This window comes from Polypterus senegalus, chromosome 6 (genome assembly GCF_016835505.1).
Source record: "Polypterus senegalus isolate Bchr_013 chromosome 6, ASM1683550v1, whole genome shotgun sequence".
Lineage (NCBI taxonomy): Eukaryota > Metazoa > Chordata > Cladistia > Polypteriformes > Polypteridae > Polypterus > Polypterus senegalus.
In genome coordinates this window covers 177,854,788-177,998,966 of record NC_053159.1, presented here as the reverse complement: position 1 = coordinate 177,998,966, position 144,179 = coordinate 177,854,788, and the positions used below count along the sequence as shown (strand labels likewise).

General features: G+C 38.0%; 2 protein-coding genes across 3 annotated transcripts in view; both read right to left on the bottom strand.

The window, feature by feature from the left end:
* Positions 1-34,053, bottom strand: part of pdk1 (pyruvate dehydrogenase kinase, isozyme 1) — a 50,539-nt gene extending 16,486 nt beyond the window's left edge. Inside the window, exons 1-2 of the mRNA XM_039755096.1 lie at positions 33,458-34,053; positions 10,245-10,386 (exon numbers count right to left, since the gene is read on the bottom strand). Coding sequence (XP_039611030.1) covers positions 10,245-10,386; positions 33,458-33,566 — 251 coding nt within the window. The 5' untranslated portion in view covers positions 33,567-34,053. The remainder of the gene's footprint in view (positions 1-10,244; positions 10,387-33,457) is intronic.
* A 16,909-nt stretch (positions 34,054-50,962) lies between these two features.
* Positions 50,963-135,059, bottom strand: itga6a (integrin, alpha 6a). 2 transcript variants are annotated; one of them, XM_039757632.1, is made up of 26 exons: positions 134,666-135,059; positions 89,616-89,743; positions 87,941-88,020; positions 87,043-87,298; positions 86,282-86,413; positions 82,593-82,806; positions 77,726-77,919; positions 76,818-76,909; positions 75,341-75,468; positions 75,160-75,255; positions 71,149-71,210; positions 70,869-71,038; positions 70,581-70,724; positions 67,105-67,220; positions 65,909-66,101; positions 65,739-65,822; positions 65,394-65,473; positions 63,791-63,868; positions 63,598-63,700; positions 60,282-60,455; positions 59,331-59,435; positions 58,588-58,695; positions 58,196-58,294; positions 56,181-56,306; positions 55,580-55,711; positions 53,861-53,948 (listed from the first exon to the last, which is right to left on the bottom strand). In XM_039757632.1, exons 1-25 carry the CDS (start codon positions 134,836-134,838, stop codon positions 55,604-55,606), a joined length of 3,243 nt encoding a protein of 1,080 aa, XP_039613566.1. In that variant the 5' UTR covers positions 134,839-135,059; the 3' UTR covers positions 53,861-53,948; positions 55,580-55,603. The 2 variants fall into 2 exon arrangements, with proteins under 2 accessions (XP_039613565.1, XP_039613566.1); XM_039757631.1 differs by lacking the exon at positions 55,580-55,711 and having other exon boundaries at positions 50,963-53,948.
* Between the last annotated feature and the right edge of the window lie 9,120 nt (positions 135,060-144,179).

The following is a 144,179-nucleotide window of genomic DNA, read 5'->3' as shown; positions in this document are numbered from 1 at the left end:
AAGTGGTAGAAGTGATCAGTGAAATAGAGAAAAATAGAGATAAAAAGGTAAAAAGATAAAGTCATATACGGAGCTGCTGGAAATGTCACAATATATGACAGGTCTGAATTTCTCAAAATGCACAGCTGACCCTCAATACTAACCCAGAGTAGGCAGTATACAGAGAATATGATGGCTGGCCATAAATTCCAAAACAGATCATCATCTCTTCACAAACAAGCATAACCTTAAATAAATAAAACTGCTGAATAGACAACTGCAAAGAAAACAGTCGCATGTGACTTTTACAACATAAAAAGCACTTGTGAGATAAAGCGGAAGGAATCAGCAATAGTGTAACTAAAAAAAGCAAGCCTGCCTGCCTGCCAGACTGACTTAGGATAATAAATGAACTCCACAAGACTTGATGTTTGTCATCGTTTTCCTCCAGTGCTCTCGTTGGAATGCTGATAATTCTAAAAAGCAAGAAGTTAAAGATCATCAGCTTTTTCTGCAGTTTTAGAAGGTTTACTGCTTGCAGGGTAACTCGCAGTCAACTTTTTCCTGACATTAGTGGTTTCTATTCATTTCAAAAACTGCAGAGGTAAAGTGTTTATATGTATATATAAAAAAACACAACTATTAAGATTTTGAAAGATAATATATCAATAAACCAATTTAATAGGAAGTATTTGTTGGTTTAAGCAACAGTGATATTTGCCATGAAGTGACGACTGGGCTTAGGCAAAGCTGTGTGATGTCTGCTTTGAGCTTCAGCCAAGTCATTGACCGAGTAATGTGATGCACAAATGAGGACATTTCGAGAGGTATTTAAGGTGGGTGATCTTTCACACGCTTGAAGACCTTGATTTTGATGCTGACCTTGCCTTGCTGTAGCATATGCAATACAATATACAAGAAAAAACAAACCATCTCAGTATATTTGCACAGAAGGTGGAAATGCAGATCAGCCAGAACAAGAATGAGGTCATGACACTTAATGTGGACAGCCCAACACCTCTTAAGGTTGATGGAGAAAACTAACCTATGGCTGACGCTTTCAATTATCTGGGCAACATAGGAAGATATGAAGTAGGAGCAGGAAATGACACCCAGAGCAGGCTGTGCATAGCAAAGAGTGTCACCAATGTGTGGAAATCTCCACAGTACAGTACCAACACTAAGCTAAGAATGCAGCCGAGCTGGGTCTTCTCACCTCTTCTATATGGATCTCAGTATGTCATCAAGAAAGTATGGCCACCATTGCGATGAGAAGAAGATGAAGGTGGATTGGCCACATCACAAGAAGCATAGACAGTTTTTTTAATTATAATTATACTAGCAAAAATATTTACAATCCTGTTTCCAATTTTTCATTCTGGGGTGTGGACTGTTAAGGGGAAAAAATAAATTTAAAAGATTTTAGCACAAGACAGAAACAACGTGAAGAAAAGTGAGAGAGTCTGAATACTTTCTGAATGTACCGTCTATCAACTCAGTAAAAACAACAAACATGCAGATAGGTAGTAAGTTAGGAAAGAATTCTAACTTGACCACTTAGAATATATTTGGTCAACATTTATGCAAGTGTTAAGAGTCCCCACAGTCACTTTTATATTTATAAATCTCCTCAGTAAATAAATAGTAATTGGGCGTTAAAATATGCAGAAATGCGCAGGTTGCTTTTTCTTTTCATTAAGATCATGTCACATTATGTGACTTTTCTACAATTTTCAGTCATACCCTTCATTTATGAGGCAGTCACAGTGCGACGTACCCTGTGACTCGGTAAAACTACTGCATGACTTGCATCCCAAAAAATGTAACTTGATTTCTTCTTTAGTCAAACAGGCGCCTCTGTGTTTATGAGAGCTGACAACCAATGAGTGCTCATCCACAAGTACAGTGCATCTCACGTGGACCTCAAACATTAGAGAAGCTCGTCTGTCTGATGTCTCATGTTTTATATACCGTTTTATAATCCTTCATACAGCACTAGCTCCATAAGGCAGCACGTTATTGGCTATTACAAAAAAGGGCAAGCACAGCTGTGTTGAAAGGTAGGTACTCAGACACTAAATGTGACTTTCAGTCGTGTAAGTTAACATTGTTAAGCGACAACATTAGCAACTGCAGTCATCAAATCTGACATATCCAATGACCAGAAGGCATGTAATGTGACATTGGCTTTAGAGATTAAATAAAATCTGCAATTTGAGAAGGGGTGCCCAAATGTTTTCATACAACTGCATTTACACAGCACATATATATATATATATATATATATATATATATATATATATATATATATAGATATATATATATATATTTTTTTTTTTTTGTAAAATGTAAATGCAGATGAAGGTAATTGTTTCTAGGTTTCCACAAAGATTTGGTCAAAAAATATGTAGAGAATAGGATAGAATCTGTCCTTTGTGATTTTTTTTTTTTATTTAATAAATAGCCCCACTTATAACATACAGGGTCCATGGGAGCGGACACACTATTGGGCATGGTTTCCATATTTCCACAATGTAAAACCTTAACCAAGTTGATGATTTGCACAAGGTGGCAGCAAGGCAGAGGTGTGGATTCAGAAGGTAACTGTGGTTTGCAGTCTGACCTTAACCATTAGGCCATACTGCTTGTGTTTTTCTCCATGTTCAAATGAACACAGTCACCTTACTGTTGTGGTTAACAGTTTCTTTCTTCCATCACTACGTACACTATTTGAAGAATGATATGCATCCATGACACAGCTGAAGCTTAAAAACCAATGAATACACTGTGATGTCTTTTCACAGCCAGTGAAGTAACAAAGTGCTCTATAATTACTACAGCAGCAACATTTCAGACAGTAATTACCACTCAGTAAATAACAGAGTACAGTTCTCCACTACACTTAGTTTGAAATGCCATCTGTAACCAGCTATTTTTACAACATAGAAAAAAAAAAAACCTGTCAGTTAAGGGTCATGTATTTAATCCTGATATTTATGCCACACATAGGCATTGATGGTCACTCTTCATGTAATCTCACATCTAGTCCAACCACAAACTAACACGTACATCATGTAAAGCCTCACATTAAGCATGATTCAGCAAGATGGCAGTTGTGCCTGGGAGTAAAGTCAAGTGGCTTTGCTGTCAATACACCTTATTGCAGCGTACAGTGGTCTAAAATATTAACGCTTACCAGGCCCACAGTGCAACATATACACGGTATACACATATAGAAGAAGTGTAATACGGGTAAAGAAAATAAATAATCAGTAAGTGAATAGATTATTTGAAATAGATAGCAATAAATAAAGAAATCAACAGCAACAACAATATAATAAAAAAACAAACAACAATAGTAACAAATGTACTGCATATTAATAAGCTGCTAGAAGCAGATCTAAGGGCAGGATGGCAGCAGAGTTCAGAGTCCAGCCAGCCAAGGGAGCAGAACTGGTTTGGATGCTACAGATTCTTCTGCAAGATAGAAATCAAAGAGAGACACCACGGGAAGAGTGGAAGTGGTGCTTCATAACGTTATAGTCTTCGCAGATGCAACGTTTTGTAAAGAGGTCTTTAATGGAGGGAAGAGAGGTCCCACTGATCTTTTTCTGCAGTGCTAACTATGCATTGTAGGACCTCACGACCAGAGACAGACTCTTGATGGTGCCCGTGTAGAATGTGGTAAGAATGGGTGGAGGTAGGCTTGTCTTCTTCAGCTGCCAAAGAAAGCGAAGACACTGCCACGTTTTCGTCTATGGAGGTGGTGTTAATTGTCCAAGTAAGTTCAGCTGTCAAGTGCTCTTCACCAACTTTCACTGCGGAGGCCTCGATGTACAGCGGGGTGTGAATAAATTGGGCCTTCCTGAAGTCAACAATCATCTCTTTCGTCTTGTTCACAATTTAGGGACAGATCGTTGCACTTGCACGTGTCCACCAATTGTCATACATCCATTCTGTAAGCTGAATCATCTCCATTGCTGATGAGACCCAGTATTGATGTGTCATCAACAAAGTTAATTAGTGTGCAATTGTGAATCAGCAGAGTCCACAGAAGAGGGCTGAGTACACAGCCTGGGGGGCACCAGTGCTCAGCATGATGTTACTGGAGATGGCGTTTCCAACATGGACTCTCTTAGGTCTTTCTGTCAGGAAATCCAGGATCCAGTTGCATAGGAACACGTTATAGACTAGTGTCCCAACTTTCTCATGAGCTTCTCGGGGATGACAGTGTACTGAAGTCAATGAAAAGTATACTAGTATAAGTCACTCTTTTGTCTAGATGGGACAGGGCCATCACATACAGTGCAGTCATACATCCACATATTCCACATGTAATAAACAGGGAAACACTACGAAAGGTTGAAATTAAATAAACTGTGAACGAACCAAGACGTTTGAAGCAAACTAACCATTCTAAACCCTCCTAGCATTCATCTTAACTTTAAATGAAGTTCCTCTCTCCATATATTAAAATCCTAAATATCCACTCAGACACTGTCAAAGGCTGTGTGTGCCTTACACCTTCACCTACCTATTAAAATTCCGTACACTACTGCTCCAATGTTTTGATTAAGTGAACATCCACATCATGGAAAAGGCAGCTTAACATTACATGAGTAAGTAGTAACAGCAACTGTGGTGTTTAAAAGCAGGTGTCAATTTGAAAAATAAAAATTATCCAGCCTTTCTTAAAACAAACACAGAGACAAATATTGATTGCCACTATAAAAGCATCGTTTAGAAACAAGAGACTGGCGATGCTTTACCATGCTATAAACTGAGCTGGACTACAAAAAGCATTTCCATGAGGTCACGTCTCTGACTAATTTAGAAGCAGCCCTTGCCAATTGGCAGAACCAACAAAAGGACTTGCTCAAGATGGATACACATTCGAAAGGATGTTTTTCTTGACACTTTCAAGATTCCTAACAGCAGGAGTTATTGGTGCCTCCACTGTGCTTCTGTAAATAAATTCTGCCAGCACTGCACTCACTGTATGCGCTCTAGAACTTTATTTTTTTCAGTTTAAAAGAGAAAATTGTACAAGCAGCAAAATATTGAGCAGGGATGTAGTGTGCAAAATAGGTTTCAGATTTAAATTGATAATTAAATCACAATGTGACTCTGAACAAGTCACTTGATGTATAAGGAGAGAAGAAAAAAAATATATACATTACCAGTTAAAGGTTTTAGAACACCTCAGTTTTTTCAGGTTTTATGGAAATGCACTCTGCTAAATGTCTTAATTTTTCATGAAATCAAGGCACAGCACAATGAATCATCAAGTGTACAAAGTCTTATTCAAATTTTTGATTCATCAAAGTAGCCACATTTTGCTGAAGTAACAGCCACACAGTGGCATTCTTTCTATAAGGGAAATCAAATACTGGTCAGAAAGATCTACCCAACACTGTTGCAGAAGTTCCCACAAATATGTTGTGCTTGTAAGTTGCTTTCCTTTCAACCATCTGCAGTAGTCCTCAGCCAGTATTTCAAGGCCCTGTATTGTCCTTTAAGGAATGGCTTTCTTACTGCCACTTGCCCTGTCAAACCTGCAGCACCAAGTCTCCTCTTCACAGTAGAAACTGACACTTGCTTTTGTCGACCTGCACTGTTAAGCGGTGAGAGCACTGTTGAAGCTCTTGTGCTATGAGGCGCCTGTGATCACATAAGCTGGTGATCCTCAGAAACTTGTCTTCCGATTGGCTGGTGACGTTTGGTCTGCCAGATCTCTTACTATCCAAGTTTCTTCTAGTTTCCAATTGCCTTTGGATTGTGTAGGACACCATTATACTCACTGACACTTTGATTTACTCTCAAAAGTATCCTGTGCTACTGCCTCTGCATGGGATTTTCCAGCTGCACAACAGCGCAAAGGAAAACACTTCAGCAGATCGTACAGGCTGCCCAGCAGATCATTGGCTGTTCTTTACCCACTCTGGATGAACTGCACAGCTCTCGCTGCCTCCGGAAAGCAGAAAACATCTTGAAAGACTCCTCATACCCTACTCATGACAAGTTCCAACAATGAATGAAGCCTTGGTAAAGCGGGTTAATGGCGGCGCACGTAGTTGCAGCAGCTCGGTGTCCCACTAGTCGGTGTTGTGTTTGGATGTTTTTGTACGTCTTGTGCTTTGTTTTGTGTACAGTCAGTCAAGCGAATAACATCTTCAGCCGAAATGATCTCCTTAAGATCGGAGTGAGTTACCGTGTGAGTGTGACTATCGAATTTATCCGCTTGCACAAAATACCGGAGGAAATAGCGAGGAGACCGGGCGCTCTGTGGATTACTATCCCGGCGGGGAGGAGGCGCAGGCGGCGTCGAGAGAGAAGGAGGAAGCGAGGCTGCCGGGCTGGCGTGCTAACCAGGCTAAGGAGGCAGCCACTTAGACCACCGCTCCCTAGTCTATTCCTCTCGAATGCCAGAGCCCTGGCGAACAAGATGGACGAGCTAAGGTTACAAATAACAGCGAATAACCACATCAAAGACTCATGCATCCTTCTGATCACCGAGTCCTGGCTGCATCAATCCATTCCGGACTCGGCTACTGAGCTAGCAGGCTACACCGCACAGCGCCAGGACCGAACTGAGGACTCCGGTAAGAGAAAAGGAGGGGGAATCTGCTTGTATGTGAATAACAGTTGGTCTACTAACGCAGTGATCACAAACTGTCACTGTTCACCGGACATAGAATATCTGACTGTTAAATGCAGGCCCATCTACCTTCCAAGGGAGTTCACCGTCATCATAATAACAGCGGTTTACATACCACCAGATGCTAATGCTAACGTGGCGATAACACTTCTGCATACAAACATTAGCAACAAACTGAGCAAATACCCGGACGCTGTACACATCATAGCTGGGGATTTTAATCATGCAGATTTAAAAACAGTAATCCCTAATTTCCACCAGCAAGTAAAGTGTGCCACCAGGGGTGATAACACTCTGGACAAAGTTTACTCAAACATCAAGAAGGGCTACAGGGCCAGACCTCTACCACACCTGGGCCAGTCTGACCATTTGTCCCTGCTCCTAATTCCTGTATATGCCACCATCAGGAAAACCGCGTCGGCCATCACAAAGACTGTTACTACATGGCCAGAGGGTGCCTCTCAACAGCTGCAGGATTGCTTTGATAAAACCAACTGGAACATCTTCGAACATCAAGACCTGGAAATATTCACGGACAGTGTCCTCTGTTACATCAAACACTGCATAGACACTGTCACAGTGGACAAACATATCCGGGCTTACCCCAACCAAAAGCCCTGGATGACCCGGGAAGTCCGGCAGCTGTTAAAGGAGAGGAATAACGCCTTCAGGTCCGGTAACAGGGACCACTACAGTATGACGAGAGCCAACCTGAAAAGAGGCATCAGGGAGGCCAAGGCGGATTACAGGAGGAGAATTGAGAACCACCTGGAAAGCAAGAACAGCCGGCTTGTGTGGCAGGGTGTCCAGAAGCTGATGAACTACAAGACCAACCTAGGCGCTGCTGAAGGTGACCTAGTACTGGCAGAGGAGCTGAACATCTTCTTCACCCGTTTTGAGGTCACTGCACCGGATGCTTTAGAGGCACGGCAACACCACACAGCCCACTGTAGTACCATCATCAATCTGGAGGAACATGAAGTGAGGCGCACCCTGCGGGCCGTAAACCCGAGGAAGGCGGCTGGTCCCTTGCTTTAAATTTAAACCTCTGCTTACCATTTCACTGCATTGCAAACATTATTGTGCCCTGAAATGGGGGTTTGGGTATGTCAAAAAAGCATTGTCGTTTCTACATAGTGTGATGCAAACGTATGCTAACCCCCTCAAATGAAAGCCTGCAATGTGGACTTTAATCACATCTGAATTGTTTGATTTGTAATTTTAAACTGTGAAACGGAGGGGTAAATCAAGGAAAAATGGGTCTTTGTCCCACACATGGTGGAAGGCACTTTACAAATTGTGACGCCTGCCACTGCCCTGGTGTACTGTGGCTCCTTCCATGCCTCACTGCCTGTACCACCTCACATCTCATTTGATGTTCTCACTTTCCGTAACGCCGAACCAAGCCAGGTCCTCAAGGACACTTTCCAGTGGCCATGCACCTAGTACGGCAAATTTTAGCAGGGGAGAGGCGCCTCCAGAATGTTTGCGAGTAAGTGTTCTCCACTGGCTCCTTTCACGTGCAGGCGCACACTGCAGCATAGCACTTTTCCCCTCAAACTTCTACCATCTTTATAATCTGCATTTTAGTTCTGAAAGATTTTGCTTTATGACATTTTGGGCAAATAGTATTAATTACTTTATAAAAACATTAACTTAACTACAGTACATGTAAAATACCTAAGCATGTGTAGGGAGGTTGCACAATGACTTCCACAGCAGTCTAGGGCTGGGGTTCCCAAACTTGTGGACGTCAAGTACCACCTGAGGTTAAGTGAGTTGCATTGCGTACCACCCGCACCTTGTTGAAAGGGAGAGTTAGAGCTGTAAGGGGGAGTTCGGCTCTAGACCGCCCTGAAATCTGAATAAAAGTTAAAGAATTGGAAGAAATCATGCAGAAAATGAATGAAAAAAATTTGTGCATGTACATAAATTGATAAATTCCGCCCCGAAACTAAATCCGGCCTGTATGTGACGCAGTTACCGAAGACGAAATGGTATCGGCTTTGTGCTTAGATCTAGTGACTACGATGTGATACAGCGGCAGTGCACGTATAACAACAAACACGAGCGGTTTCTGTGAGGCAGAGTTACCGAAGACTAAAAAGTGTCTGCGTTGTGCTTTCATTAAGTGACCAAAAGCTCAAACAGTGAAGAAGTAGAAGTTGACTTCCGCGAAACGGAATTATGGTAGCATTAAATGAACTAAATACTGATTCGAATAATAGGTTTTATTTATTCAGATGACGAAATTTCACACCACACTAAATTTGTGAATCCACGTATTATTGTATTTAAACAGTTTCATTGGTTTTTGCTCACAACAGGCTTGTCATAAAGGGTTTTGCAGAGATAAATTAAATTTTAGGGACCGCGATGCGTACCGCCTGAAAAGGCTCCGCGTACCACAGTTTGGGAACCACTGGTCTAGGGGACTGGCATTTGAACTTGTATATACACCTTAGTATGTTTCATGCTGACTTTGTTTGGTTGTCAAATCCTTAGGAAACTACTATATTTTGAAACCCAGAATTTTCAAAGCTAGCACCAAAGGCATACCCTATATTATAATTAAACAGATTATTCTTGCAAGTTAACGGCAACACTAGCAAATATGAACTGAATTCATTTCACAGGCTGAGCCTTAGTAGAAATACAAGTCAGTTCAATTGATATTAATATTGCAGATAAAATTTTGACTGTATCTTAATACTTATCTAAAATGGATCCACTACTAGCTTCTTCCAAAGGTAGAACTCGAGAAACTTGCCGGAATTTGCTTGTTCACACAATGTTAAAAAGCATAGGCTTCCATCTTGCAGAACAAACGATTTAGAGACACACTTTAACACAACCTTATTTTTGCTTAGAGTTTCCACTAAATACGCGTCATATGCCTTCAGTTTCACTTCTGTTGCTCCCTCACCTGGAAAACAGCAGCTTTGAAGTAGACACCTCCTGGCTAGGTCCAGTGGCAACTTGGCTCAATAATTTCCCCCTTAAATTCATCATAGTTAAACCATGTTTCCCTAGATTTGCTCATTTGCATCAATGTCTTTGGGTTTAATGAACTGCCATCGTGACATTTTGCACAGTTAAAGTGGAATATTTGGAGCACTCTTCACACATATGCAGATCTGGTAAAATCTAAGTATTATACAAGAGGCTGACCTGAAAAACAACAAGGTCAATTTACCCTGAATATACGACTCTGGACTTTGTGCACACATGCCCTCAATTCAGTAATTTATTGGCTTATTACTGGGATGGAAGTGTGAAAAGCTCTAGTTTCCATATCTACTGCTTACAATACCTAATGATTAACTCACCTTTTAACAAAGCACACCCAACATTGTTAAGACAACATCATCTGAGTGCTCTGCAAAGTCTGAAACTCAGTCCAAAGCTCTACCATAAATTTGCATTCATAAGTCATGTTCCATAGCTACCGAGAAAACCCTTAGGTTATTTTTATTTTGCATAATGTTTTCATAGCAGCAAATTTTCAGACATTATCTCCACGCAATGTTGCAATGCACAGAACAGATCGTGAGAACACAAAGTGCTTTCTGTCAACACACCTACAGTGCAAAAACATGGGGCTTACCAGCTCTGAACCAGTCTGACCGATGGAGTCTTTAGCAGGTTATCCGGAAGCAAATTGATTTCCTTCATGATGTTTGCCAGTCTGACAGGAAGCTCTTGTCTGAGAAACATGAAAGATGTCCTTTCACAAGCATTCTCGGATCCTAAAACACAAAGAGGGACAAAATTTATGATAAAATGTACATGGTGGATGCTCTTAAATATCTGCCTCACATTAAAATCTGTAACTCTTGCCCAGTGCCTACAGAGGACTCAGATACCTTGACTTTCTGCACACTTTATATTGTACATTTAATTTTAAACAGGTGGCTGAGTTTGGTTTAATACTCCTTAATAGGTGGGGAACGACTGAAAAGTATTAGGATAGGCAGAATTTCCCAGTTGGGGCTGGGTGGTCTTTTGGCCTTAAAACCCTGTAGATTTTGTTTTTTTGGTTTTTTTTTTTGGTTTGGTTGTTTTTTTTCTGTACTCTTAGCCATCTCACCTTATCATAGGACTCATCTTTGGAGACACACTATACAATATTACAGAAGGACTCTACTTGTCTAATGATATATTTTTGTTATGTTAGCTTGCATTGATTTCTTTATTTTTTTACTTGTGATACTAAAGTATTTTGTTTTTTCTTTTTCTTGTATTTGTTTGACATCTTATAAAGCACTCTGAGCTACACTCTGACATGTCACCCTGTGTATAAAAATGAGCTACAGAAGTAAATGGTGTTGTTCGTGAAGCATGATTCATCACTCAAGAGAACACATTCCACTGCTTCTAAAGTCCAATAGCATTGTACTCTAAACCACTCTATCCAACACCTGGCACTGCCCATCTTGATCTTAGCTGCTTGGTCATGGACACCCATTTCATGGAGCTCCCAACACACAGTTCTTGTGCTGATGTTGCTTCCAGGGACAGTTTGGAACTCTGTTGTGAGTGATGATACAAAGGAGAGGTGATTTTTACATGCCATGTGCTTCTAACGCGGTGGCTCTGCTCTGTAAGTGTGCATGGTCTACAACAACAACAACATTTATATAGCACATTTTCATACAAACAGTATCTCAAAGTGCTTTACATATTAAAGAAAAGAAAAATGAAAGACACAATTATAAAACAAAATAAATCAACATTAATTAACATCGAATAAGAGTAAGGTTCAATGGCCAGGGAGGACAGAAAAAACAAAAAAACTCCAGATGGCTGGAGAAAAAATAAAATCTGTAGGGATTCCAGACCATTAGACCGCCCAGTCCCCTCTGGGCATTCTACCTAACATAAATGAAACAGTCCTCTTTGGATTTAGGGTTTTCACGGAACGGCTTGATGATGATGATGGTCACGTAGACTTCTGCCTTTTAATCCGTCCATCATTGTTGGAGCATCTACTACTAGATGCTAGTAGATCTACTATTTCACAGCTGAGCTGTTGTCATAGCTTACACCCCACAATAACAGCACTTACACTGGACCAGGGCAGACCTAGCAGAGCAGAAATTTCAAAAATTGACTACTGGCAAAGGTGACATCCAATGACATTTAAAATCACTGAGCTCTTTAGTACAACCCAGTGTTTGTCAATGGAGATTTTATGGCTGTGTGCTTGATTTATATGCAGCTGTTAACAATGAAACACGTATACTTAATTTGGAGGGGTGTCCACTTATTACTGGCCACAAAGCACATTAGATATTAAATTCCATGGATCTAACATGAAGACTGACACACAAACACGGCACATTTGTTAAATCAAGACTTGCCTGCATAAGTCTCACTTCAATAAGCCTAGTTACTATCGAGGCTCAGTTAGTTCCACAAATGCAAATTATACATGATGATATACATAAAAGAATCTGTAGCTGCTAAAAAAAAAAAACAAAAAAAAAACTGTTGCCATATTGATGCAGTTTACTCTGATGTCACCCTACATGACTTTTCCTTCAAGTTACCTTAAGAAAAAAAATCACCATGAGTTATAACAACAACAACATTTATTTATATAGCACATTTTCATATAAACAATGTAGCTCAAAGTGCTATACAAAATATAACAGAGAAAGTCATAAGAAAAGAAAATCAATTAAGATTAGGCAATAAATAACAACGAAACAAGTCAAATGGTCGGGAGGACAGAAAAAACTAAATCCAGTTAGGATTGAGAGGGAAAAAAAAAAATCAGCAGGGGTTCCAAAGCCAAAAGACCACCCAGCCCCCACTGGGCATTCTACCCAACATGAATGTTCTTAAACCAAACCTCTTAGTTTCCATGCTTCACATTTGATTTGATGATGTTGGTCTCGTAGACAGCTGAGACACCCACATTCGTTCCATCATCTCTGGGGGCAGGATGCTGTCTTGATCAGGTGGTGGTGACGCAGATCGCCACCACAGAAGAATCAGATGAGACAGCGGAGAATAGTGGGGATTAGTACAGATTGCGAATCCCTGAACAAAATGACAATTCTATACCCATATAGTATATTAGGAATATAACTAAAGTGTATCTACAAAAAAGCTGTATTAAAATTATCAGCTTTTAGCCTTTTTTTTTAATGATCCACATTATTAGCTTAGTGAATTGTTATTAGTAAAATATTCCAGATTTTAAGTTCATAACAGCAAACAGCTCCCACACCATTTCTTTTAAGGTTGGCTCATGGAATTATAAACAGACCTCCAATCGAAGAATTAAGGTTACGACTTGGAATGTTGGGGAAAGGCATTCCAAAACATATAGGGTGGTCCAGATCTAACTATGCAATTTTCATTACACTATAACTTATTAAGTTTATCACATAGAAAATCATCCGAAAAATCCCGGACCATCGAGAAGTGTGCAAACTGATGACACGAAGAATAGTCTTTGCGCCGAACTGGAATCGTTCCTGCATAAATCAAAGACATCCAGACGATCTGGATCTGCATAATTAGACCACCCTGTGGAAAACAGCAGATTTTTAACACTTTATAAACGATTACTAGAATTTTAAAGTCAATTCTGAATGACACAGTTAACCAATGTAACAACGCTAAGACTGGTGAGATGTTGTCAGATTTTTTTTTTCCTAGTTAAGATTCTGGTTGCTCCGTTCTGCGCTTACTGCAAATGATTGATGTCTTTCCTTAGTCCTGTTAGGAGTGCATTATAGTAATCTTGTCGACTAGAAAACAAAAGCGTGAATCAATTTTTCAGCGCCTTGTAAAGTTAGAAAAGGTCTAACTTCTGCTAAGTTTTTTTTGCTTTTGCTCAAGTGAAAAAATGCTGTCCTCATAATCTGGTTAACGTGATTTAAAATTAAGGCTGGAGTCAGTGATTATAGGCAATTGGAGAACAGGCCTCTTAATATCAGTTGTGTGCTGCAAAACTCCAGTGACTCAGCAGCAGGGCACTCAACTGCCATCCTGCGTATCACTCTTGTAGATTGGGGAGTTTAATCGTCATTCACACATAGCACTTGTTTCCTACCAACTCCATATGTGGCTTTGTTTAGTTGATCACAAGTGAATTTTATGTGAACTTATTATTTTTATATGGTGTTGTCAGTTAAGGAAAGGACAAGACTCAAAAGAAACACTGAATTGCCAACCAGGCCACCCCATTTACTTGAAAGGCAAAAAAGGATTTAAAATTAACAGGCGCATGAGTTAATAAAAGCCAAGTTTAGCCATTGGCTTAAAAACAACAGGCTCTGGAAGGCGGCCCAGTCACAAGGTTGGAGCTCTGTAAGGTGGTGAACTCATCCCTTGAATGAAATGCCACCTTTCGGGAGCACCTTGGTTTTATAGCTCCTGGGCTTGAAGGGGCACGGTCAGTTGCCCCCAGTGTGCATCTTCTTAGAGCTGTGGGTGATAAAACAAATACGAGAGTTAGCGATCACACCCCCCTGTGTCATGGAGTGGTAGAGCTTACATCAGATGAGCTCAGAAGGTGACCCTTGAACGCACATCTGCTACAATGGAGACTGTCAAATTTCCAACTGAAAATGTATCCCATAATGCATAGTATTTCCTATAATTGGATTGGTCTTCACACCTCTCACAAACCACTCCAGACTTCACATGGTACTGCACCAAGACTAAAGTATCTTGGGTCTGGTTGTTTTTTTCTGCACTACAGTGTGATTGGCATGTTCACATCTGCCTAAACTAACTAGACTATGTGGGAAATTACTCCAGACATTGAAAGAAACACTCCAAACAAACTACAGCACATCACTTTGTCCACATTTTGTTGTGTTACAGCCTTATTCCAAAATGGATTAAATTCATTTTTTTCCTCAGAATTCTACACATAACACCCCATAATGACAACGTGAAAAAAGTATCCTTGAGATTTTTGCAAATTTATTAAAAATAAAAAAACTGAGAAAGCACATGTACATAAGTATTCACAGCCTTTGCCATGAAGCTCAGAATTGAGCTCAGGTGCATCCTGTTTTCCCTGATCATCCTTGAGATGTTTCTGCAGCTTCATTGGAGTCCACCTGTGGTAAATTCAGTTGATTGGACCTGATTTGGAAAGGCACACACCTGTTTATAGAAGGTCCCACAGTTGACAGTTCATGTCAGAGCACAAACCAAGCATGAAGTCAAAGGAACTGTCTGAAGACCTCCGAGACAGGATTGTCTCGAGGCACAAATCTGGGGAAGGTTACAGAAAAATTTCTGCTGCTTTGAAGGTCCCAATGAGCACAGTGGCCTCCATCATCTGTAAGTGGAAGAAGTTCGAAACCACCAGGACTCTTCCTAGAGCTGGCCGGCCATCTAAACTGAGCGATCGGGGGAGAAGGGCCTTTGTCAGGGAGGTGACCAAGAACCCAACGGTCACTCTGTCAGAGCTCCAGAGGACCTCTGTGGAGAGAGGAGAACCTTCCAGAAGAACAACCATCTCTGCAGCAATCCACCAATCAGGCCCGTATGGTAGAGTGGCCAGACGGAAGCCACTCCTTAGTAAAAGGCACATGGCAGCCCGCCTGGAGTTTGCCAAAAGGCACCTGAAGGACTCTGAGACCATGAGAAACAAACTTCTCTGGTCTGATGAGACAAAGATTGAACTCTATGGTGTGAATGCCAGGCGTCACATTTGGAGGAAACCAGGCACCGCTCATCACCAGGCTAATACCATCCCTACAGTGAAGCATGGTGGTGGCAGCATCATGCTGTGGGGATGTTTTTCAGCGGCAGGAACTGGGAGACTAGTCAGGATAAAGGGAAAGATGACTGCAGCAATGTACAGACACATCCTGGATGAAAACCTGCTCCAGAGCTCTTGACCTCAGACTGGGGCGACAGTTCATCTTTCAGCAGGACAATGACCCTAAGCACACAGCCGAGATATCAAAGGAGTGGCTTCAGGACAACTCTGTGAATGTCCTTGAGTGGCTCAGCCAGAGCCCAGACTTGAATCCACTTGAACATCTCTGGAGAGATCTTAGAATGGCTGTGCACCAACGCTTCCCATCCAACCTGATGGAGCTTGATAGGTGCTGCAAAGAGGAATGGGCGAAACTGGCCAAGGATAGGTGTGCCAAGCTTGTGGCATCATATTCAAAAAGACTTGAGGCTGGAATTGCTGCCAAAGGTGCATCGACAAAGTATTGAGCAAAGGCTGTGAATACTTATGTACATGGGATTTCTCAGTTTTTTTTATTTTTAATAAATTTGCAAAAACGTCAAGTAAACTTTATTCATGTTGTCATTATGGGGTGTTATGTGTAGAATTCGGAGGAAAAAAATGAATTTAATCCATTTTGGAATAAGGCTGTAACATAACAAAAGGTGGAAAAAGTGATGCGCTGTGAATACTTTCTGGATGGACTGTAGGTGTGAAAATGCCTTTAAAGCATACAGTTTGATGCCATCCTGATTGAAGCACAGTGTGCTCATGGGCAAATTTCAAACACAGACTTCACACATTTGTTCTCATACCAAAGTTTCTTCTTTAGTAAGAGAGCAGACGGGTGGAAAATTTATTTGAGCTTGAAACAACAGTCCACGGTTGATATAAATGTTACTTCAGTTGTAGAATCTTAACTGCTGTAGTTGAACTGTGACACAATACTGAAGATACACCACAAGATACCAAATATCGACCATATTCTGGATCACCATGTCCAGCAAAGAAAAGTTTGTTGCTTTTGCCCTCTGCCCTTCCTTGTTAATGAAGATAAAGACAAAGCACATGCATTAATTAAATGCTGGATCTTTTATTCTACTACCCAGTTGGAAAAGAATCACAAAGGTGAAGCAGGCCCATCCATCTCAGTAAGCAAATGATTTGTGAATAAGTAATCTTTATTACTGAGGCTTAGATTAAGGTTTTTAATTGTGCATATATATATTAGGTTATTTATTTACTAGGGATTAGGGAGATCTAAATTAAGTTTAAATATATGGATATTCTATAAAAGTCAGATGCCTAATGATTAATTGCACAGGGACTGCAATCTGGGACACACCAATGGTTCTTATTGAGACCCTGGGAATGACAGACTGCCGGTCAGTGCTGATATTCTAGAATTATGAAAACAATTAGACAACAAAGCATGTAGATCATCTTACTATGGCTTCCAACAAAGATGGCAAAAATATGTGCAAGAAGGAGCGGTTTGGGGTAACAGTGAGCCATGCCCACCCTCACCTATGGTTATGAGCTCTGTGTAATTACCAAAAGTATAAATAAGATTAAGAGTGGGGCAGCACGGTGGTGCAGTGAGTAGCGCTGCTGCCGCCTCACAGTTAGGAGACCCGGGTTTGCTTCCTGGGTTCTCCCGTGTCTGTGCGAGTTTCCTCCCACAGTCCAAAGACATGCAGGTTAGGTGCATTGGCAATTCTAAATTGTCCCTATAGTGTGCGTGTGTGTGCATGCCCTGCCTGGGGTTTGTTTCCTGCCTTGCACCCTCAGTTGGCTGGGATTGGCTCCAGCAGACCCTCGTGACCCTGTAGTTCGGATATAGCGGGTTGGATAATGGATGGATGGATAAGATTAAGAGTGCATGTGACGAAACTGAAGTCTCTGTACAGGGTTTCTGGACCCATTCTCCATTGTAGGGTGAGGAATTGGCAATTGAGATAAAACTACAAGTACACCTGGCTATTTACTTGGATAGAGGAGTTGCCGAGTTGATTTGGACATGTACTTAGGATGCCCTCTGGGCACCTCCCATATGGGGTGCACAACCCCTTGTGAAAAAACACAAGGGAAGAATCAGGACTTACTGAATTGATTACATCTCAACTGGGATCATCTGGAAATTTCCCAGGAGGAGTTGAAAGAAGTTGCTCATGCTGGTCTGTGTCACTTTGGATGCTGCCATGCCATCATGACCCTCACCATTAGGAGAAGTGAAATAAGGACCCCTTTTCACAATGCACCATTCATTTTAAAACTAGAGCACCGTTTGTAATTCTGCATTCCTGTGGACTGTCTAATGTGGCGATTCATCGAAGGGGGTTCTGCTGATGTTGTTCAATATGATTGCCTACTGACTGCATACATTTTCCTATCTATTGGTCTACTTTCCCTATGCTGATTTGAAATCGAGTATGATAAATGCTGACATAAATGTTAAGACAGATGAGCGGTTACCATCTTTAACATCATTGTATTTCCCTGGAGTGGGTTGTGGTGGAGCATGACAATCATTACCCCAAGCAGCATTTTGCACTTCCTCCTTTGCAATTACAAGGCACCATCAGGTCAATCAAATGAGCCCCAAAATCATCTCCCAAGGGTCATCCTAACTCCATGAACAAATAATCTCAACTAGCACCTTTTGCATCAATTCTACTCTGAGGTTCACCTCAATGAGTCCTGTACTGTTTCACCGAGAGTGAGCCAAGTGACACTGCGCAACGGATATTCTTGTGCTCATCTCAAGCACAACTCTCATGGACAATGTAGCAGTGTGAAAAGAGGACATACTGTACCTCACACTCTGCAACTAAAGTCTGGTATGTAAAAACTGCTGACATGGCACAGATTCTTTGGTCACTCTGATGATGACCTCTACCCTCACTCATGAGCATGACTTTTTGTCTATGATTTAACTGCCACACTGACTAAAACACTCAGCACAAATGTGTGCCGACAAAAGCATGTGGTGATAAATGCATGCAGGAAATGTGTGAAGTGGCAGTGAGTGCAGCTAGAGGGTCAATCTTTCAGTCTGAGACAGTTGCTGACTTGTTGTGGAGGAAACTGCAAGAATTTAAATTACGGAACATCTTAAGAAGAAGAAAAAAAAAAAACACACAAAAAAGTGTTATTAGGTTTAAGTTTTATGATGATGTGCTTACATGTACTTCCCTTCTAGAGGAGTGAAAATCTAGATAAGTTTGGCAGTACTATTGGTTAATATCAACATATGGACAGGTGCCACTTTTAGACTTTTTGTGAAGAACTGCAGCTAATGTGGCACTATAAATAGAAGACTACAGGTACTTTTTTTATATACATGGCTTTGTGGTTTCTCTTATAGCACATATAAGCATAGGAGACGGTTTACAAGCTCAAATAGTGCCATTTGTCAGTTGGACCAGGGGTTGGCGCGGTCACCTGACCCTCAAAGCAGAGGCTTATCTTCATTCCTACATCATTTAGTTAGATCAGTTCCATGTCAGATCACATTCATACCTCATGGAAACTACTCCAGGGTTTACTTGGTACCGCACCGATACCACCCCTTCCAAAGGGTCTCCGTCTGGTTGTTTTGGTTTGCACCCAAGTGCACTTGCTGTGTTAACATCTACCTAAACAAGCAGGATGATATCAGGGAAATTATACCAGAGCTTGAAAAAGCTTCACCAAAACAAACTAGTTGTGAAAATGCCTTTACATTACATAATATATCTATAAGCCAGGGGTCGTCAAGTCCAGCTCTGGAGGACCACTGTGGTTGCAGGTTTTCATTCTAACCTTTTTTTTTTTTTTTTTAAAAATGAGTGCCCTGTTTGTGCTGGTAATTAACTTGTTGTGAATTCATTTTAATTGAATTGCTTTTTTAAGATTAGTTTCCCTGAATTTCTTCCTCGTTCCTCTGAATTACTTTGTTTCTTTCCTTAAATGGCATCCAAACAGAAATGAAATGTGAAGCGAGTGAACCAACAGAAGACCAACTAAGTCAGGGCCTCAAACTCAAACCAATTTCACTCCAACCAGTTGCTTAATTAGGCACAGAGTCTTGTCGTCAATTAAATCCGATCTTTAGTTCGATGGCTTGTTGCTGCTCTTGTGGTGCATTAGCAGACATTTCCAAAATTGTTGATTTCCTCTTTCTAAAAGCAGCACTGTCAAAATGTTTTGTGGACCTGAGCAGATCAACGTTCCTTCATCTTTCTTTATTTTCAGATATTGCAAGATGGACACCAGTTGTTTTGGCTCATTTTGTATCTCATTATTGTTTGGCTGCTAATGAAGGAAAAAGAAACAATTACGGGGTCTGAGTCTTCAAGAGCAAGTCAAATAAAATTAGTTCAAGAGAAGTTGATTAGCAGCAAAAACAAGTAACTCATTAAGAAAAGGGTTGGAATGAAAACCTGCAGCCACAGTGGTCCTCCAGGACCGGCGTTGGTGAGCCCTGATCTAAGCTGTAAGGAAACAGTAAAAAGCTCCACAAAACAATTACTAATCTTTTCTTATTGTGCATGGCAAGTCGTTCTTCTTTAGAATACAGTAGAGAGAACAAGAATTGAGGAGAGCAGTATTACAAGGGAGTATAATTTACTGTTTTCTGTTAGCAGATACAGTATCTATGCACATGTAGATCAAATGAGGCAATTCTCATTTACAGCTTTGATATCTACATGCAGTTGTGTTTTATAGAAATTTTAAATCTCATTAAGATACCTAGAGAGAGATAGATAGGAAGGAAGGAAGGATACTTTATTAATCCCAAGAGGAAATTCACATACTCCAGCAGCAGCATACTGATAAAAAACAATATTAAAGAGTGATAAAAATGCAGGTATAACAGACAGACAGACTTTGTATAATGTTAACGTTTACCCCCCCAGGTGGAACTGAAGAGTCACATAGTGTGGGGACTCCTCAGTCTGTCAGTGGAGCAGGACGGTGACAGCAGTCTGTCGCTGAAGCTGCTCTTCTGTCTGGAGATGATCCTGTTCAGTGAGAGTTTGCTCAGTGCCCGTCACTCTATCACAGATGTCAAACTGTCCAGCTCCATGCCTACAATAGAGCCTGCCTTCCTCACCAGTTTGTCCAGGTGTGAGGCATCTCTCTTCCAGCACACCACCACGTAGAAGAGGGCGCTCGCCACAACCGTCTGATAGAACATCTGCAGCATCTTATTGAAGATGTTGATGGACGCCAGCCTTCTAAGGAAGTATAGTCGGCTCTGTCCCCTCTCTTGCACAGAGCAGCAGTATTGGCGGTCCAGTCCAATTTATCATCCAGCTGCACTCCCTAATACACACTAACATCCCTAATAACACTACCAAATACAGCTTCTGGGGATGGCTCCCATAGTAGGGAGTCCTGCAGCACTCTTTAAGCATTCCATGTATGGTATGTAATGGAGAATTGATTAGCAAGGCGGTTTTGGCACCAAAACTAAGCCTAATATTTTAACAAGCAGGCAAACAAATTTGGCATCTTTTAAATTGTCCTTTAACTTAAACTCTTGCACTTTTCTTTATAGAGATGGCAAAAGCAACACCACTAGCTGAAAGTCTTTGTTGCTATGCACATTCCTCCTTCATACATTGTGCCACACTCTTTAGTCACCCTGCTAACCGTATCTGTTGTCAAAGGCAGAAGTCCCAATTTGTGCTTCAGTAGCTGACAATGCCAAGTTTAAAAAAAACTGTCTTGACAAAATCGACTTCTAGATTTAGTTTGCTTTCTTGGCAAGTACAACAATATGCATCCCTTCTAGCAACATTAACAATAGCTTTTTCCCCCCCATAGAGAGGCCTGGACTCTCCTTATAATCCAGAGTCCATTTGGGGTCCTCTTTTTCTTGTAAAGGAACAATCGATGGCCTTTGGCCTGCTTATCTTGCTTTGAGTAAAGCGGTGCCTGAGGTTTAAAGTCCTCACTCAGTTTAGATCACCTAACATACGGTACACTTGCGTCTTCTGCTGTAAATATTACATGACTTGATAAAGAGTTAAAGGATGAGGACATATTACAGCAAGAATATGCAGCACTACAGTTATGGATTTCTTTTTGTACAAGGTCATTAGCACACTGAATTAACTTTATGTGAAAGATACAATGAGCTAGCTGTGCAAACATGCATACCTAAATTCTTCCACCCTTTTCAAAATCCACTGCACCCCACCTACCCCTGTAACTGCCCGTTGTGTATTCCGACATACTCAGTGACTCACTTCAACTAGTCTACGACTCACTCTTGACAAAAACAAATAGGTTTGATTTGGCCTTTAGTCACTGGGGTGGGCTCTGTGAGCATAAGAGCTTACAACCAAGTGCAACACATATAATGCAGCAACAAGGAATAAGGAATGTGGGCGTTTTGGACCTTGGGCTGGGCATGTTTGATTCAGTATTTAATTCAAAATCAATATGCAAAGCTAATATCGCATGTCTACATCCCCATGTAGCCTGGCGGTGTTGAGTGTGAAAAAAAACAGAGCAAGGAGCAGAAGAGGAAGCCGTTTAGAATAGGTAGGGCTAGGGCTGCTGTTTGCAAATGGGTTTGATTTTCCCAGTAGGTCAGTACACGCAGTACAGCAATTAAAGATAAAACAGGTTAACAAATGAAAAGGCCATCCTGGAACATGCAGTTATGTGTCTATAATGTGCTCTTGTGCTTCCCTGGCAAAATGGGTCCCTGCTGAGCAAAGTCCCATGTAATGTTGCTGTTCTGATGGATAGCTTAGCAGAGGACAAGCAGCCTTTGTGGATTTAAGAACTGCACTGACTACTGCATTGCAAAGCACACTTTTTCCTGCTTAACTTGCGGCAAGAAAATACTCATACATTGTCAGTGTCAAATAACTAAGCTAGCCAGTAATTCACATTACAGCAGACGTGAGATGTCCGCACCATGTATAAGTCCTCAACCCTTCATTTCACATACTCAAAGCAGGAATAAAAATGCAGCCTTCATAGAGTTTGTTTTTTTTTTTTAAATTTGGTGTATTAGTCATGGGGTAAACTGCATTACTGACAATTTTATTTTCATACTGAGCTTATATTTTTATTTAGAAAATTGAGCTTCCTAATGACTGTGAGAAAGTCTGTTCTGAACATTTAAGTTATAGTGTTGAGTTACCCTATCTTGTTAGTGTTCTGTTTTGTCCTCGTGTATTCACCATATTTTGTGACTTTGTGTCTTACAGCATTAAAATTTTATTTAAAACTTTTCCCAAGTTCTGTGCTTTCCAAGTTGTGTGTCAATGATTAAATGCAAGTATATATAAAAAAAAAAAAAAGCTGTTCTAAAAGATTAACTATCGGACGTTTATCTTTTTTATCTTTAGTTATACTAGGGTGCTTCGCCAACCACAACTCCCCCCCCCCCCCACCTGCGGTACACACCAGCCACTTCACTCTCTGCCACTGCGTATGTGGATTTCACTTTAACCGAACAACAAATCTTTTCATTCTCACGGATACGCCTCTTCATTGGGAAGAAACACTACTTTTCCCTGATGGCAACACAAATTAGAGGATCTACAAGTCTCCAACTTAAAGTTTAAATTTGAACAATATATTCAATCTCTTTTTGCTGTTCCGTTATTTCATTGAGTAATAATTTCGATTTGTTTGCACTAATGCGATCTGTACTATCAATTTTTTTGAGCCTTTCGAATTTTAGTACTTTCATTATCTCTAACCTGCTCTGCATGTGTATCACGTTAACGTTTTTGAATTCTTTACAACATTCTATTTTGTCATCTACTCTTTGTCTTTTATTTCCAGCCCCAGGTATAGTTACATCTCGTGAAAGTATCTCTCTGAAAAAGTCATGTCTCGTCCCAGGCTAAAAAGTCACATCTCGTCCCAGGATTTTTTTATTATAATAAAGAGATATTACCTATTTAGCAAATGGTCATTCACATCTTTAACCACCGTATGTGTTGTCAGTGTTTGGAATACGGTGATTGATCAGGTGCTTATGTAGATAAATGCAAATTGTCACTACAGGTTATGCTAATTGTTACATTTGTTTTGCAGCTCTGCTTCAAGAACGGGCTGATAACTTTTTCTAAACTGTTTTAACTTGAACTGTCAAAAGCACTGTAAAGATGTTGTAGTTTAGTCATCATTTGATGTAATTTAACTGTTCTGTGGCATTATTTATTTTAGACCACACAAACAAATAAATGTCATCAGACTGCAGATGTGGACTTCTTTATGTTTAGAAAATAAGCAATAAAAGGATTAGATAAACTGCCGTCTTCTGTGCTCTATTCTGTCATTCTGACCAGAGTCAGAAAGGGACACATGTATGCAAATACATAACTTGGAACAATTACAAATGGTGTAAATCATAAAATAAAAATGTATATGTACAATATACACACGCACATTTATTACAAACTGTGATTTGCAAGGCAATTAATAAAGAACTTTGTCTTTCCTCCTTTAAAACAATCAAACCAAGAAAGAGACAGCCATGTTTACTGATTGAGAGACATCAATGTCAACAAGGCAGGCAAGGTTCTGAACATACTACATACAACGGAAATTCATAATTAAATCTTTTAAGGTTGATGTAGACATTTGTCAACACATAGCCTTGAGGGTAAATGTCGAAAAAAGTTGACATCTGGGAAAAAAGGGTGACAATCAACTGTAAATGTCGACAAAACTTGCTGTTACGTTATAGTTGGACTCTCTTTGCTAGGAAGAATGTTTGACTTGTTGATTTGATGTGTAATCCCTGCATATATCATGAGTATCGTAGACAACGTCTAGAATGGCACTGACATGTGGCAAGAGGGCAAAGAGAATGCGCAAAGCAAAACACTCTGCGAGTATTAATTATTTTTGTGTATTTATTTTTGAACACAATGCAGGGTGTCCTAGAATATATCTGTAATCTTAGTGCAAGTAACTTTCACACTGTTTATCCTTCAGTCCCAAGCTATTTTTAGGTAAGGAACGACGAGTCCAGATAATACTTCACATAGGAAATCCAAGTCAGAAGGTCTCTGCAGAATTTAAGAAAGCATCTGCAGGCAGCCATAAAGTTCAATAAATATTCAAAATGTCACTGCTGTCCGAGTATTCGACAAGCTTTGCATTCATACAACCTGCTTATAAAATATTAGTCTTTCATGTAACATTTTTTACTTATTATTATTCAACATTACTTGCTTTTTAGTATACATTTTTGCTTTTTTATCATTATTATTTAGTAATAAAATATTTCCTACATTTTCAATATCCTAGTTAAGCACTGCCGTTTTTTTGTACCAAAACAATATTATCTTTCAGTTACAAACAAAATTGTAGTGAAGCACAGTGGCAGTGTGGGGTTGAGGGCCCATAAGGATTTAAGTTCCTGTTGACGGTTCATTTCATGGCTTGCTATCCAACAGCCTAAAAGTGTCTGCCTACAGCTCCCAGGGCACCTTGTCCTTTGATGGATGCAGTTGCGCTATGATCCTCTCATGATGCATCACCACGACAGCCGCCGTCTTCAAAATGTCCCACCCATCTATCGGATGTCACAGCGTCTTCAAACTCCCTCCAACCAGCTTCCATGGCTTTCCCCTGCCTTCTCTTATCACACCCACTCCACAGTTCAGTGGACCAGACTGCAGCCCTTTCAGAAAGCACTTTAAAAAAAACAACACTTTGCCCCTTACATCTCCCAATCTCTCTCACACCAGCGGTCGTGTCTATGCTCCGCTCTGTCCACTCAAACCTACTCAGACCATTTTGTACTCTTTGTGGTTGCAGGTGCAGGAGTTCTAATGGATGGCTGAGCATATCAGTCTTTTCTACACATGAATGTCTAATCAGACCATAAAGTCTCCACAGCTGCTCCTACCTAAAACCACAATGTCTGAACCATTCTGTTTTAAAAACTACCTGAACCTGTGCTAAAGCTACAGAGCCCATACACACTTCATGACATATTCAGATAACTCTTCTCCTACCAACTGAGTAAAAAGATTATTCCAGCAGCACTGGGTGTAAGGCAAGAAGCACACGTACCAGTATGGCAGTTCTTTACATGGCTCAGTCTTGCAGAAAAGAGTTTGCTGCAAGTAATCCAGTAACAGAAACCTATAAATAAAGCATCCTGTTTGATGAAGCATTTATAAAACACAAGAAAAAGATCATAGGCATCATGCTCATTTTAGATTCACTTTGGCCAATAACATTTAACTCTTTTGTTTTTTTGTGTAGTTTAATGACGTCGGAGCATCCTGCCAAAGGAAAACTCCAGAAGATGACCTGCGGAAACACGTATTATTAAGAAAACAGGTTTCTAATTTAACAGGGCTATTCACCTTAACCCAGTTACATACGTGCATGTAAACTCACTGAATGCGTTAGGTGAAGTGGCGTTTCAAATTGGCCCTGAATGAGTGCGTTTGTGGACATTTGCAAGATTGGTCCAAGTGATCCATCCAGGGTTGGTGTCTGTCTACCCAGTAGAGCCTCATTACTCTCAGGCACTCGGCACCTTGACTTGAACTCATTAAGCATGAAAAGGTTGTTTATTATTTTGTACTGAATTAGGCTTTAATCCCATTCTCAATGTGAAACATGCTATAGAAATCATTTCAAAGTGAGTGAAACAAACATTCATGGCAAGTATAATATAATATAATGCATTGTCCCATACCTAACTAGAGCTTTAAATTAGTACTATAAAACAAGCTAATAGATAAATTAAAAAAAAACATGGAAATGTTGAAAGACTGAAATCAAAATATCATTATAGTCCGTTACAGACAGCCTTCCTCCTTTAAGCCAGGGATTCTCAAGCATGGTTTGTGGGCCACAGTGGCTGCTGGTTTTCCAATTACTTAATTTGAGGCCAGTTATTACCCAAGCATCATTTGTTTGCTAGATTTTACTTAACTTGCCTTTTACTTAAATTGCTTGATTTACTTATAAACAGTTGTATTATCCTGCAGTGGGCAGGCTCCCTGCCCAGAGATTTGTTCCTGCCTTGTGCCCTGTGCTGGCTGGGATTGGCTCCAGCAGACCCCCCAAACCCCCCCATGACCCCGAGTTAGGATATAGCAGGTTGGGCAATGGCTGGCTGGCTGGCTGACTGACAGTTGTATTATCTGTTATAATTGCTTCTTGTTTGCTTAATCAGCTGCCAATTAACAATGAGGTGAAAATGACTAGCATTTCACCATCTGACTTGGTCTCATTCACACCTGTGTGTGTGGACTCACCATGAAGTATCTCTTTGAATAAAGTATTTGGAAAGAAATCTGAAGTAAACATTAAAAAAACTGAAATGTACTAATCTGCTACTAGCCGTAAATCACTTGCACGATATCCTCAGGACAGAAACAAAAAAAAATCTACAAACTAAGAGTGATCTGGCATGATAAGATGAAAACCACAGAATTAAATAACAAGTTCTGTAATCTGCTATGACTGGCTTCTAAATAAGAAATTCAATTAGGAGAAGAGAGAAAAAAAAAAAAAATCTGTCGCCACTGTAGCCCTGCAAGACCTAATTTGAGCAGCTCATCTTTAGGCTATCCAGACCCAAACACACGACCACATTCTAAATGTACTTTTTGCCCCAGCTGACATGCATATACCTGCTTATACAGAGGCACTAGAAGTATGGCAACAGTTAGCACTTGTATGTCAATAAAGATTTTTAGTCATCCATGTCAGGAGATATCCTGGAGTAATACATCACAAGTAACTGGATATGCTTTATAAGCTTAAAAACATTTCACGACTTCAACTGAATACTAAGTCTGGAAAGAAAAGACACTTTTTAAAAAATAAAAAGTAAAAAAAAAAAACATAAAACAACCATCCCTAAACACAGACTGATTTGGGGGTTGTCACAGTCATCTTCTATGCCTATTTACAAATTTGGCATTACTCTTTGCCTAGCAGAATCACTCCACTTCACTATGTCAGTCAGGTGTCCCTACTCTATCAACTCCAAGCAACGCCCAAGTGGTTTCACCCAATTCACACCTTCAGTCACATGATTCACAACTGGCAAGGAGACAGTTGTTTGGTCACCAGCAGAGCTTCAAATCCATTGGAATTTTCCACCATTCAGCCAAACTGATCAAGCAGTTAAAGTGCAATTTAATGTAGAAAAGTGGTAAGTCCTACACATGGGCAAAAGGAACATCAATTTTAAAAACAAGTTGGGAAACACTGTCAAACAGGAAGCAAACTCTGGAACTGATTTAGATTTTCATTGTCTAAGCCAGAGGTTCTCAACGTCAGGTCCTGGGGGCCCACTGTGGATATTAAGGGGAAGCACATTTAAGACTAATGCTAGGATGACTGGCCTGTTAATACCTTACTAATCTATTGATGCAAGGAAATATTTAATTACTTGTGTAATATCAACTTCTTGATGCAAAGAGTTATGGGATTCTGGAACAAACTACTGAGACATGGAGCTGAAGCAGAAACCTTGACAACCTTTAAGAAGAATCTAGATGAGACATTGGGACATCTTAGCTACACAAACAGGTTTGATGGACTGAATGGTCTCCTCTTGTTCATCAGATTTCTTATGCGAGCCTGCAGGGTGAGTCGCAAGAAGTTTTCAAGGTTATATAGGCAAGTCCTGTTGCATTGGACTAGTGTTTACTAAAGTGCATAAGCAATTTTTTAACTTCTTCCATGAATGGCTTTACAGTATATATACGCAAGTGCATTATGAAGTTGTAGTGTGCAGAACTGTAAACGTTTTGTCCCACATGCCATTAGACTTTTAAACAATGATTGGCCTGTTAATACACTGCTAGTCTGTCGATATAGTGAAATATTTAATTATCTATGTAATATTAACTTATTTTATGCCTTAAAATATTTCTATTCTACATATGCAGTTCTCAAAAATGCAACAAGAGACTTCCTGGACCCTTTTCAGTTTGTATAGAGAGCTAACTGGGCTGTGGACACAGAGTTTTATTTACCAACACCTTGATAAGCCAGGGGCCTATGTGAGGATCTTGTTGGGGATAGATGAAAAAGAAAGAAAGATATTAATTTGGTATAGATAGATAGATAGATGAAAGGCACTATATGATAGATAGATAGATAGATAGATAGATAGATAGATAGATAGATAGATAGATAGATAGATAGATAGATAGATGCCTACACACATACATACATACATATACATACATAGACTTTATTAATCCCAAGGGGAAATTCACATAATCCACCAGCAGTATACTGATACAAAGAAACAATATTAAATTAAAATAGTAGAAAAAATGAAAAATAAAATAAAAAAGCAGACAATACTTTCAATACAACCATCCCAGAGCTCCTAGATAAGAAACCCCCCTAGCTCAACATGCCGTTGGATCACAGAACTTCTTACAGAGAGGAAACAGGACGAGCACACACATCTGACCCATTAAACCCTAGTACTGGTGCATCAGGAATGTGTCCTTTCCCCACTACCCTTCTCACTATATATAAGTGGCTGTACTCCTGGAGATTTGTCTGTCAAACTTCATTAATCTTGCAGACGACATCACACTAACAGGCCTCATTTCAAACAATGATGAGGCCATATACAGGCAAGAGGTGGAAAATCTGACATTGTAGTGCATCTTTAACAATTTGGACCTTAATCAAAAATCAAGTCCATTCTGACATCATCTGTAATTGTCTGGTTTGGTACTGCCTCTGTTCAGGCTAAAACCAATCTGCAACACGTCATCAAGAGCCTGTGAAAGGATCATAGGCTGTAACTTACCTCACATTCAAGTCCTATATGGGTCCAGGGTAAAGAGGCAGGCCGCAAAGATCAGTGGGTCTCTCTAAAGAATTTGTTTTGTTTTCTCTGCCTAATGATGGCCTGTTTTTACTGGCGTGGACAGCTCTTTGGATCTCATATTGAGAGTTCACAGTGACAGCTTTCAAATGCAAACTGCACACTTGGAATCAACTCCAGATCTTTTATCTGCTGAACAGTTAATGAAGTAATGAGGGACCTGTGCTCACACCTGGCTATGGAAAAGCTTGTCAGTCAAATGTACAAATATTTTTGAGCCCTTGAAATGGATAAAAATGGCTGTCATTCCTGAATGGCTCATACGATATTTTTAGTAAACCCCTTAAAACTTAAAGTCTACACTTCAATCACATACTGATTATCTACGACGTAATCTACAGGGTGTTCCAGATCTAATTATGCAGATCCAGATCGTCTGGATGACTTTCATTTATGCGGGGATGATTCCAGTTCAGCGCAAAGATGATTCTTCACGTCTTCAGTTCACACACTTCTCAATGGTCTGGGATTTTTCAGGTGATTTTCTATGTAATAAACTTAAGTTATATTGTAATGAAAATTGCATAATTAGATCTGGACCACTCTATATTGAGGTGGCGTACACAGCCAAAATTATGAAAATTGAGTCAGTGTCTAAATACAAAATGATGGTTATAGTTCAAGCTCCAAGTATTTGGTGGCATCTCTACATTCAGTATATTTAAAATTCTATAATAACATTTACCTGCATATGCACAGCAGAAAATATGAAGTGCTACACCATTTTAGTCTGTCCATATTTAACACTAGCAAAATACCCGCGCTTCACAGCGGAGAAGTAGTGTGTTAAAGAATTAATGAAAAAGAAAAGGAAACATTTTAAAAATAACCTGATTGTCCATGTAATTGTTTTGTGACTGTTATGAGTGTTGCTGTCATCAAGGATTTGATTATCACTATTTCTTTCAATCAGGTTCGTATCTGGAGGATGTGTTGTGTTCAAGGTATATTCCGTGTTTCTCAACCGTTGTAAAGATAACACATTTCATTCATCGAAGTGATCACTACCCAAATCGGTACTCGTGAATCTAACATGTTTAACAGGCATTCCCGGTATTAAGTTGTGGATTTGCCTGAGAATATTTAGCAGCAGCGTGTCTATGAGCGTAATTTAAACTTAAGCTTTACACCTTGCTTTCCTATTGATATGTGTACAAAGGCTTGTTCGGCGTCAGAGGGTTTCTGCAGTAGCTGCACTTATGAATATGCTAAGCACAGTCCTTCACCCGTGAATATTTGCCTTATATGGGCAGGCACTCAATTACGTGGGAGGCGTGATGATGGGAGAAGCAACTCCGCCTCACACGGCGACCGAGTGTACTTATGTACATATATATACGGGCAGGCTATGTCCGTATATATGTACATAAGTAGGTTCCAGTTATGACTGTTACGCGTAGAATTTCAAAATGAAACCTGCCTAACTTTTGTAAGTAAGTTGTAAGGAATGAGCCTGCCAAATTTCAGCCTTCTACCTACACGGGAAGTTGGAGAATTAGTGACATTGGAAAGTTCAATATGGTGGCCGACAGTGGCATCATACCACTGAAATAAGTACGTACATCGGTTTTGGTTGGCGCAGGGAAGCCACCTACCAAATTTCGTGAAGATGGGGCCATAAATAAGAAAGTTCAACATGGCGAACGTTGTCAACCATTATGACGGTTACGCGTAGAATTTCAAAATGAAACCTGCCTTACTTTTGTAAGTAAGTTGTAAGGAATGAGCCTGCCAAATTTCAGCCTTCTACCTACACAGAAGTTGGAGAATTAGTGATGAGTGAGTCAGTCAGTCAGTGAGGGCTTTGCCTTTTATTCGTATAGATATTGTATTTTGTACATACACACACAAACTATAAAAATATAAAAAATACACACACACACACACACGGGGGAATAACTATTTGATCTCCTGCTGAATTTCTAAGTTTGCTCACTTACAAAGAAATGGCCAGTCTCTAATTTTTATCGTAGTTTCATTTTAATGGAGAGAGTATACCAACTAAAAATCCAGAAAAACACATTACATAAAAGTTATAAATTGATTTGTATGTCATTGAGTGAAATTAAGTATTTGATCCTCTACAACCCAACCACAATTCTGGCTCCCACAGACTGGCTGTGTGTCCATGTGGCACACAGATTACAATCAGTCAATAACAGATACTCCTGATCTCAACTTGTTAAGCTCCTCCCGTGTAGTTTTGGGCTGATCCCTCACATCCCTCATGATCATCCTCACCCCATGAGGCAAGATCTTGGAAGGAGCTCCAGACGGAGGTCGACTGATGGTCACTTTATATTTCTTCCATTTCCGAATAATCGCACTAACAGTTGTCATCTTCTCACCAAGCTTCTTGCTGGTGGTCTTCTAGCCCAGGGGTTGCCAAATCCAGTCCCTGAGGACCACCGTGGCTGCAGGTTTTTATTCAAACTTTTTTTTTTTTTTTATAAAAACGAGTGCCCTGTTTGTGCTGCTAATTAACTTGTTGTCCATTCACTTTAATTGAATTGCTTTTTTTAAAAAAATTTGTTCCCCTGAATTTCTTCATCATTCCTCTAAACTTCTTAATTTCTTTCCTTAAATGGCACCCAAACAGAAACGAAATGTGAAGTGAGGGAGCCAACAGAAGACAAACTAAGTCAGGGCCTCAAACTCCAACCAATTTCACCCCAACCAGCTGTTTAATGAGGTGCCGATTCTTGTCGTTAATTAAACCGTTCATTAATTTTGTGGTGCAATAGCAGACTTTTCTGAAATTGTTGATTTTTTCTTTTCTAAGAGCTCTGTTAAAATGTTTGGTGGACCTGCGCAGATCGACATTCCAGAGACCTTCACCTTTCTTTATTTTCAGACATTGTATGATGGACATTGTTTGCTGGTCATGTTTTGGCTCATTTTGTATCTTATTATTGTTTGGCTCCTAATTAAGGAAAAAGAAACAATTAGGGGTCTGAGTCTTCAAGAGTAAGTCAATTAAAATGAATTCAAAAGAAGTTCATTAGCAGCAAAAACAGGTCACTAATTAAGAACAGGGTTAGAATGAAAACCTGCAGCCAGGTCCAGAGTTGGCGACCCATGTTCTAGCCCATTCCAGCCTTGTGCAGGTCTTGTCCCGGACGTCCTTTGACAGCTCTTTGGTGTTGCCCATGGTGGTGGAGAAAATGGAATGGAAGAAATTGATTCTGTGGACAGATGGGTTTTATACACATCAGATCAAGAGTATCTGGAACTGATTGATTGATTGATTGATTGTAATCAGTGTGCCACCTGGCCAAAGCGCTCATCTGTGTTAGCCAGAATTCTGCCTGCGTTGTAGGGGATCAAATACCTAATTTCACTTAATGACATGCAAATCAATTTATTACTTTTATGTAATGTGTTTTTTCTGTATTTTTGGTTGATATTCTCTCACCATAAAAATTTGAGACTGTTCATTTTGCTCACTTACAAAGAACAACAATTCAGCAGAGGATCAAAGAATAATTTTCCCCATTGTATGTATGTATGTATAGGGTGGTCCAGATCTAATTATGCACTTTTCATTACGCTATAACTTAAGTTTATTACATAGAAAAATCACCCGAAAAATCCCGGACCGTCGACAAGTGTGCGAACTGACATGAAGACTCGTCCCGCATAAAACACACAAACCTACAAGTAGGGAAAAAATTGGAATGTAATACTACCCCATGTAGTGTTTATGTCAAGCTGAACTTGCTCCTCTAGATCTGAGGTGCCTGGGCTTTCCTTAACTCTGCTCATGGCTCTTCGGCTAATTTCCTCAAATTTCATGTTGTTCCATTCTGCGCACTGGCGTGTGGGTCTTTCAATGACAAATAAAGTTGGCCTTGTATCTTTAAAGGCGCTATATAAAATACCGCCATCTTTTCAACGGAAAAAAAATTGGGAAAAAGTGTCTTAAAACGCTTGCGGTTTATGCTGATCGGTAAAGTAGGAACCCAGGAAAGGCTTAAACTGAAACTCCAAAAGGAAAAAGTCATCTGTTTTCATGAACACACCAGGAATGAACGATGCGCAACATGTCTTCACGCTTTCGAAAAACTACACACTGGCTACTTTCATACTGAGAATGCGGTTGTTCCGCCGGGTTCTGCAAAAATAAAATGCACCATTGGGGAAAATCAACCCCCTTTTGTGATACTTGGTGACAACTACCCAGGAAGTTTAACTATCCATCCAAAACAGAACCCGACCCACCACCCCATCATCATTCCATCGTACTCACCAAAATCCAAAAACTGTTTTATCGAGAGTGGCGAAGGTGAAAACCGTGAATAGTAATCCACTTGCTTTCCCAAGGTGCAATTTTTCAACAAGATGGTTAAAATTCTCATTTTGGCTCAAAATTCGTGTGGACTTTGTGCTTCGAGGGAGCCTCGACTGTTCAAGGTGCTTCTTTAGTGCGATGTCGCTCCCATGGTGTAATGCGAAGGCCGTGAAAACCTGGCGTCTCAACGCCTGTGAGGGGCCCGGGGGTCCCTGTGTCCAGACAAGTCTGGCATTCGTCAGCCTCGCTAGACCTTCGGCATCCTCGGGCAGGCGCGTCGCGTAGCCCTGCGCGCGCCTTCTACTGCACACGACAACCGAGGAGCGCGCTCAAAGACACCAGGGCAACCGTCAGCGACGCCGAAAACGAAACGCATCAACCAAAAGCGCTGGAAAGCAACTGCCTCGCAGGACTTGCGTATCCCACCCTGCGGCGCACTAAATGTGCCCTTGTTATGTCGGGTCAAAGAAAAAAAAAAACGACCGCAGGGCTCTTCACCCTCAACAGCGTCTCGATAAAGTCATAGCGGCACTGTCGCAGAATTAGGAACCAATAGGGTCAGAGAGAGGTGAAAGGGCCGGTTTAGCGGAAGGAGAGCCAATCAAATCTCCAGATGGATGTGTTCTGTGGGGCGGGACGCGCATGTTATTTCCGAGTGGCATTAACTTTATCCAATGAAAGCAATGATGGGTTTGGCGCACGTTTCCTGGTCACAGCCAAGGCAGGTGCCAAGGATCGGAGATTCTGTAGGTTTCGTCGGCTCTGGGTGGGATTTACCGGGCTGCTAATTAAATAAAATAAAATAGGTGGAGGTGTACCCGAACGTAACGTAGACTTATTATGGAATGAAAAAGTGGAGGTCAGTGCTGCTGAGAACATTTCTAGCCACTGCATATAAAGGATTTGTTTTAAAAGTCTTTCTGCTTCCTCTAAAGCTTTTCCCTCTTTTATGTGGGGTGGCTATAACTGACCAGTCTCCTCCATCGTTCTCTGTTGTAAACCTCCCCTCCTGGAACCCCTTTCTCACTTACACTCCCTTCACAGAGCCCATCCCACCTACCAAATCATTCCACCCAAACCTAAAATTCCCTGTGTAGGAGGGCATAAGCTGTGTAGGTGACAACAGATTCAATTTAAAGTGATTCTGATCTTCAAGTCTGGAGTTAAAGGGGGTGAGGGATTATTTATTGAGATAAATAGCTTATTCTTCTTCCTCATTCCCCTTTTCTATGCGGGGTTGATTTGTTTAATCAACCTTTTCCAAACAGCTCGGTCCTGCACCTCCTCGCCAGTCAAGCACTTTTCTTTTGCCCAGAGGGGACTGGGCGGTCTCTTGGTCTGGAACCCCTACAGATTTTATTTTTTTCTCCAGCTTTTGGAGTTTTTTGTTTTTTCTGTCCACCCTGGCCATCGGACCTTACTCTTATTCTATGTTAATTAATGTTGACTTATGTTTATCTTTTATTGTGTCTTCTATTACTCTATTCATTTTGTAAAGCACTTTGAGCTACATTTTTTTTGTATGAATATGTGCTATATAAATAAATGTTGATTGATTGATTGATTTTAGATCTTCTTTTACTTTATCCATCAACCTCTGCTTTGCCCTCCCTCACTTTCTCTTCCCTGTACTTCAATTCCCACCACTCTTTTTCCCACATGTTCATTGTTTCTCCTCAGCACATGTCCATACCACTTCCACCTGCTTTCCTGTACTTTCATAGACATCTCTCTCACTTTTGTTGTACCTCTGATTGTCTCATTTCTTATTCTTCCTTTTTTGTTACTCCACACATCAATCTCAATATTCTTATTTCTGTCACATCCAGCTTCTTCTCCTGCACTCCCTTTAACTGCACATATCTCACCTCTATACAGTACTTCATTGCTGGTCTTACCACTTTCTCAAAAACCTTACCTATATCCTTCGCCTTAATAGTGCCCATAGCAGTGCTTCTTAACCTTTTTTAAATTACGGACCCTTTTAGGAATCTGATGAAAGCTGCGGTCCCCTTTCCCCAGAAATATTTACATAAACACAACTTTGCATACAATGAATACACTCACCTAAAGGATTATTAGGAACACCATACTAATACGGTGTTTGACCCCCTTTCGCCTTCAGAACTGCCTTAATTCTACGTGGCATTGGTTCAACAAGGTGCTGAAAGCATTCTTTAGAAATGTTGGCCCATATTGATAGGATAGCATCTTGCAGTTGATGGAGATTTGTGGGATGCACATCCAGGGCACGAAGCTCCCGTTCCACCACATCCCAAAGATGCTCTATTGGGTTGAGATCTGGTGACTGTGGCGGCCATTTTAGTACAGTGAACTCATTGTCATGTTCAAGAAACCAATTTGAAATGATTCAAGCTTTGTGACATGGTGCATTATCCTGCTGGAAGTAGCCATCAGAGGATGGGTACATGGTGGTCATGAAGGGATGGACATGGTCAGAAACAATGCTCAGGTAGCCCGTGGCATTTAAACGATGCCCAATTGGCACTAAGGGGCCTAAAGTGTGCCAAGAAAACATCCCCCACACCATTACACCACCACCACCAGCCTGCACAGTGGTAACAAGGCATGATGGATCCATGTTCTCATTCTGTTTACGCCAAATTCTGACTCTACCATTTGAATGTCTCAACAGAAATCGAGACTCATCAGACCAGGCAACATTTTTCCAGTCTTCAACTGTCCAATTTTGGTGAGCTTGTGCAAATTGTAGCCTCTTTTTCCTATTTGTAGTGGAGATGAGTGGTACCCGGTGGGGTCTTCTGCTGTTGTAGCCCATCCGCCTCAAGGTTGTGCGTGTTGTGGCTTCACAAATGCTTTGCTGCATACCTCGGTTGTAACGAGTGGTTATTTCACTCAAAGTTGCTCTTCTATCAGCTTGAATCAGTCGGCCCATTCTCCTCTGACCTCTAGCATCAACAAGGCATTTTCGACCACAGGACTGCCGCATACTGGATGTTTTTCCCTTTTCACACCATTCTTTGTAAACCCTAGAAATGGTTGTGCGTGAAAATCCCAGTAACTGAGCAGATTGTGAAATACTCAGACCGGCCCGTCTGGCACCAACAACCATGCCACGCTCAAAATTGCTTAAATCACCTTTCTTTCCCATTCTGACATTCAGTTTGGAGTTCAGGAGATTGTCTTGACCAGGACCACACCCTAAATGCATTGAAGCAACTGCCATGTGATTGGTTGATTAGATAATTGCATTAATGAGAAATTGAGCAGGTGTTCCTAATAATCCTTTAGGTGAGTGTATAATGTACTTTATTTATCAAGATTTGATGGTCTCATACACAAAGTATTATTACATTTTAAAGTAAACACTCCTTTTTATGCAAAAAGTAATGGCCACTCATAACAATTATGAAATACAATCCATCCATTATCCAACCTGCTATATCCTAACTACAGGGTCACGGGGGTCTGCTGGAGCCAATCCCAGCCAACAAGGCAGGAAACAAACCCCGAGCAGGGTGCCAGCCCACCGCAGGGCGCACACACACACCAAGCATAATTTAGGATCACCAATACACTTAACCTGCATGTCTTTGGACTGTGGGAGGAAACCCACACAGATACGGGGAGAACATGCAAACTCCACACAGGGAGGACCCAGGAAGTGAACCCAGGTCTTCTAACTGTGGGGCAGCAGCGCTAACAATTGAGCCACCATGCCGCCCTTGAAATACAATCCTTTTGTGCAAATTAAAACAGATCCACTACTACTATTCTAAATCAACAGTACTGGGCTGTATGGTGAATATAAATGTTAATTGTTATCTGACCCTCACGGACCCCCTGAAACCCATCCATGGACCCCCTGGCCTAGGCACTTTCCTTATTTAAGATATGAATGGACTGTGGACAGAAGTTCCTCTTCAGTCTGTCTGAACTGGACTAGGCAGCATTAGCATCTACTTGATCGCAGCGCAGAAAAGAGGCCATTGTTGGGATGGTTGGTATTTGTGATCATTTTCTTTGCACTGGGCCTGTGTCAATTAGTGCAGATGTCCTAAAGTTTAGAGCGTGTACTCCATACCACCCTACTCTCTGCAAAGTCTTGTGATCCTACTGCTTGCTGTTCCCAAAACAGGCAGTAGTACTTCTGTCAGGATACTTTTGGTGGGTAATATGTGGAAGTTCTTCAATAATAATAAATAATAATACATTTTATTTATATAATGCCTTTCATCATCTTTCAAGGTGTTTAATACTTAAACCTTCTGTCATGGATACTTTCAGTGGTGGATATGCGGAAGTTCCTCAGCATCTGGGAGGGGAGCCTAAAATCCCTGATGCGTCTTGAGGTAGTAAAGATGTTGCTGTTCCTTCTCTACCAAGGTGTTGGTGCATTTGGAGCAGGTCAGGTCCTCTGTTTTGTAGATACCGAGGTATCTGAAACTGTCTACTCCCTCCACCTAAGTACTGTTACTTCTGAGAGGGTGGTAGCGCCTCTGCTGTTTTCTCCCAAAGTTCACAATCAGCTGTTTTGTCTTGCTGACATTCAGGAGTAGACAGTTGCTCTGACACCAGTGTGACAGACTCAGCACTTTATCTAGGTAAGCCTGATCATTGTTGTTAGAGATCAGGCCCACTGCAACTGTGTCGTCAGCAAAGTCGACAATAATGTAAAGAGTCAAGTGTAGCCATGCAGTCATGTGAGTAGAGGGAGTACAGCAGTGGACTCAGAACGCAGCCCTGTGGAGCACCTTTGTTAAGATGTTGAAATGTGGACAGCCACTCGAACCACTTGGGGTCTGCCTGTCAAGAAGTTAAAAAACCAGGTAAACAGTCAAGTGTTCAGATGCAGGTCCCTCAACTTGGTGATGAGCTTAGATGGGTTTATTGTGTTGAATGTTGAACTTTAGGGTGGCACGGTGGTGCAGTGGTAGCGCTGCTGCCTCGCAGTGAGGAGACCTGGGTTCACTTCCCGGGTCCGCCCTGTGTGGAGTTTGCATGTTCTCCCCGTGAGTTTCCTCCCACAGTCCAAAGACATGCAGGTTAGGTGGATTGGCAATTCTAAATTGGCCCTAGTGTGTGCTTGGTGCGTTTGTGTGTTTCCTGCGGTGGGCTGGCACCCTGCCCAGGATTGGTTCCTGCCTTGTGCCCTGGGATTGGCTCCAGCAGACCCCAGTGTTTAGATTCAGCGGGTTGGAAAATGGATGGATGTTGAACTTTAGTCTATAAATAGTTTTTGCACATAATTCCCTTTCCTGTTGTCCAGGCGGGCCAGTTCTGTATATTAGATCAAGGTGATGGTGTCATCTGTGGATCTACTGGGATGATACACGAATTGTAATGGATTCAGTTCTTTTGGCAGAGAACAGCATATGTAATTCTTGACTAGCTTCTCGAAACACTTCATTGCTATAGGTATTAGTGTAATGGGACGATAGGCATTCAGACAGGCTGATAATTCTTTCTGAGGTAGAGGGATGGATCTTTTAAAGCTTATTGGTATGACAGACTGGGTTAAGGAGAGATTAAATATTACTGTGAACACTCCTACAAGCTGGTCGACAAAGATCGTACAAATATGTAAATAAACACGAAAATAGAAAAAACAAAGAATTAAACCAAATGCCTTTATGTTCTAATCACCTGCATCTCAACAAGACAAAAGAGCTGGTGTTGGACTATTGGCTTGTTAAAGAGTCCCTTCCGTAGGAGAAATTGAAGGTGGTGCAGAGCTACATGTACCTAAGGGTCCATATAAAGAGCAAACTAGACTGGTCTGACAACACAATGGTGCTGCATAAGAAGGTCCAGAGCTGACTGTACTTCCTGACAAGACTCAGATCTTTTGATGTGTGCAGCAAGCTGCTGGAAATGTCTTACCAGTCCATTGTAGTTTTGGTTTCCTATATTGTGGTCTCCTGTGGAACAACTTGAGTTCAGGTGATTAAAAACACCTGAACAAGCTTAAATCAGAAATGCTAACTCCATCGCTGGACTGATGCAGGACCATCTCTGGACAGTCTGGAGTCTGTTGTGGAAAAGAGAATGATGGTAAAAGTGGATGCCATCATGAACAGGTCTGCCCATTCCCTCCAGAAGGCACATTTTTCACATTTTTAGAGTACTGCTCATTCCTCTACAGTGCAATAACAGAAAAAATCGTGAGTGGTCTCTCCTAGACTTTCTTATATACTCGGATATGGGGATGGATATTTGAGGAGTAAACCACAAGACAATGATTTTATTTTATAGTATTTTTATAATCGGACTCTGCAGCTGCATGAATAAAAGGTAAAGTACCACCTTCGGTTAGAGGTAAAAGCCCAAAAGTTGATAGAAATCTACGTTTTGTACCTAATACTTGTAGGCAAAATTTGGTTAACTTAAGAGAAAGCGTACTTAAGTTATCGTGTTTACTGCGGACGCTAGAGGCGCTGTTGCCCTGTTGAACCCGCCAGACAGACGTCCAAGACACACGTGTAAAAGCACAAGAAGAATTCTTTAATTATTTTCTTCCAAAAAAGTGCCAAAAGCACCGCACCTTCCACAATTCTCAATAATGAATACAATAATCAATAATAAACAATAAACACAATCCTCCACTCCCAGCAGCTCCATTCTCTACCACCCAATTCCAGCTCAATCTGCTGGGGTTTCCCACAATCCTTTATAGTCCATGAACCAGAAGTATTCCGTCTCCGGGTCAAACACCTTCTCTTCAGGTATCCCAGAAGTACTGCGGGTTTCCGTCCTTGTGACTCCAAAGTACTTCCGGGTTAACGTCACTGTAATAGTCCCCTGGTTCTTGGTGAGCTCCCCCTGGCGTCACCCAACAGGGCTGAAGAACCAGACTCCATGTCCCATGCTGCCCTGCGGGAATCCAGAGAGCCACTTCTGTCCAGGGGAGCTGCCATCTAGCGTCCCGGGGTATGTAGTGCCCTAAAAAGGCTCTATCTCTTGGTTGAGGGATGTCCCGGCCAGACTGAAACACTGGCAGTCCATCACGTTACATACACACAGACAGCCATAAATACATAATTCCAAAAATGGTATTTTCATACTCGGGGAGGTCTAAAACGTTGAAATCAAATTTTTGGATGATTATAATACTTTCCTTATGAGAAAGAAAATTGGACTCAGAGAGGTCTAAAATGTCGAGATTCATCAAAATCTCGACATCGAAGTTTTGGATGATTACAATACTTTCTCTACACTTCATATACGAGAAAGCAAAAACTCTGGTGATCTTTTCTACCTGCTGCCTTGAGGCACTTTAATGCTTCCTCCCGACAAACTGTCCTTTACTCCAGCCATGAGCCAAAGGAAGACAGTACTGACTCTGTCTACTAGAGTGACTTTGGCATAACATTTATTGTATTTTGTGTTTCTATTCTGTTGACACTGATAGGGGAATGTTCAGATACAGCCCTGACGACATGTTTTTATGGAAGCTATGGCAACATGTTTCATCGGAAAACTCGCAGACAAAAATCATACAGAAAGTCATCATCGAGATCTACCAATCTGGTTTTAGGTGTTATCATGGTGTTGAGACGGCCCTCCTTAAAGTATTCAATGACATCTCTATTATTACTGACTCAGGTGGTGCAGTAGTCCTTCTCCTCCTGGACCTGTCCACTGCCTTTGACACCATTGACCATGAGATATTGCTGCTGCGGCTTGAACATCTTGTTGGGCTTAAAGGGGCTGCTCTTAACTGGTTCAGGTCATATCTAACTGGTAAACACTTTTCAGTGTTCCTCAGGGATCCATTTTGGGTCCTATCTTATTCTCTATATACCTTCACCCTACTGGAGCTATTTTTAGGAAATTTAACATTTCTTTTCCCTGCTATGCTGATGATACTCAGGTTTATATTCCCGTCTGCAACTCTGCAATGACTCAACTGCACAACTGTCTTTCTGAACTAAGATCCTGGATGGCTAATAATTTTCTTGATCTGAATCAAAATAAAATGGAGGTGCTTATAGTGGGTCCATCAGCTAAAGGCCAAATTGGTCTTGGACTTCTCGGCTCTTTCTCTGTCTCTTGCAAACCTCAAGTCTGCAATCTTGGTGTTATCTTTGACAGTAACCTCTCTTTTGAGAAACAAGCCGATTCTGTAATCAAGAGTTGCTTTTTCTAGCTTCGTCTATTAGGTAAGATCAAGCCTTTTTTTATCATCTAGGGATCTTGAGAAAGCTACTCCTGCTTTTATGTTCTCTTGCCTTGATTACTGCAACTCGCTGTATTCTGGGATTAGCAAATCCCTGATACGCAGGTTACAGTTGGTCCAGAATGCAGCCGCTCGCTTTCTGGTTGGGGCAAGAAAGTCTGATTCTGTTTCTCCAATATTACCTTCCTTACACTGGCTGCCTGTCAGTTTTCGAATTGATTTTAAAATCTTGTTGCTAGTTTTTAAATCTTTACATGGGCTCGCTCCTGCCTATTTATCTGAATTGTGTGTTTTACACCAGCCATCCAGAGTGCTTAGATCTTCTGGTCAGTTGTCTCTTGTTGTCCCTCATACCAAGTGTAAAACTAAGGGGGGCAGACAGGACTTGTGCTGCTGCTGCTCCTCGCCTGTGGAACTCTTTACCTCATCACGTAAAGGAGTTGTCTACAATTGAACTATTCACAACGAGATTAAAGACTCATTTCTATTCACCTGCATTCCGTGACCTTTAGTAATACTGATGGTTTCATCATTGTGATTATGTAACATTATTTCTGTTTATTATTTATTTTATTTATGTTCATTTTATTTTATTTCTGTTTATGTTATTAATGTTAATTGTACTGTGGTGGGGTTTGTTTCCTGCCTTGCGCCCTGTGTTGGCTGAGATTGGCTCCAGCAGACCCCCGTGACACTGTAGTTAGGATATAGCGGGTTGGATAATGGACGGATAGGTGGATGTTAATTGTATGTTTTTCTTTTATTCTATTATTGTAAAGCACTTTGACCACTGCATTCCTATGTTGTTTTAAATGTGCTATATAAATAAATATGACATTGACATTTACCCAAACCAGAAGCTATGGATGGATAAAATCATTACAGATATAGTGAATGCACACAATGCTGCATACAAGTTGTGGCTTATGCCTGGGAGTATAGACGATTTCAGAGCCGCCTCCTACAAAATAATGAGAGCCACCAAAGCCGCAAAGTGGCGATATGGTGAGGAAGTGAAAGGTCAGTTTGAGAATTTCAATCCTAGACATATGTGGCAAGGAAATAACAGAATATAAAGCACCCCACCCCAAAACCAACTAGCTAACAAATGTGTGGCAGACAAGCTTGATAATTTCTACACACACACTTTCTTCCACAATCCCTATTACTCTGTATTGTTTAAGTATTTAAACCCATCCACCTTCACCAACTCTACTCCCTTCATCCTCACCATTCCACTGATCTCCCTCTCATTCACACAAATGTATTCTGTCTTGGTGTTCCTAGTGACCTTCATTCCTCTTCTCTCTAGAGCTTATCTCCACCTCTCCAGGGTCTCCTCAACCTGCTCCCTACTATCGCTACAGATCACAATGTCATCAGCAAACATCATAGTCCACGGGACTCCTGTCTGATCTCGTCTGTCAACCTGTCCATCACCATTGCAAATAAGAAGGGGCTCAGAGCCTATCCCTGATGTAACCCCACCTCCGTCACTCCTATCGCAGACCTCACCACTGTCACACTTCCCTCGTACATATCCTGTACAACTCTTACGTACTTCTCTGCCACTCCCGACTTCCTCATACAATACCACAGGTCCACTCGAGGCACTCTGTCATATGCTTTCTCCAGGTCCACGAAGACAAAATTCAACTCCTTCTGGCCTTCTCTAAACTTCTCCATCAACATCCTCAGAGCAAACATTGCATCTGTGGTGCTCTTCCTTGGCATGAAACCATACTGCTTTTCACTAATCATCACCTCACTTCTTAACTGAGCTTCCACTACTCTTTCCCATAACTTCATGCTGTGGCTCATCAATTTTATTCCCCTGTAGTTACTGCAGTCCTGCACATCCCCCTTATTTTTAAATATTGGCACCAGTACACTTCTTCTCCACTCCTCAGGCATCCTCTCACTTTCCAAGATTCCATTAAACAATCTGGTTAAAAACTCCACTGCCATCTCTCCTAAACACCTCCATGCTTCCATAGGTATGTCATATGGACCAACGGCCTTTCCATTTTTCATCCTCTTCATAGCTGTCATTACTTCCTCCTTGCTAATGTGTTGCACTTCCTGATTCACCATCTCCACATCATCCAACCTCTTCTCTCTTTTGTTCTCTTCATTAATCAGCCTCTCAAAGTTCTCTTTCCATCTGCTCAACACACTCTCCTCTCTTGTGAGTATGTTTCCATCTTTATCCTTTATTACCCTAACATGCTGTACAGTTTCCCAGCTCGGTCCCTCTGTCTAGCCCATCGGCCCTTTTCTCCCTCCTTAGTGTCCAACCTCTCATACAACTCATCATACGTCTTTTCTTTAGCCTTCGCCACCTTTCTCTTTACCTTGCGCCTTATCTCCTTGTACTCTTGTCTACTTTCTTCATCTCTCTGACTATCCCACTTCTTCTTTGGCATCCTCTCCCTTTGTATACTCTTCTGTACTTCCCCATTTCACCACTAGGTTTACTTTTCCTCCTTCCTCTATCCAGATGTCACACCAAGCACCCTTCTTGCTGTCATCCTTACTACATCTGGTGTAGTTTCCCAGCTGTCTGGTAACTCTTCACTGCCATCCAGTGCCTGTCTCACCTCCTCCCTAAACTCAACCTTGCAGTCTTCCTTTTTCAACTTCCACCATTTGATCCTTGGCTCTGCCCTCACTCTCTTCCTCTTCTTGATCTCCAACGTCATCCTACAGACCACCATCCTATGCTGCTTAACTACACTTTCCCCTGCCGCCACTTTGCAGTCTTCAATCTTCTTCAGATCAACTCTTCTGCAAAGGATGTAATCTACCTGTATGCATCTTCCTTCACTCTTGTACGTAACCCTATGTTCCTCCCTCTTCTTAAAATACGTTTTCACCACAGCCATGTCCATCCTTTTGGCAAAATCCACTACCCTATGACCTTCTTCATTCCTCTCCTTGACACCATACCTACCCATGACCTCCTCATCTCCACTGTTCTCTTCACCATCATGCCTACTGAAATCCTCTCCAATCACCACTTTCTGTCCCTTGGGTAGACTGTTCATCACTTCATCTAGCTCACTCCAAAAATCTTCTTTCTCACCCACAGCACACCCAACTTGCAGGGCATATGCACTAACAACATTCATCATCACACCTCCAATTTCCAGCCTAATAATCATTACTCTGTCTGACACTCGTTTCACCTCCAGAACACTCTTGACATACTGTTCCTTCAGAATAACTCCTACTCCATTTCTCCTCCTATCCACACCATTATGGAACAATTTGAATCCACCTCCGATCCACCTGGCCTTACTCCCCTTCCATTTAGTCTCTTGCATGCACAACATATCAACCTTCCTTCTCTCCATCATATCTGCTAACTCTCTCCCCTTACCAGTCATACTGCCAACATTTAAAGTTCCTACCCTCAGTTCCACTCTCTTTAGTTTCCTCTTCTCCTCCTACCTCCAGAGCTTTAAACTACATGTCCCCATAATTATGAAATGATCTGCTTGCGGGTGAAAGGGATACTCAATTAGTCTCAGGTGCTTACTTGTCCTAAATCCTGGCTGAAGACTTTATTTTAGTCTAGAAACACCAAGTAGAGCTGCTGGTTAGACCTCTTATCAATTCAATTTTACTAGTCATGTGTACAAAAACAGAAAACTGGAACTTGTTCTAAACTGCTAATGACCATCTTGCATTCCATTTTCTGTTCTTGTTGTACCAGAGTGATTGGGAACCTTAGGATTTGACACAACAGCAGACCTTCAACATTTGACTTCAGTTTATATGGTTGATACGTGCTTGTGATATTTTAGGATGGCCATGAGAAGAAAAAATGGCCAAATGACTTAAGTTATAAAAAGTTTGTCTGCTATAATAGGCTGTGGGCCCACAATTTTATTTTGTCCAGGAATGCCGCTAACTAGAGTTTGTTGGGGTTTTTTTTCCTATTCTACTGCCAACTGGCCACATCTCAATTCTTTTATTGAGAAAAATTTTTTATGGAATAATTTTGTTAATGTTTAACCATTAAGATTAATTTCTATTTAACTAGTTGCTTACCTCAATATGTGTGTTTATGTACCTGATAAGAAGGCTGTGTACTTTACTTTTATAATGGATGTAAATACAGTAAATTTATATGCTCTGAACCAATTGTCCATGAAAATCTCTAAACAGGAAATTGAATCAACTGAATTGGTTACAAAACATTTTTATTTTAATTTAGAATAATAGAAGATAAGGGCGGCACGGTGGTGCAGTGGTAGCGCTGCTGCCTCGCAGTTAGGAGACCTGGGTTTGCTTCCTAGGTCCTCCCTGCGTGGAGTTTGCATTTTCTCCCTGTGTCTGCGTGGGTTTCCTCCCACAGTCCAAAGACATGCAGGTTAGGTGGATTGGCGATTCTAAATTGGCCCGTGTGTGTACTTGTGTTTGTGTGTCTCCTGCGGTGGGTTGGCACCCTGACCAGGATTGGTTCCTGCCTTGTGCCCTGTGTTGGCTTGGATTGGCTCCAGCAGACCCTCGTTACACAGTGTTTGGATTCAGTGGGTTGGAAAATGGATGGATAATAGAAGATAATTATTTTCCCCCTGTGGCCTGGGGTTAGATACAACACGAAACAATGACAGCAATTTTAAGAGGCCGAGTGCAGACGGAGGTGCTCATGTTATGTTTCATCCGGGATTCCTTCTCTGGGTAAGGCTTAAATCTTTATGTCCCTTTTTAATTCTTTTGTTAACACTAAAATTGTTTGTGTTTATTATGTGTAGTCTTTGTTTTTCATTTTGGCTACGTATTAATGCCTTGGTTATGTTCCAAGTGTTTTGTGGGTGGTTCCCCAAGAGGCAGGGCCACCTGCCAATCGCCACCAGGAACTGCCCTCATTTCTCTAAACCCAGAAGGTCTCCCACAGTTCCTGGTTGTTCATACGAAAGCCGCTTGGTAAATGGAGAGTTTCTGCTGTGCTTTTTGATTTTTCTGAATTACTGACCTTCTGCATCGTGTTTTGACCTCACTTTGTATTTGACATTTTTGGGACTGTGTTTGCTTGGGATTGCCTTATTGTCTAGGCTCATGCTTTATGCATTTTATGCTCTAAACATCTGCACAGTTTGACAGAGCATTTTTGTGGAAATAAAAACTTTGTATTGAAATAAAGTTCTGTGTTTGCCCAAGTTACTAGCAAGGTTTGACAGTTTTACCCTGAAGTGGGCACTTTTGAATGTGCTTTGGGACTCCCAAGTCACAACAGCAGGCATAGAAGTTAAAGTGAGTGTGAGTGTATATGGATAAAACCCAAGGAATTCTGACTTCTAAAAAGAGTTTCAAGGTTACAAAAGGTGTGTGAGGGGTAGTACACCCTATGGTAGTGAGGCATGGCTGGGAAAAGTGGAGCATTAAGGCAAAGTTAAATTTGAACAGAGAGGAGAATGAACAAAAGGATGTGCAGAGTGTCACAGGGCACGAGAAAGATGAATGCCAAGTTAAGAAAAAGACTTGTGTAAAAGACAGGTGTTGTAATGAGGAGAAACAAGCAGAGGTGCTTTAGGTATGTGGAGCAAAAAGCAGAGGATGACTGAGAGAAGAGGAGGTGGAAGAGATCAACCCAAAACGGAGGACAAAGAGGATGTGGTTGGAGCTGGTGGTGGATTGGATCTGACCCCAAAGGATGTCCAGGACTGCAAGAGTGAAGGGGGATGTGGGGGGATAGGGATGTGTAGAAACTGTCTAAACTGACTTAACCTGGAAGATGGCCATTAAACTGGAATTTATGAAAAAAATGTCATTCAATTAAAGTCAAAGGAAAAAGTCTGACAATTTTCACCAAAAAATTATAATTAAGTTAACTCTAATTTAGTATTTAATTAGTCTAAAACAGAAGCAGGATAAGAGTTTAAACGTTAAAAATCACTTTATGTATAATGTATTTCAGTCAAGGAAATAGTGTGGTTAACACATCTGTTCAATGTTGTACGGAGAGGGGGTAAGGCATCCTTGGAATGGCAGACTGGTGTGGTGGTCCCTATATTTAAGAACAGTGACCAGAGGGTGTGTTCCACCTACAGACTCCCCTGCCTCTAAGGTAAGGCGTATGTAAAGGTGCTGGAGGGAAGATTCCATCCAATGGTTGAGCGGGTGCTGTACAAGTGCATGGTTGTGAAGTGGGAACCAAGTCTAAAGACAAAACCCTCAGTTTACCGGTTGACCTACATCCCTGTCCTCACCTATGATTATGAGCTATGGGTAATGACCAAAACAATGAGATCATGAGTACAAATAAGGTTTCTTTGCAGGGTGGCTGGGCTGACACTCCATTACAGGGTCATAAGCTCAGCGATTCAGGAGAGTCTTAGAGTAGAGTTGCTGCTGTTCCAGACTGATTTGGAACCAACTGAGGTGGTTTAGGCATGTTGTAAGGATGCCCACGACAGCTCCCGCTAGAGCTGCTCTGGACACGTCCTACTGGTCAGTGAACTTGCGGAAGACCCATGATACACTGGAAGGATTATACCTCTCAACTGGTTTAGAAACTCCAGGATGAGCTGCAATCTGTAGGTCAGGACAGGGAAGTCTGGGCTGACCTGCTGCCACTGCAGACCCCTGCCAGGAAAACTGGTTGAGATGAGAATTTGAGTTACTCTACTTTATTCTGATCAGAAGGTATATCAGTGTAGTCTGAAATGTTGATGAAACATGCCTCTACATTTTCTGGCTCACTTTATTGTGTTGTGCACACTTTTAACTCAAACTCACCACAAATTATATGCCATACCACTCTCTAGGCCTGCTTAATCCTGAGCAGGCAGCTAATACATTTTTAAAATAGCAACCAAAATGAATTTTCATGTATAACCAACACAATTTAATAACCCATCTTTAGACTAAAAAAAACCCAAAGTGTTTAATGATTGCTCATTTTATTACAAAAAATCCACAGATACAAAATAATTTGCTTAAAAGCAAGTATTCAGGAATTATTTATAACTTTGAAAAACAAACCAGTGATGAGACTTTGTAATTAATCACTTTATAAATTTAATTTATTTAGAAATAGAGAAATTGTGAATTCAGTGTAAATTAAACTGGGAAAAAGTTAATATAATTCTGGTCAACAAATCAACACATTACTTTAAGGTAACTCACATGTACAAGTTTCAAACATTTCTAGTGTTTCATTTTACAATTCACACACCACCCACTCAACACCCCCCAACATATCCTTGATCAATTCAGGATGAAAAACGTAATTTAACATTCATCAAGAAAAATGTAAAACCTTGTAAATGTAGCCTTATGTATAGCTCTCATATTTAAACCTTTATTTTATAATAAAAAAACAAAAACTATGAAATACTGTAGATCAGTGTTTTTCAACAATTGTACTTACAGAACTATGTCACCTGCTTTCAAGTGCCAGATTATCTGGAAATAACTCTAGTAGAAAATGGTGTTTGTTACGTCAAGCCTGTGCAGGTCAATGAGAGAGCATGCACCGGTATGACTATTAGTGTAGATAAACTTCTGGCGTCTAGATCTTTCTTTGCACTTCTGTGAAAGGTAACACATACAAGTAAAAAAAAGTGCTTGCTTAAAACAATTTCATAACACAGTAATTTAGGATGAAAACCATCCCAGGGTCACTGCCTACATACATCTAATAGCTCTGAACCTGATAGGTGAAGTGACCCACATAAGAAGTCATTACTAGAGACTGAACCTTCCTTATTTGAAGTCCAGTGATTTCCCTGCCTACTGGTTTAAAATGGCTTTTTATTCCTTAACAGTTGCATTAGGATATTTAATAAATCGCTTCTCTTGTATAATACTTTGTATTAAGCAAACTCATTAAATTATACTGATGATTACTATCTGACAATCTTTATATGGCAAGCTAAACAACTTTATGAACACAAATTAAAAAAAAGTTTAGATTTTTGAATGATTAATGCAGCAATTAAAAATAATAAAATGCAGCAGATGTAATTTGCTAGATGGGCATAGCAAAGACATTATACACTGCAGTGGTCCCTTGTTTGCATTTTGTCAGATAAAATGTCTGAATTCTGCTTGACATATTCAGAAACATACTGCATATCAGATTAAGTGGACATTTAAATAAGGAGGAATATTTCAGACAAAATTTAATATGCAAACAAATATATTGTGAAATGTGACAATAAATAATTATTCATGATCACTTATTATGTTAAGTGTCATATTATGTTAATTTATGTAATTATTTGTTCATTAATCTATTTCAGTGACCCTGCATGCAACACGAAATATACCTTTGAAATGAAAAACTGTCACTTTCAAATGTCAAAGTTGAGAGGGTGGGCACTAGTGAGTGCTGTGTGTTGATTGATGAATTGTCAGTAGAGTGCCCATAAACCTTTGGCCATCAAGACTTCAAATGATGGATTCACAGCTTCTTGATATTCTGGCCAACTTTTTCATACCCTCATGTCCATTTTGAACATGCATAGTCACAACTCGTGAGCAGATGCTTTGCTTGCCTTGTGAATCCTGTGGCTTACAGGCATCTGCAAAGTTGAGACTGTGCCTGTCCCCTGACCAACAATTCACCAATCAGAAAACAGAACTTGCTACAGCACACCTTCTCAACTCTGTCAGTCAGTCATTTTCTAACCCGCTTATTCCTGAACAGGATCGCTGAGGATGATGAAGCCTATCCCAGCTGGCTGGAACAATCCCCTGGACAGGGAACCAGTCCATTGCTGGATCAAAACACACATAAACAAACACAACTGGGCTAATTTAGTGCCTCCAATTCACCTAACTTGCATGTAATTTGGACTGTGGGAAGAAACTGGAGCACCCGGAGGATATCCATGCAAACTTCATTAAGGAGGACCTGGGATGTGAACCCAGGTCTCATTGTGAGGCAGCAGCGTCCTGCCTCTCTCATCTCTAATGGGTGAAAATGGCAGTTTTCATTTCAAGTTGCATGCAGTGTCAATGAAATAAATGAAAAAAAAAAATTACACAATTTTATTTTTTTTATTTATTTTGTGACATTTCATGGTACATTTATTTATTCATTGTTGTCTGAAATATTACTGTATTTTTTCCTTAAGTAAAGCTAGTTACAACATCCATCACTAAAAAAACAAGCCACATTGTTTCAAGAAACTAATTGAAACAAAATAAGTAACCATGCCAGCTTTGTTATCTTAGTTGGCTTCTTAAACCAAAAAAAAAAAAAAAAATAAGGACATTATAATATACCACAATTTCATCGGGTTAAGTGTTTAAAATTTCAAGTAAAAGCCAGAAGAGAACTATAGTCCACAATGAATATTATTTATTCTTTGATATTCATAAAACAAAATGAATACAACTGATATGTATTATAGAAATACAAGTTTACAGTTCTGAACGTTTATTAATTCATTTTACCAAGAAGATAAAGACCATGGTTTCTCAAAGGGTAAATTTCCATAGTCCAGTTCATCTCAACAATATCGGTGTATCTGACACAAACAAGACATTTTGACTGCTATGCAAATGGCAAAAGATAAACAGGTTTGTATGTGGATCAGTACTACAACATCGTTCCAAGAGATCTATGAGAAAACACTGATTGGGTTTTTGATGCTGAAATTATTTTTGTGGATTACCTCTCTGTGAAACATAGCTGATGAGTGTCCTCCAATTTTACGTCATGTAAACAACACTGGATGTACAGTGATTGATAATACTGGTCATCGACTTATCACACTTAATCTCACTTTAAGGGCTATGTCACTTTACAAGAATTTTCCAGTGATTTTCAGTCATAGCTTTAAATTTACATAATTGTACTGACTCACAGGCAGTGGGCAGTACTCTCATGAGCTCAGTCAATTAGTCTGACATACCCAGCAACACTCTGCCACTAGTTCACAACTAGGTCTGACGAAGTCAAACGGGTTGATTTTCTCTTTGGTAATAGGGGTGAGTTCTGTGTGCATGAGAGATGACAACTAATAAATGATTGATTTCCAGAAGTATAATGCATACAAGGCAGTGACAAGGAATAATGAACACGGGTGCTTTGGACCTCACAAACAGAACAGAAGCGCTCATCTGTGTAATGTCTCATGTTTTACATACCCCTACAAAATGGAACAAAGTTTAAAAAAAAGAAAAGATTTCAGCTGAATTCACCATACAGATTCACCCATCATACAGAACCAGCTCTCAGGCAGCACACTATTGCACAAAGTCGGCAAACAGTTGCTAAATTTTAAAAGACCAGCGATTTTCAGTCATGTTAACTGATATGGTCCAGCAACAAGTTCAGCAATTGCAGTCAGCAAATCCGATGACTAAAAGTTGCACAATGTAACATCGGCTTTAGGGAATACAGGAAAATCAAGAAGGGTTTTACTGGAAAAAAGAAAAACACATAAAATTGTCTCTCTGCTGGCATGGTTAAGAAGGGCTAAATCTTAGAGATCCTCATTTCCACATGTCTCTCTTATTAACACAGATCTGCATGTTGTACTATATTTATGTAGATGTGAAGTCATCTACAGTATTTTAAGTGGTCATTCATTTCCACGTTGAGGTGTTTCAGACACATGCCTGTGTAAATGGATATTGGTCACATGTGAAATTTCTTAAGACAGTCATATAAAATGCTATACTTGAACAGAAACACAACTGTGATCAGTCCTGCAGTTTAAATGTAGGCAAAAGTGAATGAAGGACTACACTCCATTTCCTTTGCTATAAATTAACTTCATGCTAATTAGATACATAATATAACATTTTCATTTCTGCACCGTCAATTTGCAAAATTTAAAGACTGTTGGTTATCTGGCAAAAACAAAGATATTTTTAGGTGTACTCTTTACTGTTTGACCGTTCCTCATTCTCTTTTAAACAACTCTGCGCTGAACAGATAACAGCATACTACTCATCTAATATGTACATTCTTTTCTCCCCTTTTTCCGGTTAAATGACAACAATGAATCAAAGTAAGGCACTCATCAAGCATGCAAAAGAAAAAAAAAACTGTAAATTAAAACTCCTGAAGAAAATGTTTAATCAATTCATACATTTTCTAATCCCAATTTATCCATTACAGGGTTGCATGGAGCTTGAGCCTACCCAGGCAGCACTAGGTGCAAGGCTAATAATCAAACTTGTATTTACTTACGCCAGCACCAACACTGAACCATCTCAGAGTTGCTGATCAACCTAAAATGCACATCTTTGTGCCCCAGAAAACATGTTCAATACATATCTTTGTAGTCACTTTAAAATTGTACAGGCAGAGTGTATATACCTAATTAAACAAAAATTTACAAATGATAAAAGTTGGCCACTGCGTAAGAAACCTGTATATGAAGGAGTTGCACGTGCTTAACATACATGTTTTTAAAAACAAAAACACAAAAAGGACACAGAAGTACAATTCTTTAACCTAGGGAGCAATTAAATAAATACTGACACATACTAAAATATTTAAATATATACAAACAGTACAAAAATTATTTTCCAGCCTATTTATAAAATTGATCCAAGAGAAATTATAAAGCTCTAATGTGAGAATTTAAAATCTACAATATTAGAAGTTACAATTAAAACACACAAAAGGAAATACGCCCACATATAAACACAATTTAAGCAACATTTTCAACAGATACTAGTAAAAGCTGCAGAAATTAACATTTAATCACAACACTGACAGCTAAATTAAAACTTAAGAGTTGGTGAAAAAGGTCACTTTGATATTAAGAGAATCTTAAAAAAAAATCTTAACAGATCATAATGGAGAATGTCCCAAAACCACAGTAAGAATATTGTATTTAGAACAGCAGTATGTTCAATTTTTGTTTTTGAGCCTAGATTTTTTTTCATCTTCTAAGCAAAAGATAATGCTGGTGAAAGGCTTTTCTAACAAAGATTGACTTTCAACTTCAATCAGAAAGCAAAGCTTTCTAAAGCACTTTTTAGCCAGTTGGAACACACAGTTCCATCCAATTAGTTCCTTTTTTAAAATATTACAGAAAAATACATTCAGCCTGTGCAAAATCAATTACGTTTAAAGTGTGCAATGCACACACTTTTAAGATCCAGCAGACCCCCCTACTTGTCCTCCTTATAAAGCTGTTTTGACTTCTAAGAGTAACTTTCATTCTCATTCCATGTTGTCATCCACTGCTTTTTTTCAAGTTTTTCTTTTGATCCTCTATCTTTTATCTGTCTTTCGTCCTTACGGATTCGCACAGCATGGTATCTTGGAACACTATCATTATATTTGGAACGCTTGAAAAATCCACACTACAGGAAAGGAAAAACAAAAAAAAAATATCAATTAATAACACTGGTTCAATTTTGCATCAAATGTTAAGATTACACAAACTACAAACTGAAATATTTGGTTATCACACAGCAAATGCAAACACTGCAGGCTTCACACGAATTTAGAAAGCCAAGGCAAGCAATTAGTGTAAGAGAAAAGCACAAACATTAGGGCTGCCAAGTAAACCGAACAAAACATTTGCTACAGAGCAAAACATTTTATATTGCCTTTCTATGGTGAAAGCTGTTTCAAGGAGCATAACAAATGCAGCGCTTTATTATTGCTTACATTCACTCACACAACAACCAACTGGAACACATGGAGAAAGGAACAGCAGACAAAGCAGCTTATCCATAAAGTCAGGAGGAAAACACAGTGCTACTCTTCCTGGGGAAACTGCAAGATTTCCTTGAGAAGCTATTCCCATTAGCTAAGTAAATACTAAAGTTAGTGGAAGGTTATTTGTAGCAGCATCTGTCAGCTGAACATGTTGTAGATTTTTCCGCAATAGGTTTGTAAAGAAAGCAACAAAACTAAAAATAAGAACAAAAAGAACTGTTTTATTAATGAAGATCTGCAAAATAAATGTACTACTTTCTCTTTTTCTTAAAGCAAGAACTTAATTGTGAATATCCAAAACAAAACCTTTGAAAGTAAAGTTTAAAGGACATGGATAATACTGTGGCCTAAAGAAAGAGCAAAAGACTGTAGAAGTTAAGTTTTGATGAGAAAAGGTTTATGCAATTATGATAAAAGTGATAACACACAGCATCTATGCACTTAAAGGATAATAGGTTTTTGACTTTTGTAAAACTAAGATGTGAGACTTAAGAAACTAGCTGTGTCACCCTGACTACAGGCCTCAGTTATAGTGCTGTTGATTAATCAGATGTATGAGAAGTACTATGTGACTAAAGAAGTACTTTTCTGTATACAATTTTTTTTTTTTTTTAAATAAGGGTTAAGTTAGTAAAACATAACTGCTGTAGAGGAATTTGTGCTTTTCAAACTGACTGACCATGGCTTTTATTAATGGTCATTGCAAAAAAAAAAAAACAATTTTACAAGAAACTGTATTCTTTTTAATTGAAATGGATATTCAGTATGTATAATGGGAATTCTGGGTATATATTATTATCATTAATAGATGTTTACAATTTTCATTGGTTTATGTTTCTCAGTTAAATATTTCTTTGCATATTCTTAATGTTTTAATATATACAGATATAGATACTCTTAAATCCACATATAGATACAGCATATACAAACACTGCATATTTAACTGAGACAGAGAGACACAGAATTCGAGATTACCACATTTTTAGACAAGGACTGAGGAAATATATTTCAGGCTGGATGTGAACAAGGATTCACTTGAAATCAAATAACTTATGAATGATTTCAAATAATCGATCTTGAAAACGACAAAAATTGTAACACAGTGAATACATCTTTCCATAGATAGCTTCAAGATAACACTGTAAGCAATAAGAAAAAGCTTTAAAGAAGCAGCAGCTGCCTGAAAGCAAATGTTAGTTGAAATTAAGCTTCCCACAAACCGTGCTCCCATCCCAAACGCAACACCCCAACAGACTAGATGATTGTTTACCACTTCACGGAATGAAGACGAGCACTAAGCATCAGTGGTAAGTCTTTCTTTGTCGGATGGCTGGACATGGATCTCAGCCTTGTGATAAGCAGCATCATATTGGTCTTTTTTGGCTCTCTTGAAGAAACCACACTAAAAGGAAGCAAGGTGTTGGTCATTTAAGTAGGATACGAAATTTTGTGGAAAAAATAAAATGCAAAGATCCTTCAAAATGTATGATTCTGACAGGCAGTTTGTTGATCTTTCTTGTTTAAATTAAATAATCCATTGACAACATATGCATACCGAACAAAAACTAAATTAAATTTACAAATGAATTAAAAGGAGGCATGACATACTCGTATTGGCCACTCACGCACCAACTGAAGTTTATAAAACAGACAGGCTATTGTGAAATGTGCATTTACTAAATTAAGTGCATCACAATAAGAAATTTTCATCAAAGCTTGTAATTAGGAAACTCTGGTTAACTCATGAGCAGATACGTTTCATGTTGCTGAGTATTTGCAAGTCTCGTTTTTCCTACAGGACAAGCAGAAATAAAAATACATTGTTAACTAAAAAACATTTAATGGTTCTAATGCAGGTATCCAGTTCTCACCTTCCATAGTAAAAACACAAGCAGTCCCAACATGAGGATCCCAGCAAGAATTGCAACCAAGATTATCCACCAAGGAATGCCAGTATAAGGAGCTACTGTTTTTTCTGGGAACACAGTTGTCCGAACCTATCCAAGGCACATAAAAACAACCACTATTATTCCACATGAAAAGACTGAAAAAAGTTTTCAGAATAGAGGAAAGAAAGCTTCTTGTAACTGGTATAAAAACAAAAACTTATTTTGTGCAAGTTTTGATATATTTATATAAATAAATGTTCATTAACTTATAATTGAAAAAATATTGATTATAATTAAAGTGCACAGCTATGTAGTGTTGTCAGAACATTGACTTATCAATACATATTGATTCTGAAATTTGGAATGGTATCAATTGAGAGAGAGAGAGAGAGAGAGAGAGAGAGAGAGAGAGATACATTTTCACTACCTTACTCAAGTTAACAACATGGTGTATTACAAATAGTTCTTATTCAGATACCATTTTGTTAAAATCAGTCTTGTATTAACAAATTTGTTTGAATAACAGATTTTGTAAGTTAAGTTAATTATTTTCAATAAGAAATAAATAGGAGTTTTTATTGACAATGCCCAGAGTGTTTCTGAGTATTTCTATTTCTGTATGTAAAAGTATGTCATCTTTCAGTTGCTACATAAGCAAAAGCATACAATTGACTACTTTAAAATTTTATATTTTGCCACATCTCAGACGAGGAATCTCTAGATTGATAAAAAGAAACAAACATCAAGAAACAATACTAAATGTACATACAGCAAATAAAGGGCTCTGATATGACCTTACATGCAGAGGATTACTTAACAGTGTTTAGGAAGCCAAACTAGAAGTTGGGAGTTTCTAAATTGAAATGTTTGCTTCCTTCACAATTTCATAAATAAATTCACTCCTTCATTTTGACTAAAATCCTTTTAAGTGAACTCACATACTTAGACAATTTTAAGCAATAAATATGGAATCTACAGTTAACTATTTTGTTAAACTTTAAATAAATGCAAACTTAACAGTTTAAGACCATAAACTCAAGAAAGCATGGGTACTTTGCTTCTAAAGGTAGTAAATAATCATTTTACCGCATAGCCCAGGTACTATTTTTCTTGTGAGGATACGGTTTTATATTTATTTATGCGAATTCTCAATTAAATACAAAGTCAAAACAAAACCAATTGTACGGCAAAAAAAATTTACTGTGATTTAGTCTGTAAGGAGTAAACCACCCCCTGGAGGGTGAAAGGTTGTTGCACAGGAAGACTATAGCTGGTTGTTTTTTAAAATGGCTGAATCTCATAATTTTGGTGTTTTGTTCAAATATTACACCTACAGAATATTTTGCAATGTGTCTGTAATCACAAAATGCAGATCAATACTCTATAGCTATCTTGGCTTGAAAAATTGACATATTTGGTACATTTTTAAGCTTTTCCTCTGTGCCCCATAGACTACAATGTAAAGTGCCAGAGCAAGCAAAATTCTTTTTTAATTTATAGAAAATGATCAACTTTAGAACAGAATTTTGTGTGGCAACTGCACACATGTGAAGAAATAACTGACTTGAAAAAAAAACATGCTTATTCCTTAAATTTAGCACCACCCATATTCTGCAACTCAGAAGGTAAAATGTTGAGTTGAAAATTATTCCAGGAACAGTTTGCCAATATTACCTTGATACATTTTGATGGTGTCCAAATAGATAAAAAAACCTCCAACCCCTACATATCAACCAAATACGTTCCTTTTAGCCTTTTTTAGTCTGTAAAGGATTTATTTTCAATCCCAATTTAGCAAAATATTTCAGTATCTACTATCTTCGTAAATACAGAAATATGACAAGGAATACATTCCCATTTGCATCAAATTGTGTTTGAGGTTTATTGGCATTCAGAAGGAACATCACAAACACTACCTGTAACATCATAGTTTCCTTACAAGCTTTTGGTTGAAACATAAGCAAATTTTAATCTCTCAGTTATGTTTTAGCACCTACCTGCGTATCAGCATTTCTGAGCCTAATGTTCTTTGCAGAGGAATCAATTTTGATAGTTGCTTTGATTAAAATATCAAGATAATTCATGGTTGAGTACTCCTGTTGAGAAAATAAACTAATTATAAGAAGGATCGATTATTACTGTGTATCTATCTTTAACACTTTCTATCAATTTATTTTGATTCAATATCTTTAGTAAAGATTTTTTTTTTTAAATCTATATGGGTAATTTAAAAATCCCATTTCCACAATAAGATATCCAAGTTTCTTTTTAAATGCAGCAATGTTCCCTCACCTTCTAAGAAAGAGTTACTTAATGTTCCAATATGATATCCTTCCAGAAGCATCCTACCACTCTAACACAACAGAAGCAACAAATACACTGTTTTTACCTCAAGAAATGTGCTATTCCATATTCTTGATCGGAGGACCACAAAAGCATTACTGTCTAGTCCCTGTAGTGGGCACTGAATTGTTACACACCTGGTATTACTACAATCCTTAAAAGCAAAATAGAAAAAAAAAGAAAATATTTAATACACTTAAATATACCACATTTTCCTTAAAATGACATAATCAATATTAAATACCATAAAATAACTACCAATGTATGTAAGCATACGTAAATTATGGATTCACAACAGATATAACTACTAAGGAGTGACTCCTCAGAAATGTAATTCAAATCAAAGTTAGCATATTTAAAAAATTTTTAAAGTGAAAAGGTAAAATAATTTAGTAGACTGCATACATTGCATCAAAATACAACTTGTAAAAAAATTACAGATTTTAAATAGCATTGAAGCTTATGCTACTATAAAATTGACCCAAACATTTTTACTATTACCTAAAATAGTTTGCAATATTCTCTATATAAACATAAATCACATGCAGACTGTATTTGTAATTATCAGCACCATAGCAGATGTTTTGTATCTGTGAAATTAAATGCTATTTAGAAAAAGCAAGGGCATTTGAAGGACCGTCAAATCCATAAGGTAACAAAAACTATGATACTTGTACTGAAGCAGAATGTTCATTAATAGGGTTTTCTCATTAATACATTATTTGTGTCAATTATTTAAAAAACATGTTGACTCATCCAAAATACTTTTTGGAAGAAAAGGGTTTTTACCAGAGTCGTATATTTTCTTTTTTCAGAAAAAAGAAAAAGTTTTCCATCATTTTCAGAGCGCTTTTCTCGAATGTCCCGTTTTTTCCTTGAAACAGTTGGAGAGTCCTGTGTTGGACACGAGAGGGGAAAAAACATTTTTTATATAGTAAAACTGCAACCAAGTTTAATACAACCTTAAATGTACTGACAATAAAACTCATTCGTTTTTAATGCAACCAAAAGGGTTGGGCTTAGCAACAACTAAGAGCAACTGTTAAGCACAAGCCTGGGTAACCTGCAGGTTGTACCCGATGTAAAGTTCTGTTACTACTTGCAAGAAGTTTACTTGTGACTAGTTTTCACCTGTGGCCATGCGTCTTTATTAAAGAACATGTTTTGAAGAAACATCTGGCAGTGAACTTACTTATTATTACCCTAAGAAAAAAGAAACCCATTATGGAGGTGGCATCTGCACCAGTAACAGGCACACAGATGGGATACTTAAAGGAGCTAATGCGAGTTCTGTTGTGGGATAATTTTTATGCAGAAAATAAGCTACTGAATCATGGGTTGTACTTGCTTTTCACACATTTATTGATAATGTGAAATCTGTTTTGTGTTGCTCGTATCCTAAAGGTGAACTTATTTTTCCACATAATTGAATTAATAGAAGCACTCTTTTACAAACATCCAGCAAGTCTACAGTCTTTGGGTCTAATTATTAAACAGAAACTAATCCCCAATTGTAAAATTGTATATAATCCTTTACTTTTTTATTTAAGAATTCAAATAAACTGCAGCATACGCTTATTCTTTAGTTTAGTAAACCTTCATAATCTTCCAGCTTCAAATTGTAAAGATTAACTGAACAATAATCCTTATTAAAATTCATTAAACTGAATCCATGTACAGTCCATACACTTTTAAAGTCAACATACTTTAAAACTAGCTAAAAATAAATAATAACATTACCTTCAATCTTCTTGGATTTATCTCTGAAAGAGGAGAACAAGACTTTGTTTCCAAACCCTTGGTATCAGTTTTTACCAAATAAAGAAGCCATTTTCCGTTAAGAATCTCCTTTGGCCAACTGATGTCCAGATAAGCTGTCCCAAGAGTTTTGAGGGGTTTGCCAAGATTGATAATCTTAAAATAAAAAAAAAAAAGTAAAAATTTCATTACTAAATATCTATTTTTTTTTATCATATGTGCTACTTCCAGTTTTAAAGTCACCTGTAATTAATTCAGAGCAGGCTACCACAAGTTGGAATAGAATGACTTGATTTTACACTAGTACATGTGTCAAATGAATTATAGACATACATTCTATATTTAAAGGTTATTTCATCTCAACTAGAGTAGAAAGCTGGAAAAAAAAAAAAACAATCAAAAGGTGCACCTAAATAAAAGATGCCTTTGCTTGTGTCAAGTGTCGATAGTGAATATTTGAAGATGCACCCTCTGGGGCCTTTATTTTGAGCTTTAGGATGTTATTCTTAATGTATATTCATTTTTTAAGACAAATTACGAGCAGAATCTTAGAAGACACTTGCTTTGTTCGAAAGTATTTATCAGAGGTATTGTGTATTTTCAGTCTATTGATTTCTTGTTTTTTTTGTTTTTAATAAATTTGCAAAAAGACATAAAATCCTGTTTTTGTTGTGTCATTCGTGGGGTAGTTTTCTGATGAGGACAAAAATTAAATGAAATGATTTTAGCATAAAGCTGCAACATAACAAAATGTGTAAAAAGTGAAGGAGTCTGAATACTTTCCCAATCTGTTGTATGCTGGAAAAAATTTAAACATTTAGATTTGCACAGATGCCTTTCCAGTTGCTACAGCCTAAGTTCCTGGAATTTTCAGGAAGCAGCACTAACCAACATGCCATCATGCTGCCCCCCTGCCCATACACAGCTGGATAAGCTTTTACCAACTAGTAGTTACAAAAAAATAAGTTACTGTCACATTAATGTCTCTTTTAGCAAAATGATACAATTCTAATTTAGCTAAAGAATTTTGAAGCATTAGCATAGAAAATACATTAAACTGTGTACATCAGCTGTTTATGTTAGGCATAACAACAGAAACAAAAGTGATGTTTCTTAAAAGGGGCCTTCTTCACGGCCAAGTCATCTCACATTCTATCAGTCCTTCCATCTTTGGATTTATGTCTGTACCTTCATGAATTACATTCAAAGAAGGCCCACTGGGTATGGTCAGATTTGCATAAATTTTCAGTTCTGTCTTATCTGTAAAAACATTGTGAGCAAGCTGTCTTACAACTCTGTGTTCTTCACCCACAGTTTGCTCAGTCCAAAATATGCCATCTCACGTGTTCTTCTTTCTCTATGCCAGATTCATGCTGGCTGTGCATTTTGTATTACAAGTTGTATGAAAACATTGTGATACTATTTAAAAGCAAGCTGGTATCCATTTTTTACCTGACTGAAATTACCACAATGCCTGCAGTTTTTCAAATGTATCTATTTTTTTTTTTTAAATCACTTAGTATGAAAAAATATGAGTAATTGTAAGTGTGACATTTTATTATTAAATATATTCTAGTTGTCTGCAGAAGAGAGACTGAAATTTCTATTTGGGTAGCAGTGTTCAGTAATGTCAATAATACCACTAGGTGAAGAGTTGTGAAAGATAACAGGACAAGCAAATGAAGTGAAGTGCGAGTCGGAGGGGTCTACATTTCACACATGGGCACAAGTACTCAATTATGTTGCTTCTGCTGGTAATACAAAACAAGGAAAGATATCATCAGTGATGTTTTCTAAATAGAATTTTAAAGTTACAACAACATGGCCATTTGCAGTGCAGATATTTAGGAAAAGTCAAGGAATGTCAGTAGCATGACACACACTGATGAAAATTACAAATTCAAAAACAAAATGCTTATTGGCATCATTGATGGTGCTTCTTGTGTTATTGATAAAGTGCTTGACCCAGAAGGGGATAAATCTTAGAACTAACTTTTATTTCTTATATTGGCTTCTTTTAACTAGCCCCAACAACTTGGGGGAAAAAACATGCTTGAAGCATCTATCCTTAAAATCATCAGGGTATGTTTTCACAAAGTATCTGATGCACGAAAAGTAACTAACATCAGCACTTTAATGGTGAAATTACATCTACACCCAAATATATTAATTTATAGACCAACATCAAATGCCATTTACCTTTTCTTTCTAACAGTACTTAAAACATTAGCAGCCTCAAACTTTTAGTCTCATTTCAGCCTAGCTGTCACATCAGTCAAAGAACAAACACTAACTCATGTTGTAAATGACATTCTAATATCTTCAGAACAAAGATATGCTACAATTGTTATGCTCTTAGATTTAAGTGAAGCTTTTAATTACTATTAACCACACTTAGTGATTTCACAGACTTGGACATTATGTTGCACTCTAAGTTGTTATTGTGTTATTCAGGTGTATCATACCGATTTAAATGTGCGCACAGACATAGGCGTAGTGGTGGCTCTGAGGCTAGGGATCTGCACTGGCAGTCGGAAGGTTGCCGGTTCGAATCCCGTAAATGCCAATTGGGACTCTGTTCTGTTGGGCCCTTGAGGAAGACCCTTAACCTGCAATCGCGGAGCGCTTTTAGCAGTGATAAAAGCGCTATATAAATGCAAGGAATTATTATTATTATATCAGCATCAGTACATTCTGAAGATAGATATGGTGTCCTTTGGTTCAGAGTAGCTTGACCATCAGTGATTTTGCTTTATGTGCTGCCACTACGGATACAGCCCATAAATGTTATTTTAGGTTGAGAATGACACTCTGCTATACTGCAATGCTTTATTCTGAGAGGAATGATACAAACCACTATGGTGGCACCAGACTTCTCCAAAGTATTAACACTTTGAAGAGTACTGCATTCCAAAAATATCAGTTTAAAAATAATTTAGTACAAAGAGTCGAAAAAAAAAACCCAAAGTAAATTGGCAAATTGAACTGTGACAATACTCAAGCTGACTGTGCTATGAGAGACAATATAGTAAAGCTTTCTGCAATTAAATTGTATTTATTCATAGTCACTGAAATCGGACCATATTTATAGATTCCAATATATAGGTCTCAATGGTATGCCTTTGTAGTGTATGAGAAAATCAATTTAAATATGACAAACTGAACTCACCATAAAGGTGGTGGTTGGAACTGAACCAGGATTCAAGTGTCATGAGTAAGTAACACTAACCACTGTGTCATAGAGACACTCATTTTAAAAAGGATGACTTTTTAGTTAAAAAAAAAAAAAAATACTTACTCTGAATTCATATTCAATTAAGCTTCCAACATCATCTTCCGTTTTCATTGCACTTTCGCCTACAACCGTTCCTCCAAAGTATACTTGGGATGGTTTTGCCACACTATTACAAGTAAAAGAAGAACATTACTCCAATCGTCATTTTGCAGCTATTGACATTAAAAGCAATCCTTACTTTTTCAAGACTTCTTACCCTGATACAGATAATAGTAGCTCAATAAACACTTTTGCCCTTGCTGTTAAGGGTTCCAAATTCTTTTGTTCACTTGTCCTAAAATTTAGAATATAAAAAAGTTATAAATAAATGGCAATAACCTAGCCTGCACATGAAAATGTAATTACATAATCAAATACTAATCCAAATTCTAAATTCTGAAGCAGAGTTTGTTTTATGAGGAACAGTTATTATGGACAGAAAGGCGGTCTATGGTATTCCAGTGAAATTTAAAATCATATTTGCTAAAATGATTACACATCTAAATCTGATCAACTGCATAATTTATTAATCTATATAAAGCAAGCTGAGTTGGTGTTAGTTTGTACTATGTATGTTTGTTCTGCCATTGATTATATATTTGTTGTCAAACTACATATAAATTAAGAAACAAAACTAGAATCATAAGAATATGAAATACAAATTAAGATATCTTTTTAAGACACGAAGTTATATCAGGTTTTCTAAAAGTCATTTTCTGATATCTAAAATACAATTAAAAATCTGTCACATACACTTCCAGATATCTGAGAATAGCTTATCCCAGTGGTTCCCAAACTCAGTCCCTTGGACCCACTGTGGCTGCAGGTCTTTGTTCCAGCAAATTTGTTTTTATTGGACTCTTAGCTTAGGTGAGCTGTGGTTTTTCAGTTTCTGTGTTATCGGGCAAGTGTAGAAATTACAAACATTTGTTAAGTTTGTTAAAATTTCTATTAAAATGTACTAAGTAGTTATAAAGAGAAAATGTAGTTTTTCCTTTTGTTTTAACAATATTTTCATTCTGATTTCCACTCTGCTTTTCCAGATGTTCTGGTTATTTAATCGATTATTCATTTGTAGCCTTTCATGATTCAGTGTTTACCTGGGTGTCTGATCTGCTTGCTTTTAATTGTCATTATTAGGATACACATAAGGTAGCACACTACACTTAAAAAGGACACAATAACAGGGAAACAGGAGAGTTAAATATTTAAAGCTACAGGAAATATAGACATTTCTATATGTTGTATAAATGTAAAAATCATCCAGTTAGTTAAATAAGATCAATCATTAGCAATGATTGTGAATCTAGTTGGAACAAAAACCTGCAGAAACAGTTGATTCTCACAGTTCCAAGTTTAGGAACCACTATCCATTTTTAGACATTTGAAAAGCATTTCAAGATCTCTCTGAAACACCTTCTTGAGAATTATAAGATACCTCAATGTATTTTAACCTATGTTTTAAATGGACAGGATGTTTCAGTGAACTAAGAGGAAATATTGGAGCATGACAAAAATATTAAATAAACCTAATAGAAGTGAGGTGTTAGAACCAAAAATTTTGGATATCTGGACTTCATATTTTTTTGGTCCTATCTCCAAACCCAAGATTGATGAAAGACATCATCCAAATCAACTGATCAATCACCTTCAGCCTGTTATTGCTTTGAAAATAATAATAAAAAAAAGAGTGGAGAATACAACAGATTTTTTTTTTTTGCTCTTAATTAGAGGAGTGTAAAGTAAAATATACAGTCCTGAAATTATACCTAGACAACACCATGTTTTACAGGTGGCCAAATGAATGAAATCATACTTACGTCGCAAGTGTTAGGTTGATTTCCACATCTGAGGTGTCAAGTGAAATACCACTTGTGCCCATAATCAGGAAGAAAGAGGTCTGATGGAATAGTAGAAGAAAACCAGTACATTTACTTAAGTTGTATAAAGACAGGCCCATAATTTATTTTATATATATATATATATATATATATATATATATATATATATATATATATATACAGTATATAGATATATGATATATACACACACACACACACGCGCACATGCACACACAATGTTATTATATATGTCATACATCAGTATTAATGGTTATAATTTAAAAATAATACAATATAGTGAAATTCCAACAATTATTCACTCACTTTTGAATTTCTCTTAAATGGATTACCCAACTCACAAACAGCCTCAGAACCATCTGAATTAGCATTACATGTGACTGGTCGATCCTTTTAAAAAGAGAACAGGGTAAATTTACATAAAATATATGGCAGGTAGTATAAACACAAAAGCCATAAGTATCATATGTACTCACAGGGGATGTTTGGTCATCTCTAAATGCAGAATAAGAAAGTGTATCAGGAAAAGCAGCAGTAAGTTTAGCTTCATGGGCATCATCACCATCCTTTAAGGGATTTTTTGGATCGGAGTGAGTATTTGTAACCGTTATTTTCACAGCAATGTCTTTTTGCTGACTCAGAGATATCACTGGTATCCCATCCTCTCCTCTTTACGATGACCATCATAAACCAAAAATATTTCAGGAAGAAAAAAAAAATTAGAAGGTTGCAAACATCTTTCAAATGAAGACATGTGGCTAGAAAAAAAAGATAAGTTCAGTACAAGTCACAAAATTGCAAAGTATGCAAAAAGACATATGAATTATATATAATCATGCCATGTGTGCTAAATCAAGTCCTGCACTTTATGCACAGCACCTTACAAATGTAGTTATTTTTTAGGCGGAAGTATTTTCAGAGGACAATTTTTAAAATCACTAATACATGTGTTAAGAAACATAGGCCATAGGCAATGTACGTTGCCAAAAGATTAAAGTAATTAAATCACACCACAGGAATGTAGAGCTCCTTGCAATGGCCAGATGGTTCTTTCAGACCCTGTGTCCTCGGCCACTCCTGACATACTCTTCCTAAAGTGCACCATCCATCTGAACAAACTCACAATCAAGTGGTGATCCCTTGGCAGCTCAACATCTCCCTTTTCTCAAGGAATCCAAACTTGCAAACCCAGATCAAATACCAGAACTACACAGATTAAAGAACTTATGAGTAACTCTGTATTTGAGTGTGGCGTTCACTATGCACAAACCAGGACAAACACAGAAAACAACAAATCACCACTCGGGATCAGATCTGGCAAGTCACTCCTCCCGAATAAAACTCATTCAGAGCACTCCAACATTCCTCATATGAGCATTGAAATCTCCCAGTAGGGATATACTGTTTAAGTCATACAAAGAAAGATTTCCATTTTATTAGGTTTGCATTCCAACACCTCTATGACTGAATAAAACGTATGCAACTGCAATCAATAGCTTCAACACCAATAAACAGATGTAGTAATAAACAAAATAAAGGGAAAAAGCAAAAATCTGCATAGATTCCCAAAGTGACACTAAAGGAACACCACAGCCTTATTTTGGAGAGGCATATAAAAAAAAAAAACCTTTCATAACAAAGGAAAAACTGAAAACAAATTTAAGTTACTTACATTGGTAATGGCTGAAACAGGTCTTGTTTTCCATCCTTGGAAAAGAATTCATATTGAAGCTTCAGATTACTTTGACAGATGTTATCACTACCACAGCCTTCCTTCAGAAAGTTTACCTATAAAGCAAATCATTTGCCAGTCATGTACTAACCAATTAGCTGAAGTAAATGTAAAGTAACATATTAATATAGGCAATATGCAGCTAGGAAATGTAAGCATACTTCACTGAGTGGGCAAATGTAAAAGAACAGGAAACTAATATTAAGGAAATGCACATCTTAAATAAATTAAACTTGTGTTACCACATCACACAAGAACAGCTAGATGGATTGATATTAACTCTGATAAGCATTTTCAGGAAAGCCAAACTTGCAATACATACAAACCAACTTAATATTTGTAAGCCATCTTGAAACAGAATGAAGGCCATTTATTCAAAACAATTTGCTAAGCAGAAAAACTGATGAGCACTTCACAGGACAGTGTTTTGAGAGAGGAAATAAGAAGAAACAGAAGGCTACACAAACACAAAACTACAGCTTTTACCAAAAAAAAGCAAATAATTATATTGTGAAATGTCACAAGAAATAAATAAAAATATTGATATGTGAGAATAAATGCATAATGAAATATGTTTGTTGCTTACTGTATTTCTTTAAGTATTTTTTATTTCTTCATTTATTTCAGTGATACCATACACAACATAAAATACAGCTTGAATTGAAAACTGCCATTTTCACCCATCAAAGTTGAGAGGGTGGGCACCAGAGAATACTGTTTTTTGATTGATGAATTGTCAGCTGAGGAGATTCTCACAGTCGTAACTTTGCATATGCCAATGAGTCACAGAATCTTACAACTAGAAGTACACTCTATAATAAAACTGAAAATGTTACTCTAAATGTAAATATACAGTATGGAAACATGTTTTTATTGACAAAGATGACTCATGTCATTGCATCTCCACTGGAGCAATGACATTTTTTGGCTTCATGACTGTTCGTGCCTATGTGAAATCTTTAAAATGCACCCTCTTCAAATCACTCAGCAAAACTGTACTTCAGAGTACAGCTTCATACTTTACTTTCACTAGCACAGGACCTTCAGTTAACACTGTCTCCATAGCCAAAAAGGTGCAACAGTATCACCACTTCCGTTTGAGCCAAATGAATGCTTGGCTACCTCCCACTATTCCCACCACATTTCTGCATTGGTACCATTTTGACTGCTCTTACCAGCTGCACCACTGCCTGGTTTGGAAAGTAAAGTGCTTCTGACCACAAGGTCCTAAAATGGATAGTACACACAGCAAAAAACATCATTGGGATCTTTCTACTCTCCATTGAAGACATCTTTATCAAGCATTGCATCTGTAAAGCCTACAGCATTGTAGAAGACCGCTCCCACCCTTCACATGGTCTCTTTGACCCACTTTCATCTGACAGAAGGTTCTGTAGTCATCTGGGCTCTGAACTCTGCCTCCTCACCCAAGATCGGCTCCTAGTAGTTAGTTTATTTGCTTTGTTACTACTGTACTTTTTATTATTCAATTATTACTACCCATTATATTTACCTTTTACTTATTCATCTATCTATAGCATAGGATAATTTTTTGCTTGTCTTGCACTTGTATTGTGTTGCTCTGTGGTAAAGGAAAACATTTCTTGCCACTGTATGCTGCAATAAGGTGGATGGATGATATGACAATAAAGCTACTTGACTTACTTTGACATCACTCATATAAACCTTACTCATTCAAAACCAGCAAGACTTAGAAGTCAAATAAAAAAAACCAACTTCAGTAATCTGTTCCATGTGAAACTTTTTACTGCTGTTCATGAAACTTTACTTCCATTCAAATTCAGATAACCTACATAGCTGGCTTTCCAAATTTCATGTCATTTTGAGACTATGATTAGGAATAAGCTCTCCATCTAATATTGGTACCTATGTATCTTGTGGCAACTAATTATCCAATAATATTCCTCAATGTTCTGCACAGACTGGATTTTTGTCTTTTCCTTATATTAATGAATAATATTCTCTTCACATAAATGATAATAAAAATGTTTGGCTTTGAGGGAAGCTTTTAAATGAGGTGCCTCTGATATTTAACTTAACATGTGAAAAATATAAGTTTTTATTGGAAAATCTGGCTTGCTTTATCTTTTAATCGAATTAATTTTATGCATAATGGCAGTGGAAAGTTAAGGACAAGACTTAAAACAAGCCAGGTTATTTGTTACATAATCTCTGGGCTGTGATGGGCATAAAGTGGTTTATAAAAAGTGCTAAGTAGCAGAGTAAAGCAGAAATTTGGATGGCAGCAGAAATGGCCAGAACCTCCTATGCCAGATGCAGTCACAGAAGAATAGGGCTTACACTAGAATAAGCTAAATTGTAATATTCATGAAATATGTGAAATGTGCATTTACATGAAAAACGCTCAATAACAGCAGCTGAAACTAGTCATTCTATCGCTCCCTCTCATCTCTAAAATTCAATTGCAGTTAACACACCATCAACTGAACAAGGTAAAATCAGAGACTGCAGCTGTTCTCATGGCACCACTTCACAACAACAATTAGGGCTTTCCTAGCCATGAGTACAGCTTTAGGTGCTCTGCAGGCTCTTACTCCCTCCTCGCCTTACCTGCAAATAGGGTTGTATAGTCCATGGTATTTTTTTTTTATTTATTTCTGTTACCTAAGTTGCCCTCATAGTACATCTGCAGGTAAGTGGGCATTTAGCATATTGTAAGATGGTTGCTAAAACTTAACAATTCAGGAAAAAATAGGTTTCAATGTAGAGAATCAGTCTAATTTCTACTTTTTCATGGCAGTATAAGCATCAGCTAAAAAGTGACTACATTTTTTTATTTGAAAAGTATCAACACTGTACAGACACAGTACAAAGAGTACTTTTATAGGGCATACTGTGAACCATTCATGTTCTTTTCTTCTCGGTTTACTGCTGTGGTAAGTACTTCATGACCTCCAATTTTTTTTTCACATCCAGTCAATAGCTCTCCCTCAGACTGACCGTGTCTGCTCAATGTTTTATTATTTTTGTGATAGAGATAGTAGATGCCAACTCTTTTTATGCCATTTTAAAAGCAGGCTTAAGCCTTAGTACTGTAATTTATGTTTTCAACCATGTCGCATCACAATGTTATTGATGTATGATAGTGATTTACCATTAGTCCAACTAATGCAGAAGGTTATCGAAGTGAAAAGTACATGGCCGCAAATGGGTAATTAAGACATCTATACATGTATAAACCATTACACTCATTTTACTTCCTGTTTTGAAGCAGCCAAATAAATTGAATGTATTGATATACATTATACAAATGTAAATGTTTAATAAACATGCTATTTTCAAAACAGAATACTACAACTTTATATAATGGCATTTAAAGAGACTCTTCCTTATATTCTAATACAGGGGAAGGGAGGAAAAAAAAAAAAAAGTACCTCTGATCGGGCAACAGGAGGGTCATTAATACTAAGGACTGGAAGAAGAGGTGGGGCAGCATTCTGTCTTCTGTTGCGTGTTGCCTGCTTAATGTTAACAGCAACTGTAATTGGAATTGGCCGCAATTTATCTTGAATATTGTCCTGAAAAAGTAAATGGCAAAATGATTAATTTATACTTCGAAAAGAATCTGTAGGAAAATTGATGCTACTTTCAGTTTATGTGAAGTTCTAGTTCTTAAATAGTCACAAGGAAAAGTGAGTGAAACTTTTATGAATGCCACCTGCCTGTAGCTTCAACTCTGTGTTGACACATGTCATTGTGTTTTGTTTACTCAGCTGCACAGTCCCAGAGGACTGATATTCTGGATCACCAGGCTGTTTCTTGAGAAATACTACTCTCGATGACTGTTCCAGTTTTCTTCTTTCCATTTCAGCTTCAAATGTGTAACCAATAGCTAAAGACAAAGGATTGGTGTGCAAAAAAAAAGAAAGACACTTGTATCATCTAATTTAATCAGTGCTATAATAATCCAACTTTATACAATTTTGTGCAGTTTGTACTTACTTAGTGGTGGATTGTAGTTGGCAGGGACAGCAGTGTACTTAAAGCAAGCTTCTACAGTCATACTAAAAAAAAGTGGGGGAAAAACATTAAACATTTAGATTAGACCAATGTCAATTTACTGTTTAAAATGAGGACTACAGAATGGTTGTAACAGAAAAATGCAAGTTTAAATTAGTTTATTTATACAGAAGCAAAACAGAAACAAAATATGTAATGAACTTGGAGAAGAAAAACAAAACCCTCAAAAAAATAATTCAGCTTGACTGAAAAATGGCAACTGTTAATGCAGTTATACACATCATATTCCTAATCAAGTTTAGCAAGATCAAAGTAAAACACAATGTAGTTTGTGTCATTTGTGAACTTTTTAGCAAACTATTTTTGGGTTGGGAGGATATAAATAAAACACTTTAGCCATTCATCCATCAGCTTAATCCAATGTTAGGAATGCAGAGAGCCAAATCCTTTTCCAGCAGCATGTGGAACAAGGGAAGAGCCCACCCTGGACATGTACACAGACACACTTATTTATATCAGGCAATTTTTTCTCAATTAACTCATCTTTGGAATGTAGAAAGAAAATCCAAGTACTGTTAAAAAAAAAAAAAAACACATGCAAATATAAGAAGCAGTTGTGAATTTCACACATTGAAAGAGGCCAAGATTTGAACAGTCTGTTAGAGTTGTGAAGAGATAACCACAATACCACCATTTCACTGTTAACACAATATATGTGGCAAAAAAATAAAAATAAAAAAAAAATTAAAAAAAAAACTTGAGAAATGGAACTCTCCTTCTAATGTTTTTTTTTTCCAAATCTATATGTTCCCTTTCAACAGTATTTCAATACTCATATAAAGCACAGATATTTCAGAAACTAAGCTCTGAAACAAAAGCTCACGAAAACAGAAATTATAGAAACTTAAAGAATTATATTTCCAGACTATTTTCTAAGGTTTTGAAATATTTCTTTTTGCTGGAGCTTCATATTTAATATACATTTTTGGATTCTGATATCATAATGAAATACAAAGTAGTCAAATCTTGCTCCATCTGACTGATGTACCCCTTTAAACATATATCATGGGGACTAAGGCTGAATAAGCACAACCAGTACGTATGACCAATCGCCCTAGACCATCTCTAATTTATCAAAACTCCTGCCACATTAACTAGAATGGCCAGTGAGGAGTCCACCTCTGACCATCAGTAGGAGCCCTACATAACTGAAGACCAAGTGAGGAGACCACAGAGGAAGCTACGTACAGGAAAAGCCATGGGACCAGACAAAGTGAGTTCTCAAGTTCTTAAAACCTGTGCTGACCAACTTCTCACCTTTGTCTCCTTTTGGGTCCGTCCCAAACAGACCACAGTTTGTGACAATCAAGGACTGTATTTCTGATATGGACGTGAGCAACTGGAGCACCACAAGGAACAGTCTTGTCTCATTTTCTCTTTACCCTATACACCTCCAACTATAAAATGTAACACCAGGTCATGTCTCTTACAGACATTTTCAGACAAGTCTGCATTTATGGCATGTATTAATAAGGTGGAAAACTTTGTTTCTCAGTGGAGAAAGAATTGTTTAGAACTTAACATCAGCAAAACCATGGAATAGGTTATTGACTTTTACTGCACCAAAGAGCCTCTATGCCCAGACACTATTCAGGAAATGGGTTTAGAGGTGGTGCATTCCTACAAGTATGGGGGCCAGATTATTAACAGGTTAGACTGGTCTTGAAAACACTGAGGAACTATACAACGAAAGGGGAGACTTAGGAGACTGCATTCTTTAAATGTAGGTAGTGACATCCTTCACAACTTTTACAACACTATGATGGTCAATGCAATTTTCTACATTGCGCTGTGCTGGGCTAGTAACATTACCTTATGAGAGGCACACCAAATCAATAAACTAATTAAAAAGGCAGACTCAGTTATAGAGTATAATCTGGACCCCCTGGAGGTAGTAGAGGAGGAGAGAATTAAAACAAAACTGAGTGCCGTTATGAGCAATGCTGCACATCCTCTCTCTGACACACTAATACTGAGGACTTGCAGCCAATGATCATTCAGCAGAAGTGTACCAACAACAATACATTTGCATAATGCCCCGTTGCAATAATGACTACCAAGTCAGAAGTTTTTCTTTATTTTTAACTTTTGTTACTTTTAGTTATTCTGGTGTATGTGAATGTGTGTAGATGGACAGATTTTTTTTAATTGACCTAACTACCTCTTTATTTATTTATTTATGTAATGAGCTTCTGTAAAAAGCCAGATTTACCCCTGGGGACAAATAATTGTTCTGTCTTCAAAGATCTCTCACCATCTAACTGAGCATCATACAATACATAAGAAAGACACACAAACATTTTGGAGGATATGTATATAACCCAATCCTGTGTATTTTTAATCAGCATTCTAAGTGCTTTTAAACATCACTAAAACCACATCATGGAAATTTTGTTACAGAACTAGACTGATTCACTCTGGTTTTTAGCACTACTAGTGGGCTCATTTTTTTTTTTTTTTAATAATAATGATTAATCGTATCCCTTGAATTAAAATACAGTTGCAGCAGATGCTATTAGGACAAAGCTCAATACATGTGCAGTTATCCTAACACTGTCCACACCTAAGAAAATTGCCTTGTCAAAAGAAATGGAGGGTGGTGAGATGATAGCATTATGCTATGGGTCTGCCTTTTATCAGCAATGACTGAGATTCTGCTTAAAACTGAAGGGAGAATAAATGGTGAAAAATACAGTACAGGCAAATACTTCAAGAGAACCTTTATCAACCTGCTCAATACTGAAGCCAGAAATGAAAATGTAACATTTAATTTAAAAGGTTGATTGCAACATACTGTACATTAAAGATATTTAAAGATCAAATGTTGGCAGATATCAATATATCAAAAATAGAAACTATCACAAATAAAACAGGAATTGGTATGAGTAATTGAATGTTAAAACAGCGTCTTATGTTTGTGCCATTGTGACTTTTGCTTTAAAAATATTGATCTATCTAAAGAAATAGGCTTACAGTATATTTTACTTCAAAATTGTTGTTAATTTCAAGTTCTGTCGCAATGTGTACGATTCTAACTGCACAATGGTATTATTGTTCATCTTGAGATATATCTAATGAGTTTTTACAGAAAGTGCCAATACACATTTGCCAGGACTAGCAAATGTTTCATCCTGCTAGTCCTTTTGGCTACCAAAACTGTGTGTTACATTCTACCCTTGTAGAGTAAATTAAACTCATCAGAAGACACCATAATCTTTATAACAAATTTTCAGTCTTCACTGTGAAAATGGCCAGATGTATACACTGTGAAATGATGAATAAATAACAAATGTGGCCAATCATGACTTTTGGTCATGGACAGGCATTTTATGTGATGCATGAAGACCACCCCATAAAATGATCTTCATACAAGAAATTGTGGAAAAGTGCTTTATGATTCAGCTGAAGAAGAGTTTCCTGGGAGTGGATTGGTAAGTACCAAAATGCAATAGGTGAGCTAAAGATGTCTTCACAATTTCCACTCATTTTGGACTAGGCTTCTCTACTCACCATCCACATACGCATACACATAGATATTTTAGCTTGGAGAAGTGTTTATCCAAAAGATTGTTGATGTATCATGTAGTTAGTGAAGCACAGGCCTTTACTATTCAAATTATTCAGGCTCAGAAAAAGTATCTGACTACAATGTGTTCAGAAGCATCACAACTGCAAGAGGACATATTTAAAGCATCCAAAGTCTACAGTTCTCTTTCATGACCCCATAGGCATCTTACAGTTTGACCAGGTGGATACTTGGGTTGCAATTTCTCATATTCAAAATATGAATTGTGAATTCCAGTGAAATATATTTACAATTAAAGTTTGTTGCCACCAGTATAAAAATCAGAAAATAGTATTTCACTATAAATGAATTGTATGAAATGCCTTTAAAGCCTTCTCAGAATCTGCTATATATAAAGGAAGTCTTACCAATTTCCACTGACACCTTTACAGTTTTTGTTATTCAGATCAATCCGTTCAGGTTTTATAGTTATGGATTTCTGTATGCTGATCACAGGCTTTGCCCTATTACAATATAAAAGATAAAATAATTTTATTGGGATTGTCAAAAAGCTGGGAAAAAAACAAAATGTATATTTTTTAATAATACCTGAATACAAACAATGAGTCAGAAAGAGATCCTACAGCAACGTCTGGATAGCCATTTGAGTCAAGATCCATGTTGCCAGCCAAAGAATAACCAAAAAATTTGGAACCAAGGTCCTTACCATCAATAACCTAAAATAAAAAGTACTGAATCAGGTAAAGATGTTCAGAATAGTTGTTCACTTAAGCATAGCTATTACTGATAACTAAAGCATTTACAGTTAGGTCCATAAATATTTGGACGGTGACAATTTTCATACGTTTGGCTCTGTATGCCACCACAATGGATCTGAAATTAAGCAATCATTACGTGATTGTAGTGTATTGAGTTGTCACAGTGACAGCGTCCAAATACAAATTCCTCACCTGGAATCAATTCCAGATCTTTTACCTGCATCATAGTTAATGAAATAATGAGGAAACTGTTCCTACCTGGCTATGGAACAGCTTGTCAGTCAATTGTCCAGATACTTGTGAGCACCCCCTGGAAATTGGTGTGGGAGAGCGCTACTCAAAAAAAAAATGTCTGCCATTTCAACACAGCTCATACAATATTTTTGGTAAACCCCTAAAATTAAAGCTGAAAGTCTACAATTCAATCACTTAATAATTGCTTTATTTCAAATCCTTTGTGGTGGCATACAGACCCAAAATTATGAAAACTATGACAATGTCCAAATACTTATGGACCTAACTGTATCTCTCTATTATATTAAAAAAGGTTTCCGTCGTGTCCGTGTTATTCAGCCATGACCATTACCCTCCACACCACTCATCCAATCATTACTCCTACAGCGCACATCATCTCTCCGTCACAACCCGTGACACTCTTGGTGCTAACTTGCCCTTCAATACAGTCGGTGGTAATGGCAGGGTAGAAAAGCAAATTATCTATTTATGAACGCTAAACTTTAGATCGTGATAGAGAAAGGGTGGCAACAGCCGATATACATCGCAAACAAGAAAATTATCAAAAAAGAGCTGCATATAATAAAAATCAAAAATAAAGAGAATTGTCCAATAAACAAAAAAGAGAAAAATATCCTGAACAAAATGCGAGCAGAAATGCAAAAAAGCAACGTTTATATAATGTAAATTTGAGGATAAAATAATTGATAATATTGTTTTTGATGAGGCAATAATATAATTGTTTTTTATTTACTTATTATGTTTTATTACGTTTTACTTTTTATTATTCATTGGTATTTGAACTAGACAGTTATAGTGAAATAGTCAAGTAACGGATTTTCTATCTATAATAACTAATGACCAAATCGTCTTTCTCCCACACCCCGCATACTCTTCTATATACCAGCTCTTTAAATATAATAGCTTTCTCTAACGGATGGGTGCCCTTCTTTTTGCCAACCCAGCAAAGCAAGCAAAGAGTAGTGTAAAGATTTAGTGATATAGTGTATATTTTTTATACAACAGTTGACCTCAAATTACTGAATGCAGCAGAATGACGAATTATGGTGTACCTGTGCTGGAATGGTATTTATTCCTTTGCTGGATCCATGATAAATGTAAACTTTTCCAGAACCACCATCATAAGGAGCACCAACAGCAAAATCTGCAGAAAAATTAAAAACAAGAAATACAAAAATGCACAAGAAAATTAAAATTATCCTAGCTTTGCTTTACAAAGACCATATTATGGAAATGGATCATTAACTGTTGCCTTGCTATAACAAAAATTTAAATCTATTACTTTAGGTCCTGTAGTCTAGGGCAAGCAGCTATACGGCATGCACTTCAGAACAAGTAATCCACCTAAAGGTAAGCATGTTTAGGCCTGGCAGGTACTTGAATGGGAGAATATCTAGGAAAAAACTTGGGTTACTGCTGGAAGAGTTGCAGTCGAGACCAGCAGGGGGGCCATCACCCAATAATTTGTGTTTGTATTCCATTGCCTCAGTGCAGTAATGGGGATACTGTGTTGAAAAAATTGGCACCATCCTTTTGATGAGACATAAAACTGAGGTCCTGACTCTCTGTAGTTATAAAAGATTCCTGAGCATATTTGGTAATGAGTAAGGCATTTTCGTGATGTCCTATCTAAATTGCCCATCAAGGCCTGGTCATTCTGGTCACCTAATTATCCCCTGCTTCTAACTGGTTAACTACCTCTCTCACCCCTTTGCTACCTAATTGATGTGTGGGCGAGCGAACTGGCACAAAATGGCTACTGTCACATCATCCAGGTGGATGCTGCACATTGATGGTGGTTGAAGCTTCCTCCCATCGCTAAGTAAAGTGATATATAAATGCAGTATCTTCTAAAATCTACTAACAAGAAGTACAGCAAGCATGATCAGAAAGTTCCTCACAATACTGCTAATTTCAAATTATTAATCATTACTATAATCCTTTAGTAGTCATACTGTACCTTGGAATCCATCTTGGTTAACGTCTCCAATGTTTTCAACAGACAATCCAAACATTGAATCTTTGGTTCCATTTAGTCTAATTGGTTTAACAGTATTCCACTTTCCAGCCTTATTGATGTAGACATAAACTCTTCCACCAATTTCTCCATCCCTGACAAAAAACTGAGGAGCCCCAACTACAAGATCTTGCCAACTGAAAAAACAAGAAAAATTATGTATGTGTGAGGGAGAGAAAAAGAGATGACACACATATAGCTACTGATTGGTATTTCACACCTTGTGCTTAAATTGCTTACATTTTTTTTTTTTTTAAATGAAAAGTACAGGTAACTGTTGTATAGAACCTTACAAAATATAGTATAGTTTCCTTAAAAAGGTACTAGGACCACCCTCAAAAAGGTACACTACTATAACAAACACCACGGACAAAATACTACAGATGCAGGTTGCACTTATATTTTAATGCAGGTGATCCATTATATAGTCCTACTGTGAATAGTTTATTTCTGGTGTGTCCCATTTTCAGGGATTTAGATAAGTCTATTATGTGGAAAAATACTTTCAACTTTTTTATGACAAGACTAAGGAACTCTTCAGTCTGATTTTGCTTCAAATGGTAGGTCAGGTTAAATATGCTGAATGCTCAACTGAAGCTGCTCTGTAAATTGGCATTCCAGACTTTCTTCTAACTCCAATGGTCACACTCAAGTACAAAAACTGATCTGTACCCTGACCTACTCAAGATATTCCATGCCATTCTCAGATATATGTGTTAAAACACTGGCACATTTATCACCTTAAACCCATTATTCAAAGGTCCTCACTTAATTATATTTGCATGCAACAGTGACATTCATGACTGTGTTGTTAATATTATTCAATCTACACTTAAACTACAACTTCCTATTCTGATCACATAAAAATTACATTTTTCATTCCTGCAATGCAAGTGATGCAGTTTTGTTAACAAGGGCATTATTAAAGATACCTAAAGGTTACTTTAAAGCATAGATCTTATGTCAAATCCAAAGGTGTTGTAGTTATTTATTGCCCATTTGTTAATGTAAGGAAAAAAATTTTCAAAGTTTAGACACACTATCCACAAACTACCATCATAGTCTCTTAATAATAAACAGGAGCAAATATTCACTATGTACATAATAAAACTAGCTTACTTGACAACTCCAAAATGTGTTCTGTTTTACATGTGCGCTAGCATGTTCTCTGATCAGAGACTTATATTTGATTGGCAGAATACTTGTGCAGAGCATCTTTAAAAAGCAGCCTTGCAAAGAATGCCAATGCTTGTTCTGCCTTATATAAAGCCTGGCGAGAAGATTATTAAGAAGATGGAGAAAAAGTGACCAAATAAAACACTGAACCACTTTTCTGACCACTTTAAACAAATATTAATGAAAAAATATTGATATATGTACTGAAAACAAAACAGCTTCCCCATAACAAGCATGCATGTACTGCAAAAATGAAAAATATGGACGTAGGAAACTATCAAGAGCTATTACATGGTTAGCTCACACAGCAAAATAAATAATCAACAAGGTCCTGCAGAGAATGGTTCAGTCAGTTGAATCCATCACTGAGTGTATACTCTCCAATTTCCAGGACATTTTTACACAAGTGGCGCAATGGTAGCACTGCTGCTTTACAGTAAGGAGGTTGTAGGTCTGCTTCCTAGGTACTGCCTTCATGGAGAGTGCATTGCGTAGTGAGAAAAGCACTATATAAATGTAAAGAATTATTATTATTATCTATACCAAGTGATGTCAAACCAGGGCAAAGAAAATTAATGCCTCTTCTCCACGCTGTGATCAAGAAAATGCTACTGCTGCCTGAAACCAATACAGAGAGACAGAGGAGGAGATTCTGTTCACAGTCCATCCACATCCTAAATGAAGACTATGCCTAGAGCTACATGATACCCTCTTATTAATTTCCTCACGTTAAGTTATTTAAAGTTATCAAGCTATTTATTTAGTTACAAATTTTTATTATTTTAATATACTGCATAATATTGCTGCCATTTAACAATGAATTTTATTGATGTTTATATAGTTGTGTATTAATGTTTATTCTTTTATATTCTACTTAATGCATAGTCTCAGAGTTGGGCAACTACGCACTTCACTAAATGCTGTACTGTATGTATAATTATATGTGACAAATAAAATGTGATTTAAATTTATAATGAAAATGGCACCCTGTCCCACAGTTGGTTCCTGCCCTGAACTCAATGATGGTGCAATATTCTTTGGCTTCTTGTGACCCTGAAGTGGGTTAAGTAAGTTTTAGAATATTATATTATTCATGTTGTGTGTCCAATTTTTTTATTAAATTGATAACTGCTCTCCATTTATATTTTCATAAAATATTTTGAAGAATCCTTCATTTTAAAAATATCCTAATGGTATAGCAGTATCATTTAATCAACTGAAATTTGGATAGAGTGTGCAAGAGAAAATGCAAGTAATCTGAAAGAATCTACATTATTGAATTTTTATTAGTGTCACTTCAGCAATGCCTCCTTTTAGAAATGATACAAGTACAGCTTCACGTCGTAAAAGCACTAGCTGCATTTAAACTAAAATCAGGAAAATCAATATGGTGGGTAAGAATAATTGAGAGCCAAGATAAATCCAGCCATCCATCCATTATCCAACCTGCTATATTCCAACTACAGGGTCATGGAGGTCTGCTGGAGCGAATCCCAGCCAACACAGGGCACAAGGCAGGAAACAAACCCCAGGCAGGGTGCTAGCCCACCACAGGCCAAGATAAATAAACAGCAATAATCTATTCATTGTCTTAATCCAGTTGTTCCATCTGAAGGTTGTGGGGAGCTGGAGCATATTCAATTAGCAATGGGTGCAAGGCAGAAACTAGTTCTAGATGGACATAATGCAGTGACTTGCAATTGTACTGCAATAAAAAAAAAAAAACAACAAACAAACGTTACACCACTAAGCTTCACTACAGTCAAAAAAATGTTGAAAGTAAACTGTTCAAAAGGTGATAGGGCATTAAATCTGAAAGAAAGAAAATAAGAAGAAATGAAATTCAATTGATTGATTACATGCCATTTACCATTAACACTACTGCAGAATGCCAGGACCTTTACCCTGTTCTAATTATTGGATTAGCCATAGTGAGTGTAAAATTTCCACACTCTCTTTTATTGAGTGTATTTTAAGGTCAGAGATTAAAGTCTTAAAATATTTCTCTTTTATAAATGCTTTGAACACAATACTAACATAAAAAGGAAGAGAACTACTAAAGGTAAGGAGTGGCAATGTGAAATTTTTCAAACTCCTCAAAAGAAGTAAAGACAAAGGTGACGCTAATAAATAAAGATTAAATGTGCAAAGGGAATACAAAGTAGGAGCAAATAAATGTGCAAAGGGAATACAAAGTAGCTGGAAGGCTTAAATTAACCCATAGCCAAGCCATCACTGTGGTAAGTACCGTCTGGTTTAGTAGTGACACAAAAAGGCACTGGTGCCCTGCATCATGAGAAGGTAACTTTTTAACCTCCTTGGTATTAAACCCAAGTCTCTCTCGGACTCTAATTCTATGTAAAAGCTGTTAACCTATTGTGTCTATCAGGATAAGCCGTTATACTCAAATGTACAGTGTTAAGCTTAAATTGCACTCTGGGCATTATCCTGCTGCCATCTAGTAGATTAAATAATATCATGAATGCATATGTGTTTCCCCATGTTATAGTAACTCATCAATATTCATGAGTGGGGCAGAGCCTTCACCCAAAACATACAATGGTATATAAACAAACAAAAAAACAAACTATAAAGTCAGTTTTAAAAACTAACTGAAACTGAACCATTAGTTGAATCAAGCGATAGTTATGACATTGTGAATTGGCCATCAATCACTGACACGGATGGTAAAACAGATGCATATGGCATGGTATGACTGAATCACTGTAATAGGTCTGGTGAATTCAGTCACATGAAGGTTCCCCACAGATGCATGGCACAAAGACAAAATCATTGCTATCAAGTGGAAGGACAAGAAAGAGGTTAGCCTGCAAGAGCTGTTAGCAATGCAGCATTTGTCATTGCTCATGTTGGGAAACATGGAAGTCACTAAGCCTTATGCTATGGTAGCTTTCAATAATAGAGGGGGTACATTTGGTTGTGCGGATTAGGTGTTGACATTTTACTCTCTCGTGGGCAAGCAAAAGAAAAAATGTTATTAGAAAAGTGACCAAAGAAACAGGCTTCTACTGTCCTGACTGCAACATCACATAGTGCAATGGTGACTGTTTCAAAACATATCACATAAAGGACATGTACTAAATTTGTATTGGTAAAGCAGTGGACACCAAGATCACCTTTCCTATTTTTTTTTTTACATTTTGGGACTGTTTTTCCATGTTTCTCCTACATATAACATTCCCTCTTGCTGAAAATAAAATCAAACTTTTTGGATAGTTTATCTGGGAATAAACATAACACTAAGGAGGTTAAAATGAAGTTTGCCAAAAATCACCAGACAAATGTAAAAACACCTGAGATCTGAAAATCAATCAACCTGTAGTTGGATAAAACAAAAAAAAAAAGCAAATACTCTGATATAAATTAAATAAGAAAAGAATGTGTGGTGTAAAAAAGTGGTCTGTAATTTATTTAAAAAAAAAAAAGATTTCAAAGTAGAAAGACAAGTAGTTTGTTTAATCTCGGAAAATGTAAAACGATAGGATGATGCAATATAGAAAAAGTTTCAGGCTGGAACACACAAAACAGAAGTAGAACATTAAAAGTTCAAATGTCATGGTTGTAATCAAAATGTCTTTCTGGAGCTCTCAAAAATTAATTAAAATTATCATACCCATCATTATTCAGGTCAACTACAGCAACATCATATCCAAATGAAGATGCCAATCCTTCTCCTTCTAGAATATACTCCTCAACAAGCTGCCGAGTATATTGTCCAAGCTTTTTTAACAGAACAACAGCTCCACTGTGATTAGCTCTTGGTGCACCGGCAACAAATGTCAAATTTTCTTTATTCGTAATGCCTGATCCAGAATCGAGAGAAAACCCTGCAAGGATAAATAATGTACATAACAGTGAAAAAAAGGCTCGACAATAGATAAATATACATAGTGAACATAGTGAATGAGCATAAATGGGGAATCATGCGATGCAACGAATAAATTTAAGAAATTTAGCAATATAGAAAATGATGGAGGAACCATATCATTCACACTATGCATTATTTTCATAGTTTTGGCCTTAAAGTAATTTTTACATGATGATTTTACACAAATTATTAAATTGTTTAAATGAGAAACATGCATGATATTGGCAAAAATATGTGATTTTTTAAACTGGATAATAAAGAAATTCAAATTGAAATACACATACACCTAAAGTAATACAAATGGAAATAAAAAGTAAAGGATTTTAAAAAAGATTGATAAAAATAAAAAAAAATCTAAAAGATGAATGGAAAAAGTGCCAAATAATTTCAGTTTTGCTTAATTTCAGACTAAAGGTAGAATGAACCTTCTGTCCTTTCCCACCACACAGTATGCTATGCAAGTGCTTTGGCACTTCAAAAAATCTGGGGTTTAGTAAAAACCCAAGTGAAATATCTTTGGCTTAGCAATATTACTACTCTTGGAGAGTTAACAGATGCCCCCAGGATAGTACTGCATATTTTAAGGGGACTACTGGATTCCAAGAAACCCATCCACCTATTACACATATTATGGCATATAAGATAAGCCCTCACCCTCCAATGCCATTTCAGCATCTGCTGGGATGAGTGCATACAGAGTAAATATAAGTATCGATATTAATAAATAGAACTGGTCCATTTATATAAGTAAATATAAGTAATAAAGAGCCTTAATGTCTGGTCACTATTGGGGAGTGTATGTAGAGATGGTACACTTCTACAAGCACTTGGGGGTCCACAACAATGGCAGGTGGGACTGGTCTCTTAACACAGAGGAACTATAGTTTTATTCTAGGTGAATGTGTTCTTTTAATGTGGGTAGAATATATGAAGGATGTCACTACGACTCTATGATGGCAAGTGCGATTTTCTATGCGGTGGTGGGCTGAGATGGTAATATCACTTAAAGTGGGTCCCACCAAAGCAACAAGCTAATTAAAAGGGCACGCTCAGTTATAGGATGCACTCTAAATACCCTGGAGGTCATAGCAAAGGAAACAATTAAAACAAAATTGAGTGCAATTATGAACAATGCTGCACATCCTCTCCCTAACACTGAAGACTTTCAGTGAACAAATTATTCCATAAGGTGTCAAGAAACACTACTGGGGCTCCTTAATACCAACGACAATACACCATTACAACACCTCACTGTGACTATCAAGTTTTCTTTCTTTTTAGTCATTCATTTTAGATACGTTTACCTATCCATCTAATTAAATAAATGAACATTGAGCTTCTGTAAAACGCCAAATGTCTCCCCGGGGACAAATAGAATTTTATTTATCTAAAAAAAATAGATTTTTCTATTTTTTCTGGATTTTGTTAAGGGTGGTTAGCTTTCTTGGTGCACATGTCCAACGACAGAAATTGTTTTTATGGCTAATTATTTGCAACACTCAAATGAAAACTTAAAAGTAAAATGGACTGGAATGTACACTTTGTCGCTGGCTAGGTCACAAACCTAAGTAACTATTTGCCATCACATCTGCGGATTTTGCCTGCTTCACAGGAAGAGGTGAGGACTTATATACAAACTGATCAGGATCAACATTAGACACACTTGTCAAAAACAGCAAACCTGCATTTTACAGAGAAAGAGAAAATAAGCTATGCATGACTGCAAAATTCAGTTACAGTCAGGTTTCAGAATTTTAAAGAAAAACTGAAAAAGAAATATTGTTAAAAATCATCATGATAACCTGCATACAATTTTCTTTCAATTCTTTTAAAGCATTTCAAAAATGTTATTTATAATTATAGAGTGAAACTTTATGCTTCTAGTATTATAGTCTCTGATGCCGTATTGCCGTGATAAACTAATCAATAACACACTGCTTTGATTGGTGGTTCTTTAAATGCATTTAAAACCATATTTACAAAATTACAACAATGTATTACAGCATTAAAAAAACTGCTGCAAAGTTACTAGGGGAAAAATGCTGAAAATGAAAGTTGACTAACAAATATCTACACAAAATCAAATCTTATAGATAATTTAGCACAACCTTGTATATGGAGACTACATAACTCATCATTATATAGGAATCAACAGTTCAGCTCTGTGAAAATAGGGCATTTGGAACTTGTTATTAACATTAAACATCACATTTGTGAAGACAACCTTTAAAACATTTCCAGAACATAACACACAGTGTGTGTCTTGTTGATGCTCATTCAATTAATAAAGACTACTCGCTGGTCTGTCTTTACTTTTCACTTTGGTAGTTTTGAGGGTTACAGGTTATGACTATTAATTTTGCTCTTGGGATTTAATACTTTTGCATTAATGTTAAAGTTAATACAAAATAAAGAAATATTTTTTTGCCATGGAAGTAAAGTAACATAATAGTAAGTGCTGCTAAAACACAATATATAATGAACATCTTTAAACAGACATGATTTGTTCAAACATGCATAAACACCGCCCTGCGGTGGGCTGGCGCCCTGCCCGGGGTTTGTTTCCTGCCTTGCACCCTGTGTTGGCTGGGATTGGCTCCAGCAGACCCCCGTGACCCTGTAGTTAGGATGTAGCGGGTTGGATAATGGATGGATGCATTAATACTTCTTCGTGAAATGCATCATATGACCACAGTTTAAAAAGATTTACAAAATACAACAAAAGTAAACATGCATCATGGGCATTTTTGAGATCCCAAATTCCAAAGTAATCTAAAAAGAAAACCTCCTCAACAGATACTACTCCGTTTAAAAATGTCAGCTCTTCACCGCCTGGTATGGACAAAGGGGTTTGTTGTCTACGTGTTTAAAATGAACCACAACAGCCTTGCAACAATTCAAGTTTCACGCAGTATAATCTCATAACTAAACTTTTTCTTCTAGCCAACTCAAAAATAATTGGTTAGGCTCCTACACTGATAGTAAAGATTGACAATTCTCCCCCCACACACGCTAAAAATATTTCAAAAGTGTATTATTTCATATAAACATCTTAAATTTAGAACTCAGAATACTTAGAATTTAGAATAGAATTCCCTGAAGTAAAACCATTGGGCAATTTTTCATTTTATACACTTTCATCCAGCACCCCTTTCAATGCAACTCCACCAACCCAAACGCTAAGCACATTATTGCACATTGAAAATTTAGACTATTCAACTGCTAAAGCTGAAGATGACTTGCAGCTCAATCTATTTTGACTCTGTTGAGCACTAGAAAGCATTTCCTGACTGAAATTATGCATCATCATTTTTCACTTCACACAACATATGATTTGCAATAATGCCCTTCTCCTTGAAAGTACAAACTTCAAGATTTAACACAGAATATGGAAGGTGTATTCACCCTATGAAAAAGCTGTGCAAAATGCATACCTAGGTAACTGTTTGCTGGCACTGGCACCAAGTTTTCATCAAAACGGTTCTCATCTCCAACTTCATAGGGACCATCCTCAAAAATATCCAAATCCAACAAAGAGCTATTCTTCTGCTCTACTCGCACAATTCCTGGAGTGATGGATATGAATGATAAATGGAAAAAGATTGTGGAAAATGGACACAAGATGGAAAACATTATGCATGCAAATACATAATCTAAGTGTGTACGATGACAAAATAAAATTTAAAATGTTACAATTAGTCATGACTTAAAATATACAAACAAAAAAGCAACTCATGATTAATGCATTGGCAATGTCACTTAAAGGAAAAAAAGGGGTAAGCATTTGGGTTATGGAAATGTGATTATGGCAATCACCTATGCTTATTGGAGGTATTCAGCAGGTTCTTCGGAATTTACTTATAAACAGTAAGAAAATTCAAAATACTGGAATTTTACATTTTGATGCTGTCCAATTTTGATGTAATAAGTTACACCACTTCAGAGATGTTGGTTACTACAACATTTCCAGGATTTTCTAGCTTTCACGTTGTTTTGCATCTCACCAATCACTTTACAGTTAAATAATTTAACCCCAGGAGCAACCCTTTTCCTTTTTTTGCTTACATTATCCAATTTCACCAGTAGATGGCAGCAAAAGTCAAGGATTACATATTACACATAGCGGATATGAACAAGCCAGGCAGTTAACAGAAAAAAAAAAAAAAGATTTATACAGTTTTACATTGTTATATACCTTTCCAGTTATAAGTACCAGGTGCTCCAAAAATAATGTAGTGATAATCTTTTGTAAATGTTGCAGAAAGGCCTTGTTGGCAAGACCCAAACCTTTCATGACCTCGCAAACGACCATCACAGAATTTCCAGTGACCACCATCCATCTCATCATGAATTTTGAAATCCTCACTGAGGACATAGCAGCGGCCAATAATGTCCCGAGACTCTTGGTCCGTGTTTACAAATTGACGCTTCTCGTATCGGTGAGCACATGTCTGTAACAGAAGCATTTAAAATGTAAGAAAAGTGAACCTGTTCCAAATTATAAACAAATATTTATACAAAACAAAGTCACACAAATACTGCTAATGTTTAAACAGGCTGAAACAACTTACTCCTTAAGACAATGCTATTTAAAGCAAGATACACTATTAATATTGAGATTTAAAAGAATATATACATATACAGTACACGCAGCTCAGAAAAGAAATTCCCTCTTAAAAAAATAGACTTCTAGAATTCAGTCTAGAATGGTTTTGATACTTTCATTAGAACAGTTAAAATTCTGCTTTGATTATGGCATTAACTATAAAAAGCAACTTGGTTCTGCTTCTATAAACGGAATATATTACTACTTCTTCTTTCGCTTGCTCCTATTAGGGGTTGGCACAGCTGATTATGTTTTTTTCCATATCTTCATGTCCTCTGCATCTTATTCTGTTACACCATCTACATGCCCTCTATCACCAAATCCAAAAAACAACTTTCTAACAGATAAAGTTCCTCACATGTGCTGCCTATGTAAGCATTAAAAAAATAATTCAGTTCTTTATACAGTATATGTGCACACACACACACACACACACACACACAACCACCCATCCCTGTTAGTTCCTTAATTTAACTATTATGCTTACCACAATCTTTCCTCCTGGACCCTGACTTTGCACTACTACTCCCATCCACTGGTTTTCCTTGCTTTCCTTTGATGGATCAGCTGTTTAAATAAGAAGGAAACAAAATCTTACTTTAAACTTTTGAAATGCTGCACTGAAACTCACACCTGCTTAGATGATTCATTATTGTAAAAGTGGTTTAAGATGAGGCAGCTTACATACACAATGTAATCCTCAGCAAGTACTGTATATTTTATCTTTGCTGTGTAATACAATTACATTTTGTCTTTTAGCTTAGAATACCTTGAAAATTCTTAAAGTAAAAGTACTGCAGATATTTTTAATGAGAAATCACAATAGGCATTTTCTCACTGCAAAAACTATGCAGTCTCTGGGTCACTTATGGTACCTGGCCACTTTCATTTGTTGCATTTCCACGGCACAAAAGGAACTGTAAACTTTATGCAAAATGTATTATACGCAAAGAAGAGTGATGTGTGATCGAAGAGTTCATATGGGACCCCCCAATCTTACTGCTTTGAAGCAATGCTAACTCTACCCGAGATTTTTGCTTCAATGTGGTGTGCATGTTGAAGAAAGACGTACTGCGAAGTGCAGAACTCACATCTTCAAAATAGCTCTCCAAACTTCTAACAGATTTGTAAGATGGCGTCAGTGCTTGTGCTTATCCAAACAGCACAGGTTATCATTCATGCCTCACCCATGACAGTTTCTGGTTGAATGAAAAATGCATACCCTGTAACAGCAGCTATAAAAAAATAATAAATTACCAGGAGCTACCTAGCAGGAACAACAAATGGCTGGAGCTCCTATGGTGAAAATGCTACTAATGTTTGAGTTTCTAAACAGTCCCTGGTGCTTGAAAAAAGGTCCAGCGGTAGGAAAGCGCCTAATGTCTTTTACTAGAGTGAAGTATTTTGTGTTCTGTGATATGCTTAGCAGGTTAATAAGATAAGCAAAGGCCACTTAACAACTTAGAATCATCTGTTAAGGCTACGTCACATTATTACTGCCTCTTCTATAAAATTTCCTGTCATAGCATTCATTTACATAATCTTAGCAAGTCCAAGGAAGTAGGCAGCCTGTTCCTGTGAAGACAGTCTTGTAACATGCCCATCAAACCCATTTGTCTTTAGTCACAGTTGTGGGCTTGTGTGCATAGGAACGAACAACCAGTGGATGCTCATCCAGAAATACATTACACATAATGGAACAATGAAGAATAAGCAATGCAGGGTTTTGGACTTCACAGACAGAAAAGAAGTTTGTCTGTCTCTTGTTTTATGTACATTTGTTGTTATTGTTGTGTACCACAACAGAATGGAAAAAAAGGAAAAATGGGCCGATACTGCAGCTAAACTCTCTGTATCTGTTAACCCTTGATACAGCACAGACTCTGTCAGGCACTACAGTATTGGTGGTCTCAAAAAAGGGGCATGTGTGACAGTGATGCAGTCAGCAAATTTAACACACCACAAAATTAAAAGCCGCATAATGTGACATTAGCTTTAGAGAGCTAAGAAGATTGGAGGACCCAAACGTTTTCATATTGTTAGCATTTGTATGTTTATACTAAAAAGTGAACTGTATGATTAATAATAATGACAAAAATCAAAGCCATATGTAAAACATGCTCATTTAAGCAAATCTTGGGACAGATTAGAAAGACACTCACCCTCATTGTCAAAGTCAATCCGTTGACAATCATTTGGCTGTGTACTGAGTTGGCAGCTGTACAAACCACCTGTTACATTTGCCTTTTGTTTGGATAAAGCTTTTGCTCGAGGTGCTCCAACAAGCAAACTATAAAAAAATAAAACCATAAAGATTGGTTAAAATGCTGAATTTGAATTGGAAGAGATTGACTGATCACTGCTCAGTATGTATATATACTAATAAGTTAAGTTACAATTGAAATTTAAATCAATAGCTTTAAATAAGTCATACCCATATCATTTTACTTTACTGGTAACTCAGTCCCAGCACACAAGACTACAGGTAAGGCAAACAAAGCAATTTGTAAAAACCAAAAAAAAAAAAATAATAATCGAGTTGGAACATGGACGGTTTCATAAAAGTAAGTTAGCCAGGGGAGACCTACATATGAGAAGAAAAAAACAAGATGGGGCCATATTTTGATTCTCAGACTGCTATGGGTGAGGCAAAGGAGGAGTATAGGAAGAAGCACCTTTGGCTCTTTCTTCTATCACTGAGTACTGCAGAGTCTATGATGGAGCCAGAGTACAGAAGGCCCTTCTTGCACCATGCAAGAACGAAAAACAAGAGCATGTCAAGTCATGTTTTTTTTAATTCTTCTCTTCCTTTTGTTTATGTTCAATGACTATTTTGAATACTGTTTAATTCACAAAATGCATGTTTTACTGTATTTCTTCATGCTTCCAATAATCTGCATAAAGTGGGAAGAATTTCAATCTTTTTCATAAACTTACTGCAAAGGCCACTATGTAAAAGAAGAGAGCTTTAAAGCTCAGCTCACTTGCCAAAACATACCATTATATTCTTTTGTGGATAGGGCTGCAATTGTTTGAGGTTTTGTTGCTGTATTCTATCCGTGTGGCAGACTTTTAACCGAGCAACCACTTCCCTGCATGACCCTGCTCCTACAATAAACTGTTCAGCTACACTATTTGGTCTCAATACAGCTTGAATATGTTGGGCAGGTCCTGAAACAAGCGCTAAAAAATGTGTCACAGGAATGCAAGCCCAAGAAAAAATTCCATGTATTCAACAGCTGTTCCAAAATACAAGGAAGTAGATCGCTTCTTGAAACAGCAGGATCATTCCCATTCCAGTCTACCCCAATGGCAACCAGCTGGAGCTTATTTGGATTAAGACTTGCAAATGGAATAACCTGAAAATACTTTCACGTCAGGAGTCTTAATTTGTGGTGGTAATGCCTTCAAACACAAAAATCTAATATCCAACACAAACACAATTCATTTCATTCAATGATTTACTGACTGTGGACAGAATACATGAATACACTTCAGAAAACTCGTGTCAAACTCCTGTAATGGTCAAATGCTGCCATAATCGGGACTGCAGTCCCTGAAAAGAGTCTTTTATTCTGAAAATCTCAGACACTACATGTAAGAAACAGACATAAAGGAAAGTATAAAGCAATTTACTAACCCTACAATGTGCAACAAGAATCTGCAATTGGGTTGTCTTATTAACAATCGTAAGTTTCTGAACAAATCCAAATCTTATTATGTGATATCATCTACTGTTAAATTCTGCTCTGCACTTGTAATATTTCTATTGTACTATTGTATTGAGGATTACTTGTGTTCTGTGTACTGTATTGTATTTAGCCCCTTTTTGTTGACACGCACTGCATGCCCAACCTACCGGGAAATAGGGTCTCTCTCTTCCATTTTTTTTTGGGAGTTTTCCCTCGTCTTCCTAGAGAGAGTCAATGCTGGGGGGATCACTGTCAAAAGTCAGGGCCTGTTAAGGACCATTGCGGCACTCCTTGTGTGATTTTGAGCTATACAAAAATAAATTGTATTGTGTTGTATATTGTTATATTATATTGTTGGGGACCTGAGTGGCTGGACCAGGCCAAGGGGTCGCCTACGTAACACCTGGCTGCGGCAGATAGAGGGTCATTTCCAGAGGGCGGGACTGGACCGCGTGTCTGCCTGGGTGATTGCCAACCAGGATCCCGAGTTGTTTTGTAGAGTAGTGGGTGCGGCAAAGTGCTGTATACACCACAGCATGCTCCCCAACTTGCATTGTATAAGTTTATATAGCTCAGTTCATTCATTGAAAACAGCTCAAAGTGCTTTCTTTAAATTTTAAGGTGAATAAAGATAAACACAGATACTGGTAAATTAGTATTGAAATTGCAGAACAGCAGCAATAACAAAGAATATTGAGGAACTCTGATGTTGTTAAAACATTACATATTCATTCCATTAAAAATGTAACAGAGCAGTACCATGTAGTTTGGGCAAAAATCTGTATCATACCAGAATTAAAAATAACAGTTTTGGTAGATAGCAGTATAAATGTATTTGTATATTATTTTTCAGACTGAAATCTATTTTTTTTAAACAAATTGATGATAAATCATGCATATATGCATGCCTCTTATCAGCTAAAGCACTTGTTAATGTGGTGCTCAGAGTCTAAAGCAATTATTGGGCTACTGGAGTTGGAAAAAATGTACAGACTCTTGACTCCAACCAAAGGTAAATTGTAATATGTATTAAAATTTCCAATTTCACATATACTAATTTGATTAAACTATCTTCTTATTCTAGGTTTATGAAAAAAATGTAGCCTCTTTATAATTTTATAAGTTTTGTCTTTTGTTTACTGTTAATCAAGGTTTGCAACTTCTTCAATAAATAATATAAAATCCCCACAACAGTACCATTACAGCTTTACACGGGTGCTAAAATGAAGCCTGATCATTCACTTTGGCAGTGATAAAATGCCGTGTATCTTGTATGTTACATACTTTTAAATAGATTAGCAAATATAGGAGTCTAATTACAAATAGAGAATTCAGAGCTGGAGTCAGTGGCCATAAATTGAGGAGTCAAAGTTGAAGGTTTTGTGTACTGAAACCATAGCCCTGGTGCTGCACTGCCACTCAGATAGATTCAATAGTAGATATTCACCCCTCCAATTCAAATCAATAAAAATGCAGCTTTCTCTCACACTCATTCACTCAAGCCGCCACCAAGCAAACAAGGGACAAGACTATTTTCTGGCCATCCTGCCCATTTCCAATAAGCGGGTTTAAACATGTATGCATTGTCAAAACTGTGTTAATTCAATGTCATGTCATGGGGTGGGATGAAGCCAGCATCGACTCAATTATCTTGAACCACAAATCTCACTGGACAGTATTATTACTGCTAGATAGACCCACTTACATAAAAACAGACATTACCTTTAAGGCACTAGTACTGAACACTGTCAATGTCAAATTTCTCCTTTCTTTGTGCATATGCAAATTATGCATACTGTTTGACAGGATGAATTTTCCTCTAAATTTTATCAAGCAGATAAAAATTTTTTTCCAATCTGGTAAACTAGTTGATCAGGTATATTTTCTACACCTATCACAGCATAAGGTTTATTAGCTTTTGCAAAGCTATGATTTGACAACAGAGGAGTGAGGAAAACGAAGACAGCAGAAAGCCAGATTAATTGTGAATGACTCTCAAGAAAACTTCTGGTAGCCCACAGTCTTCAGTAATTTAACAATACAAAGTTTTATTAACCCAACACAAAAAGACCACCAAGTCCCACCTGTGTATTGCATTATGCCATGAAATTTTCTAAACCACTTAATTCAGACCAGGAAGACAAAGTGTAATGGCCAAGCACAGGGTACAAAATGCTTAACTGTAACCCAGTTAACGGTTTACATGGACAAATAACCAGGTCACTCACATAGAAATCTACACCTGTTAACCAGGTTTCTCAAAGGTCAATAATCTGTTGTTGTTTTTTTGTTTTTAAACCAGAACATGAGAGCACACGGCATTTCTGTGAATAACTAAGTGATTAGAGCACATGTAAACACACTGAATGACAAGCTGGATTGGCCTAATAACACAGAAAGGGCAGAGCAGACTTTTTCTTAGGAGACTGCATTGCTTTACTGTGGGTAGTGACATCCTTCACATGTTCTACAACTCTGGGAGAAGCCAGTGTCATATTCTACACCACAATGTGCTGGGCAGTAACATCACTTCAAGATAGGTCCACTGAATCAACAAGTTAATTATGAAGGCAGGCTCACTTATATGACAAACTCTTAACCCACAGGAGGCTAGAAGTGCAGGAGAGAATGAAGAAAAAACTGATAGCCGTTATAAACCATGCTGCACTTCCTGTTGCCTTTAGCCAAACAAATGAATTCAACAGATGGGTGTTAAGAAATGCTACAGAGTTTACATCATAGATATGGCAATACATCTTTATAATGTCTCACTGTGAATGCTCGTTATCTTTAGCCATGTCAGATGTTTTTCTTCTTGTTTTGTACTTCAACAATGTGCTTGGCAGTGATTGCTGTTTTTACAACATTTCTATATTTTCTGAGCTTTTGGAAAAAGCTAAATGTCCCCTTAGGACAAATAAATCCATGATAATCAATCAGTTTATCAACAGCAGTAAAAATGTACATATCAAAGACCTTCCTCTATAATTCTTTACACTTCCAGGATAAAATGGTGAAGGTAGTTAACAACTTGCACAAAATGCATCAGATAACACTTCAGTTTTAAGGATGAAGATCATTTAGGAGAAATTCAAAAAATCCACCAAACTGTATATATATATATATATTAACATATTTATTTAGTTATTACTTTTATCCCAACACTGTTAAAACCCATTGAACAGTCTATAATTAAGGTTCTGGTAGGTTAAGTGATTCATTCAGTCTTGGTTAGAGAGAGAGTTTGTAAATTGAAAGGAATGATACAGTCTAACTACTCAGCCACTTCACCATTAAATTTTAGACCCTATGTAAAGTATGTGTAATTACTCTTAACAGACACACGTTTTGTCTGTTAGGAAAACAAGAGATATGGCAGAATGTATAGTATGTACAAGGACTAGAGTCAGGTTTTGAGAAAATGCTTGTTCACAAGTGCACGGGGTTATATACTCGAATGCATGTGCTGAGCGGCTAGAGGCTCAATGGAGTATATAATTATTGAAATGGAATATACTCACCTAGAATTGGACATCCTGGAAATCTCATGTTAAAATTTACAAAGTGACCTTACTTATCTAAGTCTATTCAAAATGATGCGATATTAGACTTATTCTTAAATGGACCATTAATTATTTATATTTGCATATTGTAAATACTTTTTTTTAACAAATATTGACTACAAACCTGTGAAACTGGGTTAAAACTTTAAATATTACTATCTAATTGTGATAGCAGGGTGTTGTGTTAGCCATTATGGATGCAATGAGAAGTGAAGTAAAATGACACCTTTAATTGGGTAATAGAACGGACTGCAATATGCAACGTTTTGGGGCAACTCAAGCCCCTTCTACAACTACAACTTTTGTTCAGTTAGCCAACAAAAGGTGTTATTTTACTTCACTTCTCATTGTACACAATTGTGAGAAAAAATAATAGTGCAATATGCTGAAGGACAAAAATGCTTGGCTTTCAATCAGGTTCACAAACATAAGGTTGAAATGCTTTACTTACGTTTACATTGTTGAGCAATCAACTTGACTTTTTTTTCTTTTTAAACAAAACATGCCACAAAAGCAGAGCCTTGGACAAGCAAATATTCCCAGACTATACAGCTGTTCAATACGGTTGTTAAGAAACATACATAAGCAAAGATTAAAGCTCTACTTATGCAGAGGAGTAGTCACCACTGGGATTCTGACAAAAATGACACAAGCTATTATGAAGTTAATCTTAAAAAGGTAACCATATCCATCAAAGAAAAATGCCAGCAACTTTGAATATATACACTATGGTTTAATATATTTAGTCTTATAATCTTACTACAAAAGAAGCCAATTCAAATGAATGAATCCCAACCTAACCTGTACATCTCCAGAGTATTGTAATGTGCACCTCTACCATTTCTTCACTGGAAAATAATGTTGCCAAAATATCTTCCAAGGAGCACATACAAATGCTGAATGAACTTTTGCTGCAGGGGTAGGATCCCCACCCCGCCTGAAATGTACCAAGAAATGGGTGAATATCTGGGTAAACCTTACAAAGAACAATGTGATCATTATGAACTATACAATTAATCACACGTACATACTAAATACATTCACTTTCATTTCTGTTCGGTACCTGAAAACTAAACACTGTTTAAATTCAAAACTAAAAACTATATAGTAAATATTCAAATATGACAGTGCCACATGAATTACTAAATGCCAGGACTATTCAGGATATTTTCATTTACACAAACCTTTTGAACCTACTTTTCTAAGAACACAAATTTTTAAAATCACTGTTCTGAGTGGAACCTGTCCTGTTAAACCGCTGTATGGTCTTGGCCACCGTGCTGCAGCTCAGTTTCAGGGTGTTGGCAATCTTCTTATAGCCAAGGCCATCTTTATGTAGAGCAACAATTCTTTTTTTCAGATGATTAGAGAGTTTTTTGCTATGAGGTGCCATGTTGAACTTCCTGTGACCAGTATAAGAGCAATAACACCAAATTTAACACACCTGCTCCCCATTCACATCTGAGACCTTGTAACACTAACGAGTCACATGACACCGGGGAGGGAAAATGGCTAATTGGGCACAGTTTGGACATTTTTCACTTAGGGGTGTACTCACTTTTGTTGCCAGCGGTTTAGACATTAATGGCTGTGTGTTGAGTTATTTTTAGGAGACAGCAAATTTACACTGTTACACAAGCTGTACAACCACTACTTTACATTGTATCAAAGTGTCATATCTTCAGTGTTGTCCCATGAAAAGCTATAATAAAATATTTACAAAAATGTGAGGGGTGTGCTCACTTTTGTGAGATACTGTATAGGTGATCACACACTGCTCTTGCTTATGCCTGTGTACACTGAGCCCGACTAATCTATGCAGTAGTAATTACTTGGACCTAGAGGCTCATACGCACTTGCTCTCATACTAAATATTTATAGGATGTGCTTTAACTTATGTTTACACATTTTAGGTGTACATTTCTTTGACTTCAAAAATGTATACAACACAACAAGTTAGTGGTTTTACCACCCGTTAACTGCATTTCACTGCAATTACGTGTTTCCATTAACACTTCACATGTCACGTCATTAGATAAAAATTGGCTGATGCTTCATTTAGCCTCACAAAATGTCCAGACAATAAGGAATTTCTGAAACACTAAATAAACATTAAATTGGAATGATATACAGTATAGAGCATCTCCTTTTGCTATTAGGTACAAGTATATATATATATTTTTTTATTTCTACAGCTAAATTCTGTGTTTCCTTTCATATCCTAAAGTCATAAAGGTTAGATTACTTGACTACTTTAAACTGGCCACAAATGAGTTAAGTGTGGAAGTGTGCAACCCCAACGTCCTGTCCAAGACTGTGCTTAATGCAGCTACGTTAGCCACCTGAACTAGACAAACCAGAAGGATTGTTGGCTGAGCAACTGCAGTCATGTCCATTACATTCAGAGGAAGAATATGAATTTATTCTTCCTATCGTTTCTAACTTTGTCATTGAAATGCATAATGTGACAAGTTAAAATGATTGAAATGGACAGCTGCTTAATTGCATCATCGTGCTTGCAAAACATGTATGAAAAATTACATTTATTCTTTTCCTGCACTAATTCTATAATGGATTAAAATGGTAATAAACAAGCATTTTTTGCCTGTAAAGAGCAAAAGAATTTTCCTGCATTATTAAAATATGTGAGTTTTTTTTTTCAGTAATAGACATAATTCCTACAATTCCACTCTGAAATACAAGCCCTAAATTGGATTATTAAAATACTAAACAAATTGCATAGAGACTGATATTAAACTTAGAATTAGGGCTGCACAAACATATACATTATTGATTATTTAGAACAATAATCGAATGATTAATGAAAATGATGGCTTGTAAATTACAAAAGAACCTCTAACTATGGCTTATTGTGAAAGTGAACATTGCTCGAACTAAAATTTATACCGTATTAAAGACGTTGAGCATGCACTTAAAGAAAGCTTTTAAAATTATTCAGAAAAACAGAGGGACAGTCATTTTACATTGTGGTCAATGCATCATTGTTAAAGGACAAACTGGCATTTACAACAAACTCAAAACTGTGTAGTGGTCTGTACTTTTGGCAGAAGAGGGCACTTGGCACAGAACCCAGAGTTATAAAGTGGATTCTGAATAATTCATTTGTGGTTTAAAACCATCATCACATGATAGTGACAGGACTTGCAGTAGCTCTGTTGGTATCTATTAAGATTAAATAAAGTTTGCAACGTCTGCTCAAAGCAAAAGAAAAGACATGCTCAGGAATACCTGATATTCTGCTACAGTTGCAGTAATAAAACGTTTTGAAAGAAAAGTCTGTTGCCTTGACTTAGAAACTAATTTTTTGCCTCTTGTATGACTTCTATCTGTTCTCTTGAAAAAAAAGAGTCAACGCACACGTCACACCAATAATTATTTGTGTTTCAAAAAATCCAAGAGGATCTTTTCCACCCAGCTGGTATGGAGTACACTTGTGCCAAAAGAGGTGTGTTATTAATAAACCACCGTTGTATTAATGGAGGCCTTTATGTTTTTGCAGAAACTAAAAATTTTTATGGGAAAAAGTTTTTAACTTTATCACAATGAAAAATTATAGTAAGGGATAAATATACCATGTAATGTTGTTTAAATGCAGTTTATGAAAATGTATGTTTTCCTTCAATTTATTAAGTCATCTGAAACAATTCCATGGTACATTGGAGATTCAGACAAATGCACGTTTCATTCTGCAACTGAAGCAATGCCTGATTTAAAAAAAAAAAAAAATCGTTCATCTCTGCTAACCCAAATGTAAATGAGATGGTTAAAATCTGACATCTTAAAAAATAAGGATGAAAGAAATAAAATGATTAATGTCAGCAGAAGGTAAGCCTGTTTTCCATCATCATAATTTTTGTTGCAGTTTTCTTGATTTACTTCAACATATGTGAACGCATCTCTATTTCATAAATACAAGTGACTGAATGGCACAGAGCTGGCAGGATATATGGTCATAAGCATTTTCAAATCCACAAGCACATGTAGAAAGGATTGACAGACTTGCGTGACCCTTGAAAAATGACAGAATCATCCTGCTATTGCAGAGCCAGTACAGAGATACAGCAATCAGATGAAACCTCCATTTCAGTAGTTTTAGAAAGACTTTTACAGGAATGCTGAGAAGTGTAATATCTCTGTGACTGGAACACACCTTTTTGTTCTGCCTTTCTAAAAACTGGAACCAAGCACCACTCAAGTCTGCCAATCCTAAAATGCTGTCCAAGCCTTCCACGCAACATTGATTTCAGTACTTCACATCATATCTTAACCACTCCTGCAGCCTTGCATCTACCAAGCTTTAAAATGACCGAGACAACCTCTGCCATAAATAAAGATGGACACAGTCGCAGCCAATGCTTTTGTCAGTCTTCTCTTCCTCCCAGAGGATATCCCATGAATTTAGGAGATCAATAAAGCCTTCTTTCCACTTCTTACCAAGATTCCCAGTTGAACTCAATTTTTCTCTATCCTTGCTGAGAACAGCCTTAGTGATATCCCACCTACCCTTCTTATATGCCTGATCCTCGGAGGCCATTCAAAACTTATTCTCCATGGTTTCACCAAATTCCACCTATGCATATATTAGGTTTATGCTTCAGTCACTGCTACAACTACCACTTCTGGCCTGCCGAATGTCTCTGCCATACTTGAAGACCATTTTCCTAAAAACAGCATTTATTTCTACAGCACATTTTCACACACAGGATGTAGCTTAAAGTGCCAACATCACACTGATGGCCTCTTCCTTTGACTTTACAACTTTGTTTCCTGTTGAAGTCCAACAGCTGATCCAAGGGTCGCCCCCTATAACTGTCACTAACAACTTTCTGACTACAGCTCTTTGCAGACATCTCAATTACTATGGTCTTGAAAATGGCCCATTCACACTATGACTCGGACTTGTCCCAAACGCAGAAGGAGACCTTCTACAGTTGGAAGTTAAACTTATTCTGAAAAGAGGCGTTCACCAGTCATTACCAGCACACCCTCACTACCTATTTTTTTTGGGGACCCAAGGCTGGGGACAGGGGGGCTTGGGCTGTCAAAAACAGAGCCTGTTAAAGCCCATTGCAACATTCCTTGTGTGGTTTTTGGCTATACAAGAAATAAATTGTTATTTTTGTGTTTCAGATCTGTCTAGGCTCTCCAACCACCTGAGCAAGCACACCATCAAACCATGATCAATTAACACGTCAGAAAATCTCTTTACCCCAGTAATCCAGTAAATATAGCTATTATAGCTATATCTCAGATATACACAGTCGTTTGATGACCAACGGACTCAAAGTACTCTGGAACACTAATGAGTAATGTGGTGTTGAAACATGGTGCTTGCTATGTATAACCAATGACTAACACAGAAATTTAATAAAAATTTACCACTCAGATTCAGATCAGGAAGGCTGTTTTTCAAAAATCACACACTACAAGGACATGTTTCATTCCTCACATGAGCATAGAAGTCTCTCAGTAGGACTATAGAGCTTGCAAATAGTAATTTTATGAGCATCAAACCTGTCTAAAAAGTGTGATTACTCTCAATAGTTGCTACACATTATGTATACAAACATGAGTAAAGATTTTCCACGTTGAAACTCGAAGTCACAATGAAGTGACCCTTTTATTCACTGCAACAAATGTCAAAGTACATCTCTTAGCTTTAGGCTTGTGACTATCCCCAAAACCCACCCAGGCACACACTGTTGGGCCAAATCTGGACTAGAAGTGGATATACCACTGTTGACTTAAAAATTTGGTTCAAAAACCAAAAGATATCCGGTAAGGTAAGCCTGACTCTATATACAAGATATTTTTCTGTCTCCCACATGAGTTCTAGCTGCTTTCTGCCAGAAATGTTACATTCCACAGTCTAATAGTTTCCATTGGTAATGTCCAGTATGCCTGTCACCCAACTGGCATTGCACCTGATCATCACCCTTCACAATTTTGGTGAGGAGTTCCAAAGTCAGTTCTATGGTATATTTTCAGTGGCACACAACCAAGCTTTGTGGTCACCCAGGCACAAGGTGCTTGCCAGCAGGCATCACTTTTGACTGGGCTCCAGAAGGTTCTTTTTAGTTTAATTCAAAAATTCCTTAAATCAATTATGGATTTTTCTTTGACTGGTTCCTCCCCTTCCAGGTATTTGCCTCGTGTAACCCTTACTGGAGTCGTGTACAGTGACAAGACAAAACAGCTCTAAGGATATCTGAGGCACACAAATCACCCCAGCAAATCAAGGGCACATCCTAGTAGGTGCCAATTCTCTCATAAAATGGAAAACAAAAAAATGAACAAAAAATTTGCAATTCAACCAGTCACTTGGAAGACCACACCTACATGCTTGACAGTATTTTGGCAGTTGTAAGTGCAATCAACCAATCTGTTCCCTCACCCATTTTTCACAAGTTTACCACTACTGGCTGACATACATATAACTAATCAGATCCAAGTTTCTTTCCCTACTGATTGCAAGCTAGGAAGCTGCAATTGGCTGAACAGTTGACAGGGTGGCTCAGACAAAAATGTACATCGTTCATTGCTAAATTGAAATAAAAATGAAAGAGGTGATGAATGTTGCAATGTAATAATTAAGAAAAAAAGTATATAACTAGAAATGCAAAATTAACTTAAAATGCTGCAAAATGTCTTGCTTATGTATTAGTCTTCTGTGTGCTCAAAAAAAAAACAAATTACAAAATCATTTGATACAGAGACAAAAGCACAAGCAAATACAATTTAAGTATTTTCCCTAAATTTTGGAATTATGAGTCTTGTACCACAAAGACTACAGTTTTACAAAAAACGCTTCTACTACAGTATCCAATGCCACAGAATGCCACTTTAGCTACTGAAGGGCAAGAGGGTTATGGGAGATCAGTCCAGCACATAATATTCTGTTTCTGGGAAAAGAGATTTGGCTTATGACACAAGGCAACAGTTGGCCAGAGCTTCTGGGAAATTTAAAATAAAAAACGAGACCCTGAAAGTATGTTCATTGGTTACTTTGTTATTTTAGCAACATATTTAAATTACCCTTAACAAAAAAACAAAAAACACATATCCAAATATAAAAGAAGTTATATGTGCCATCCATTATACAGTATGTGGAATATGAAGCAAAGAATTAAAGCCTCAAGAACAATACAAATGTATGTCTTCTTGCCGTTTTATAACAAACTGAAATTATAGGTTTCATCATTTAGCATTGTTTATTTTTTAGCTTGCTCCTGCTGCTTTTGATGCTGGCACCTTTTAATCATTCTTATATGTATTATAACTTGCTTTGTAAGTCACCATGGATCTGCCAAGTAGAAGTAACAATAAAAATAATAATAATATGTTGCCAGCAACTAACCACACACAGACCTCACTAGTTCTGATGACATTTCAGCATTCAGGTTGTGTTAGAGCCTGTACGTGTAAAAACAATCATTAAATATAGTTCTCACACAAAGAGAAATATCAGCAGTCAGACTAAGTTTTGAAATAAAATAAAAACACTGCCCGACTATCCATTTATGTTTTTATAAAATTTAGTCTTCAGTAAGCCACAATAGTTAGCCAAGTGTCTTTAAATGTTAAAAATAAAAATAGCAATCAGTTCAAGCTAATGAATAAGTCCACTCTAACCAGCAAACAGAAGCCCTTTGTAAAGCAAGTATAATTAAACATTTAATGGGTCACATTTTCCATATTGGTAAAAAGTGCCACACATTGCCAGGATTAAGAGCTGAGAGAAATGTGTACAAAGGTACTTCTTCATTGCTGAACTTCAGATAAATGTGGTAAACGGTAACGATTTCAGGAGAAAAGATGTAACTCGGCAAAACCTTCCTGCTGCTTAAGAAGCAGCAATTAGTTAATGAGAATGGATTAAGAGAATTGTTTAAAGCCACATAAACATAAATGTTCTCACTTCAGTGCTGTCAAGTTCTCATGAGAAATTAAACTTTCTCAGTAATCGAAAGAATTTTCAATTATCCAATTAGCGGTTGGAGAAGAAGCCTAACTAAAACCAATGTGTTTTTCTCATACAAATCCAGGTTTGGCTTGCAAAAATCTCGGTTGGAGGGGGTGTTTGGGACAGCAACCCTGAGGCAATTACCACTCAAAGTTAATTAAGTGTGCATTCATTTGGTTTAGGAATGGACTGAATTTCCCTTGAAGCACCACCCTAAAGTTAGTTGAACATCATGCATGGAACAAGTGAGTTGGCTAAAATCTCACAATGGTAGATTCACAAGGAAAAAAATGTGTGTGCCTTATGTAAATACAAACTGCAGCGGTTTCAAAAACAATGCCTTCAAGAAGGGTAAAAAAAACTGGCCTCAGGAAAACTAATTTCCACTGAAAGACACAGACCTACTATAAAATTAGAACAGGGCCAATGGGTGTGGACTTGGCTAGAATTGAATTCACGTCAGTAGTGAAGTTCTACAGTGATGTGTGTGAATGTGTGTGTCACCAATCATCTTTTCATTTGGTTTAAATAATCATGACAAATTGAGGAAGATGGTTAAAACTTGGCTATTATAATAAAACCTACTCCTAATGTCAGGCTTCAACTAAAAAATAAAATAAAAATAAATAATAATTATAATAAAAATGCACCATTGGTCATAGGCAAAAGTTTACTTTTTTAGGGTTAATGCATTAAAAAGGTATGGCTGTAACATTCTTACTTTACTCTGAGCCTAACAGTTAATACGCAGACAAGGGCAAACACCATATTTAAAGTGAAAACATTTAACAGCTTTATTTAAATAGAAATTACTATCAATCAAAAGCTACAACTTGGGTGCACCACTGACAAAACAAGAAAAATGCAGTATGCCCATTCCAGCCTTTGGTGCAATCTATAAATCAAATCACTGATCAAACAAAATCTGTTTCAATTTACAAATCTAGTCAGTTTCACTGGACGTTGTTGCTTAGTAAAATTAACTTCTGTTCTTTCTTTTATGTAAACGTTACTGATGTTTTGCCTCACTATTAATGCCCTGCCAAATGCTGTTGCTTTCACCTTTTAATAGGAACCAGAAATGATGTGTTGATAGTAGCTAAAAGTGTTAGTTGAAAGCAATAAGTAGGGTCATGAAGTAAACCCCGTCCCGTTATAATACAAGTATATGTGTCAGCGTAACATATGGCCAATTATGAGGAAAGAGGACTGATATAACATTTTACAGCCAAAAAGAACTATTCAAGTAATCACTAATAAAAATCAAATGTATCAAGCAATGCCATAGTGACAACCAAATCAGTGCCCCACAGGAAAATCATTATGAAAAGCACAGTACTGCAAAAACAAATGCTGCACAAAGAAAAAAGTTTGCTACAGTTTAAACATATACATGCTGCTTTAGAGTTTCTTGAGTGGAGCGCCTCAAAAGTGCCTGAACATCTGCAAAATCCCTCCATCTCAATAGAAACAAATCTAAAGTAACTGATGTGGGATCATCTGGACAGCAAGAACCTTAAACCCTTAATCTTTAGGTCTGGCAAAGTTTTTAGTTTTGCGACAAAACTTGAATTTATACTTCAATATCTCAGCTGCAGTCAAAACTTAACTTTATCATTTATAAAATGAAATATAAATTGCAAATACTCTTGGTGGGGCTTCCTTTAACTGCTCCTTTTAACTGCTATCAGACATCACCACATCCTGCAGAATACAGCTACTTGACTGGTATTGTCTGTTCCTTGTTTCATTCTTACTACTACTCCTGCTTTGGTCTCTTCACTGGCTTCCTGTTGCTACAAGGATCAAGTTTAAAACTTTTGCCTTGGCCTATGGTTCTCTGAATGGCTCTGCTCCTCAAGATCTCCAGTTTTTAGTCTTTTCGTATTTCCCCGAAGAAGTCTCTGTTCTGTTTTTGCCTGCCTGCTGATCATCCCACCTCTTGCCACACATACCAAGTTAGGACAATGCTTCACTGTTCTTGGCCCAAAGTTGTGCAAGGATCTCCCTTTGTCTATTCGAACTGCACCCAGTTTACTCAAGTTTAGAAGTCTCTTGAAAAACGCACCTCTTCATTACATGTTTTGGAACTGCTTATCTTCCTTTCTACAGGATAGATGCTTTTGTGCGGATACAAGAGGATACCGATTTGTGGCTTAGTCTAGTTGCAGGTATAATTATGTTGTAGTCGAAGTACTACTATCTCTTGTTCAGTTGTTTATACTGTTCTCTGTTGCTTTTGATGCTAGCACCTTTTAATCATTCTTGTATATATTATAACTTGCTTTGTAAGTTGCCTTGAATAAAAGGATCTGCAAAATAAACAATAATAATCAAACATTGTCAGAGACCAACCACACACTTCACTAGTTCCGATGCCAAAATACCTTTTCATAATTTTAACATTTATCTCCATTGGACTTATGCAATTCTCTTTTCAATGGTTATCCTGCACAGAGTATCACCTGACTGAGAAAATGGTTGAGAAATTGTGAAGTTAAACTTAATACTTCAACAAGATTAGTGACACTGGTGAGACTAATATTTATACAGGGTAATTCTAATGGGTGGAGCCCCAAGCTTGGATGCATTACTGTCTTAATAATGAAGCGATCTCAACAAAGTGAAGATCACAGTTATCCTGGATAAAAGTACAAACAGTTGAGGCATGGTGCTCTTCTGTTGAGACCAACCGCGACAGAATGAACAGAAAATTGCTGCCATCACCCCTACAATGCTTGAGGTTACCTTTGCCAGTGTGTCGATGTGTGTTTGCAAGAAGGCGGCACCCATTTTCAACACCTAATGTGACTGGATCATTTACAAGTCTATCAAGGTATGAACTATATTTACTTTGTTCCTTTCGCTTCATTATTACATGAGTATCATCATAACTCGGGGCCCCACCCATTAGAATCTCCCTGTAGAAGATGCTCATACCATATTAACATATTGCTGCAAGATCTGAACAGAGCATCCAAAACATTTTCCTATGCTACAACTTCCTCTTGTTTTATTTGTCATTTTTTTCAACTTAACTCCGTAAGCTTTTAATGTTGCATTCTGTTAAAATGCAAGGTACACCTGTTAGCTGCCCCCAATATCTGCCTGATTTGCTTCTGTGTTTTTCATTGTTTAGATTTTACAGAACTTACTAATTGTAGTTTTATATGATACTTCTATCTTAATATGCTCTGCACAACATCTTGCAATCCACCCTGGTCCTCACAGTGTTATAAAAAATGCAGAGCGTTTTGTCTAAATTTACCCTGTACGTATAAACATTTATAGACTACTTAACTTGCATTATAATGGGATATTAACAGCACTGTGTTACTGTTACTGTTGATAAAGAAATATCAATTTATAAAAAGATGTTTAATGTTAACACAATTATCATTGATATACTTTATTTTATTTTGTATGAAATCATTCCATCATTCTTGCACATTTTTACTTTAAACATTACAAAAGTTGCCTCCTATTTTTAACTTTGGGGAAGTACAGGTTTTAAACAAACTCTACAACTTTTCTGGATTTTATTAAAATGTACTGGGGAACGCAGGACATATTTCAGGCAACTCTGTTTTACATGTTAAAACCATACATTTCAAAAGAAGAAGTAAGTTTATGGCATAACGCCAACTCTCCAATCTGTTACAGATTCATGGGCATGTGTTGTACAGGTGGGTTAAATGCAAGAAATCAACAGGCAGTAGGAAGATTTACCTTTAAAGGATAACTTCTGTATATTTCAAGTCAAAGTTATTTTTTCACAATTATGGTATATATTAGTTTGACACAAGAAATGGCATTTAAAAGTGAAGCATGTTACTTTAATTTTCTAACCTAGTCAATTCAGACCAGGGTTGTGGGGTCTACTGGAGTTTATCTCGGGTAGCATAGGGCACAAGATAGGAACAAACTCTAAACAGGGTGCAAGTTCATCATAGGGCAAACACACACACACACACTACAGCCAATTTACCTAACCAGCATGTCTTGGAGCATTCAGAAGAAGCCAACACTGCAAAAATATGCAAACTCCTGGCAGGGAGAACCTGGAATACACACCTTGGTCTCCTCACTGTGAGACAGCAGTACCACCACTGCATCACCGTGCCACTCCAAAACTCTATCTTGCAAAAAAAAAAAAAATACCTAGCCTGCTTTTGCATTTTATAATCAAGGTGAACATTACCATAGTTCCAATGTGAAGAAAAATGTTAAAACGTACCAAAAAGACCATATCAAAGTACCAAAGATTTTGATTTAAAAAACGGGCCTTCGTTTCTGTGGCATGCTTGTGACAACAAAAGTAACCAGGATATAATATGTTCTATAGCAGACTATTTGTATGCTTTTCTCAAGGAAAGGATAAGGTTTGTTGATTGCTTCTGTGTTTGCAGAGGCCATTGTGGATGAAGTTAAGGCAACCTGTGGTGCACCGTGCAAAATTAGAAAAAAATACTCAATATATGAAAAAGGCAGCGTGTGTGATACAGAAGATAGATAGCAGGTTAGGAAGAGGAATGGATGTCTATAATGTCTTTTCAGTTCTTGTCACTTGATTACATGCTATGTGCAAGCTCAACATTCTCTCTCAGTGAAGCACATGCATGCATTATCAATCAAGTGACAGCAAGCAATATCTTTGTGAAATAAAGAAAAAAAGTTTTATACAGTGAAATATACACAATTAAGAGACAGCTATTTACACCTGGGCATCAACATTCACCATCAATAATGACACTTGAAGATGACTTTACAAGGTGAATCCACATCCCTGGAGCAGAGAGATGTTACAGAGGAAGATGAACTTGACAACGTGAGATGCACAGCCAAGCTTTTTAAAATGGCCGAATCTCAAAATAACGATTTACTTGATTGCATTTTTTCCCTTCTTTAGGTAACATGGATATGCAGGTTTGCAATATGTGCATAGTCTCAAGACACAAATTAATACTAAATAATATTTTTGGCTTGACAAATTGACATTTTTGGCAAGTGTTGAGGCTTTTCTTTATAATGGGACCGCATTATTCACAAGCTCCATTATAAAACACAAGAGTGGGCTACTTATTTTTTGTTTTATTTATAAAATATGCATCACTTTAGAACTCAATGTCATGTGGAAAACAAATATATCTCATGATTGTGAAGAAATACAGTAAGTTCAACTTGAAAAATACAGAACTTAGCCTTTAACAACTGGAATTGGAGACCTTACCTAAAAACCAGAACTGACTCTAGAGCAGGGGTCTCCAACCTTCCCCCAAGAGAGCTACTTTTACAAAATGAAAACAGCCGAGAGCTACTCATGTTTTCTGACATTTATTCTCATAGCTTATTTCAACCCAAACAAACTGAATAAGCTTGTTTTGCCTGAACATTTACAAAATGTTGGTGTCCACAATTCACATTTTGCATATAAAAAATATTTAGTTCACCTGCAAGTGCATTTTGTATGTCTGTAGGCATTATCTCACACTACTGAATTAAAACATTACTGCTGTGAAAACAAACAATGCAATTCCTAATACACATATATGACTTATTCATTTGTCATTTTGTCACATGTCACTGTCACTTTATTCAAAGGTCCAGTTGCAAGTGTGATTTGTTTTTAGTTAGATGACTGGCACTGCATGGAGTCAACAAGAGAGGCAGGTGTATGGTGCGGTGTAGCCACTTTGGTTCACTCTTATGGAGTCATTTAAATGTTCATCTGTCAGTCTTGTTCTGAACTTTGATATCATGACATTTATGTCAGACTCACAGGAGGTATGGAGACCCAAACCAAGCAGACATTTTCAGAGCTGCTTGGTGAAGATTCTTATAGTTATCTGGCTCTACTAATCTCTAGAAATGTCGAGAATGCTGTTGAGACTAACTGCACATTATTTTGAAGGTTTACTAATATATATCAAAATCCAATGTCTGTCTGTCTGTATATATGTCTGTCCGCTTTTCACGAGAGGACTACGTAACGGATTTAGATTGGGTTTTTTTTTTTCTATAATTTGCTTGAACATTCCGGTTGATTTTGCGACTTCTCTCACTTCTTTATGTATCAGAGTTTGCTTGCGATAACAATTTATTTGCGCGAATCTGAGATCCACACAACGGGCCGGATGGCCTTCCTCACTCACTCGCCAGCTTCGGGGCGTGTTCCTTAACTCCGCTTAGCTAGCGAACGAGAGAGCAATTGAATTCAACTTTATTTGATATTTAAAATAAAATGTTACTTAGGTCTTGAGGAGATTAAGTCTGGATATTCTCTTAAGTGTATGCCAAATTGAAAATATAGATTGCAAACCAGATTGTGGATTGTGATTTTGTGTTAAAAGGATCGTGATATGATTTTTTGGAAAGATCACCCACCCATAATTTGACTAATCAAGTTTTCAAATTTATGTAGGATTCATTAACCATTTGGCGAGCTACTTGGAAAGGGGTTGCGAGATACCGGTAGCTCTCTGCTCTAGAGGCATTTAGCTTTCTAGCTTTTAAAACAGAATGTGAAACAAAGTTGTGAAGAAATAACAGTAGCCAGAATTTGGCTTTAGGAACAATGTCCCAGTTATATACACACCTATAGCACTCTTTATGCTTACAAATAATATTAAGGATAAAGTGACCTAGTGAAAACTTAATTTATCTGAAGACCTTTCTACTACAGCTGTAAGGTTTTGGACTGACAAAAAAAAAGATTAACTACATCCTTAAATAAGCATCATTAGCCACATGCTGGAGGAGTGAAAATGAGTCTTATGTCCCTACAGTGCACGAGGGGTCATCAAGATAGAACAAGTAGTACCGAGTACCGATAGGAAAAAATTAGGTGCCTGCCTTTGTTATATCAAATATTATGGGGGAACAGCTCATATCAGCAGGGAATACTGCAACAAGTCCAGTGTTTTGATGGGTACGAACAGTGGAAACAAATGTAGTAATCAGCCTCTGCTTGGAAGTTCTGGGTAACTAGCACTTTAAAAAATTAAAACTAGGAACCTGATCTGAAATTTACCTGGCTACTTAATATGTATAGGTAATTTTACAATGTTTACCCTCAACTCCCTAATTTAGCTCTTACAGCTAGGCTCTTTTAATAGACAAACAGCTTGGAACTAGGAGGCAGAAGAGAAACACCTGATACCAAAAAGAGGGAAAATATTTGTAGGAGGAATTAAAAAAAAAGAAAAAAAAAAATCCAAATCCCCCAGGTTAGCACATATGATGTATAATAGCACTACCTGAAGTGGCCAAAAGAAGGTGATGTGATGCCTAAAAGAACTGTAATTAATACTTTGTGAGACAAACCATGACTACTCTAAATAAAGGTCTTTCTCATGTGCCATTACCAAGTGATTTAAAAGCTCAGAATGTCACTGAGAGATGAGGAATTTAGCAAGATACAGAGTAAGGAAGTTCTCTAAGGTTTACACAAAACCCATTTGCACTTCTCAGATTGAGCACACAAGAAAAGAAAGGATCCATTATCACTAAAATGTACAATACCGCAAGTCGTTCAACCTTTGCATGACATTTTAAATCCATTATATCATCTTCAATAATAGAAGAATAGAATCAAGTGTATAACTACATTTGAAGATTCTTCAGGTTTTCTATCAAATAAATGTAATACTAAATCTCTGGATTAGCATCAAACAAGAAAGGACTTACTTAAGAGAAACTTTTCATGGTTTTCTCACTGTGGATAGCAAAAACAAACTCTAGAATAACCCTTTATTTTTTCCTTTGTTTGGTGTAAAAATATGATATAATGTATGCCTTACCAAAAACACAATTTAGAATTATCCCAGTGTTTGTGCCTTGCAATTGACTGGCAGCTGCCGTCAGTCAATTCACGGTTTCCAGTCATCCAGAATACCACACAAAAAAATATTCTGTATGCAATCACTTTGGTTTGAATATTTACTAGTGTACAGCTTGCTTCAAACCAATTTTTTAATACATTAGCCAGTCTGCACTAATGCAAGGAAATTGGTACACTTTAGAAACATATACAAATTTATAGAAAGATAGCACAGGTACTTGATTTGTCCAATGCTGAAGTGTAGCTTTTCATAGAAGCTCAATAAATATTATGACAAACAACCACCACCACCACCACCCAAACACACACAAGAATTACAAAAAAAGATGACAGCAGAGACAGTGAGGCATTATAAATGGCATACTGCCATAGATATAAATTAGCCACAATAACATTTCTTGACACGCTACTATTGAATAACTAAAAGCGCTCCACTATCACCTCCAGTGGGTCAACAGTGCATCACGTAACTGAGCCTATTAATACGTTTGTTGAGTTATACAGAACATTTCAAGGATGTCATTACACACATTAAAAGGAGCGCAGTTTCTGAATGAAAAAAAAAAAAAAAAAAAAGACTGCTCTGCTTTTTCTTCTATACTTTCTCTGGGTTAATAGACCAATCCAGATCGTGTACCATCTCCACATTCACTCCCTGAATAGTGACTTGGTGTAGAGGCTCTTTGGTGTAGGCAAAGTCTATAAACAGATCTTTAGTTCTGTTGATGGTTGCAGGCAATTTTCTTTTCATCAGGAAACAAAGTTCTCCACCTGGCTCTTCAACTCTGTTCCACTCCCCTTGTCAAAACACTCCAAGTGACCTACCTAGTATGTATTTGGATTAACTTTATTTCAGTTCTTACAGAATTTTAAGTTAATACATAACCTTTACAAATTATTCAAGTATATACTTAAATGAAGTTCTAACAATGAAGTACTTGAAACAAAGAAAAGGACTGAAGGTAACTAAAAGGGATAACAAAAAGTGTCTCAGAGCTTGAGATTGTGAGGTCTGACTCATCTTGGAGAAACTTGATTTTTCCAAGGTCAGAATGAGGTAAATGAGTAATGAACACCCCAATTCTCCCTTAAAAGCAAGGATAAACTAATGGAAAAGCCTAAAGAACACTCCTATGAAATGGCACTAAGTCAATGGAAATGTCTGCAGGACTCCCCTACTGGTGGCACTTGTTGATTGGATGGAACAATAAAGTTCTGCATATTATGCATATTAAGAGTCAGATGATGCGATTTATTAGAGGAGGAAATGGTAGTAGAAAAGAAAAAGCAAATGAATTGCATTTTTGATTTCTCACTCCATGGACTGAGACATTTATGCATATCTCTGTGTAAATAAAGAAACATTCTGCATTCTCATCAGACTCCATGACCGACTTCTTTGAAAACAGTTTTTTTTCCTCAACATTCTCTTTCTGTGCATTTATTATCTGTAGATCTTTATAAAATATTCAAAAACTAATCAGGGAACAATAGATAAGGAGACTATGAACAGTATTTTCGTTTGGGTATTGCTTGTTTAAAAAGCTACAACATGCATATTTCATCATTTTTGACGGATAGCAATAGCAAGTCAGCAATAGTTATAACACTTTTAAACAACTATCACAGTTTCTGAAAACATTTCAAGCGCAATGTTTACGTTTCTAAAAAATACAGATAGGAGCCTCAAGGGCAATGGTTAACATGTTTTAGTCTGTAGATTATTGTGCAGCAAACCTCAATTCTTGCAAAGGCTTAAGATGCGGATTTCATTCCCATGTTTGTAGCAGCTGTGTTTTCCAATTCAACAGTCACCCTGCAGTTTGTTAAACATTGGCAGCAAACGGAGTATCAAATAGCTTTACAACAGTTAACTCATTAACTTAGCTGATAATGGATGTACCATGAAGTTTATAATTACAGGGGTGACCTACTAACCACAAATTGCACTGTTTTCTGGTAATTTATTCAACTTAAACACTTAAAAAAATGAAAAATGTCTAATAAAATATTAGGAAACAGCAAGAACCACTGGTAGATAGGTAGAGAGAGAGAGAGAGAGAGGAAATGCTCTATATAACAGATAGAGTGTGAGGCAGGTATAACAGTCTATAACCTTGTGTAGTGTTAACATTACACCCCCATCTAGATAGCTGAAGCTGCTCCTCTGTCTGGAGATGATACTGCTCAGTGGAAGAAGTGGATACTCCATGATTGACAGGAGCCTGCTCAGCGCCTGTCGCTATGCCACTTATGTCACTGTCCAGCTCTGTGCCTACAATAGAGCCTGCCTTCCTCACCAGTCTGTCCAGACATGAGGCGTCCCTCTTCTTTATGCTGCCTCCCCAGCACACCAGTGTCGAAGAGGGCGTTCGCCACAACCGTCTGATAGAACATCTGCAGCATCTTATTGCAGATGTTGAAGGACACCATCCTTCTAAGGAAGTATAGTCGGCTCTGTCCTCTCTTGCACAGAGCATCAGTATTGGCAGTCCAGTCCAATTTATCATCCAGCTGCACTCCCAGGTATTTATAGGTCTGTACCCTCTGCACACAGTCACTTCTGATAATCACAAGGTCTGGAAGAGGTCTAGGCCTCCTAAAATCCACCACCAGTGCTCCTTGGTTTTGCTGGTGTTCAGGTGTAGGTGGTTTGAGTTGTACCATTTAACAAAGTCCTTGATTAGGTTCCTATACTCCTCCTCCTGCCCACTCCTGATGCAGCCCACGATAGCAATGTCATCACCAAACTCCAAATTGTATTGGAAGTCTGATGCATATAGGCTGAACAGGACCGGAGAAAGCACAGACCTGCAGTTTCCGAGATGCACATACTGAGGTCTGTCTGTAAGATAGTCCACGATCCATGCTACCAGGTATAAATCTACTCCCATCCCTGTCAGCTTTTCCCTAAGGAGCAGTGGTTGGATGGTGTTGATGGCGCTAGAGAAGTCCAGAAACAATTCTTACAGCACCACTGCCTCTGTCCAAGTGGGAGAGGGATCGGTGTAGCATATAGATCAGAGGTTCTCAACGTCGGTCCTGGGGACCCCTTGTCGCTGCAGGTTTTTGTTCCAACCAGCTTGTTTTTAATTGAACTCCTGGGCTAATTAAGTGAACTGATATTTCCCATGTTCTGTGTTTAGGGAACAATATACTAATTAGGAAACAAAAACAAAAAATAAAATGTGCCAAGCAGTTATATAGGAATAATGTATTTTTTTTCTTTAACAGTATTTTCTTCTTGATTTTCATTCTACTTTTCAAGGTGTTCCAATTGTTTAATGAATCCATTATTTACTAATTAGTGGGTCTGATGCTAAAGTAGTTGTAGCCTTTGATTATTTAGTGTTGTTTGCCAGCGTGTCTGATCTGCTCGTTTTAAGTTGCCATTATTAAGATACAATGAAGGGGGAAAATCTGCACAGAGAAAGGGCAAAGTATAATGAAATCAACAAAAGAAAGTTAAGCATTTTAATCTATAATCAAAAGCAGAAATATTTATAAATGTCTTATACATGTAAAAATCATGCTGCTATGCTTATCTGAATGTCAAATAAAAGAAAAAAAAAATACCAGCTAATTAAATGAGCTCAGTGTTATCAGGTGTTGTCACTGATTAAGAATCTGGTTGGAACAAAAACCTGCAGCAACAGGGGGTACCCCAGGACCGTTTCAGAAACACCGATATAGATTATGGCATCCTCCTCTCCCACCTTCTCCTGGTATGCGAACTGCAGAGGGTCGAGGACGTGGCGGACTTGTGGCCTCAGTTGGTGAAACTGCAGCCTCTCCATGGTCTTCATCACATGCGACGTCACAGCGACAGGCCGGAAGCTCACCAGGACGTGATACCTTTGGGACTGGGGTGATGCAAGATGTTTTCCAAAGCCTCGTGACTCTCCCCTGTTCCAGGCTCAGGTTGGAGATGTGCTGTAGAGGACTCCCCAGCTCCAATGCACAGGCCTTCAGCAGTTGTGGTGATACTCCATCCGGACCTACTGCTTTGCTGGCACAAAGTCTCCTCGGCTCTCTGCTTACCTGGGCTGCTGTAATTGTGGGTGGGGGGAAACTCTCTCCTATGCTGGTATCAGCAGAAGGATGGGTGGAGGATGCAGTACTCTGAGCTAAGAGTGGGTTAGGGTGGTCAAACCTGTTAAAGAAGTTGATCATCAGGTTTGCTCTCTCCACATCTCTCTCGGTGGTGGCACCCTGCTTTGAGCTGCAGCCAATGATGATCTTCATCCCACCCCACACTTCCTTCATGCTGTTATTCTGCAACATCTGCTCCGGCTTTCTCCTGTACTGCTCCTTTGCTTCCATGTGCTGGACTCGGAGTTCCTTCTGCACACGATTGAGCTCATGCTGATCACCGCCTTTAAAAGCCCTTTTCTGCTGGTTCAAAAGGCCCTTGATATCACTTGTAATCCATGGTTTTTTGTTAGCATAGCAGCGTACTGTTCTTACTGGAACTACAATGTCCATACAGAAGTTGATGTAGTCAGTAGTGCAGTCAACAACCTCCTCAATGTTCTCACTATATGATCCCTGCAGGATATCCCAGTCCGTAGTTCCAAAGCAGTCTCTCACAGTCTGCTCTGCCTCAGGGGACCACTTCCTGAATGAGCGTGTGGTTGTAGGTAGCTTCCTTACTCTTGGTTTGTAGTGAAGCTGAAGAAGAACCAGGTTATGATTTGCTTTCCCAAGCGCAGGCAGCAGGGTGGTGCTGTATACATTCTTAACGTTTGCATACAGCAGGTCAATAGTCCTATTTCCCTGGGTGTTACAATCCATATACTGAAGTAATATTTGTACTAGAGACCCCAGGTAAGGCAGCAGACGCTTTTGACCACTATAAGTTGGTCCACATAAGGGGCCATCAGACCACTCCCAGCAGGGCTGTGTGACTGGTATGAAATGCACCAGGTAATTTCCTTGTGCTTGATTTCTTACACATAAGGAGGCCACAAAAACATGTTTTTCTTATGTGGGGAAGGACATACAAAAGAACTGTTAGCTATGAAATCTAAAAAGTACAACATTTAGAAGCATGTGAAAAAAACAAAAAGCGTATTTGAGGGTGCAGCAATGCTTCCTAGTGGATGTGAAGGTACCAAGAAGAGACAAGCCCCTAAGGCCCACATTTGCAATGGATTTTAAGCTTACTGAAACTGGACTTTTAACTGACAGGTACGATTAAATTCAACAGGAAGCAAATGGAGTAACTTGTGATCTCGTGTTACGATTTTACTTAATGTTCTCAAAACCACTTAATCCCAATTTAGATTTGTAGGAAAACAGCCCTAGACAAGGTACTAATGCATTGTTGGAATAATACAAATATGAAATGCTAAAAAGATGTGCTTCAAAAGCAAGCACAACATAGAAAACAGTTACTGCTTTTTAAAAATGCACCGTATACAACACTTTACTGCATCAGTACGTAAATAATTTGTACCATTTTACTTCTAGGTTGGGCTTGAAAATTGACAGAGATGGTTTTGGTTTCCTTTCTGTCTAAAAGTGTAGATGCTGCATACTGTCTAGATGCTCCAAGCTGCCTCTATCAAGCTTGCACGCAGTTACACCTTTCTGCAACCACATATGAATTTAATGTAGTTTTCTACAAAACATTATAATGCTACCACCAAAGCCAGTTCTTCTGACTACAAGGTGAATCTGGTGACGACTTCATTTCCCAATTTAGTCCTGCTTATCAGATCTCCAAAACCTCTTTAAAATTTTACAGTGAACATGTACAATCATAAAATGATTAGTTGATTCATTATATTTTACTTACATAATCCAGTCTTTTAAAGGTTGGAGCCTAATGATAATACATATAAATTTGTTACAATTATTTAGTTCCTCTAGTTTTAGGAATTAAAATATTTGATAGTTTAAATCACCTATTAATAATGCCAACAGAAAAGCCTGTTCTCATAGCAGTCATTCTAATGTTCTGTAAGTGGAATGTGGTTTATGTATACACTTTATTTTCAGTTGATATTGCACTTGGAAGCATACAATCATAGAATTAACTTCATAAGTGTTAAAAGAATACAAAAAAAATAAACTGCTCATAAGCTATAAATAATTATCATCATTATTCATACAGTTCATATCAGACATGAACTGGTAACTACTACATAATGTAATGACACATTTCAATAATGTTATGAAACACTTTCAATATACTATAAAAAATGCATGGAAAGAAACCAGAGCAGTGGGAAAAAACCTACATTGACACGAGGAAAGCATGCAGTCCACATGAGTCCACAGAGACCATTGAGAAGGCGCTGTGCCACATGCTGCTCTCTTCTACTCTGTGTTGCTACATTATTATATCACCAGCTAAGGCATTCTCCGCTGCTGTTCTTGAAGCAGCAGAACTTAAGCATTTTTTTGTGAGAAACAAATCAAACTCTCCTCAATATCTGCTAGTTTTAGTTCATTTTAATCCTATAATTCAGTGGCTTTCAGGTTTGGTAATGTGGAAACCCTGAGGCTGCAGGTTTGTCCCAACTAATGAGTCATTTTACTTCTAACTGATCTTACTGTTTATTTAGCTGGTCGTTTTTTTCATGTTTATTCTTAATGCAAGAAGCAAAATAGTGCAAGATTTACATTTAGCAGTAATCTAGAAATTAATTATATACATAACCATAGCTTTCAAAGCTTAACATACTTGCTATTTAAGTATTATTTCACTACCCATATGACATTTGGTCCTTTAGTTGCATCCTAATAATGACAACTAGCAGTCAGTGGATTAAACTCCAGGGCAAATGACACTGAATGCTGGAGGGCTAATTCAGTGTCATATCTGCTAGCATGCCCATTCATAATTTGACAGTTTAAGCAATCAGAACACCTGGAAAAGCAAAAAAAAAAAAAAACACATTCTCTCCATGATGCTTACAAAAATGCTTGCTACATTCGCAATACAAATTTATCAAACTTAGCTTTGTACATTAGACCCATTTTGATGAGAACAGTTCATTCAGACCAAAAAAGCAGGTCAATCCATATCCAATAAACCCCATTCTTTCCATAATAACTCCCCATACCCCACTTCTTGGAAACTTATTCCATGTGTCTACGACTCTCTGTGTTTTAAAATAACACATGGGATACACTGCAATAATTTCTGTTGAATACGCTGATTACATCACTCATTTAATCTTCATTTGTTCATCTCCTTCAGTCTTTGTTCACAACTCCTATCATATAGACCCAGGATCAGCCTAGTGGATACTCTCCGGATCTTTCTCTACCGCTGGTATGTCTTTATTGTAATATAAAGATACACCAGGTGAAATCTGATTAGTATGTTTTAACTCCACACATTGGGTTATGTACAAAGGGAATTCCAAATCTCCATTCTCTATAATGTAAATAAAAGATAATTACTATTTTTTTTCTCAGAAACCTTATTCATTCTCTGCTTATCTACATAATCATGGCTGGCCTCAATGCATTTTTGCAATCTCTGTATTCATTTTGAAAAACAACACTGAAAATCATCTTCATTCAGCTTTGCCAGTTCTTCATCCACTGCCCTGATTAAGTCTTCTCAATGCTCATAGCATTTTCTAAACATTTTGGCCTTGATTTTGGGGGAGAGCCAGAAATCACAAGGGGACAGGTCAGTTGAGGAGAGTGGGACATCCAAAAGGTTGATCCCAGAGGTATCAATGAAAAGGATGGTCTTGGTGGCTCGATATGTTGTCGTGTTGAAGGAACCAGTCACTCATCTTACAAAAGGGTCAACCTCTCTTGAGATTTTGGAAAACTTAAGCCAACCATTTCTTGTGTAGACATCTGAAATTGGGCAAACCACTTCTGGACAGTTCTCCGAGTTGGTGTTTGATTGCCAAAATGAGCTTCCAGCTTCTTGAAGCTTTCTGCTATCAATAAACCATAGTGAAAATGTGGTAGAACATGAACACTCATTTCTTCTCATCTGAAAAATTCACTTGTGGGTATACACCACATTCAGTTTTACCTTCATTTCTCATCCATATGATGACCTACAAACCTGAAAATTTCAGGAAGTTTTTATGAATACTTGAATAAGATATCCTGAAGAAAAAAAAAAATCAACCAAATAAAACAAATTCAAAGGTCCATGTGAACGGCCTTTTGGAATTCCCCTCATAGAACGTAAAATCCTATTAGCTATCCACTGTCTGGATATGAATGATGAAAAGTCCACTGCAGCTCCTGGGTTCTTTCCATGAAATGTACTTTTAACTTTTTTTGTTTCCAAATGTAACATTTTTAATGCCTATATGTAATTTATGGATTCACAAAAAACACAGAAATAGCAGCTTGCTTAATGAAGGAAGGAGTCCAGTTAAGAGCAGAAGTTGGTTGGGATGAAAATCTGTAGCCACAGTAGTCCCCATGATTAAAGTTAAGTACTACTATTGTAATGCACTGGGGCACCCAAATCAGGACTGGTTCCTGGAATGAGCACAGTGGTATCAGAAACAGCTCACATTTCCCTATGACCCCGAGTTGGGGTTGGAGAACGTTGGGGGATAAGCCCTTTATACTGTGCTCCAGCCACCTTCTAAGTGCCCTGATGCAAGTACTTCTGCTGTCCTGGCTGTTCTCCTGAATCTCCATTTTCAAATGGGTAGGACTCCCCTCAGCTGTACCTGAGATTACTAAACATTACCCTCACGGAAAAAGGGTGCGACACATCGGCCCCTAATAGTCTGAGTTGTCAACACATCACCCCCAACTCCTCCACCCGAGTGTCAGAGGTCTCAAAACCTGCAATAGGACTTATATTGTGATCTACAGGGTTTTGAATGACCACCTGCTATGATAATAGCATCTGAGAGTACCACTATACCGTTTGTACTCATATGGCATGAAGTTAATTTGATTTTCAAAACTAATTAAAAAATGTTCAATTAACCATCCAAAACACAAAACAATTTATATATAAAAAAAAAACATTTTTTAAAGCTTTTTTTCTTTTGCTGAAGGTTCTTCATGGTATGTCAGTCTGGATTTACATTTCTTACTGGTGTGAACACAGCACAGAGGGAAAAGTGTTTATAGTTTGCACTGTAAATCTTGAAAAATGAGTAAACATTGCAGTTCTCAGACCAATGTAACAAGTGCCTCTTAAAGACAAACAGCTTCACAAAGCATCTTGGGTCTGTTCAGGCTTTCTGTTCCATCTGCACTTGTCGTGGATTTATAGTCAGCCAAGGGTAGATAACTGGACTGCTGGATTTTACCTAGCCTTGGGAGTAATTACAGTAATATTTTGCAGTCTTCTTAATTTTATTATGAATGACAGTGACAAGTTTTAGGGTCGGGCACCCAGACAAGTGAATCAGTGTAACTTGTTTCAGCAAACATTAGCTGTTACAGCTGTTTTTTATTCTGTGCACTTTCTCCATAGCCCATTGTGTGTGGACAACCAGAAAGAGACAAACAGCAATGAGGAACATACCTCTCAACTTTTGCTTTGGTGCAAAGTATTTATGAGCTTTCCAGACTCATGTCAACAGAAGTGTACAGAAATCACATGAAGATTATTTTTGCCAATTGGAATAAGGGCTCAGAAGAACAGCTCTTTCTAATAGGACTGAAGGCAACCTATTTCATTTATGATAATTAGAAGCCATCTAAAAATAAAAATAGACTAATCCAGGAAGTGATGTGTGAAGATGAGATGGCAGTCTGCAGTGCAGGGTTCTGTGGAGTAATGGGTAGCTACTGGAAACATTTTCAATTTTGAACATAAATATTGTACATGCAAGACAAATTCAGACACTTGAAAATCTGAACATGCACGCAGCAGCCCTAATGTGGACACTAAAAAGCAAAACACCAAGAACAGATAGAACTATACTGGTAAATGCCCATATCTACAGTCTTTTGAAGGTAAACTAACAAGTGATGATGATCTTAGATTTCATATGGGGTATTTTTGGCTTTTTTTTTTTTTTTAATTTTCTTCAATAATTTCCTCACCATATACCTTATCGACTTTTTATGCTTGTAGTAGTAGAATGATGCACCATGTTAGCAATTTATGGATGAAATGAGAAGTGCAACAAAATTACACCTTTTACTGGCTAACCAAGAAGATTTCAGTATGCCAGGTTTGGAGGCAGCTCAGGGCCCTTCTTCAAACAAGGTGCCTATTTTAAGTGACAGATTAATACTCAAGATTATATTTTTGGGTTTTGACTTTAAGACTACTTTCTTCAAATGTACATTATTGATTGATTAAGCAGCAGTTCAGGTTTCTGATAACTTTGTATGAATATATAATTGCATTGATTAAGGTTGTTGGTATCATAGAGCAGCAAACAATGACTTTGATTTTAAATTAGGAGACTGTCAGCTCAGGTCCTACCTTCAATTCATGTGTGACCCTGAGGAAGTCGCCAAACCGGCCAGGGCTCCAACTATTAAAGAAATGTAAACAATGGCATTATGTATCTGTACTTGTATAGTGCTTTGGGATAATGTTTGGTCATTGTAGCATGGTGCTACAAAATAAAGATTGTTTCTTACTTATCTTGTATTACTTTCATCAGGTCTTAGTGAATAAAACATAGAAGGAATAAACTACTGAGTACACTAGCAGATTATTTAATCTAGATATTCTTATGAACAATATTCATTCTAGAAATATATTTTTTCAAGTATATGCAACAAATTAGTTTGCCATAACATTCTTGTATCCTATTTTTTTCCGGCTTAAGAGTTGTTGTAATGGGCTGAAAGCTATCCCAGCAATACTGGGTACAAGGCAGGAACAACCCATTCAACTGTAGCATAAAACAAGCAGAATTTGGTAAAAATTGGTAAAAATCAGCCAACGTAGTCAAATGCAATGTGCATCATACAGACCAATTTCACTTTTGAATAAGGACGTTAAAATACTCTCAAAAATCATAGCTAGAAGGATGGAGAAAGTGCTCCCTTCGGTAATATCACAAGATCAAACTGGATTTATCAATGGTCGACACTTATCTTCAAATCTTCGACGCCTGTTTAATGTAATATACTCTTATCATTGGATGCAGAAAAATCATTCGACATGATTGAATGGAAATAACTTTACTATATTGGAGAAATTTGGGTTTGGCCCGAACATTTGTGCATGGATCAAACTACTGTAGACCAATCCAGAAGCTTCAATTTATATCAACAACATTTGTTCAGACTACTTTAAACTAGAACGTGGTACCAGACAAGGATGCCCCTGGTCACCGCTGCTGTTTGCAATCATCATTGAACCACTGGCAATACACTGTCGAAATGCTGATCAGATAAAGGGGATTAACAGAAAAGGACCGGAACAGAAAATTTCTCTATATGCAGATGATATGGTACTGTATATATCAGACCCACAAAATTCTGTGCCTGCAGTCTTAACAGCATTCAGAATCTCAAAAGATCTCTGGTCTCAGAATTAATCTGAATAAAAGTGTACTCTTTCCAGTGAATTCTCAAGCATATAATATTAGATTAGACACCCTTCCTTTTGTCATTTCAGAACATTTTAAATACCTAGGGGTAAACATCACAAGTAAACATAAAGCTCTTTATCAAAAAATTTGCCGTCTGCATGGAAAAAATTAAGCAAGACTTGCATAGATGGTCAACCCTTCATCTCACTCTAGCTGGAAGAATTAACACTGTTAAGATGAATATTCTTCCTAAGCTCCTTTTTATTTCAAAACATTCCAATATACATCAATAAATCATTTTTTAAGCAATTAGATTCAACAATAACCTAATTTATTTGGAACTCAAAACATACACGTATCCAAAGAGCGACCCTACAAAGACAAAAGGCAGAAGGAGGCATGGCTCTACCGAACTTCCAGTTTAATTAGTGGGCAGCAAACATATAAGCTATAAAAACCTGGACACAAATAGATGAACATACACAGGCCTGGTCCGCAATAAAAATCCTGCAGTACTTCTTTATATTCCCTGCTGTGCCCCAATAAATGCAAGTTATCGGCAATATACTAATAACCCAATTGTGCTTCACTCACTCAGAATATGGAACCAATGTAGAAAGCATTTTAAGATGGAGAAGCTTTTATCTGTGGCACCTCTGCAAGAGAACCACCTCTTTCAACCTTCGCAAACATATACAGTTTTTAATATCTGGAAAAAATTTGGGATTAATTTGCTTAGAGATCTTTACATAAACAACGTCTTTGCATCCTATGAACAATTACATTCCAGCTACACATTTCTTTCACTATCTTCAAATTAGGAATTTTGTTAAACAGAACCTGCCCAATTTTCCTCATCTTGCACCCTCGTCCATGCTGGAAAAAATATTGCTCAATTTCAAGGACTCAGACACCATCTCTGCAATATATAAAATTATTTTACAGTCCCTCCCTTTCAAAGATCCAAGAGGACACTGGGAAAAAGATCTCTCAATTAATATATCAGAAAAGGAGTGGAAAATAGCAATGCAGATAATTCACTGAGCTCCAAATGCAAAGTATACAATTATTCAACTCAAAATTATTTATCGAGCACATCTGTCTCGCTTAAAACTCTCCAAAATGTTTCCAGGGCAGGATCCAACCTGCGAACGCTGTAATCAAGTCCCAGCCTCACTGGGTCACATGTTTTGGGCCTGCACCAAATTAACATCATTCTGGATCAAAATTTTGAATTACCTTTCAGACAGCTTTGGTGTCACAATCCCTCCTAACCCATTAATAGCTGTGTTTGGGGTTCTTCCGGATGGTTTTAAAGTTGAGAAGGACAAACTGTGATTGCATTCACTACACTACTACACTTATTTTGCTAAACTGGAAGAACCCTAACTCTCCTCTTAAGTCAGTGGGAAACCAATGTTTTATACTATTTGAAATTGGAAAAAATCAAATACTCAGAGGATCTGTACAGATTTTTTTCAAAACATGGCAGGATCTAATCAGTAATATTTTAGAATAAGTTCTTAAAGCACAGAGGAAGCAATTATTTCTGTATTTCTTTTTCTTCTCCATTCATCTCTATTGGCTTATCAAACTCAACAATTTAGTTATGTTTACAAGCCTTTACAAGTTTTACTCCGTTGGCCATGCGCTCTCTCTCAGGGTGGGGGTCGACTTGTTCTCAAACCTACTTTTTGTAAAAATTGATTGATTTGTATGGAATGACTGCAATAAAAATTAAAAAAAAAATCAGCCAACGCAAAATTTGATCAATTTTTCTGCCTTTCTTTGAAAAACTAAATCCCAAATCAATATTACCAAAACAAATTTCACATGGATTTAAGCGTAAGAGTATGCATACACCAAAAGAAGTCTACAAAACCTGGCATATGCACATTTCTAGACAATGTACTCTTTATAAATCACAATCATCTTGTAAATGTGCATACATGAGACTCTTAGATCCCACCCAGTTGCCCCAGTTAAACAACCATACATGGATTACACTAATTAAATATGCAATCATCATGCTGCAGATCTTTATTGTCAGCCTCCCACCTGACGCATCAAGACCCTGCCAATTACATTTGACGAGTTTTGTTCTGCATTCCACAACTAAAATGGCAAGAGTATGCAAGGTGCTAGCGCCTCTCCTCTGTGTTACAGTGAATACTGCTACAATAAATAATACATGCCATATGAAAAATTACCTCAGTTACCTTACCAAAACAGCCACCACATACAGTACCCCTCAGCAAGTCATCTGCCAAAACTACTCTGCCTGAAAAATGAATCATGGGTTGACCTAAGGAACCGACGTTCTGTCAGTTTCATCTTGGTGCGTTAATAAACTTTCACTACTTAGTTAGCATAAGTCAGCTTAATTCTCGCCAGATGCCCTTATTGCAATAGGAGTGCAGTAAATTGCAGCAACTACATTTGGAAAACCTGACACTGGTGCAAATTGCGTTTTTATGTTGGCAAAAACTCTAGTTATATTTTATGTATGTATAGCCATACGATACAGAAACTGAATGTAGCAACTCCTCAATCAGTTCATAGCTTCTAACATAGTGGGCATAATTGAGCTGAAGCTTGGCTGAGATATTCCTGACCTGTCAGCCAATTCCCTGAGAAGTGACAACAGGTAACCTATACAACCTTACAAAAAACAAAAAAAGTTCTTCAGTATAAAAACAAAGCATGGAGTTTTTTGGGGGAATTAAAATAGATTCTAAATGATATTCAGCACTTTTGTGGTTTAATATGTGGTTAATATGTATTTGGTGTGGTTTTAATATATATTTGGTGTGGAAAGATGCAAATGCATATTTTGGCCATGTTTCATGCATACGCAAGTTTTATAAACCTGACCCCAGGACACAAGTTAGACAAACAAAGGTGACCATTCAACAGACAAATCTCACGTGGGTGTTGTACTACAAAGAGTGTTAAAGTTCAAAGTATTGCAAGATTAATCAGCTCAATCCTTCAAAGTGTTATGGCAATTTACAGTAATCATTCATGCAGTAAAGCAAAACCAGCTACACACACATACACCTAACTTAAATTGTGTATGTACCATACAAAATGCATTCCAAGGTTTTACAGACAAGATGCACTTCTTACTTATAATGGGTTACAGCATCATAATAAAATTAAAAGTACCCTACGATTTTAATTTCAATAAACCACCATGGGGACTTTGAATGAGCTGGTAACATTTCAGGTAGATTAGCACAACTGTTCACAATGACAGAATTATCCACTTTAAGAAGAACTTTCATATAAATCTTACTGTAATAAAGATAATGCTAGAAAACAATGAAATAGTTATACTCTTAATCAAATGTGGCCTTGTGTTGCAACTGTCTTTTTTATTATTATTACTTTGTTTCTGTAATGAAGCAGGTTTTAACATGTTGCAGGTAATATTCCTGCCTTGCCGCAGGCCACTTTAAGAAAACACACCCTGGAGTTGCAGATTTTAAGAAACAACCCACTGTTCTACACAGTGAATAACCAATTCTAAATTACTTTTAGGTGTGTCCAAGGGCATGATTCAGGATTTGCACAGAGCAACGCCCTATGTACCATATAACATTTCTGTGGAGTGCCAAGTATGCACTGAAAAAAGTAATCACTTGTATGTATGCCAACATGTCAAGTATTCTTTACCAAAATAAGGCTTACTTTAAAATAAGAGTTTGCAACACTTTTGTATCTTGAACTATTCAAAGTTTATTATCTATTTTTCCATTATGTACAACCACAGCATTGCTTCTATTTGTACCATAACAAATTACTTTGATTTCAATGCACTTTAAGATATTAATAGTTTATAGACATTCAACTAACAGAACTGGTGAAAGACTGTAATGCCAGCATGAAATAAAATGGTTAAAAGACTTCCCTGACCACAAAAGGCTTATATACTTCTTTCAGCTTTCAATATTTCTGGGAACCGAAAAACATATTCATCTTTATTTGTCAGATAATGAGATAACCCTTCTACCTTTTAACCTGGCGATCTTTTGAAGAAGTAGATAGGAGTACTCAAAAAAAGAATATATCAAGTGTGACAAATGAAAAAACTATTCAATCCAACAAGCTTGTTTCCTTAGATAATAAATAGCTAGGTCATTCTAATAGCTCATCCAGATATGTTATAACCAGTGCCATGGCTGCTGCTTCAACTATAGAACATAACTTAGTAGTTTGCTCCACATTCACATAAATCTGTGCAAGCAAAGTGATTTCAGACTTCTGTCTTCAATTAATGTCTGCTTAATTTCAACAGTTGTCCACAAGAAGGTGAGAGAATATTTAGTTGAAAGAATTCTGCTACATCAATTTTACTGATACCTTTGAGAATTTTAAATACTTTGATTGCATACTGCATTATACAGTCTGAGCATAATGTGCTTTTTTTTTTACACCGAACAGTTTAATATATTGTAATTATTTGTCTTTAATAACTTTTGCTCATTGTCTAGACAAAGAAAATATATCAAATTAAAACCCTAAATTCTTTTGGAGATTATCTCCTGTGTGCACTTGGGAGGCAGCTTAAGGGCTCTGGTGATGATATTTACTCGCCTAGCTAGGGGATGGTGCTGTGTGTTAATGCCTTCTCTCTTCTGCTTCTGCAAAATGGAAGACTGACAGCTCTTCCATCTGTGACACCACTAGAGCCATTAAACTGCCTACCAAGGCACTGTAAAAAACCTGAGGTGTCGCCCGTTGCATGGCTGCACTTGGATCTCAAACTGTAGGTACGGCAACGTGCTATAATCAGCGTATGCTCCCAACCTCCTCCTCCAAGCACACAAGCAGGGCACATTCTTTTTGCCTACTTGTAGCACTTTTCTACAATAAACATGCATTTTCCAAATGTTCTCCCACTTTCAGATTGTCCAGATCTATTTTTAATTGTTTTTGGCTCTGCCTAGGTATCTGCTATATCTCCAATTTTAGTGTATTTTAAAAAATTTCACGTACTTGGACTGGAACCAATGTTATTAAAGGAATATTCCAACCAAAAAAAATCATAATTTTAATATGTTACTTACCCCATGTAGTTTGTAGTAGTGGCTGAGAATATGTTTCAATCTCGTTTTCATGAAGAAAGAACATCAAGTTTCTGATAAAACAGGACCCAAGGCCAAACAAAGATGGACAATAGCAAACAATATAAAATGTTCAGGAAAAAAAAAAATCTCACAATTCTTGTGTTGCATAATCCACACATCAAGTTATCCAGTCATATGCTTACAATGAGTAAAACGTATGGATTTTTTGATCAAGTATTGTTAAATAAATAACTGTGGAAAATAAAATTAGTTCACGAACAGGAGGCCTCTACGCATTTTGTGCATTCTAAACATAGGACTGAATGACTTGACGTGTGGATTACACAACACGAGTAGCATTTTGCATAGTTTGCTATTGTCCAGCTGTTTGCCACTGGGTCGCATACTATCATAAAATTTGTTATGTCCTTTCTCTATGAAAACATTACATTAAAAAAATTTCTCTCCCACCACTACAAATTACATATAAAAACATATGAAATATTTTGGGTGGAATATTCTTTTATTATAAAGTAAAAAACTAATGGTCTAAGGGCAGACTTCTGAGTAACTTGACTAATGACTTAAACCCACACATCTTATCTGTCAGTCAGTCAGTCAGTCATTCTCCAACCCGCTATATCCTAACTACAGGGTCACAAGGGTCTGCTGGAGCCAATCCCAGCCAACACAGGGCTCTAGGCAGGAACAAATCCCCGGGCAGGGTGCCAGCCCACTGCAGTGCACACACACACCAGGCACACACTAGGGACAATTTAAGATCGTCAATGCACCTAACCTGCATGTCTTTGGACTGTGGGAGTAAACCCACGTAGACATGGGGAGAACATGCAAACTCCATTCAGGGAGGAGCCGGGAAGCAAACCCAGGTCTCCTTACTGCGAGGCAGCAGCGCTACCACTGCGCGACATTGCTACCCCGTCTTATCTGTACTCGGTCTATCAGCCAACTTGAAATCCAGTTTAGCTTATGTAAATAGCTTCTAGTTTCAAAATGAATCTTCTTTGTGGGACTGTTTATGTTATAAAATTATGTTATATGCTTTGTTTTTTTTTTATCTGCTAAGTAAAAATCCATAATAGTTAGTAATTTACTTGAATATGCACTTAACAAAACTATAGTCTGATCTATTTGAATAAGGTGCAGCTTATTACAACAAAATCACTTCTAAAACAAAAAAACTGGACAAAAATAAAAAATAGATGCCTGATAAACTTAAAATAGGAGATAATATCATTACATTAAAATGTGTTCTACTACAAAGTCAACCTGAAAATGCTCTTTATCTGCACTAAATGAATGATTTGCTTAGTCTATACTCTGATGATGCTGTACCTCTGACTAATTTAGCCAGATCACTCAACCTCTTATACATTCTCTTCCACTGACTAGTTTGGAAGGCGTAATTCAAGTTTCAGGATTTCATACTCAATGACTATAGACAAGAGGGCAAGGTCCAGGTCCCCAATTGGTTAAAGCTGGTAAGAAAATGAACAGACACTTGATAGAATGTTTTGTCAGTTCTACAGACTGGAGTAAATATTACAAATAAACTGAAGATTCATGTTATTTATTGCCGCCATTTATTTTAAAAATGAACATCTACAGCAGTCATCCCAAGTTGAGCCAATAGGCAGTACTGTAAATGGTGAGCTGCATTTTAAATGTATGAAATGTGATATATAAATAAACCTTATAGCCAACCCACGGCGTACCATACGCCGCATAATCAGGCCAGTTTTTTTAATGATTTTTAAGCACAGGGAGAAAATTAACATTTGAAAAATTGGTAATGTAATAATTCAGCAAGAAAAGCATCATTATAACAATGCACGGAAGGAACCAACACAGTGAAACAGTTTGCTATGGTGCACACGGTCGTGCGTCGTAACCGAAAACTCGGTTTTTAAAGACTGCTTACTTCATTGTGTTTTAACCTCAGTTGTAAAGGATTGTTTTGAGGATCCCATGGGATACCCCTCGCAAACCGTTTACCACGCTGCATATGGCGATTCACCTCCGCGAGAAACATGCCTCTATGAACAGTCAACGTGGCTCGGAGGTGCCAGGAGTTGGTGGGCGTGGCTCCTTCTGCGTGCGCCATAGGTGTCTGTCTTGTCGATGGCTCAGTGAGTCCACGCCCCTTCCGGTGTGCTTTCCATGGTTGTCTTGCCTTAGTGAATTATATATATATATATATTATTATTGCTGCTGCCTTTGATGGCAAGCCCTTCATTAAGTAGCGGTATGAACATACCACGTCACTAATCTGATGCCATAACTTTCCTCACGTGTATTGTTTAAAGATTACAGAAGCTGTTCTTTTCAAGCATACGCTGTGAATATGGCTAAAATATTTTTGCTTTCAAGTTAACAGGTCGGGGGGCATTCACTGGTACAGCCAATTGCCACAGCCACCGCACAACGAGACTGCTTGGGATCCTGGTTGACAATCCCCCAGGCAGACATACAGTCCAGTCACACCCTCCAGAAATCTGCCTGCCACAGCCAGGTGCTACGTGGGTGTCCCCTTGGCCTGGTCCAGCTGCTCGGGTTCTCAACAAATAGGGTTGTGTTAGCCGGATTACCCTTGGGGAATCATGCCACATGGCCGTAGTGCCATAGCTAATGCTCCCTTGCAATGCAAGTAATGTGCCTCATTCGGGACTCCACGAGCAACTGCTTGATCGACACAAAGTCAAGCCAGAGGTACTAAAGACACACAGCACTGAAGGAGCCCAGTCTTCGTCTCAGGTCACTGGATAGTGTTCATGTTTGCCAACCATGCAGTAAAAAAAAGAAGCACCAGAACACTAAAGACTTGGACCTTTGCTGTTTTGCAGAGATATCAGGAGCGCCACACACCCCTTACCAGTGACCTCATGACTCCCCCCTGCTCTCCCAGTCTGTCTACCGATTTCATAGGAAGAGTCACCAGAGACACGAATGTCACTGCTGAGGTAAGTAAACCTCTCGATGAGGTCAACACTCTCTCCACAGACAGACACACTGCTGATGGGCGAGCCCGAGAGGTCATTAAAGGCCTGGATGTTTGTTTTTATCAGGACACTCGCATGTTAACTTTTAAATATTTTAACATGTTGGTTAAGAAGTACAGCATGTGAAGAGACAACACATGTTAAATAAGATACAATACAGAATATTTTCAGCAGTTACATAAAAGATAATGAACTAATGAGCTTTATATAGTACATCAGAAAAAGAAAAAAAAATATATAAACAAAAATATCCCACACACACCTCAAATATTTTTAAAACTTAAAATAATGTTAATTAAGTGTGACACAAATTTTAAATTATATATGGGGTCTATATTCACCTTTTACTGTACCACCCACTTCACATGAAGAAAACAGCAATCGAGATAATAAATATAAGGGTAAAAAAAATTACATGTTTTCATCACCAAGGCTGATTTGGATTACAGGCAAAGAGGAAGGATGAGTAAGTCATCAAATACATGATGTAAAACACAAACTGTGTATCAACCATTCAAACCTAGGTTGCTAAGTTTATTCATCGGGTAAAAAAATAAAACCCACACCCTTAAAAATCTAACATCCCTACTAGTTTTAACCGGTAATTAGAATATTGTTAGCTTATGTGGGTCTATAATGTCCTACATAATTGTTTTTTTTTGTTACATACTCCTTTCGGCCTTTTTTCTGAATCCACCTTTTTCCTTACAGTGTTGCATAAATTGGTATTAATAAAAGAAGCATCAGGCACAATGCATAACCCAACCATGACTGAACTGTCATGCATTGTATGCAAACATCTAAAACACGAATTAACCTACTAGGTACACCTTTAATGGTTTGGGGTTTCGGGGAAGAGAGAGAGAGAGAGAAGGAGAGAGAGAGAGAGATTGGGAGCATGCGCTGATAGCACGTTGCCACACCCTCCACATGCCAAACCACTTTGATTGGGACTAAAGTGCAGCGGGTGACACCTGAGCACCACACCTTATTTTTTTTTTTTAATACTGTACAGTGGCTAGAGTGCCAATCCTACCACCAGCCCCAAAGTTTCTTCTGCAAGTTGGAGGGCCTACTTGCAGAGCTGGATGCAGATTAATTTCAAACCCAGAACAAAGTAATTGCAAGTTAAGGGTCTTGCTCAAGGGCACAAAAGATTGGAGTCACTTCTGGTGTTTACAGGAATAGACAGAAATAGTTGAAGAAACCCTACAGACAAAACAGAAGATGCTATTTCAACATAGTGATCAGGATTTAATCAGTGACCTTTCCAGTGTAAGTCTCAATAAGAAAAAAGTCATTAAAACATGTATAGGCATTAACTTGAGTGAATACAAGTGTAGGTGTGCATGGAGTGTGCCCTGTAATGGACTGATGCCCTGCCCATGTTCGGTTCACACATCGCAAGCATAACTACTAGAACTGGATCTGAATCGTGTGATCCTGAACTGAGTAAACAGATTCATAGGGAAGGAAAAAAATAATTCTGGCACTTTTTTCCAGCATTGAAGAACATGGAGCCAAAGTATATCCCATCAGCTAGTAAAAATACAACAATTAAATAAAAATAACAATGACAGGACACAATACATTAAAAAAAAAAAACACACACACAAGGCACTAAAATTCTATTGCATTTTAATTAGTCTTAGAAATCAGTTTGCACAAAAACTGTGCTGTTAAAATCATGTTTAGTGTAGTATGTGAACTCTCTATAGAGTTAATGAGTTAACATAGTAGACCAGACAAGATTTGTGGGTTTTTCACAAACTCCTTTTCAGTATTCCGACTATTACTTTGTAACATGGAAAAATCTAGTAAAATTGCATCTTCCAAGTCCCCAAAGGGTAAAAAGAAACCTTAATACAAAGATTATTATTTGTGCCCTAAGGAATTATACTAGATTAAAAGTAGTGATGTCTAAAGATTTCCCAAAAGTATTATCCAGTGACATACAAGAGACCCAATCAATTTCCAGGAATGCTGGCTTCAGCTAAAAGAAAAACTGTAGGAAATGGGGTAATAAACCACTTAGTGGGGTCAATGACAAAATAAACACATGCTGCCATGAAAGATTAGCACACACACACACTGTGATAATTCTGTAGGAAAAGGATACGATAAAACAGACACAAAGTAGAAATGCAAAAGAATGGCCAGAAAATATCTTAACCAAAACAGTTTTGCCACAACACCTCTCTTCAGAATACATTCAGCGATTTGTAATATGATAAACAGTTCAGAATGACCTCATAAGTCTAAATAGACAAATTATGGGTGTCTGGGATTGAATAATGCCATAACACTGATGTGCAACAGACAACACCTTTGGAAATTATAGTTTTCCACTGATTTCATTATTAACACAAGTAACAGTACTGTCTTAAACCACAGCTTGCTTGAAAGCAGCCTTTTTTTATGAAGTCTGGATGTTCCTTCTTGTTTTGAATCTACTTCTCTCTTCAATCCAAAGACAGGCTACTAAGGGTGACCAGTAATTGTAAATTAACCACTTCCAACCAAGTGTAGAAGTAAAGAATGGTCTGGTATTCCCTCTGGGGTTGATTTTGGCCTTGCCTCCACTGCTGGTGGGATATGTTTTGGCACCCTATGACCCTGTCCTGAAAAGAAATGTGTTCAGAAAATGACATTCTGAATTCTCTTTTAACAATCTTATTGATTTGCCTTACCAGGATTAGAAAGGAATATTTTAAAAAATCCATACCTCCGAGTTAGATTAATTAGGTTTGAGAATATTATTAAAATGTTATTCAGGTAACCAATCTGAAGGTAAGCATGTTTGGGCTGGGCCACTACTTGCCTGAGAGACCATGGCATGGAGTTGCTGCTGAAAAAGGTGTTGGCGAGGCCATCAGAGGTTGCTTACCATGTGGTCTGTGTGTGGATCCCAACACCCCAGGGCAGTGACAGGGATACTACGCTGTAAAAACTGACGCGGTCATTGGGATGAAATGTAAAAACCGAGGTCCTGACTCACCAAGGTCAAAAAAGAGCCCTGAACCTCTCTCAAAAAAAGAGTAGGGAACCTCCTGATGTTCTAGGTAAACTGTCCACCATGGCCTGGTCATATGGGCACCCTAACCATTCCCCGTCTCTGACTGGCTAGCGTTTACCTAAAAACTAATGTGCAACAATAAACATACTGGTGCAAGAATGGCTGCCATCACATCATCCAGGTGGCTGCTACAAATTGGTGGTGGTTGCCACTGTCGCCTGAAGTATGGTAGAAGAGCGCTATATAAATGCAATTAATTATTAATTAAAAATTGAAGAAAAAAAAAAAGACAGATAAAAGGCCTGTGTTGGCTTCTAATTCGTCACTTAATCCACCATAAAGCCTGCTAATTATTGGCTTTTGTTTCAAAAAAACAATTCCACATATAAATGTCAAAGCCATCTTATTTAAATTACAATTGATTTTCTACAGCCCTTTATATGCTGAACGCCTGCATACAAAGAATATGTGTTTAAAAAAAAAAACGCTCTGAGGAAATTTTATTGCATCCCAAAACGCATAAAAGTAGGTGGATTCCTTTAAATGTTAAAGGCTACAGATGGCGCTCAAAAATAAAACGCTTTTACACTGATGTGAAAAGAATGGGGGGAACAAACGACAAAAAAAAAAGCACAGCGATTATCGACAGGCGGTATGCTAGGTACTTCACAGCAATTTATAATATTTGACGAAGAAAAAAAGATCTGCGGAAAGTGAAAGCTCCCTCCCTCGGGGTAAAAGGAAGGCTTGCTACTGTGTATTTAGCGCCTCTGCAATTTGCATCTAAGGCATGTGCCTGCCGAACAGCCGTGACTTTCTAAAGCTAAGGGAACGAAGGCATTGCCACTCACACAAGCTATAAGCTTTATGGGGTGAGGGCACAGTTGCAACCCACCCAATACACTGGGCTGGGACAGTGGAAAAAACTCTGCCGATTGCTGGTATTACGTACAAAAGTTGTTCCCTGATCAAGTGATACAAAGTCTGCGTATTTCACGCCTCGGCTCACAGGTTGAGGAACAGGAGAGTCAGCCGAGATTTTTAGCCATATTGGTGTGAAAGCTTCGTACTTTTCAAGAATTAGCAAATCTATTATGATGGACGTAAACGAAGTTTGAGGAAGCAGGAACATCTCATGCGCTCTCTCGCAGTATGCATAAGCAAATCGCCACCCTAAAACGTTATCCAAGTGAGCTTAAAACACACACACATACAAACAAACCAAGTGGAGACATCGGGGCGTTTCAAATTGTGGCACAAAATCCCGATCCACCACCACCCTGATTCCACTCTACCAGGCAAGCGATCGCGGAAAATTAACGCTAAAGCCAACAACCGAAAGATCGAGCCGAATCAAATGCTTCTTTGTGCAGCTGCATCAGGTGCACAAAAGTTCCCACAAGCTAGACCCCTTTTCGTTCCTCCTATCGCAAGCTTCCCCCCTTTTGTGCCGGCAAATTGCAAGCCCCCACGCTAAACAACCTGCTGCAGTCGTGCTGTCGATGGAAGTTACCGCAAGGTCACGCACAAGAGGCGCAAAGAAAACTTCAAAATAAAACGCATACTTACTATCTTGTATCAGATGGCTTGAGCTGTCTGTGCATTGCCAGAGAAAAGCCAAACAAGCTGCCGGGTTCGCCGATTTTCCGAATTGCACCGTCCGCGTCCAAATTAAAAGCCGTCGTACTCGTCCACTTGCAAAGTGCCAGGTAGAATAAAAAGACGCCGGCCGAGAGCGCCATGGCGAGATGCAGCGTCCGTTAAAAAAAGTTTCACCTGATTAAAACAAACTTGCTGTTTTGCCTCGTTTTCCTCAGTCCTTTTCTTTTTTTATTTAATTTTTTGTGGCGAACAATCCCCCCGATTCTCCGTGAAGTGAATGCAGCGCTTGTCCTCCAGCGGAGTGGTTTAAAAGGGAGAGAGAGAGAGAGTGTGTGTGGCGGAGACTGAGAGAGCGTGTGTTTGCGCGCACCCGCGTAACAGACGACGACATCGACCTCGCCTCGCGCCGCGCCCACATCTTCCCGCGCGCGCCCAGGGACTGTCGTCATTCGCTACCTGTACTGGCGCGTGCCCGAGCGAGGAATTCCTGTCCATGATGCGGAGTAATAGCGGGCTTCAGGAGGATTTAAGCAGCTATGAAAGTTACAGGTAAAGAACATCTAGATCAATTGGCGTGACCTGTGTTAATACTTCAGTTGCTAAGATTTTCATTGCAGTCTTTTCAAACCGCAGCACGCAAGCTGTTTAATGAACTTTCTTCAGTGACCAGGATCATGGGCGGAGTTTAAAGGGTAGCCTCCCCAACGGATACATTAATTTACTAAAATAACACTCGTATAAAGGAAATGTCTTCCTCGTTTTTTAAGGCCGCGGTTAATAGAGATATGTTAATAATCAACGAATTAGGCGCAGGGTGACACAGAGGTAACCCTGCTGCCTCATGAGCACATAAGACATTTGACAAATGGGACTTGTTCAGTCCATCAAACATCAATAGATAAACTGTCCAAATATCTCATCCAGGTTCTTCCCATGGGATAAGTTTGATATTTTTCAAGTCAAAGTTATTTCTTCACAAACATGCTATGCATTTACCACAAAAAATTGTGTCCTAAAGTTAATTGCTTTCTTTAAATTAAAAATATATATAGCACTGATGCTTTACATTGTAGCCTATGGGGCACGGAGAAAAAGACTAAAAACCTACCAAATACGTCCATTTTTCAAGCCAAGACAGTTATCGAGTATTGACCCGTGTCCTGCAATTAAACAAACATTGTAAAATAGTTTATATGTGTCATTTTTGAACAAACACCAACACATGTGAAATCCCATTATGGCGAATGCTGAAGTAATTAAATTTTCAGAATAACGAATACTTTTGGTTGGCCCTGACAAACGTTCATACAACATCATGTTTAATGGATTTCATATTAATAAAATGTAAATTTCAGTATGACTAACATGTTTCGACCAAAAATGGCCACCGGAGATAATAATACAATACCAAAAGTACTTAATGCCAGGCCTACAGTTTTGCAAAGTCTCAGAAACCCTGCAACAGGCCGTCTCTTTCTTGTTAGACCAGAAGAAAGTGACAGTCTCTTGTGAAATTTCCAGTCTCGAACAGGCTCAGCGAAAGAGCAGGCACAACATCATCCACATAGCCAAATTCTGAGTAAGTGCTCCACTGAGCGTCCGCATGGGTAGTTGGGTTGTGTGAGGATTCTGTACAATTCAAGGTTCATAGCGTTTGTCAAAGGTTTTCTTTGCAATGAACAAAAAAAAATGAGAAATGGCATCAGTTTATGCTGAAAGAAAAATGAACTATCCTGGAAAAGGTTGATTCCAGAATGAAGAAAAATGACGTGGCAAAAGCTTTTGGAATCGCATCTTCAACGCTGTCAACATTTTTGAAGGACTGAAAAAAATTTTGTGTTGGGACCTGAACGATAAGAAATTGGGTATAGAAAAGAATCACCCCCTTCGAAATATTCCCATTCTTTTGCTTTACAGCCTTAAATGAAAACACACACAAAAATATTTCTTCCCAGCTTTACTTACTCAATGCAACCTATAACATCCAAGTGAAAGATATCATACCTACAGTTCAGAAAAATGGTAAGAAATCAAAAACAAGACATACTGAGATTAATAAAGGATCACCCCCCAATGTCGATGTCATTTTATTGAACCACCTTTTGCTTTAATGACAGCCTTGAGTCTGTTGGGATACTTCTCTATCAGCTTTGCACATCTAGATTGAGCCCACTCAGTATTTGACCCACACTCTTCTTTACAGAGCTGTTCAAGTTCGGTCAAATTGGATGGTGAGTGTTGGTAGACTGCTATCTTTAAATATTTCCACAGATTTTCAATGGGATTTAGATCTGGGCTCTGACTGGGCCACACAAGGACTTTCACTTTTTTCTCCTTCAGCCGCTGTGTGGTCAATTTTGCTGTGTGCTTCGGGTCGTTGACGTGTTGAATGGTGAACATTCTGCACATTTTCAACTTTCTGGCAGAGGGTAGCAGGTTTTCCTCAAGAATTTGATGTTTTTTTGCCCCATCCATTTTTCCTTCTACCCTAATGAGATCCCCAGGCCCTGCGGCAGAGAAACACCCCCACAAACAGGATGCTGCCTCCTCCATGCTTTACTGTAGGTGTGGTGTGTTGTGGATGGTGAGTTGCATTGGATTTCCACCAGGTTTGGTATTGAGGCCAAATAATTTGATGTTGATCTCATCTGACCATAAGACCGTTTTCCACTTGGAATCTTCATGTTGCATTCTGGCAAAGCTCAAACGTCTTTCTTGAGCGGTGGCTTTTTCCTTGCAACCCTCCCGAACAAGGCACAATTGTGGAACTCTTGTGAAATTGTTGTCACATGCACACAATGACCACTCTTTGCTATAAAATCCTGTAACTCCTTCAAATTGGCCATTGGCTTCTTGGTAACCTGTCATACCAGTTTCCTCCTTGCTCTTCTATCCAGTTTGGAGGGATGGCCAGATACAGGTAGGATCCTAATAGTACCAAACACTTGCCACTTCTTTATTATGGACGTTACTGTGCTCCTTGGGATTGATAAAACCTTTGAGATTTGTTTGTGTCCTTCTCCTGCCTTATGTCTGTCCACAACTATCCCTGAGATCTTTTTAAAGTGGTTTGCCACCCATAGTCAGTTGTTTGCTGTCAGCTGCACTACCAAGCAAGGGAATGAATGCTCCAGGAACAGCTTCACTAATCACACTGATTACAATTGATCACAGGTGGAAGGAAGTCAGTAACCATGGTCTGCAATGGAAATGGTGCTTACTTACACCTTATTGAGTTTACAAATATTATTTAGGAGGAACGTGATCATTTATTAATCTCAGTATTTCTTGTTTTTTATTTTTTTAAATTCTTCTGAACAGTAGCTGTGATATCTTTCACTTGGATTATTTAGATTGCATTGAGTAAGTAAAGCTGGAAAAATATTGGTTTGTGTGTTTTCACTTAAGGCTGTAAAAAAATGGGAATATTTTGAAGGGGGTGATTCTTTTCTATACCCATCATATATATATATATATATATATATATATATATATATATATATATATATATATATATATATATATATATATATATATACTGTATATATATATATCCATCCATTTTCCAACCCGTTGAGTCCTAACACAGGTTCACGGGGGTCTGCTGGAGCTACTCCCGGCCAACACGGGGCGCAAAGCAGGAACCAATCCCAGGTAAAAAAGTTATATCTAACATCTCATTTTCAAATAATATATTCTTTGCAGTTTAAGAAGCACTTTTTTTTTAATACAAGCATTCTCAAGTCTTTGGTCACAGAGTTAGTTGCATAAGAGACAGAAAGGTGAGTCCAGGTTGGGTGTTAAATGTTCTAAACATCGTGTGACAAGCATGTTACACGGTAAGCCTGATCCTGCAAAGAACAACCAATTACTTTGTCCTCGGTTTACTGTTTAGCAGAAGCAGAAGAGCAACTACAGAGCTGTTCTTGCGCCACTGCCATTAGAGATGGTGAATTGCCGACGACCCCGGTTACAACAGTATACATATTTTCCTCTTATTCGTTATAATGGAATATTTTAATAGCTCCATGAATTTCGTTACAGCAGGATTCCACCTATATTATGAGATTTGGCCATTTTAAAAGAAGAGTAGCTCTGCACGATAACTTGTAGTGGTCTTGCTAATATGGTTTGCCTGCTGAATATTTTGAATGTATTTCCCTGGGGTTCGTACCTTGGTGAATTTGTCAATATATGACCTTAGGGGAAATACCCAGCATTTGGGAAAGGTCCTGAGTGGGCTGATTGGTGGAAAAAATAATAACAACAAGGAAGTGGATGGTGAAAAGGAGACAGAAAATTTAGGAAACCAGCAAGGAGCAGGGGGATATATGAGTATTTCCTGAAGAATCAAAGTGGCCTGAAGAAATGAGAGTTGTTGTCATTCCTTTTAAAGGAGGCAGCTCTTTTGACTAGTTTAAAGTTTTACTCTGCTGGCTTGGCTCTCTTTCTCACAGTTGGGGGTTGATTTGTTTCAAACCTATTTTTGTTTAACTTGACTTGCTTGTATGGAATGTTATTTGATTTTAATAAAATTAATAAAATGCTTAAAAAAAAAGAAGTGGCTCTTTGGACACTTGTACAAAAGCCTGTGTCAGACTCTCTGGTAGGCTAATAACTTTATTATTTTGTTGTGGACTTGTTACACTGGAACGCTTCCAATTCATGGAAGAGAAGGACTGAGTTTTTCATATTCTGGTTATTGTTAGTTCTGTTTTTCATGTTTTGGTCTGTAATGTAATTTTCAGGGGGAGAGTATGCTTTATTTTGTTCTCTTGCAAGAAGACTGAATTTTGGTGTCCTTTGAAACATTAATGTTTTTCAAAAGCGCTGGTCTAGTGGTAGTGCTGCTGCCTCACAGTAAGTAGATCATGGGTTCACATCTGGTGTCCTCCCTGCATTTTATATAACTGTAAAGAATTATTATTATTCATTTCTCGGTGTAGTGTACAGAGTATTTTAGGGCATAGTATTTGCCTGAGTTCCCAAATCTTTTAAAATAAAACATATATAGATATTAATTGGCCATTATTTGAATCAGTGATGCTTTCCAGGCTAGCCAAGTGCACCAGGGGCATTATAAGCTAAGCACTTAGTCTTCCTGTGCAACAACCTTTCAACCCACCCCCCCCCACCCACCACGTGGCACGTGGCTGATTCTGTTTTAATTCACTTTCAAATCTACAGAAGAATTCATACAAGTTAATAGAACACGTATCCTTACCAAAACAAAAAAACAAAAGCCACAAAGTCACAAATGAAGTTTCAAAGTCGCAAAAAAATTTCCAAATAGTGAGGCCACAGTGAGCGCCCCTTTTAAGGATAGTGAGTTACCCAAAAGAGCGATGTAAAGATCAAAGAACCCACTGACTCTCTGTGACAGTGAGCCCCACAATGGTGCAGTGCTACATTGGTGTCAGAAGCAGAATGAGGAGAAGACCTACAGTCCATCTTAGCAAAGTGCCTAGAAAATTGGGGACCCAACATGGACTTGTTGGGCTCTTCTGAGGAGTTACTGGAGAGTCAGTAGTGCTGTTTGAAACATCAGTACAGAAGAGAAGACAGCTGAGAGACTGCTACCTCTCCAGTGACACCAGCACTTCCCCATCTGCTAAGGTCTATTGGCCAGAGTGTGCATCCTCTAGTGAAGCTTAGGGTTCGTGGAGCTGGGGAGAGTAACTGAATGAGTTGCTGTTACAACTACAGCTCCAGACATGGAGGTTTGCCTGCCCACATATGGTTTGATCACTGTACAAAAATGCAATGTATAACACCTCTGCTGCACCAAATCACAATGCAGCACTCAGTATCTCTGCAGCACCACTCGTCAACCCCTGCTGATGTGTCTTTGTCACCAGTAAAGGAAATGAAGAACTTTTTGCCATTTAGAAGAATTATGCACCATTTTAAGAAGTTAGAAGTGGCTGCTAGGGTCTTTGAACTTTGAAGAGAGGGCTATGTAACAACTTTGACAAATTGAATTAGCCTGGGGTGAGTGACCAACAGAATTAGTTGGCATGCCACCATGCAAATGTGCAGTTTCAGAGAAATGGCAAGCTTGCAAAGTTACAAGTCAGTTCCAACTAGTGCAGCAAAAGTGAGTGGTCCTTTAAAGGACTGAGCAGAGAAGAGAATCCATTGGCACTCCACTCTGGCGAGCACCCCAGTGACACAGCACTACACGGCAGTCTTTATGATACTGATGGGCACAGGCTAGTGGCTAGAAAAGAGATGTCTAAAGAGATTTGTCCCTGCTTGAATCTGGGATGGCAGCAGTCCTATAATAACCACTCCAGCATTATAACTGTAAATGTAGTGTAGTTGTACTGGCACACATAATTAAGGCAGTGAATGTTTTTATAAAGGACCTGAACAAGAGATGTTGGCCAACAGACAAGCAAAGATCTATAACTGCAAAATCAAATGAACATTGTTGTTAAACATGAAAACAAAATATTTGATGTAACATTCAATATCTGTTGCACAAAAGTGGAACAAAAGTAGGAATGCTGAGTGAACACAAGCTTAAGTCTTTGTTCTTTTGTTCCGCAAATTCAGGTGATGAGGAAGTTCTCAAAATGATCTTTGTACCATTTTGTTGCTAACATCATTTCCAGGTCATTTCCTTAGCAAAACATCAGCAATCAAATCTCAAAATGACAGTGCCCACGAAAACTATGAAAAATATTTCAGCTATCTCTGTATATATAAAACTAGCAAAATATCCGCACTTCGCAGTGGAGAAGTAGTGTGTTAAAGAAGTAATGAAAAAGAAAAGGAAACATTTTGAAAATAACATAACATGATTGTCAATGTAATTGTTTTGTCACTGTTGTGAGTGATGAGTGTTGCTGTCATATATATATATATATACACACACACATATAAACATATATATATACATATCCATACATATATATATATACACATACATATACATACACACATACATATATATATATATACATACACACACACATATATAAACATATATATACATATACATACATATCTACATATATACATACACACACACACACATATATATATATATATATATATACACACACACTCTTTGGGGTGCGAGCAACTATTGCTGGGGGTGCTAGAATCCATCAAGGAAGAAAAATGAAAAACATTATTTGTACAAAATCTTAATTTATTTATCCATTCCTAAATAATTAAATGGGCAGGCTATTTTGTATCAGTGCAATACGCTGTTTGTTAAAACGGATGACTCCCACTCTTACGTGCAAGTCTGCATGGATATTATGAACTATCGTATCTGTTCAAGTTCTTTTTAAATAGAAGGAATTTTTTAGTCGACAGAAATATCTTTGGTAGGAATGTAAGTTCAATTTAGGCATCATTGCATGAAGTTTTCTTCACCATACAAATGCAAAGAGTAAATTCGCCTTACATTCCAACCAAAGATATTTGTGTCAACTAAATAGAACTTGAAAAGATATATTTTTTCGAATGTGATCGCGCAATTCAGATCGAGTTGACGCGCACCGACGCATCGAGCCCGCATGCTATTGTGGTTTCGTCTACGTGCCTTAATAAGTCACCCTCCCCTCGCTCTTACTTTTTTACCATTCATCTAATGAATACACTGAGTATGGCTTTACCAAAACAATCATTGATGGCGAATAAAGTATCCATTATTCATAAAGCTTCAATTGGTGATCTGTCTTTCTGCGTTAACCGCATATTTTTTCATACGTCTCAAACTAAGGGGATGCGAGGGTAAAATGAATTGGGAAGCGCGCGTACATACTCAGTGCACCCCCTCTCGGGAATCGAACCTCGGTGCTAGAGGCAAAGCCTTTACCATTGCGCCACGGCGTGTGGATTGTCTATTTGAGAGTATGTAGATTGGGGTATATATATATACATATATATATATGCCCGCGCTTCGCAGCGGAGAAGTAGTGTGTTAAAGAAATTATGAAAAAGAAAAGGGAACATTTTAAAAATAACATAACATGATTGTCAATATACAGTAATTGTTTTGTGAGTGTTACTGAGTGTTGCTGTCATCAAGGATTTGATTATCATTATTTCTTTCAATCAGGTTCCTATTTGTAGGATGTGTTGTGTTCAAGTTACATTCCGTGTTTGTCAATCGTTGTAAAGATAACAGGTTTCATTCATCGATTCGTTTCTTACTGCATCAATAAACAGCCCGTCTTCCTCTTTATCTGAGACATGACACACTGCATGCACAGGGTTTTTTTTAGACTGTCTTCCTTTAGCGGGACATTCACTTTTTCCACCGTGTGCTTTGTTTCCACAGTAGCTGCACTTATGAATATGCTTGTATGTATCACACACTTCATATTTTTTTGCTGCCTTCTCAGTTGTGTAATTCGGTTTTTGTTCAGCACTCTTTGGAACTGTTGCTTTTTGTCTGTGCACTGCGTCATTTCACGTGAGCTGCTCGGTGTACATGCATCGAAGGTTCCCAGCTGTGCTGGTGCCATCTCGTGCGATGTCCACGGCTGTATTTAATGTTAGCTAAGACTTAAAAGTTTCTCTCGCAGTTTCGCCGAGTTTGTGCCAAACACCACCCTGACCATCTCCTCTTCCTCTACATAAGCACAGCCCTTCACCCGTGAATATTTAGAGGCAGTGTTTCTATTGGATTGCCGCTGACGGACGACCTTATATGGGCAGGCACTAAATTACGTGGGAGATGTAACTCCGCCTCCCACGGGCATCGAGCAGAAGTCTATTATAGTATATGGACAAAAAAATAGGTTCTAGTTATGACCATTACGCGTAGAATTTCGAAATGAAACCTGCCTAACTTTTGTAAGTAAGCTGTAATGAATGAGCCTGCCAAATTTCAGCCTTCTACCTACACGGGAAGTTGGAGAATTAGTGATGAGTGAGTGAGTGAGTGAGTGAGTGAGTGAGTGAGTGAGTGAGTCAGTGAGGGCTTTGCCTTTTATTAGTATAGATCCAATGTCTGTCTGTCTATCTGTCTGTCTGTCCGCTTTTCATGAGAGAACTACTTAATGGATTTAGATGGGGATTTTTTCTAGAATTTGCTTGAACATTCCTGTTGATTTTGCGACTTTCATTGTGATATATATCATAGTTCGCTTGTGGTACTGATTTATTTACACAAATTTAAGAGAGGCGAAGTGTTCCGAGGGGAGAGAGGAAGGGCCCTCCTCACTCACACGCCAGCCTTGGGGCGTAGGCCTATCTTACATCCACTTAGCTAGCGAACGAGAGAACTAATTACCGGATTTAGAGCAGGCTTTTTTCTAGAATTTGCTTGAACATTCCGGTTGATTTTGCAACTTCTCTCATTGTGCAATGTATCATAGTTCGTTTGCAGGAGTGATATATTCTCGCTAATCCAAGACAGAGGTAGCGGGTCGAGGAGAGGAGGATGATTGACATCAGGATTAGGGAGCCAGGCAGGGCCATCCTCGCTGTCCTGTTTCACTTCTGGGGGATGGCAAGT

Coding starts and splice junctions, on each gene's coding strand:
- itga6a (XM_039757631.1), bottom strand. CDS start 134,838: ATGGCGCTCTCGGCCGGCGTCTTTTTATTCTACCTGGCACTTTGCAAG. Junction 86,414..87,042: donor TGGTACTTATAACTGGAAAG/GTATATAACAAT, acceptor CCATCACTCCAG/GAATTGTGCGAGTAGAGCAG. Junction 65,474..65,738: donor CATTTAAGAGAAATTCAAAA/GTGAGTGAATAA, acceptor CTATTCCATCAG/ACCTCTTTCTTCCTGATTAT.